Source organism: Lissotriton helveticus, chromosome 5_1 (genome assembly GCF_964261635.1).
Source record: "Lissotriton helveticus chromosome 5_1, aLisHel1.1, whole genome shotgun sequence".
In the NCBI taxonomy this organism is placed as follows: Eukaryota; Metazoa; Chordata; class Amphibia; order Caudata; family Salamandridae; genus Lissotriton; species Lissotriton helveticus.
Window position 1 is genome coordinate 1,575,701,307 of NC_136065.1, and position 144,179 is coordinate 1,575,845,485.

General features: G+C 44.3%; 1 protein-coding gene across 3 annotated transcripts; it reads right to left on the minus strand.

The window, feature by feature from the left end:
• Positions 1 to 27,485: 27,485 nt before the first annotated feature.
• TAF8 (TATA-box binding protein associated factor 8) lies at positions 27,486 to 107,468 on the minus strand. 3 transcript variants are annotated; one of them, XM_078644718.1, is made up of 9 exons: positions 107,348 to 107,384; positions 99,548 to 99,631; positions 97,991 to 98,147; positions 77,468 to 77,566; positions 67,099 to 67,161; positions 65,996 to 66,120; positions 56,645 to 56,792; positions 51,758 to 51,900; positions 27,486 to 29,343 (listed from the first exon to the last, which is right to left on the minus strand). In XM_078644718.1, exons 3-9 carry the CDS (start codon positions 98,010 to 98,012, stop codon positions 29,203 to 29,205), a joined length of 741 nt encoding a protein of 246 aa, XP_078500844.1. In that variant the 5' UTR covers positions 98,013 to 98,147; positions 99,548 to 99,631; positions 107,348 to 107,384; the 3' UTR covers positions 27,486 to 29,202. The 3 variants fall into 3 exon arrangements, with proteins under 3 accessions (XP_078500844.1, XP_078500841.1, XP_078500843.1); XM_078644715.1 differs by lacking the exon at positions 99,548 to 99,631 and having other exon boundaries at positions 107,348 to 107,468; XM_078644717.1 differs by lacking the exon at positions 107,348 to 107,384 and having other exon boundaries at positions 99,481 to 99,626.
• Positions 107,469 to 144,179: the final 36,711 nt, after the last annotated feature.

The following is a 144,179-nucleotide window of genomic DNA, read 5'->3' on the forward strand; positions in this document are numbered from 1 at the left end:
GACATGACCACGTATCTCTTGTTGGAACAGGACCCTACTATGGAGATCAAAAAACACTGATGACCATCCTGGACAATGCCAGAGAACTAGAATGGAGTTCTGATAACACTTACAGTTTCTTGAACACACCATACCCCAGACGGCCAAAGCTCTACATATTGTCTAAGGTACATAAAGACTTGTTGAATCCACCTTTCAGGCCCATAGTGTCAGGGTGCAGGTCATTTTTCAAGCCCCCGGCGAAAATAAGTAGATAATTTTCTACAACCTTTTGTACAACAGTGGAAAACAACCATCAAAGACACAACTCACTCAGAAAGTACATGGGTAAATCCTAAGTCCTATATGCATAGCTCATGTATTACCCAGATTGCTAATTATCATTCAAAGCACAATTAATTATATTAGACAGGGCAGCAACTGAAAATAATATAACAATTCTAAACTCGAGAGGAAGGCATTCCAGGTATATACAGTATTATTCAGCTCTTTCTATATTGTGTGTTTTGTATAGTTGTATATATGTATATTATATTGATTTTAAGTAATGTATATATTGTTTTGTCTTTAGTCCTGAAGAAGTCTCGGTAGAGACGAAACGCGTTGGCTAAAAATAATCAATATCTTATTATTTGGGTTTTAAAGACGTTTGAAACCTATTCATAAAGCGATTTTTTTTTACTACAAGTGGACATTGGACCTGCTCTTTCTATCTTTTCTATGGATATACGTTGCTATGAAGACTAATGATGCCATAACCTTTGATGGGTGCTAATTCCAGTTTTGTCTCTGTTATTATATGGGTTTTTCCCAATAGGAAGTAAAGAGGTGTGTACTTCCTAGATGTGAGCACCATCGCTTTACCATATAAGCCATTTGTAATAATCAGGTGCAAGCTCTTTGCCTCAACCCTAGTTTGTTTTTGTTGTTTGTAATAGGCATGTTTAAAGTGTCTGCAGCTCTGCGGAAGCACAGCTCCATGTCCTAACCTCTTGGGAGGGTGCTGTATTTCTCCCTGGGATGTTCTAGTGCCCATGAATGCACCCCTGTCGGGGCACCTCAGCCTCTCGGATCCGTGAGGCAGGACACCTGTTCCTCAGGCACCCTAGGGCACATGATATCAGTGGTTGATCCAAATAACTGAGACAGACTGCATAGGGAAGTCCCCTCCTGCTTACTCACTGTTCGGACATGAGTAATCAGATATGGTAGAAAAAGGTAAGGAGTGAAACCATCTATTATTTGATTAATTGTGTCCAGAGTTTCATGGAACTCAAGTTGTATAAGATTAAATACATAACCTTGAATGATAGGGGCTGATCAGATCCTCTCTTATGTTTCAAAAGTTGGTTTCAGTTCTCCTTTAAAGGTGGAGACATACTCATTAGCTCATCAAGATTCCATTTGGATGCAGGCAGTTAGAGTTTTGTGATGGGAGTAAGCAATGTAAGGATTCTGCCATGCATGGGGTGTTTCCCAGGAGTCAGACTCACCCATTACCCCCCTCAATAACAGCTTACCCAATCCTTCACTTAGTAAAATCTTACCCAGTACCTCCCTCAGTAACATCTTACCCAATACCCCCCTCAGTAATATCTTACCCAATACCCCCTCAGAAATATCTTATCCAATACCTATCTCAGTAACAGGTTACCCAATACCTATTTCAGTAACATCTACCAAATACCCCTTCAGTAACATCTTGCCCAAAACCTCCCTCAGTAACATATCACCCAATACCTATATCAGTAACACCTTACCTTTCCCATCTCTCTGTAATATCTTACCCTATACCCCGTTTTTTCCAGCAAAGATAGAAAGAGGAAAAAGGCCTCTCTGGATTGTTTTTGTGCAGGAATGTGCCCCCAACTACACAAAAACAATCCTGCATGGAACACAGACACCCTTGCACCATGGTGCAAGGGTGTCTGTGATGGCGCTAGGCAGCAATTTGAGCGCCAGCGCAGAGGGAAAGACCTGCCCTTTCACATTGGTGTAGGGCAGCGCTGCAGGAAGACTTGCAGTGCTGCCCTGTGCCAATTCCCTATAAATGAGACTCTGAGTGCTCAAATCTATTCTTCTCCAGGTTTAAGCTTATTTGTTTGTAATATAGCTCTTCCCCCTGGAGTCAGTGAAAACTGTAATGGTTTTGAGTTGTATAACTGAAGTGACCCACTCGAAATACTACAAATACTGCAATGTTCACCATTATTTATGACGTGTGTATAGACACTGAAATGTGGTTGCATTCTGAAAATTGCAGGCTATTTCACATTGCTTCTCCCCTAGTTCGTAATCCTGAACAACTACATTGAATCTAAATATATATTTTTATTAATCATACCCTTTTGTAACTTGTGGCGCAGACCACAAAAATGTTTAAAAAGAAAACAGTTCTTTTGTTAGAATACTTTCTCATTTAATTAAAACGGTACGTGGAAACCAACGTGTGTGCGGTTTAAAATTATGCCTTCAGACGCAAGTGTCTCAGTGATTGATCATGCCATATAATGTCCTTTCCTATAGATGTGCGTTAACAGAAAAAAGAAAATCAAATTTCTGAAGGAAATGCCAAATCAAGGAGTGAATCCCCTGGAGGCTCCCCTCGCTATTTTGATAGTATGAGAGAGGAACTTCCTGAAGTGGATGAAGTATCCAGATATTTTTACCATCTAACTCTAAACATTGCCTTTAAGAGAAGCTGGAGCATTTTTTTTCTAAACAAAATCAAATATGTATGTTATAGCAACCTGCTCAGCATGAAAGCAAGACCGGTTCCGATATAAGGAGAATTAAACTTTAAATAGAATATTTAACATGGCAACTGTCTATTCCATAAAAGAAGCACATTTTCCACAGTAGGAAAGACAACAATAGTGAATGGAGCCTGCAAACCTTGAGAAAAACTATATACAGTCATGTCTTCTTTCAAAGAGTGCATCAAGAGCAGGATAATGGTCATTCTACGTTTGTCCTAACAGGCAATAAAATAGCAAAGGTATACATGATGAAAGTGTAGGAAAATGCTGAGAATGGCTGACGTTTGTAACATATCTGTTTGAAATGCTTTTGCAGGGACAGTAACGGGATGAAGAAAAAATAAATGGCATTGTCATTTACAATGCCAATAGCCTAATCTCTCGCAAATGCGACACCTATTGCATTTGGAGGCACACGAAAAGCGGATCACAAGCAGGCAACAGAGGCACACGAAAAGCGGGTCACAAGCAGATTTGCAGAGTAGAGTGGTGCAGAGTAGAGTGCATGGCGTAGAATGGAGGGGTGCAGAGGGCATTGGCTAAGAGTGCAGTGGCGCAAAGTAGAGTGTGTAGAGTGCAGTGAGAGTAGAATGCAGTGGTGAAGATTGGTGCAGAGTAGAGTGGCATAGAGTAGAGTGCAGTGGTGAAGAGGAGTAGAGTGGTGCAGAGTCCACTGGCCTATAGAGTGCAGTAATGCAGAGTAGAGTACAGTGGCATAGAGTGACAGAGTAGTGGTGCAGAGTGAAGTGGTGCAGATTGCGGTGGCGTAGAGTGCAGTGTTGCAGAGTACAGTGGCGCAGAATACAGTACAGCAGCATAGAGTGCAGGGCAAGGGGGAATGGAAAAGAAGCAACATGGAAGGGGCAGATGGGAGGGAATAGAAGCTACATGGATGATGATATGGGAAACGGAGTGAAAACACAAGCACTCATATGGAGGAGAGGCACCGAAGCAAACAAATGGAAATCTATGGTAGGGCTCTAAGTCCACTGTATTCAATCAAAAGTCTGGCTGAGAGTGCATGCGCTGTCTAGGCGAAAAATAAAAATACAAACCCTTTCGAATTACAATTTTGTCTTCTAAATATTTGCCCCATTTCATAAAAACAAGAACTCATGAAAATAGTAGAGCTGCCTCGGACAGGCTGCCAACCCTTAATTGAAACAAGCTGCACCCCTTTAAATGGTTGTAACATGACATCCTCTGCCATTATTGTGCATGGAAAGGCTCATGCTGTTGGGTGTATTTTTCACAAAGTCTGGCATTTGCATAAGTGAACTGGATACAATGCACATCATAAATACACGTAAAGTAGAAAACTAGAATAAGCACTAAACGTGTTTTAGGTCTTAGGACTTTCAATCAAAAATGTAACACCAGATAGAATAATGTTTTGCTGTAGTTTCAAATTATGAAAGGGAAAAGGTACATTTTACAGCGCTCCAGTCCTGTGCACACGAACACCCATGCACACAGACATACTTTGTGCTTCCTCCAGTCAAGATGTCATTACACATTTAATGAAACCTTTAGGGCCATACCAGGTCTACTGTCTCCTGCAGTGTGAGACATGCCCGTCAAAAATAGGAGGTCAGAGAGGTTAATGTTCAAAAGGACCGCACTTTTTAAAGGCCCTGCACTTGTGCTGCAACATTCATTTATAGATTTTGAAGCGAAATTGCCCTATATATTAATGCCGAATTAGCTAACAAGGTTTGTATCACTTTATGACACCAGATGTTGGTTTTGAATTGTTTTCTACTTCACTGTAAGAGTTTATTATCTCGTATATATATATATATATATATACACACATTTAATACAGATCCTCGTCCTGTGAAGCACCGCCCCTGAGTTGTTTGGCACATCACAGCATGACATTTTAATATGCCTTGTGTGAAATTCCTCAGTTAGTGCTCTGGGGCGCTACAAGTGTACGCTCCCTCAGGCAATTTACTGCCAGTGCTGCAGGGCTTAGCAGCGTCAACTAGCGCTCTCCTTCCACTGTGAGTGCTGCCCAAGGCACATGCGGCTCTCCTTCCACTGTGAGTGCTGCCCAAGGCACATGCGGCTCTCCTTCCACTGTGAGTGCTGCCCAAGGCACATGCGGCTCTCCTTCCACTGCGAGTGCTGCCCAAGGCACATGCGGCACTCCTTCCACTGTGAGTGCTGCCCAAGGCACATGCGGCTCTCCTTCCACTGTGAGTGCTGCCCAAGGCACATGCGGCTCTCCTTCCACTGTGAGTGCTGCCCAAGGCACCGCATGTGATATTGTAAAACCAGTTTCAGCCATACCTAATGTTTTAGCCAACAGCACTTTGATTTTGGGGCTAGTAGTTTCAGTTTAACCTTAACTTTTAGGTGGGCTAATATGCATGGAGGCGTGGCTACAATAGTGCAGCAGGTGTAATAGCACCGGCACCCAAAGCCTTGAAAGACCCACTGAACCCTGATAACTGGTGTATTTTACTACCCCAATAACACTCAAAGGGGTCATTTTCTTGCTTGCACCAGGGCCCTTGGCATTATTGCTACGCTATGAGCATTCAACTCTGTTCGCAAAATTCTTCCTCTGCTCCAGACAGCCATCGTGGAGCCCTTGAGAGAACAGGCCATGGGATGCCTTGACTACTGCACTGTCATCTACCCAGGGTTTCCAAAGAAACTTATCGATAGAATCTATCTAAAGACTGCAAAACAAAGGCTGCCAAAATGTGCTGGAACCCAAACAAACGCCACATCATCATCCTAACAGTGAAAACATTCGTGGATGCAAGGATCTAGTCCTGGGTTCTGTCCACAAAAGCTTCAGTGGGAAAGGCTCTAAGTATTCACAATCTCTGCCCCCCTCTCTTCCACAACCAGGAACCTGCTTCAGCAACGCACAGCTCGTCGTCATCTAATGATCCTTTAAGTGGCCTCGGGACGGAGGCACAGTGGCGTAACGAAACTTGAGGGCTCCCCTGCAAACTACATGGAGGGGCCCCCATGCTCTGGACCCATTCAGGATCTCTCAGGCCAGGGGCCAGCCATTCATGCACAGTGATGCAGGGGGCCCTCTGGAGCTTGGGCCTCCCTGGGTGTGCGAGTGATATTGTTATGTCACTGGTGAGAGGATAGTTGAATGAGTGGGTCTGATGGCTCATAGGACTAATGTGTCAACTGTAGAGGCTTTTGTTTGACCTCATCCACTCAGCCTTTCATCCTTCTGAGGTCGATAAAATGAATACCATTAAGTTGGGTAACAATAAACATCTGTTATTCAACGCCAAGATACATGTGCTTTACAAATACATATGTTTTGCTATGTGAGAGAATAAGTAAGTAAGAGGATAGATACATGGTTGGATGAAAGGATGACAGAGTAAAAGGAAATTTGAGAGGATGGATGTAAGGCGGAGTAAATGGAAATCTGTGGTAGGGTGAAAGGATGGTAGAGTAAATGAAAAACTTAGAGGAGGGATGGATAAAATGGCCGATGGATGGTGAACGATTGAAAGTTGTATGAAGTAATGAATGCATGACAGAATATAAACATGAAATGATTGATAGCAGAAAGTGGATGGGAAATTGAAAGGATGAATGAATAGATGATTGGATGGAAGAGACAGAGGAGCACTCCGAGGGTGTTTTGGACTCACTTGCTGCGCTTGCTTGGTGTCATCAGAGCTTTGGTTCGAAGTGGTAGGATATTCTAATTTTCTGGCTACTCCATTACACACAGGTATGTCTCTCACTTTGCATTCACCCAGCCCCTCCTCTTCCCATGCATTAGTACAGACGTGCCTCTCACCCTGCATTCACACAGTCACACACTCCACCTGAACTCACATGACTCACCCACTACTTAAGCGAGCATGCCTCCCACTTTGCACTCACGTGGGCACAACACTCACACAGGCACATTACTCACCCTGCACACACATTTGACCACTCACCCAGTACTCACACAGGCCACCACTCACCCTGCACACACACACACACTGACATCACTTACTCTCTGCTCACATTGGCATCACTCTCACCCTGGCACTCACACGGGTAGACCGCTACTCAATCACAGAGGCACACCCCTCCATGTGCACTCACATGGCAACATCATCCCCTGTGCACTCAGCAAGGTTTATCTCTCATCGTGCATTTACAAGGGCTCAAATATCCCCCTGCATTCTTCTTGGCGCCCATGCACGTACAAGAGCTCAGATCTCACCATGCAATCACATAGGCTCACCTCACCTCTCACCATGCACTGTCACATACTCACCTTTCACCATGAACTAACATAGGAACGCCTCTCACCCTTCATCCACACAGACTACTCTCTCACATAGGAATATCACTCACCCTGCATGAACATCAGCCCACGTCTCAACCAGCACTCACAGAGGCACACCCTGCATTCACAAGGTCTGAAGACTGAAGTGCATTCACAGAGGCCCCCCTTTCACACTGCATTCACACGGCTCAGCTGTCACTCTGCACTCACATGGGCTCAAACTTCACTTGGCGCTCGGACAGGTACATCATTCACACTCCGCTCAGACGGGCTCACCTCTCACGCTGAAGTCACAACTTCAGCTCTCACAGTACACTCACAGCGCTACATATCTCAATCTGCACTCACAGTCACACCTCTCACACTGTACTGCATTCACAGCCACTGGCCACATGACATCTCTCACAGCCTCCACTCACAGACACATCATTCACCCAGCACTTTCACCTGGCACTCGCACACAGTCACCCTGCAGTTAGTCACACCTCATACCCTGCACTCACAGTCACATCTCTCTGAGCACTCACGCATGCACACATGCCTCCCCAGACGCTCTTCTGCCAGGTGGAAGAAAGGGTTTGGACTTTGTATCGTTGGTGGAAGGGAAGAATCCTCTTAACAGGATTCATAGCCTGGGATTTCTTCAGGCAGAGCCGCATTTGAGACAGCTACTGCCTGAAAGCTGCTCAGATGAAAGCATTCTTGGGACTCGCACTTTTTAGGTCTCGCGACCTATCGATGCGCGCATGCGCATCGAGCGGAGCGAGAATTCAAGCGGCGAAAACATCATGAAACCACCAGCTTTTTGCTGGCGTTTTCATGGCGTTTTCATGCAGTTCATGTGAACCACGTGTTCAAACATGAACGCGCATCAGCCTCCCTCCATTTGCCGCACAGCACATCAGAGGGCTTCGCCCAGCGTGCGCTCTGCGGCTTCTCCTCCCCTAATTAGTCATTTTCGCCGCCGCAGTCTCGCATTTCTCCTCCCCCCTCCCCTTCTCTGCCTTCCTTTCCCGGCGCACACATTTTTCTTCAAGCATTTCTCCTCCCTCCTCCCCCTCTACAAGACATGCACGTCACATATCGTTTGCTACCTCTTGTATTTTGTTGTTCTTGAAACTTGCACAACTGTCACTATTGTCTCATGTAACGTAACGTTTGCTTTTGTAACATGCTCACTTGTTTACTTGGCCGGTGCATGCCTTAACTCTTTCCACCCAATGCATTGCCTTTTCTGCTGTTTTTTTGTTGCTTTTTGCAGGCACACTTCTCCAACTTTAAATAAACTTCAGTTTACCTACCGCCACACTCACAGCCTCTGGCGCCCTTCCTAGTTTTTTTTCTCAGCCAGCTCTTCTAACTCCTTCCCCTTCACTTCCCCCCGCCCGTCCCATTTTTCAAACACTGAGACAATTCACTACGGCAGCTGGTAGGAGGTGCCAACCTTGCTTTCGCCCATGGCGCTTTCTGTGCAAATGCTAGGTCTGACTGGAGGTACACACACTTGTCTGTTGCACAGTGTGAACGGACAGCTTGTGCATTTGCGGCTGTACCGCGGCTATAAAAGTGCACACGATCACACACTGCGTTTGCACCTCTCTCTACCGTGCATCCCCTGTAAACAGTCCAGTCCCCGCGCAGGTTACCGCAACTGTTTGTAGCTTTCTGATACACTGTGCCCGAGCTCCTGCTCTTTACGCAGATTAGCCACCCTTAACTCTTTCCACCCAATGCATTGCCTTTTCTGCTGTTTTTTTGTTGCTTTTTGCAGGCACACTTCTCCAACTTTAAATAAACTTCAGTTTACCTACCGCCACACTCACAGCCTCTGGCGCCCTTCCTAGTTTTTTTTCTCAGCCAGCTCTTCTAACTCCTTCCCCTTCACTTCCCCCCGTCCGTCCCATTTTTCCAACACTGAGACAATTCACTACGGCAGCTGGGAGGAGGTGCCAACCTTGCTTTCGCCCATGGCGCTTTCTGTGCAAATGCTAGGTCTGACTGGAGGTACACACACTTGTCTGTTGCACAGTGTGAACGGACAGATTGTGCATTTGCGGCTGTACCGCTGCTATAAAAGTGCACACGATCACACACTGCGTTTGCACCTCTCTCTACCGTGCATCCCCTGTAAACAGTCCAGTCCCCGCGCAGGTAACAGTCGTTACCGCAACTGTTTGTAGCTTTCTGATACACTGTGCCCGAGCTCCTGCTCTTTACGCAGATTAGCCACCGTGTTTTCCACCCCAAAACCAACCCTGCGTTGAATGAGCATTGCTCAAGGCAACCATTGTGACTTTGTACTGTGAAAAGGTTTGTGCAAGCTTCACCTACGTGCATCAAAGCTACAGCAATGTAAGATTCCGTAACACAACAGCAGCAGTGCACTGATCCGCAGAACACAGCACCGATAAAGGACCAGAGGCAGGTGCATTGGTGCAAAACGCTTTCTCTGCCTCACCTCACCTCTCCTTGCCCTCTCTGTGTTACACCAACACAACTCAAGTACAAACAAGTATTGGCATAGACAATAGGTCTCGCCTTTGGGACCTTATAAGTGTTTAGCCTTGCAACAGTTGATATTGTTACGCCAAGGATATTCTACTGCATAACTAAATACTTATAAGGTCCCAAAGGCGAGACCTATTGGCTATGCCAATGCTTGTTATTCTCTATCACTCGCTGCACATATGAAACAAAGGTGCACATCTGCAAAGAGGGTGAACATTTTCCTTGGAGGGTGGCATTACAATGTCTAAGAAACACTGGAGGAAATTGGCGCTTGTGCGGGGAAAGTAGAAAACACCCAAGTGCTAGTCATGCAAATGACCAAACTGAGGCAGTTTAATTGGTCACAGCTTATCTTGCATTTACATTACTCCGACATAACGAGGAATCTACTTTATTAGAGGCACCATGTTCTGCCACTGAAATGGAATTTATCATCTAAGTGACGAGGCAGGCGTACAGAGGTTATGTTTAAAACAAGCCTGAGCCTCGTGAGGACTGTCGAGTCCTGGTGGTAGGACGACTAAAATACTCGGACCCAAGCCGCTGCCAGTACTGGGACCCATTTTCTATTTTGCACAAGGGCCAGTGTAACATAGTGGTACACTCACTGAACTAAGGAGCTGTTTGTGACACACACATAGAAGAGGCACGAGGAAGCGCACACTGGAGGCCAGACTAGAAGAGGCGCCAACTGGTGGCCAATGCTGCAGACTATAACAGAACGTTAGTCATGCTGCAGCGTTTTTTATCAAATACATTTTCATTAGCATGGCTTCGTGTCACATTCAGAGTACAGATCTGTACTTCCTATAGCCCTCTGCCCGCAGTAAGTGCAGAGGACTACAGTGCCTGAGACTGCGACGCACACTTTGGTCAATCCCTCTATGCAGAGTGAAAATTGTCAGTTCAGTGCGTCCAGTGTCCCCCTCAAACCGTCGTTCCCCCTCACTACTCCAACCCCGGTTTCAGGTACCTTTAGTAGCTACTCCCCTGTGTCAGCTCCTCACTGCTCCTCTCACATCACAACTTAGACAACCCTCTCAAGGGACCCCCGTGGCTGCCCATCGGGTAATGAGCTAGTCTGCTCATGAATGACACCGGCGCGCAGCTTGTCAGGCAAGCTCAGTTGGCTGCCTCCCATATGCTTGGGGCTCAGCGGGGCTGCTGACTGTTCTTCAGGAAAGTGAGGACACGTCCATGGCAGCCTAACAAAACGTGAGAGGGCCCCCCTGCAAGATGTGCGGAAGGGGGCCCTCACAATAGTAGTGGCTGAGGGGGGCCCCCTGGAGTATGGGTAAGCCTGCGGGCCCCCCCGCACCGCGGGGGCTGTGGGGGCCTTTGTTACGCCCCTGCGGAGGCAGATCTCTGGGAGTCCACGACTCCGGGCTATGGAAAGTTCTGAATCACAGCCCGAGAGTCGACTCATCAACGTGCGGTGCAGACAGAGCACGTGTGGAGATGCAGGCATACACTAATAAGGACTCTGAGGCCAGGAGATGGTTAACTGCTTTTATTTATATTCTCCCCTAAAGAGCGCCGAGCCTCTACCCTATTCCGGCTCTGCTCTGGCTGCTCCGCGCTCTTTGCGCCACTCACACGCCTCTGCGCGCGCAGCCGATACCGACCGCCCACACGTCACGTCGCCGACGTGACGTGCATCAACTAGACTGTCTCTACATATCTCCCTTTTTTCCACACAAACATTTGTAACTTACAGTCCGTCGCTCAGATCATAGTCTCTGAACCTCATGGGCTTCACCACCACTCTGTCACTCCGAGTCTGTCTTACTGGGGTGGTGTGGTTCTCCTCCTCGCCGTTCCTTCTGCTTCCTCTTGCCTCTCCTTGTCCATTTCTGTCACCGCCATTCTCATCTGCTCTTGTTTCCTGCTCGATGCTCCTTGCTTCCACTTGTCGTTGTTCTCCTCCTCTCGGGGCTTGTTCCTTCTCCTGATGTTCCTGTTGCCTGAGCTCGTTCTCTTCTTCTTCTCCACCTGCTCTTCCATGGTCCCAAGTTAGGATCTTATTACATCTGGCCATGCGGTCCTGTGACCATGTGTTACCGTCACTCAATCTGGCCGCTCTACCCTTAATCTCCTTCACTTGCATGGGCTTGCTGTATTTGCTCTCTCACTTTCTTTGTAGTGTGGGCAACTTTACTCTCACCCATTCACCTACTTTGAGCTCTGTGTCACGCACATTCCTCCTCTCGTTGTAATGTCTTGTGTACACTGCCTGGGCTTTTTCTATGTTGGCACGCACCACTGCGGGGGACCATTCGCTTACTATCGTTTTTTCTTTCCATACTCGGTTGTCCTGGGTGAATGGTTCCCGGCCACGCAATAACTGAAAGGGGCTATAGCCAGTGCCCGTGGGAGTGATCCTGTATGCCCATAACATGTGCCATATGTCCTTCTCCCAGTCTTTGTTGTCCGAGATGGCCGCTTGGATTGATCCCATCACCACCCTGTTGAAGCGTTCCACTTGGCCGTTTCCCGCCGGGTGTGTTTCGCCAGGATGCCATTTCTTTGCATGAAGTTGTCCCACTTTTCCGATCTGAATTGGGGCCCATTGTCACTGAGGATGGACTTGGGTATGCCCTCCCTCACAAAGGTGTCTGCCAAAAACTTAACTATTGTTTCGGTGTCCATGGTTTCCTCTATCTTCACTTCTGGCCATTTCGAAAATTTGTCGACAAGAACACACGTACTTCTGGACTCCTTGTGTGTCTAGGATCGGGCCTAGGATATCCACTGACAGCTCTTCCCACGGATTCCTTGGCGTTTCAAATGTACCCAATGCGGGGCGCAGTGGTTTTAGTGTCTTGTCTGCACCTTGGCATCTCGCACACTCCCTTACGTGCCGTTATGCTCTTATGTCCATTCCGGGCCACCAATAGTCTTGCTTGGACCGCAGTTTGAGTTTTCCGATGCCCAGGTGCCCTTCGTGTAGCATGTCCAACAGTCTGGGGATGATGCTTGTCGGGGGAATGACCTTTTCACCTCTATACACGAATATTCCTTGGTTGTCCAAGGATAGTTCTTCCCTTACTTCAAAGTATGGATTGAGTTCTCTCTGGATGTGTCTCTTGTCTGGCCATCCTTGGGTGATGTATGCTTTCACCTCTTCCAATGTCTGGTCTTCCTCATACGCCTGTGTCCATTCTTGAAGGCTGATGACTCTTTCGTGATCCTCCATTAGTGCCACCCATTCTTCTGTGCCGGCCTTGTCTTCCTCACCTGGTTCCATGGCTGCCGCTCTGCTCAAGTAGTCTGCGACCTTGTTTTTGCTGCCTGATATATGTTCCACATCGTACCTAAATTCCAGAAGTTTTAAAGACATTTTCGATATGCGGGGCGTGGCATCTGCATGTCCGCTCGATGTTAGCACTCTCAGTAACGGTTTGTGGTCAGTCCGCAACTGGAACCTGGTGCCCCACAGTAATTGTCTGAATCGCGTGGTGGCCCACACCACCGCCAGCATCTCCTTCTCTATTACGCTGTACTTTTTTTCTGTTTCACTCAGTGTGCGTGAGGCGAAGCAAATCGTTTCCAACTGTCCTTGCCCTCGATCCTGCATGAGAACCGCACCCAATCCTTTATCGCTGGCGTCGGTGGTCAGTACGGTTTTGCCTTGAGGGTCGAATCCTTGGAGAGGTATAGCTCTGGCCACTTCTTTTTTGATGATCTCAAATTCCTTTTGTGTGTCCTCTGACCAGCTGAATTCCGTGTTTTCTTTTGTAAGCTGTCTCATGTGATGAGTCTTGGAGGCAAAGTGCTGCACGAACTTCCCGTAGTATTCTGCCATTCCCAGGAATGACCTGACCTCTTCCTTGTTGGTGGGGGATGGTGCTTCGCATATCGCCCTGACATTTTCTGCTTTGGGAGTTACTCCCTGCTCTCCTATCTCATGGCCCAGGTAGGTTACCGAGTTCATCCCTATTCGGCACTTGGACCATTCAGCCGTGAGTCCTTTCCTTTCTAGGATCTTCAGTACTTTTCCCAACTTGACATCATGGTCTGGTATGTCTCTTCCCATCACCAAGATGTTGTCCTGGAAGTATTGAACGTCTGTGATGTCCTTGAATAATTGGTGCATCATTTTCTGAAACACTGCCGCTGCTGAGGCTAGGCCGAATGGCATCCGGCGGAACTGATAGCACCCAAAAGGGGTGATGAAGGATGTTAGTTTTCGACTGTCCAGGTGCAGGGCTATTTGATGGTACGCGGAGGTCAAGTCTATGGTGGAGTACCACTTAATCCCCCTTGTGTTGGCCAGCATCTCCTCTATCCTGGGCAAGGGGAACCTTTCCACCACAATGTTTTTATTCAGTTCTCTCAGGTCGACGCACAGCCGGACCTTTCCATTGGGTTTCTTAACCACTACTAAGGGTGCGAGCTACTCAGCGCACGTGATGGGTTCGATGATCCCCTTCTTTTCCAAGTCTTGGAGTTCTTCTCTTACTGCTTCTCTTATCGCCAACGGGATATTTCTTGCTTTGTGGGCCACCGGGACGGCGTCCTCTTTCAGGATGATATTGTGGGCGAACTTTTCCAGCTTCCCTACTGTTCCTCCAAACACTTTGGGGTATTCGCTCTTCCATTTGTCCAGACTTGGCACTGCTTCTTGGTCCGTCACAAGTATTTGCTCCTTGCCTCCCGGATCCAGCTTGATGCCCAGGTCGCCTTGATCCAGCCATCCCAAGACCGACGGGCCTCTCTCCGATACGTAGAGCTTGCAGTGTGCTGACCGGCCTCGAAATTCAAAGGTCAGGGGTCTGAACCCCGCCATAGGTATGCGGTCTCCGTTGTACGTGACTGGGCGGATGTCTAGTTTCTCCAGCTCTGGGCCGAGACGTGGTGCGAATTTCTCCTCCCATACTGCTCTCTGGATGATGGTGAAGGGTGATCCTGTGTCTGCCACCACGTTGATCTTGACACCACCCATTGCCATTTCTAAAACTGGTTTCGTCGTTCGCCTTCCTTCTCTGTCCAGGACATTGCCATCCGTACTTAGTACCTGGTCTTCAATGTAGATCAGCGTGACCTCTTCTGTCTCTGTATCGTCGTCCGGATCTTCGTTGCTTTGACCCACGCATCTCACCATGCTCTTGGAGGCCTTCTTCCTGCAAACCTTCTCGTAGTGGCCAATTATTCCGCAATACATGCACTTGGCGCGGAATGCCGGGCACTTCCTATCGTGAGCCTCGTGCGACCAGCTTCCACACCTGTAGCATGGCTTTCTGTTGCTCCCTGCTTGTTTCCCTGACGTGCTTGCGTTGCTTTGCCACTTGTTGGGTCCTCTCTCCGACGGTTTCCTGTTCTGATACTCTCTGCGAGACCCTTCATCGTCTACCTTGTTCACCATTGTACTGGACGCCGCCTCTTTTCTCGTCACTTCAGCACATCGACGTGCTAATTCCGCTCTTTTTACGATGACTAACGCCTCTTTTAGTGTGGTGTCTCCGCTGGCCCATAACTTGTCTTGTACGGTCGTGCACGTGGTGTGCATCACCACCTGGTCCTTGATGAACTCTTCTTCCCAGTTGGCGTACTTACACGTAGCTGCCAGCCGTTTCAGTGCCGCCACGTACTCCTCCACCGTTTCTCCTTGCCGCTGCTTCCTCTGTTGGAAATTATACCTGTCCACCGACACGCACACTGCCGGTCTGAAATGTTCATTGAGGTCGTCGAGTGCATGTGCGTACACATCGTCGTCTGTGGCTGTTCTCTGTTTCGGGACTAAGCTCTTGTAAATCCGGAGGCCTTCCGGGCCTAGGTTCAGTAGCAAGATGCGCTTCTTCCTCTGGGGTTTGAACACTTCTTCGTTCTCGTCTTCCAGAACACCTATGAAATTGTCTATGTATTCTCTCCAGTCCTCCCACTTCATGAGGGGTTCTCCTGGGCGAGGTAAAAACTGTACTGGCGCCGTCGCATAACCTGTTTGCGCGCTCATCTTCTCTCTCTTTACCGTGGGTGGTGTTCCTCCTCGGCTTCGGGGACTCCCCGGTGCGTCGTCCTGTTCTTCTTCACTTGCTAGGGTTCGGGGACTATCCGTGTCGGCCCCCTCAGTTCCCTGTGGGTTCTCCAGCGCGTGTTCTCTGGTCCTGCGGGTGGCTGTGTGGATTGGTGCCCTTTTTCTGGTTCCTGGGGTCTGTCCCCCCTTTTTCACTCCTCTGCGCCACCCCCTTGGGTGTTCCTGGCTCTGCCACGCTCTTTAGGGTACCTGTTGTCCTGCACAAGGGTGTTTCTGCTCCTCCGTCCCTTGTGTGGTGGTCCTGGTGCCTCTGGTGCTTTGCTTGCTGTCCTGAGGTCGGTTTGGGGGTCCTGCTTCGCTGGGGGGTCTTCATCCCACTCTCGTCGCCATTGTGGAGATGCAGGCATACACTAATAAGGACTCTGAGGCCAGGAGATGGTTAACTGCTTTTATTTATATTCTCCCCTAAAGAGCGCCGAGCCTCTACCCTATTCCGGCTCTGCTCTGGCTGCTCCGCGCTCTTCGCGCCACTCACACGCCTCTGCGCGCGCAGCCGATACCGACCGCCCACACGTCACGTCGCCGACGTGACGTGCATCAACTAGACTGTCTCTACAGCACGCTTGAAAGCAGAACTTTTCAAACTTGCCAACACTTGAGATTTCTAACTTGCAAAGGATGGAGTACTCCAGTTTTTCTAGTTCATGCATAACTTTATATGCAATTCCAGTCAAATTTTTTTTAATTCTCGAACTCACACTTTTCTTTATTCCATGAAAAAATCAGCACTACGTGGCCCAAAAATGCACAGAAAAAACATTGATTCGCTGTTTTTACAAAGACAAAGGAAACTTGACTGTTCTTACTTGGAAAGCGAGTGAATAATATTAGAAAAGGTTCTGCCTCTACAATAATACTCCGACCCTTGAACCTACCTGAACACTAGACCAACTGACACGTCATAAAACTCTCAAGTAAATAATTAAACAAACTGTAAGCATATACTCTAAAATCTCAGAATGGAAATTGGTGATGGTTAAAAACAGGACTAGATGAAGTTGCCACTCTTTGACAGGTGTCACTTGGTAACTATGCAGTGCCCTGCCCGTGTTACAGGCCTACAACAACAACGTGCTTCCCACTTAAGAAGCATCTCAGTCACATGGAGTCGCAGAAGTCAGGCGATAAAGTACAAATCTCCCTGAACCCCGATAAACTCTACCACGCCCATTTTATGGCCCCCATTCAAAGGGCAGCCCCAAGAACAGAGAATGTCCAAAGGCAAACCCAAATGCTCAAAGTTACTGAGAGCGTAACAATAATCTAATGTTCACAATCCGTCTCCGCTCAAAACACCTCTATACATCACCGCCGATTTTGGGGTACACCCGATTCGTTTTATTTCCAGGGTAGCCTGGGGTCTCACCTATAAACCTGGGGCTAATGTTGAGGCCTCTTATTGATATGCAGGTGATAGGTGCCCTAAGGGTCCGGATCACTGGAGATCGATGAGGGTTGCGGGGGGGCAATTGTAAACGGGAGCAAAGAAGAAGTCAAACGTGTTGCTTCTGGGATTATGCAGGGCTGCTCAAAAGTAGGATTGGGCTAACTGGAGTACAGTATGTGGCTCAGAAAGGCTTCAAGGTTTTGTGTCCAAATCAAGCGGGGGGAGGTGGGAGGGGGTAGTCTTGTTCCCCCACCGAAGGAAGATAATTAGCCCTGGGCCTTACTCTATAGGGGGAGGGGTGTTAAGTAGCCATTCACGCTTTTCAAGATGCGGAAATTGTTAACCCTGATGGTGGCGGAGAGCGATGCAGTCCACACCTTGGAGGACTTGGTCTGGGAGCTGTTCCAGTTAAGATGACGGGGGGGGGGAACCCCCGGGACCTGCTCCCTAGCCCTGAAATACTGGTCTCCCCCAGACTCTCTGCACAGCAGCCATTGCTGGCCAGCGCGATGATGTCGAAGATGATGGCGCAGAGCAGGAGCAGCGGCAGGATCCACTTGCAGCGCGGGTAGGCGATGCCGCACTTGTACATGGCGAGGCCGGGCGGTCACACAGGCAGGCGACGGGCTGGGACACAACGGGAGCGGGAGGGCGGCTCGGCATGGGCTCTTCACGAGTCTGTCCCGGGACACTAACCGAGGCAGCCCCGACAACAGCACAAAGCAGGCGGCCCCACCCCGAGCGCGCAGTGAGTCACGGTACGGCGGGGCTGGGCGACACCGGAGCTCTCACCCACCCCGCAGCTGCCTGGGCGAGGAGGCGCGTCGGGTTACACCGCACCCCCTGCCTGCCCGCCCGCCCGGCGCTTAACCCCTACCTGCCCGGGTGGGGCCGGGGGAACAGCTGCCCATTGTACTTTTCGCACTCCAAGCGGGAACAGTCCTGTTCCAACCCCCGCCCGAAACACGACTAGTCAACACGCCCACCCCTCTCCCCCATCCAGCCAGAAATACAACACGCAGATGCGTCCCACTCCACCTCAAACCCGGAAACAGGCACTCACCCGAGGACGATTTCTGGACGAGGGGGAAATGAGTAAACGCCTACCTATGACGGAGAGAAAAGGGGCGGGGCTAAAAAAAGACCCAGAAACGCCCCCGAATCGCGTTGGGACGGGGAAAAGAGTAACAGCTACGGCCAGGCGAAACCTAAAAAAAACTTCAACATGCTAACACAAGCATTTGCAATGCAACAGGTCTCTCATTTAAGTGAATTTATAATGCCAATAGCTTAAACTTGCGTAAATGCGAGACCTATTGCATTGCAAAAGCTTGTTTCTGTATTCTAGGTGTTGCTCATAAAGTTACTTAAAAATGGTGACTGGGTAAGTTGTTCCTGCAACATAGTCACATTTTAACATAACACTTACTTTGCCCATATAATAGTGGAATATCTCATTCAATTTCAGCACCAGCGGGGAATAGAATCTAAGAACAACCTCAGCTATGAAGCAATCTCAGCATCATTGTATTCATTATTTACAGACTAAAACCTGTCATTTAGATTGTGGCTTGTTTCGAACTCTGTGCTTGTATATATTGGTGGTGGTGTAGTTAAATAGTCTTCAGACCCATCGCTGTATACATATGCCTCCATGCTCTAGTGGTGATCCATGTGATGAAGGTTGGGAGTGGTGTTAGTTGTCAACCACTAAGTGTCTCTTGAATAGCCAATGCAGATTTGCTCATACGTTACAATTGTTTTTAAACACAACAAACTCATTCTACATATTGATGTTTGGAAATGTTTTAAATAGCAGAGCACTGACGTTCAAATATCCTCTAGGCCCTATTCTATGTGAGACATTTGACACACTGGAAGATACTAGAACGGACATGATTGCCACTCCATTAGGGAAGGTAGGTGGTTGTGTTTAGGACAGTGATTGGTGGAATGACATTCTGTGGAGCCCTGCAGGGATATGACTTTCTTTGGTAGTGTGTTGAATGCTAAATAAGTTGTCCTGGATAAAGCTGGGCAGCTGAGATCTCAGCTTGACGAGTAGAGTTTGTTTTGCTGTGATAATATTAAAGGTTGTTTCCTTCGAAGTTTTTAAAGGTCATTACCAACATTGGCTGAGAGCCATTGATGGTTCCCCATGGGTAATTAAATAAAAAACATGTTATAGTGCTGAAATGTAACCTTTTCTATTTAATTAATTTTTGGAACACTTTTATATAGCCCCAACATCACCCGAATGTACACGAGCGCTCTATATAACCACCAGTTACTGCACAATATATTGCCTTTCTCACTAAACAAGTCATAACATTTTTACAGAGTTTCTTGAACTTTTATTGCACAGCTGCTCACCAAGCTAAAACTTTTTTTTAAAGTATTATTAATCACATAGGGTGAATCTATTGTATTTGCAAATGCTTGTTACTCATAGTAACACTGTCTGTGAAAAGACTTCAACTGATTAGTACCAGTGTAACAATCAACTACAGCAATAAGCAAATGAAAGATGACCAGTCAACTTTTGCAAAGGGCCTTCCACTTCACAGAAAGACATGTTGCACAATTTTTTTGTAACTTATGATCCGGTTGAGCTAGAAACAATTTTTTTTATTGTTAAAATATGCGGATTATGCAGCAGATGATGGAGTATGCGGCAAATGCAGAACTATGGAGAAAACGCAGCAGCCGCGGAATTGCTTAATGTTAGTGTCCCTGGTTGTAGGGAGAGAGAGTGATAATGCGACAGATACCGTTGATAGAGAAACATGTTACATACAGAAAGGGATAAAAAAAAAAGAATGGAAGTGAAAAAGAGATGGGAGACAGAGAAAAGAAAGAGTGAGAGCGAGCAGAGATTGGATTGAGAGGGAGTGATAATAGAGGATACAAATAGAGAGAGGTGGAAAAAGGCTTAGATTTGTGAGAAGTGGCAGCTGTGAAAAAGGTAGAGGGACAGCTGAGACTGAGAGACAAGATAAGGAGACAGATGTGAGAAAGAGAAAGTTAATACAACAGAGAGGAAGACAGGAGACAGAGGTGCTAACAAGACACTAATGAGAAAGACGAGGCGAGAGTGCGGTGATAAAAGACGGGTAGGTGAGAAGGGAAGAACTGAGAAAGGGAGAGACAGGTTAGAGCGGCGATAATGAAACAGAACAAGTCAGAAAGTGACAAGTGAGAGAGGTTAGTGAGAGGCAGGTAGCAGATTGGTAAAGGGATAGGCAAGAAAGACAGCAGAGAGAGAGAAGGGGGAGGCAAGATGAAAAGGGGTGATAACAAAAGGGGAGAAACAACTGATGGAGAGGAGATGAAAGGAGTGAAGAATGGGAGGTACAGTGCTGAGAAGTGCAGTTATTCTCCCATTAAATGCATTACCGTAGTGCTGATCAGTGTGGGTACTCTCCCATTGAATGTGTTGAAGCAGTACTGAGAAGTGCCGGTTCTCACCCATTAAATGTATTGCAGCAGTGCTGAGAAGTGTCAGTACTCCCATTAAATGTGTTGCAGCAGTGCTCAGAAGTGCCAATTCTCTCCCATTTAATGTGTTGCAGCAGTGATCAGAAGTGCAGGCACTGTCCCTTGAAAATTAAAGAAGTGCAGGGACTCAGTCTTTAGAGTATCTGTTTGCTCCTGAGAAGTGTCATTACTCTATTAAATGTATTGCAGCAGGTCTGAGAAGTGACAGTTCTCTCCCATTAAATATTGTAGCGGTGCCGAGAAGTGCTGGTTCTCAAGTTATTTGGATTAAGGAGGATAGTGGAGGGATAGAAAGGGAAAAAGGTTTACATTTATATAGCGTTTGCTACCCCTGATGGGGTCTTGAAGCACTTTTTCGGCGAGTACACGCTAATCTGAAACCCATAAAGAATTAGTGGTGAATTAGTATAGTGAAACATGAAGTTAATTTGAGTGGTGGACATGTTAGTCTGTTATTTGGATTGAAAAGGTTAGTGGAGGGATAGAAGAGGGAAGGATTTCGATTTTTTTTTTTTTCTTTAGCGCTCATAGCAGTCGTAGGAGGCTTGGGATGAGGAAAAGGGAGGTGGTGGGGGAAAAGTCAGAGGGAAGTGTTTAGGAAGGCTTGTTTAGGAGATCTAAATATTAAAAGAGGTATTAGATAATGCAAGGAGGGTTGAAGTAGGGAAGAGTCTAGAAAGGGTTATTTTGGGGATCATAGTAGTGGTATGAAGGTTGGGATAAATGAAAGAGAGGAGGTAGAGGATATATTGTTAGAGGGATAGGGTGAGAAATAGTGTAGAGGATTGGTGAGAGTAGTAGAATGAGGTTTGAGATGAGCCAGAGAGCTGAGTTAGAGGATAAATATTTTGTAATTCAGTATCCTGGGTAACTGAAGCAAATATTCTTACATGGTGTAAGACCTTTTTTTAGATGGAGGCTTGATAACATTGTAATCCTGTCCATGCTCATACGCATGCTTCAAACAGCATCTAATGGCCTAGCCATGAGTAATCCGTGGAAGAAGATGGCCACCATGGGTTATTCCACCAGGGTTATTGAGAGCAATTAAGAGATTCCCTCACAGTACTTGGATGTACACTAGGACACAGCTCAACTATCGCAGAAGAATTTATATCGACAGAGGCCTGGAACAGGGATACATATTGGCACCCACATGGTTCAACATATGATGTTGATTATAGGCACATCCTGGTAAATAAAAGGCTGTAAGGGGTCCTAATAAATCAGGGGATTACCGAATGGGCATTCTGCAGTATGCGGATTACACAGTCCTATTTGATCTGACCAGAGGAGACCGACAAAAAACGTTGGGTCATTACAGTAAGGAGAAATTCCTGGTGGTAAATATCCCCCAAAAATGTACGTTTTAGTGTTTAGTCAAAGAACAGAAAAACAGGGTATCTAGACCCTAATTGATAAAGAAAAACTATTGAGGCCAAGAACATATGTATCTACAAGTAACCTATCAATTTAAAAGCAATCATTTTTGTAACCATTGTAATCTAAAGGTACTTTGTTTATCTTTCTCCTTACAAAGCTGGAAAGTAAACTAGAAGGTCGGTCAGTACAGCTGGAGGTCAGATCTAAATTCGCACTCACCATGAGCTATGGCTTAGATACTTTTAATAGGTGGCTGGATGGAGTCAGTGTATTTGACTGAGACATTTGCTTCATCTTCCAAACACTTTTGCTCAGGCCAATAGCGCCTGAAGGTCTGCAGCCCGGACAAGCTGCACTGAGGCTTGAGCAGATACACTGAAACGAGGAGGCTGTGGGAGGGCTCACTCAAACTTGCTGCCCTTCACCCTTGACCTTGGCTCCTGATAGAACAGTGGCTAATGTGGACATGCGCGTATGGCGGGAGAAGAAGACTATGTTTGAAGCGCTTGGATCCAGTTTGTTGCAGCTGGTTACGATCAAGGGTTTTAGTTTCAAGAGGACTGAAAATCCTCCATTTTCTGAAGGAAACTAACTACGGATTAGAATCTACGGCTGAATTTATTTTACAATAATATCTACTAGTGAGGGGACTTTGGCATGGGTAATTCTACTGCTGATTTAAGGCTTCCCTCCAGAAATTGGTGAATTATCAGCTTCCAGCAACTTTAAATGAGGAACTAAGTCATTTTCGGCAAATTTGCAGGTAATAGGTGTAAGCGGCGCAGTAGTTTGGTGGTGCGTACACGCAGTTGTTGGCAATGACAGCCTTACCTGGGAAGCGCAGTATCCTGGAGGCTGGAAATACACAATCTCAGTCTGCATTTCGGACAGGCTGAGATCGAGCGCGTGAAAGCGGGGTGGGAGCGGGCCAAAGTGAAAGCTGAGATCGCCAGAGAAGAGACACCGTGGACGTGCACATCTGCTGTCCTTCGTACGAGTGCACTTCTCCTGTCCCCCTTCAGCAGAAAATCGAAAATAGATCTCGCCAAGCGAGCAGGACATGCGCTGCGTCGCTAGGCAAGGCCTAAAAAAACACAAAAGAGATACCCCTCATCCCAAGTAAATTAAGACAGGATGAACAGCTAAAATTACTGATTGGTTTACTGATCAGTTGTACCTTGTTCGATTGATTTGCAATTAATTCTGGTTTGTGGTGCATAAAAGAGGAAGGTTGGCACCAACCTTCGAGGCTGGTGATACACAATACCCACTGGGAGCATGACGGGCTGAATATCAATATTCTGCTCTGAGTCAGGTCCTGAAGTTATGCCACTTGAGTTTCCTACATCCACCAGGGCTCCAGGGGCTCTAAGGCTATATTCTATCCACATTACCATAGGTTTAAAAAAGACAGGCCTCGCAATAAGCAGCAGGTTTATAAAGAAGGTAAACATTGTTTATCCGCGGTTATTTGGTTCTTTTAAAAGTGAAAGGTGTATTGTGACTGAAACATGTCGTCCGGTTCGAATGGCTGCTTTGCTGCTGGCTGATTGTTACTTGCTTAATGGAGGCACGTTTTCTGAAGCCTCCAGCCACTCTCACCTCACTGCATACCCTGCACCGCCCCAGCCCATCACTGTTCTATGTATACATCATCTATATACCTTCCAAATTTCGCAGGCAGTTTTGTAAAAATCGCTGCATTTTTACAAAATTTCCGAATTCCCGATTTATTTGCAAATCGCAAAATCCTGGAGGGTCTGAATAATTGCATGGTAGCTTATCTATTGTGAGCTTCATTTACAGTGTGTATTCGGGTTGTACATTAGTGTCTCAGTTGGAAAGTTGATGTACATTACACATTTATAAGGTTTATCCACAAGAAGGAGAAGCGATTCTTGGAGCAGATACAATTGGGCAGCATGTCAGCACTTCATACAGCATGTGTATCATAATAGTTTGTACATTGTTAGTCCGCTTAGACAACCATATTCCATTTAGGAGGTGTTTTATCACAGTAGAATTATTGAATATGGTTTGCAACATCATGTGGCTACAGAGTATTTCACTAGAGCGCCGATTATATGTTTCCTTGTTCAAAATGGCCGCGCTGGTGCACCAGCAATAGTGTGAATGGTTGATAAGTCCTACCTTAGTGTTTACTTTCAAGATAGCTTTTTACGTGGCAGCGACACTCGTGAGAGTAGGGGAGACCAACCGTCCGTTAATTTCATGGACCGTCCGTAATTGGGACCTCACGTCCGTTGTCCGTGAGGATCCCTTTTACGGACGCCTTTTGTCCGTAATTTTGGCCTCTGGGAACTTGATGAATTGATAAGTGAAAGGATGACTGGATGGACAGATGTGTGAAAGGGTGGATGTAAGGATGGATGAGTGAGTGAAAGTGAGGGTACATGGGCAAAAGGTTGGATTGATGAGTCTAAAGGTGGATGGATGAGAGAAAAGATGGATGGAAGATTGAAAGGATGGATGAGTTATAGGGTCAATGGGTAGATTTATGAGTGAATGAGTAGTTGGATGGTTGGGTGGATGGAAGGAAGGATGGATGGCTAAGTGAAAGGGTCAGTGGAGAGAGAAAGGGAGGATGGATGTGTGGATGACTGAAAGGGTGAATGTGTGGAAGGATGAGTGACTGGTTGGATGGATGAGTAAGTGAAAGGGCGCCTGGATAGGTGAAAGTGTAAATGATTGGATGGATGAGTGAATGGATGGATGGGTGGGTGGAAGAGTGGATGGATGAGTGTGTGGATAGATAGGGTGAAAGGGGATGGATAATGGATGGATGAGTAAAAGGGTGGATGTAGGGATGGATGAGTGAAATGATGGATGGAAGGATACACGATGAATAGGTTTGCAAATGGTTGAATATGTTTGGATATGGATTAGCTGCATCTTATGCTTGCCACTTTACATCTCACACTATCTATCCGGGCAGATCTTCCCGACCATTTCTCTCACCAAACACGCCTGCTCAGGACCATGAATTGTAAACAAAATATCAGATTGGACAACCCAGTGCTGTAACCATATATAGATTATTATCATATGAAATACCACAAAAAAGACCTGCACAGTTGATCAAAGCTGCATGCATACTAAAAAACCGTGAAGTATACTATTGTTTCAACCTAACTGTGTTTAATTTGTAAAATATTAAGTGCCAGGGCTCAGACAAGGAGGCCACTACAGTTTGCACCACTAATCGCCCTTGTCATCGCTGCCAAAACAACTACAAACCATCTCTCTTGCATGTAAATGTGCCAATTCAGATTATTCCAGGTCCCCTAAGCTAAAGGAATGGCTGTGGAGGTAGGTATTAGCATTTTTAATGGGTATTGTATAACCCTGGGTGGGTAACTCCACTCTGCCAGCAAATGTTGCGGAGATTTGCCTACGACGCGATCCACGACGAACGTGGAGTAGGCAAAAAACTCAGCCTCCATGGCGAAGTTAGCTGCTCCCTCCCCCCCCAAAGCCCTTTAAAAATGTTTAAAAAGCCACTTACCTGTTGTCTGCCGCCTCCCTTGCCTGGCGGCTTCCCGTCCTGCTTCTCGCATCTTCTGTAATAAAAAAACCACTACGTTCTACGTCTGACATGCATGCTCAAGCGCGTCAGACGTAGAACAGCAGATGCGAGGAGCAGAACGGGGAGAGGCCAAGCAGTGGAGGCGGCAGACAACAGGTAAGTGGCTTTTTAAACATTTTTTAAGGAGTTTGGGAGGGGGCGTAGCAGAGCGTAGCATATTTCCACAGAGTTTTTTTTTAACTTCGTGGAAATACGTGTTGAGGCACTATGCCTGCTACGCCCAGGGTTCCTAAACAACCCTTGTTCTGCGCATCTCTAAATCAGATGAACAACACCACCATGTGGTAGACTGTTTTGAGTATGGTGTTGACATTCAGGTGCCATGGTCGAGCACCGGAAACGAATTAAGTGAGGGTGCTGAGCACCTGAAAGCACCGGCTTAAATTAAGCACTGCAACCTAATATAAACTTATTTTGACTAGTGCTTAAATGGTTGTCTATTTACTTACTGATACTATTGCGCACCCTCCTCTGATGAGTCAGTAAAACTTACCTTTTATCCAGAAGTTTTGTCCTGAATTTTAACCTCCTGTCCTGAATTTTTGTCCTGAATTTTGACCCTTTGTCCTGAATTTTTACACTCACCGTCCTGAATTTACACCTATGCCAGTTGGTCACCCTAGTGAGAGTGGATCCGGTTTTCAAAAGTACGCGTAATACTTCGCGGGATTCATCCACTGAACAGGTTAGCATTGGTGATTTGCAAACAAAGCTATGTGTTTGCAAGGGTATAGATTATGATATTGGAATTCTGATCGAGTACTTTCGTGTTTATTCAGCATCCAATGCAACAAACAGTTTTTTGGTACACACGCAAGGATAAAAAGTCAACACACAGCACAACAGAACTCAGGTATTTTAATCGCTATGGTAGCAAGGACTCGTTTGTGCTAGCATCCAGAGTGTGAATTGTAAAAGGAGGATTCTGTTTGTTTAAGGATACTCTGTAATTACCCAGCCGGTTGGTCACACGTTCAATATGCTCGAGAGGCTTGGAACTTACTCTCAAGTAAGCTTCAATATTTAGGTTTTTCTCCTAAATTGTATTCTTGAGCATGCGTTTGGATAAATGTTGTACTAGCACCAGCAGTTTATTTTAGGTTTTTCTCCTAAATTGTATTCTTGAGCATGCGTTTGGATAAATGTTGTACTAGCACCAGCAGTTTAGTGTGTATAACTACATTAATGGTGCAGTTAGATATGAGGATGTGTACACACAGCAAATTGCATGGAACAGCACAATGCATGTATATTATTATTATCAAAGCATCATGTGAATATCAAAATCTAATATGGTGAAAGAAACAAGATAACTGTCACATGGTTGGCATGTATGGAGCGGAATATATTGGTGATCCTCTCTCTGTTACAGTTTAAACAGCTCGTAATTTGTATTTTTATTTTCACAGCACCCATGAAGAAGGGATTTGTATATCCCGAAATGCATTGGGAAGAGCTTTGTGAGAGTCATGTGTTGTACCACCTGAGTATCATATGGCTATACAACTTTATTATCTTGTAAATTGTGAAATGTATGTGTTATGAGAAAAATGTGTTAGCAGCGGAGATGCATTTCACATACAAATTTCGCAATTAATAAAAAGAAAATGCAAATGACATTTTGGAACAATCTTTGTTAAAAATGTTGATTTTAGGTGTTGAATTCAATTGTATTTTGTAACATAAAAGCTATTTCTCGCAGTGCAGAAGGGGGCCAAGTGAAATTCCACTTGTAATAACCTACATTGTTTAGCCAGTAGTCTGCCACATACAGGACTCATTCCTCCACCCAGCAACAAGTAGCCAGTGTCTTTCTTGTATCCATGCATCACTGACCCCTATAATAGTAAATGCCCAGTCATTTCTTCCCAATTGCATAATTTATTCCATATCAAGAACGCCCCCCATCGATGGACCCTGTACCTCACGAAGAACTCTCCATTTGTAGCATCACCACAATCTTCCAGCACTCTCTCACTCCAGGACTCAACCAATTCCTTGTAACTGAATCCAGAAACTGCTCTGCAATCATGTTTAATTTACAAAATTTATTATGAATGTGAAAATAGCATTCAAACTCTTTTCTTTCAACAGTCCCCAATCCATGGAACGAAAAAGATAACTTTATAAATAATATACAAGACCCATGGAAACATACCCCCCGGAGCGGAATCAGAGAGGGTGTATGACATGAATTGCAGAATCTCTCAGTGGATTATCCCAGTGGGGAGAACTGTCTTGCTGCAAAACAAACTCCCACCTGTTCCCAAAAGAAACAACCCCATTCTCTCTGAGAAAAGATTCTCATGCAATGGTAACTAATCACACCTGCAGCTTCTCTCCTTAAAGGAAGGAAAACCACCCCTTAGGGCAGAAAGGATTCCAACAAAGACCCAACAGGAACTGAGCACAGCCTTCCCTCCTGAAAGGATATCCAAACCAACTCAGTGGAGAGGAATTTCACCCTCTCTCCTGAAAGGTTTCACAGCATCGAAGTGGATATGGATTAGAGCTTATTTCTGGAAAAGATTAACCAATCATGGCAGAGAGTAATGACAACCGCACTCAAAGAGATTCCTACACCATCCCTGCAAAGATGTTCTGCTACCAATTTCCTACACCGACTGAGTAGATCGAGACTACAAAGTATATTCTGAAATATTCAAACCACCACCTGCAGAATGATTACAGCCTTGCTGCAAAACAGATTCCCAAGAACTAAGTCATTGCAGGGCTTACAGAGAGAATGTGCACCATCCGAACAGAGAGACAGCAAGTCTCCCTATAGAAAATGTAGTCTCTAGTACCAAGATTTGAGAAGAATTCTCACTATCTCAGGCGAGAGAGATTACAGCCTCTAGCAAAGACTGGCGCCACCAACGCAGAAATTATACTCTTACTTCTGAGAGGATTACCTACATCACAGTGAAGGGTAAATAAATGATTCCCAAATAGGAGGCCCACACAAACCTAGTGGAGGTCTCCATAGACGAACAGAGGCATTGCTACATATAACTAGGAAAACTATGAAGAGAGTGCATTAAGAATCAGAAGACCAACAGGCTTCAGGAACATTCTAAACAATCCATTCTTTTAAATGGAGTCCCCTGTAGGCAACCGCCATTGTGAAAGCATCATAGCTCAAAAGCTTGTGTCTCTTGTAGTATGTGTTGTACCTTCCCTGGTGCAGTTAAAGAACATAGTGTGAAAACAGCGAACTGTAAAAGAAAAGGTGAACTAATTTATTACTGCTTTCTCTTTGCTGGAGGGGTGCACTGTTAGGACGTTTGGAGGGGCTTAGAAACAACTGAACCATCCTCATCTGCCAACAAGACCGAGATGTAGGTATGTTAAGGCGGAGGAATCCAAGCCTCTGGCAATTCCAACATTTGCTAATAATATCTATGAAATCGAACTAAAAATAAATACTCTGGGCTCTATCAACAAAAACTGGTGCTTATGTTATAAACACCATAAAGGGGCAGGACTAGATAGATGTGATTCTTGGTATGTGGATTACTTTCTGAGACAGTTGATTTGTACATAGTGGTGGGACAAGCACATTTGACACAAAGAAACTTGAAGCAGTATCGGGCCAGTGACCTGGGCACTTCAAGGCGCACCTTCTTCCCCAAATTCCTCGTTCGGTCATGTTTTATAGAGGATGCTGATTGGTCTAAGGGAAGACAGTATGGAAGGAGCATCGAGCTTCCGTTTATGTGCCTCTTTCATGGCTCTGAGAGGCCTTGTTTACTTTTTACGGCGCAGTTTAGGTTTCTTCACCGGGCGCAGGTAGGGGTTATCGATCAGGTTGTCATCTATGCTCTTGCTTGCTGACAGACTTGTGTTCTGCTGCAGGATTGAGTTTTCTTTCTCTATACCAGCATCTTCCTTCAGAAAAAAAACAGAAATCAATGTTAGGGTAAACAAAGAACTAAGGCCAGGACAGCCTGCACTTGAAGAGTTCGGATTTCTGACAGAAAGTTTATCCTGTGGAGAAAAACTCTAACTGTCTTGGTTTTACAAAATTATGAGCATCCCTATGCTAATCTGAATTTTAAATATTAAGTAATTTTCAATACAGCACTCATCACATGATTTCACATCACCTGCAGAAGAAAACAAGTTACTTACCTGTAACTTTAGTTCTCCAGTATTGGAAGCTTTCATAGATTCACATGCCTGAATCATTCCCCGTCATCGAGACGGGAGTCTCCGATACATAAAAAAGCAATGCTTAGTAGTATAGCAAACTGAAAAGAGGCCTAGGCCCATTTCCCTTTTGCAAGCCATAGCCTTTGTTATGTAAAAAAGGCCCAAACTTTTCCCTGAACTAATCAGAGCTCCTCACCCTCTAGAACACTCCTGAGAGAACCTTCTGCCCCTCAGATTTTCTCGCACTTGTGCATAAAGAACACTTGTGGTGCTAAATCCGAGGTGAGCCTCTCAGGGGAGGAGGGTGGGTGCATGTGAATCTATGAAAGCCTCCAATACTGGAGAACTAAAGTTACAGATAAGTAACTTCTTTTCTTACTCCAGTATTGGAACGTTCATAGATTCACATGCCTGAATCAGAATAGCGAGCAGTAAGATACAAAGCACATTTCTCTGATACATTTCATAATCATGTAATACAATACGAAAATGAAGCATAATATCATACATATATATAAAATGTGACTTTGTAAAAATAAGAGAAATTACGGATGGAGGGATGGAAAGAAGGCTCACCGTTACTGGATGATATTCCGCAGTACCGCCTCTCCCACCGCCGCATCTGACTCTGCGGCTGCCTCCAAGCAGTAGTGCCTGGTGAAGGTGTGCGTGGATGCCCAGGTCGCTGCTCTGCAGATATCCTGGATTGGCACTCCTCCAAATAGTGCAGTAGATGTGGCCACTGCCCTTGTGGAATGCGCACGACCTCGTGCATGTAGAGTCTTTCCAACAGCTTGATGACAGTAGACAATTGCACTGGAAATCCATCTGGCGATTCCCCTTTTAGACAGAGGGAAACCTTTCCTGGGTGCGCTGAAAGCGACAAATAGCTGAGAAGATTTGCGAAAGGCCTTAGTGTCTTTTAAGTAGAACTTCATACATCTTTGCACGTCTAGTGAGTGCAACATTCTTTCCGCTGCTGTTGACGGATGAGGAAAGAAACGTTTCAACACCAAAGGCTCATTCAGATGAAAGTCAGTTGGCACCTTAGGAATGAATTTCGGATTAGTCCTAAGAATCATTCTATCCTCCTGAAACTGTAGGAAAGGCTCCCGAATTGTGAGCGCTTGCAGTTCACCTACTCTTCTCGCTGATGTCAGAGCAATGAGAAGAGCCAATTTCCAAGACAAGAACTTAAGGTCCGCCCTGTGTTTCACTCAAATGGCGGTTTCATCAATTGTGACAGTACTATATTAAGATTCCATAGTGGTGGTGGAGGCTTTACTGGAGGAAAGACCCTGAATAGTCCCTTCATAAATTGCTTGATGATCCTTGATGACCATAAGGACGGGCCTGACGAAGACCTCTTATAGCGGGATAACGCAGCCAAATGCACCTTGATGGAAGCGTGCGCCAATCCTGACTTTGCTAATAGCAGAATGTTAGGTATAATTCGATGAGGTGCAGCAGTAAGAGGGTGAATGTTCTGCCTCTTACACCACAGACAAAACCTTTTCCATTTCATCCTGTAGGTTTTGTTGGTACTGTCTGCTCTAGCTTTGGACAGGATTGTTCTACATTCGTGTGAGATGTTTAGATGATTAAACTCACAGTGTTCAGGAGAAAGGCTGCTAATCGCAAGGATTTCAGGTCCGGATGGAGCACCTGACCCCTGGACATTGTCAGAAGCGATGGAATTGGTCGTAGCCGAACTGGACGGTCCTCTGACAGCAGTAGGAGTTCCGTGAACCAGTGGTGTCTGGGCCACCACGGGGCTATTAGGAGCAGCCTGCACGGCTCTTTCTTGATCTTCACCAGTACGCGGGGAAGAAGAGGAATTGGAGGAAAACCGTAGGCAAAGACGCCGGACCATGCCATGGAAAACGCATTCCCCCAAGATCCCTTCTGGGGAAGCCAGCTTGCGAAGTACTGGCATTTCCTGCTCTCTCTTGTGGCGAATAGGTCCACTATCGGTGTTCCCCACCTTTGAAAGATGCTGTCCAGGGTCCCCTGGTCCAGCTCCCATTCGTGGCAGGACGATTTGAGCCTGCTGAGAGTATCCGCTTTCATGTTTTGATCCCCCGGGAGCTGTTCTGCTGACAATGATATTCCCTGTTGAAGAGCCCATTTCCTTTTTGTGTCCACCATTCCGCTGCTTGTACCATCACTGGTGTCACTCGTATTGTGTCGTAGAAGGATCCCTCCGCTTGACGCCACTGAAGATCGTTTTGCTCCTGCCATGGGCGCATCCTTAACCTGCAATGAGGTACCAGTGGAATGCAAGATGACATCATGCCCAGCAAGGATTTGTATCTGCGAACTGAAAGAGACTTTCTTTTTATGAAGTCCTGGAAGAGGGACACAATCCTCAGTTGCCTTTCTTCGTAGTGAAACGCCTTGTTGCAGTCCGTGTCTAGTATTGCCCCCAGAAAAGTGATCACTTTTGTTGGTTGGAGGTTTGATTTTCCCTCGTGAAGGGTCAATCCCAGTTTGGCAAACAAGTCTATGCAGGCCTGTGTTGACGCTCTGGCTTGTACTTTCGATGGTGCTTTGACTAACCAGTCGTCGAGGTAAGGAAATATTTGATGTTTTTGCCTTCTTAACACAGCCGCCACTGGAGCCAGGCATTTTGTGAACACTCTCAGCACTGACTTTAAGGCGAATGGCAGTAACGTGAATTGGTAATGTCTTCCGGCTACTAAAAACCGAAGGTACTGTCTGTGTGCAGGATGGATCGGCACGTGGAAATACGCGTCTTGTAGGTCTAATGTAGTCATATGATCTCCTGTGTTCAATAACGGAAGGATGTCCTGTAGAGACACCATCCTGAAAGATTGCTTCTTGAGATAGGTGTTTAAGGATCTGAGAGCCAGAATGGGGCACCATTGGAGCTTGTTTTTCTTGACAAGAAAGAACCGGGAGTAAAACCCCTTGTTTTCCTGGGCCTTCGGTACCGGTTCTACTGCTCACTTTCGGAGCATTGTCCGAATCTCCTGCCGGAGTTGATGCAGATGGTTGGCTCTCTAATGCATCGGTGGCGTACAAGGGGGCGTCTGAAGAAATTCTAGGGTGTGACCGAATTTAACAATTTTTAGGACCCATTGGTCCGTTGTTATTTTCTGCCAATTTTGAAGATGGTGAGCAATCTTTCCACCCAGGGGAGCACCTGACATAGCCGGAAGATGGAGGTTGTCATTGCCGTCGGGTGTTGTCCTTCCCCTGACGGCCACCCCTTCCTCTTGGAGCTGATTTCGTATATCCTCCTGATTGACGTTGATTGTACTGTTGACAGTAGGGCTGCGATGAGACAGAATAAGAGGAATATCTTCCTTGTTGATATCCTCCTCCATATGAGGACTGACCTCTGCCTCTCGAGCCACGAAAAGGGGTTTTTCTGTACTGCAGTGTCCCCAAAGCCTTTGCAGTATCAGTATCCTTCTTGATACCCTGCAGAGTATCGTCAATATGCTTCCCAAATAGATCTTCTCCATTGAAAGGGAGGTCTAGAATCTTGTTTTGCACCTCCGGCCTAAAAGCCGTTGCCCGTAGCCATCCCTGCCTGCGCAGGACTGCTGCTCCTCCCAAGGATCTAAAAGCCTTCGTCGCTATATCCATAGCGCAGTCTATGACTTCAGCCGAAGTCCTCTCCCCTTCCAGGAGAATCTTCTTTGCCTCCTGCTTCTCCGGTTCCGGTTCCGGCACCTGGTTAATGTATGGAGACAGGTCACACCACATTTGCCTGTCGTACCTTCCCAAGATAGCGAGGGCATTAGCGGCTTTCACCAGCAGAGCAGACATTAAGGAAAACAGTTTTCCTGCATTATCCAGCCTTCTGCCTTCTCTGTCCGGAGGTGTCGTGATCGGAGCAGATGGGTTTCTGGACTTCTGCTGTGCCGCCTGAGTAATTACAGAATCCGGTTTGGGATGACCCAAAAGGCAAGCTGGAGCATCCATAGGTGCCGTATATTTTTTGTCTAGTCTGGCCAGAACCGGCGTCACCGTAGCTGGCGTCTCCATGACTTTTAATCCTTCCTCCCAAATATGACTCACTATAGGCAAGGATCGCACCGATCAGCGACACGAGTCCTTGAAGTCGTATAAAAAGCATTCCGCTTTATCCTCAGTCATGGTGAGTGCAAATCGTCGACGCTACCTTTTCACCAGCTTTCACTCCTTTTTTCGTCGACGACGTTGATGTTTTAGTCGTCGACGATGACATCTTTTTTGTCGACGGTCCCGTCGACAGCGTTGAAACACTACCTTTCTCCTCAGAAGGCGCAGAGGAAGTTCTCTTGATGGTAATCTTGAATTATGAGGCGATTTTGGTGGTTCTGAGGCGGACTTCACCTGTTTTACCTCAGAAGCAGAACCCTTCTTCCCCTTAGCTTTAACTGAAGGGGATTTTGAGGGACTGCGCCCTGAAGACCCGTGGGGTGGTCTTTTTTGGGGCCTTCTCAGGTCTTTCTCCTGAGGAATGTGTCTGAGGAGATCTACTTCTCTTTTGAGATCTCTTAGACGATACAGACTCCTCCTCACTCTCACTTGAGAGGATTTTTTTTCTGGCTTTGACCTTCTGGAGCCAAATCAGCAGCCTCCCATCACGATCCCTCAAGGTTTTATTTGAAAAGGTTCGACATACCGTACAATCTTCTGCCTTATGGTCTGGATAGAGGCAGTATATGCAATCTTTGTGAGGGTCATCTGTATAAAGTCTCTTCTTAGAGCAGGTGGAACAAGCTCTAAATAATCCCTTTTTCTCCTTTTCAGACATGGTAGATGAATAAGGAACTCCAATAAGAAGAAACTAGAAGATGAGAGACCTTAAATCTAGTCCAAATACTGTTGAAGTAAAGAGTTTGAGCAGAGCTCAAAGGAGACTCCCTAGCACAACGTGCGGTAGAAAATCTGAGGGGCAGAAGGTTCTCTCAGGGTGAGGAGCTCTGATTGGTTCAGGGAAAAGTTTGTGCCTTTAGTACATAACAAAGTCTATGGGTTGCAAAAGGGAAATGGGCCTAGGCCTCTTTTCAGTTTGCTATACTACTAAGCATTGCTTTTGTATGTACCGGAGACTCCCGTCTCAACGACGGGGAATGATTCAGGCATGTGAATCTATGAAAGTTCCAATACTGGAGTAATCCACATTCCTAAAACAAAAGATGCATAATTTACAGAAAAATAAGAAGTTAAATAACAAAAATGAGGGAGTAAAAGGAAAGGCAAATGGAGAAACAAAACAGATAGAGGGAAAGAATATGTATATGTGGGGAAATCAGAAAGTCCTGGGACATGTGGGGATACAATGATTATCTTATTTGTGAACCTTTGCCAGAAGAGGCACCTCAAGTATATGGTGTGTCAAAACCGGCCACACCCTGAAACCCATGTACCATGGGACCTACGTGTGTATGGATGTATTTGTAGAGTGCAACCCTAGCCAAAACTCTGCAAAATTATGTACAGTGTCAAAGGCAAAGATGCAGTTAATGAGTGAAAGCCGGTTTTGGGATCACAAGTAGATAGATCAATACTGCTTACCCGTGTAGTGTTCTATAAAGAGTTGCGTCTTCAGCTCTTTCCTATATTGCAGCTAGGTTGGCATGGTCCTGACAGATACTAGAATATCACTAGATCCTGTGTACATATTTAGAGACAACCCATTGTCTTGTTTTTACTTTATGGCACTTGTTTGCCACAAGTCTGATGGTGCCTGACAACCAGTGTGCTAAGAGCCACTGGAGATAATGAGCATATCAGCTTGATATGCAGGGGTGCTGGTCATGATAGTTTTGTATAGACACTTTTAGCATGGTGGTGTCATGTATTCCTATAGGTTCTGAATCGATCCCCCTATTCCTGACCCTATTCTGGTTAAACTAACTATCAAGTTAACTAACAGTCAGCCCATGAGGCAAGAACAGCCCCCATGATGCAGATACCGTTATCTGACGCAGTCACACTACGGCACAGGAACGTGTTATCTGATTAGGTCATAACGCTTGAGATCTAATTAGACAAGCGACATTCCTCCAGCCCCTGATAAGGCATACGACGTTCTCATAACAAATCAAACCTATGACAACCTGGAAAATCCGTGCGGCCATTGTTTTGATTTCACAGAGAACTTCAGTAAAAGAATGTGCTAACGAGCAAGTCGTATGACATCTTTATTGACGTATCTATGTCCATCCTTACGTCAATCTCGGCACCTTTAAGGTATAAATATTGCCGATCTTGCCCTATGCAAACACACGCGTGGTGACGAGACGGAGCAGCCATACTTGCCGAAGCCGAGAGCAGAAGCAGACCCCGCTGGCAGCAGCCCCGCCTTCCTGACGCGCTGAGAGACGCGCTGCTATCTCAAGCCGAAAGACCCAGCACCGGCGCTTTCGGGCAGCCCTCGCAGGCAGCCTGGAATATCGAGAGCAGAGAAAGAGATACCATTCCTCATTCATCCTAAATTCCAGGTACAGAACTGAATAACCCCTCACAGAGAATTCTTTAGTTATTCACTTGGCAAAAACAAACTTAACTTAAAACTGTAACTTTCTATTCCCGCCCACGCATTAGACTTAGGTCAGGTACACGAGGTAGGCGTATTTAGAAACACCAGTTGAGTACGTTTAGTCAAATGTATATGTGTATGTAAATATATTTTAATCATTTTAAACATCATATGGCTCAGAAACCATATCAATGTTTTTACACTATTATTTTATACTATTGCTTTTAATGTATGCACTTTACTTAACTATAAGTATTGCAATAATATCGATCCATTTCTCTTGTACGAGAAAAGAGACTGATCAATAAATAACACCTTTTTATTGAACACGCCCGTCTCTTCCTTTTCTCTACAATCTGATGAGACTAAGAATGCACGTACTGACTGAGTAAAATAATTGCCTTGTGCTCACACGACTCTTGAGATTGACTCTTGATTAGGGGAGAGCAAAGTTGTCATGTTCTATGGTTGTCAGAAACTAAATCCCTTCTTGTCTAATCAGGGGAGTTAATTCTTTCCTGAACATTCGAGAAAGTTTCTAGCGAACTCTGAGCTACGCTGGCAAACCCAAAACTTAAGTCTAGTATCGACAGTAGTAGACCTAGTTAACGTCTGGCCTAGGCCTTTACTGCTGTAGGTACTATTCCAATGCGCAGAGCCTATTGGGAAAATAGGAACTACACTACATGGCGCCCAACGCGTTTGGAAAGGGCGATAAAACTAACGTAAGACATTTAGAGTAACTCAGTCGTGCTTTCTCACTCAGACCCCTTTTCCCACAATACTCCAAAGACGTCTGGAGTGGGTGAAAGGTAATATCCTCCAAAACCTCGCAGGAGGGAACTCCTATGTATGGTTCTTGGTACAGTCAACGTTGAAGGATACACTGTTCCAAAATATTGTGCATCTAATCTCTGTTCCATAAGAAACCTGATCTGCAAACAAACAAAATAACCATCCTGACAGTAAAATGTCAGAAAGTGATGAAGAAAGAGAGGCAGTTAGATTAGCAGCTGAAATAGCAGCAGCAGATACTGCACTAAAGGATGCAGACGCGGATATAATACTCATTCCGGTCAGCAAAAGGAGATCTATAACCTTAAAACTTATAGAAAATGGACTGACACCTAGAGGTGGCACAGTCATATTCGTAATTGAGGCACACGAATATCGGCAGACAGAGGTATACTATTCATGGATACATTTTCCAGCAGCAAATGCTGTAACAAAGTACTTCCACTATTACAAAATAGAGGTTCCACCCGACATTTACACTCCTTTCGAGGAGGTGGAAGTACCACTCAAATTCCAAGAGCATTTGCTCTTATTTGATGGCGCCCTAATACATAACAATCACATTACAAGGCTCGGTCCTTTAGGAAGACCAGGAGCAACGTGGCCGGTCTTAGCCGGATACACACCACACCCAGACATCGAAGGGATGTCTACTGGAGAGCTGTTAATACAGCTAAAACAATTACTAAAAATTCATAGACAATTAGTTCAGTATGTAATGCGGACTTCAACAATTCAGCCAGCGAATAAACTTCCACAGCTGACCCCTCACCAGGGGAACACAAATAAAATCACACCACAGAACATCCAATCCTGCCTAGGTAAAGTTCCGGCTAAACGGGAACAGATACCATTCTGGTTGGCACAGAAAATCACCCAAATAGAGGCGGTGTTTCCTGACACCACCCCGATAGAAAAACACAGGATTCTGACTATATGTCTCCCAATGGGAATCGCACCACACATAGAGGACTGTGACACTTGGGGTACAGTCTTTGCTTCAATCTACACAAAAACGCACGGTGTTCCATCCATTTCGGTAATACCAGATGTGCTAAAACAAATTCAAGATGAATACGGTCCAGAACCAGCTTTAACTCTTGGTATTAAATTACTGAAAGACTTCAAGCAGGTCTCGGCTATATTACTAGCCAATATAAAAGGTGAAGCAGCAAACGTGGCGATCCGCCAGAGGTTAAAAGAGACAGATATAGCAGACCAACCAGCTGAAATTGCCAGAATCATAGAAAAATCCTATGAAGAACTAGGTAGAGACAGTTTAGGTGGAATACCAGTAAAACCGCAACTCACTGAAAGTCCAGAAAAAATATTTTTTAATAATAATTCACCAAAAAAGAACTGGGATGGAAACAAACAATCCAATCCAAAAGAAAAGAAATTCCAGTCCCGAGGAAGGTCTCCTAGGCGAAGGGAGAAATCTCCGAACCAGAGACACAGGTCACCCCAGAGTGACCCCTCTGGGAAAAGATATAACCTTAGAAATAGGGATAATATTAAAAAACCTGATAGATATCAAGACATTGATACACGTCCCTCTCAATCTTTTCAGAATTCCTCGCAGAAATCGGAAAGAAGAGGACGATCAGAACAAAGAGAAGAGCACGCCAAGTCCAAAGACAAGGAACCTGCTCAGCTAAAAAAGAAATTACAATTTCCAAAAAAGAAGGTAGCCAGTATCAAGGTAGTTAACAATGCCGAGAATACTGAGGACACAACTGAAAAACGGAGAGTGGGCTCAGACAATGCTAGACAGCGCAGCAGAAGTGAGCATAGCTCGCAAAGTCCTTATGAATCATCTGGAGACAGTGGACACGAATGAATACCTTCAAGTGGAAACTGCAGACACCAGAGTTAGCAAGCCCCACAAGTTATACGAGATAACATTACGTATAGAGGGAGATAAGACTAGGAAAATAAGGGGACTATTTTGGGATAACCTCTCCAAGGGTTATGACATCCTTCTAGCTGAAAAAGACTGGCCACCAGAGTTTGTCAGGGAGTGCCCTCATGGCGAAGAAGTAATTATGCCTGCCTTCTCGAATCAAATCCCGATTCATAAAAAATATACACTTGCTAAAAAGTGGGCAGTGGCCTTAGCACCTGCTTTATATAAAAATCATGTAGGATGGGATGAGGACTCCCCTCCTCACAAAATCCAGTTAAAATCACAACCTACTGCACAAAGGCAGTACCCAATTAAGCAAGAAGCTAAAAAACAGGTAAATGAAATACTAGATCAGCTAGAATACCAGGGGGTGATTGAAACTTGCACCTCACAAATGAACAATCCTTTGTTTCCGGTCTCCAAACCAGACAATTCATATCGTCTAGTTTTGGATTACCGACACCTTAACACGTGTTGCAAAACCTTTGCAGTACAAAACTCACACAGTGCTGCACTAATGAATAACATAGTGCGCAAAAAATACAAAACAACCTTGGACATCTCCAATGGATTCTTTTGTCAAAACATAGCACCTGAGAGCAGATATTTAACTGCATTCTCAGTAAATGGCACTCAAAAGCAATTCTGTCGGTTAGCCCAGGGGTACAAGAATAGCCCGGGAGTATTCTCAGCGAGAGTAACAGAATTACTACAACTATATGATGATGAAGCATTATCTTATGTCGATGACATTTACTTAACAGATGATGACTTGGATACTCACTTGAAAAGAGTGAACACTATAATACTTGGGTTCGCAGCAGAGGGTTACAAATTCAACTTTAAAAAGTCCAGAATTGCCCATCTGACAGTCCTGTTCTTAGGATATGAGTTATCAAGTGAAGGTAAAAGCCTGGCAGACAATTTCCTAGAGAAATGTGCCGTAATCCAAGCTCCTAAAACACTAAAAAACCTACAGTCAATTCTAGGCTTCCTAAATTTCGGAAGAACATACATTACAAATTACGCAGAAAGGGTCAAACCCCTTTATGATCTAATTAAACCAGACTTCAAAAAATCCAATTGGACTCAAACACACACAGAAATTTGGAGATCCTTACAAACAGACATGCTAATTAAAACAAAATTAGAAACACGTGATAACACACGCAATCTTGTGATTCGAGTCATCCCAGGGAGATGCGGATTCACATACCTTACCTCTAATGAGGGAGAAAAGGTACCAATTGCATTCAAATCACACTTGTATACAGAAGCTGAACAGAAATTCAGTAATACAGAAAAAATCATTCGTGCAGTTCAAACCGCAATAGCTAGAGAAAAAGACATAGCCGACGGTAGACATATCACAGTCAGAACAGCAGAATCAGCCTTTGAGGCACTAACAACACCGTGTAATTTACCAACAACAACATTGAATCCGGAATGGATACAATGGGTGAATTCCATCACAACGGACAAAGTATACTACTACTTTGATCCAGAACTAGAAGAAGTAAAAAATCTAAAGTATGAAAAGACGTATCCTCTGCCAATCGACATTCTGCCTCTACGACATTACGCCTGTGTAATCTATACAGACGGACATGCTCAACCCTCCGTTTGGGGAGAACAAGCATACAACCCCACATGTGAGATTACAAAAGAAGTGTGGCGGGGAGGTAAACTAAGACCTCTATTAACAAAATCACACTCAGTAGAAACTAATTCAGAACTACAAACTGAAATAATAGCTTTGAAAATGGCGCTAGATAATGCGGATCGCGAATTCCCGACACTTATAGTGTCAGATTCATATTACTGCGTCAAAGCATATAACAAGGATTTGCAGACATGGATTCAGAACGGTTACAAAGATGACACAGATGCACCAATAAAGCAGAAACTGCTCTGGGAACAAGTAGCTCTTTTGAAAAAAGAACTACCAAAGACTCACGTGACACACTCACTGAGTCATCAGCGTGATGGCGTTCACGTTGTGGGGAATTCATTGGCTGAAGCAGCCGCAGCGGCAGCCACTAAACCGGCTCCCGTAGATCGAAAAAAGCGTACATTAAAATACATTGACGGTGAAACAATGCTGGCGGTGAAAACGTCATCAAAAGGCGACTGCTCAGCGTTACCGATCAACTATCCACTCAATTATACATACATAATCGATGCGAACTCCGTCCCTTTTGCTCGAATCCCTGGAGTGGGGGATAGAGTGATTCCAAACATGGACAGGAGAAGCTTGTTAATCGCAGACGCACACATGGGCGAGGGTCTCAGACACCTCAAACTGAAAGATTCTATGGAAGAATTACAATCACGGTACTGGTGGCCAGGCATGAGCCTGCATTACACCATGTTTGTAAAAAACTGCCCAAACTGCAACAGAGATCGCAGTGGGGAGAGAAACAGTTTAATACCTCGTCGTATCAAGGCAGATAATATCACCAGTAAAAAGCAGGGCTTGCGATTAACATATACAGGCTAGTTTCCACTTATAATGTAGATCACCAGCACTTGGCTGACGTCCGGACTGTTATACAAAGATTTGCGAGTCTAAATGGCATATACGCTAAGAGCATGCTACGTTCGACCATTGTTTTCACTCAAGCCCTCCGGCCGGGGGGGAAACATGGCCTAATGAGCACAGCCCAGCGGGAATCTTCTCACTTCCTTCCTGAGGGTACTGGATGGTGTAAAGAAAAAACCAAGGCAGAAAGCAATCTATAATGGAAAGGATATTAGGTTTGGGAGCTGGGTGGGTCAAACATCTAATAAGTGTCCAACGTAGTCTAAATAACTTGCCAAGAAATTCTCTGAAGGGATTCAGTCCGTACGAATTATTATTTGGAACTAGAATGATAATCTCTGACCTTGATAGTCAGACTTCAGTGGTTAAAGAAAAAAGCTTTGATGTCAAAGACCGTTTGGCTATTTTGCAGGACTTAAACAAAACAAGAAAAGACCTGAGCAACATACAGTTGAAACAACAGCCAACAACCACTGAAGAATCACCACCTGTCCCAGCAAGACCTGTCTGGATTCCAAAAGTCGGGGATCTAGTCAGGGAGAAGATCGCGGTAAAGAAGGAATTTGGGCCTTCTTACAGAAAAGCAGTTCCTGTCTTGTCTGTCAACGGGACAAGATCAGTTGTACTACCGCCACTTGCTGGTAAAAAGGAGAACCGAGTTGTATCCATCGACCTGGTAAAACCACAACATGTGGCCGATAACAAACAGTAGGCCAAGTGGACTCCCAATAAGTAGCAGAACACCAAGGTTTGCTACCAGTACAGAGGTCTTAACAAAGAGGCTCATCACATTCGAAACGCCTACAGAAGAACAACAAGGACTATGCAACAAAGCAATAGAACTCAGACCTCTGACAACCCAAATAAAAACATTTAGCAGAGACACACCAATCTACAATGAAGTACCAAGTGAAAATGCAAGAAACAAAAATCCTGAAGCAATTGGAACAATTGACAGAACTGCATCCGGGTACTTCATCAACTTCGATGATTCCTCTGAAGGCTTCAGTGAATCAAAGACACAGCCATCATCAAAATCCTTTAAAGACAAAGCTAAGGAACTTTTGAAACAACTGAAAGAAACATATCTGATTTCTCCATGGATTGAATTTTGGGTGGGTTTTGGTGCATTTATCCTCATACTTTGGCTCATCATGGTATTTACTTTGGGACGCTTCATTGAGGGAAAATATGCTAAAATGGACACAGCAAGTCAGAACATCAACTTGGTCCTCAAACCACACACATCTTCACACGTCAAGAAAAGAGAACTTTCTTCAGCCAACTTCACAGCCAATCCGATACCTGGTGGGGTAGCCTGGGACAACACTGACTATGAAATTTATGGTCCGGTCGAGATCCTGAAATACCCACACCAAATCAAGATCTCCTTGAGTGACTTTGCAAAACCAAACTCATTTGCTGATGATTGGGACTTCGAAAGCATTAACAACATGATGTCTGATCTAGTAATGTCTGCTAAATTTACAAAACATGATTATTTGCAAGGTTCTACAAATTATGATAGTATGTATTGCTATAACCACTATGGTAATCATTTTTTGCATAAATCTGCACAACCTAGAAATGTTTTAAATTATAATCAATGGGAACATTGTGCAACACCTCCAAAAGGGAGCTCAAGAACCGTTTATGACAAATATTCATATTTTTCAGGTTTTAACACAAGTAATGCTGAAACATTTTATTTTAAAATGTCAAACAAGACAGGGATGAAAACCATGATAACCAACACAAAATTGATATATTCAGATTCATTCTTCGAAAAAATGAATACCTTTGGATTTGATTATTGGGACAAAAATGTTGATTTGAAAAGTGTTTGGGGTACAAAAGATTGGCAAGTACAAGGTTTAGAAGCTTTGTTTAGAGCCTGCATGATCCCAGAACAAATGATATTTTTAAATGACACTGTTCAACAAACCACCTGTCTTGGATTAGCCAAAATCAAAGATTTAAATAAACCGTCTATTCCAAAGCCAATAATGTTTAGCAATAACTCTGATACAGATGAAGAGATAGACGTAAACCATATAATAAACCAAAACAGAACACATCCTGATTGGAAACAATGGTTGATCTGGCCCACAGATACAAATAACTGTCAAGATAGATTCCTGAATAAAACACAGGGTTTCAAAATGACCAGGCCAGACCCTAGATATCCCCAAAGACATCACCCAGGGATAATAACAACCTACAGTGTGGGCAAATTATGCCTTCAATGGCTACAAACTTCCACACTGCCTGAAATTAAGCAACACCTAACTTTACTTACTGATGGTGCTGACTTGCGTGATTTCATAATGGGACCACGCAAACAGCGTCAAAAGCGTTTCATAGCAGCCTCTGTATATGCAGCATACAATGAGGCCTGGAAGGTTACTCAAATTGAAACAGCAGAGAGAATACGGGAAATTGACCGTATTAATTTGGAAAAATCACTTTCTGTAGTGGACAATGGGTTAATGACTCTGTCCTCCAGAATTTTTTCTTTGGACAGCATTGTGTCGTCAGCAATCGATATATTATCGCAAGACTTACTGTTATTACAACATGGTCAGTCACAATTGCGTTCTATTGTACAGCTTGGCTGGACGTTGCAAAATCTGCGTTCAGGCTATGTGCCTTGGCGTTTAATCAACACAACGTCACTATTCCAAATCTTTAACCTTACTGATAGACAAATCGGTATGGCGCAAAAGGGTGCTGATTATACAATCTTGAGCATTGAAAAACTAGAAAGATTACCAATGACAATGTCAGAACGACCTGTCAGTGAATGGATAATCCACGGAATCATAAATATTCCAATCTCAACCTTTAGGTTTCAATACTGCCAAAAATATATACAGGCTGGCATGTACGAGAAATTGGGAAAGGGGTACCTTAAAACAACTTGGAACCTGCCCTATTCACATGCATGTGTCAGTAATAAAGGACAGAAAGTGTTTCTTAGTGGCAACAATTGTGCTATGTCACTAAGCGGCACGCTTCTGTGTAACGGAATTAGTTTGCATGGAGCCTGTGAAGGGAATTCATACAACCTTTCATGTCACCAACAAGGCGCACCTGCAACTGAAATAGAACCTTTCTTTCAAAGACTCTATAATGGGAGTTACATTCTTATTGTAGACCGCAGATGTTGTAGTCTTATGCCCGGGACTCCTTATCTAGTCACTACGACGGCAAAGGTCAAGTGCTGTGGACGTTCTTTATTCCCCAGCTCCTTTCCAGACAGGGAGGCAAGGGCATGGCCCAATTTGAAAATTACTTCTATTCGAATAGATACTTTAAGCAGAATGAAAACAGTGCTTCTTCAGACGCCTACAAGGCTCACGTCATCAAAAGAAACGTATGATCTACAAGTCGCAAGGACGACTGCAGAGATACATACATTATTATCAACTAATTCCCCCGTACATTTCGCGGAAATCCTGAGCGAAATCTTAAATATTTCTGATACCACTGGGGTCTCAAAGGTATTTAAGACAGTATTTTCGATGGCATTAACACCATTCAAAGCCATACTGGGTATTTTTCCAGATTTCGTCCATTCGATTTTTGCCGGACTTCCCCTGATCCTGGGACTAATTGCAGGAATCCTATTCTTAGTCCTTATTTTTCGTTATGGCAACCCATGTCACAGATCAAACTCTCGCGACAATGGAAGATACGATCCTAGCCATTGGATACCGGGACCGGATATCAAAAATCCTGGGACTATCCCGGCTTAGAGACCTGAACATGACTTGGTTTCTATCATTTCGACCAATGTGGCAAAGATGTGTTTTACCTGTATTGAGATGTCTGCTATGCGGAGAAGAATGCGTGTTAGACACCTGTCTGACGCTACAATCGGATGCGCCAGTGGATGCAGATACATTGTTGGTTCCTACCAAGGTTCACGCTTTGTGCTGCCCTCAAAGGCTACCAATCCTGATGACGGCATTCCTGGAATCTTCACCACTACGATTGAAGAGTAGTGAAGTTCAAGATGAGAGCAGCATTGAACAGGTACGACCTTCTGTCAGCAATGCGAATCAGAATGTCAATGCAGACAATCATGCGCACGAATGCATGGTTACCCCTATTTCCGACTTAGTGGAACTTTCCCATGAAGCTGTTGACAGTTTTTTCGAAAGCCTTAATGATATGATGTTCTCTCCGGAACAGAAATAGAGACTTTTGAGCAAGCTCGCACACGGCGTTCCCTGAATTCGGCCTTCAACTTTAAAAATAAAGTCACATGAACAATTCTTCCCACCAGTTCACGGACAACAATTTTTTAGCAGCCCCAAATTATTTTTCACAAATTTTTCGGGACACTTATCTTCTGCTTAAAGTAAGAAACTATTCCTAGAGAACTAAGATTTCTATTTTTAGATACTTTATAAACTTTAGTTGCCCGCTGGGATGTTCACAAATATTTTATTATGTGATGAGATGGTCTCGAACTTCCTTTCTGTATAGCCATATTAAGAGCCATTTCATGTGTATTTCTCATATACCAAATAAGCAATAATGTCTACAAATGCGTGTTTACTTTAGCGTTTAATTCATAGCTTAAGTGCATACAATATATATGACTGCAATTTTTCAGTATATTTGAAAATTTCAAAATGCATTTATGTATTTTGGGGTGGTAAGGTATACACTATACTCTATAGTATGTTGTACTATGTTATACTATGCATAGATTAGTAAATATGACCATAGTTAGCGTGGAGTGGGTGTCATGTATTCCTATAGGTTCTGAATCGATCCCCCTATTCCTGACCCTATTCTGGTTAAACTAACTATCAAGTTAACTAACAGTCAGCCCATGAGGCAAGAACAGCCCCCATGATGCAGATACCGTTATCTGACGCAGTCACACTACGGCACAGGAACGTGTTATCTGATTAGGTCATAACGCTTGAGATCTAATTAGACAAGCGACATTCCTCCAGCCCCTGATAAGGCATACGACGTTCTCATAACAAATCAAACCTATGACAACCTGGAAAATCCGTGCGGCCATTGTTTTGATTTCACAGAGAACTTCAGCAAAAGAATGTGCTAACGAGCAAGTCGTATGACATCTTTATTGACGTATCTATGTCCATCCTTACGTCAATCTCGGCACCTTTAAGGTATAAATATTGCCGATCTTGCCCTATGCAAACACACGCGTGGTGACGAGACGGAGCAGCCATACTTGCCGAAGCCGAGAGCAGAAGCAGACCCCGCTGGCAGCAGCCCCGCCTTCCTGACGCGCTGAGAGACGCGCTGCTATCTCAAGCCGAGAGACCCAGCACCGGCGCTTTCGGGCAGCCCTCGCAGGCAGCCTGGAATATCGAGAGCAGAGAAAGAGATACCATTCCTCATTCATCCTAAATTCCAGGTACAGAACTGAATAACCCCTCACAGAGAATTCTTTAGTTATTCACTTGGCAAAAACAAACTTAACTTAAAACTGTAACTTTCTATTCCCGCCCACGCATTAGACTTAGGTCAGGTACACGGGGTAGGCGTATTTAGAAACACCAGTTGAGTACGTTTAGTCAAATGTATATGTGTATGTAAATATATTTTAATCATTTTAAACATCATATGGCTCAGAAACCATATCAATGTTTTTACAGTATTATTTTATACTATTGCTTTTAATGTATGAACTTTACTTAACTATAAGTATTGCAATAATATCGATCCATTTCTCTTGTACAAGAAAAGAGACTGATCAATAAATAACACCTTTTTATTGAACACGCCCGTCTCTTCCTTTTCTCTACAATCTGATGAGACTAAGAATGCACGTACTGACTGAGTAAAATAATTGCCTTGTGCTCACACGACTCTTGAGATTGACTCTTGATTAGGGGAGAGCAAAGTTGTCATGTTCTATGGTTGTCAGAAACTAAATCCCTTCTTGTCTAATCAGGGGAGTTAATTCTTTTCTGAACATTCGAGAAAGTTTCTAGCGAACTCTGAGCTACGCTGGCAAACCCAAAACTTAAGTCTAGTATCGACAGTAGTAGACCTAGTTAACGTCTGGCCTAGGCCTTTACTGCTGTAGGTACTATTCCAATGCGCAGAGCCTATTGGGAAAATAGGAACTACACTACAGTGGGAAATAGGGGGTGGAGGGAAAGTGAATTTGCAATTGTTCAGCAGATTTGTAGAAGCAAATATTCTTACGTATATCTGCTTATGAGAAAATGGAAATCACAAAGGTTTGTTAAGAGAACACTTTCCAGACCTAGTTCTGTAAATGTTTGAGAATTCCTAGCAGTCATAAACCTGCACAAATACAAGGACATTTGCTTTACCTGGGGATGCAATTTTGTGACTTCCTTCAAAAATGTATACCATTATTTATTTTACTCTTGACCATAAAGGTTTTACACAGATTCTGCATTATAAATCTTAGCTTTTAAATATTACCATTCAACAAACACATTTTACTAAATGATACCTCAAAGAAATGGCATTTACAGTTGCACAATAGTTTAGCTAAACACTTTTGCAAATTTGTGGGTACATTTTATTTTTAAAGCAAATAATCACCAATTTTGCTTTCATGGTTTTGGATGTACTTGCATACAATAAAAGAGCTATTTGTGAGAAAGTAGTTTCAAATTATTAACATTTCATATCAGCACCATACCAGCACCACACCTCCTAGGGAGTGTTCTCAATTTGTTAGCTACACATCCCCTGTAGACACAGGCAGTCGCCGCCCGTCAGCCTGTGGGTATATGCACACATGGGAATAACTACGTGTGTGCACGGTTGAGTGTTTTGCATGTGGTGCCGGTATGAACTCTGATGGCAACCACCTGGTAAATATACCATTACTACTGAGCTGCATGTGTTACCTTCTGGGCAAAGATGCCTGGTGATATTTTAATGTTTTAAGATGTCCTTACTGGTTGGCACCATCTTTATTTTCTTTTCCTGTTTGTCATTCACCCTTGGCTCATATTGAAGTACCCGTGAGGTGAAGACTTGCCCGAGACCTGATGAAATTGCCACAAGGTATTTGGCAATGAAACATGTTGGCCTTTCCTAACTGAAGTGGCATGAAACATGCTGTTCCTTTTTTAATCTTTAGTGGGATCACGGCATCTAAATGAACTAGGCTTATTTGCAAGTGAGTCACAACTAATTTTAGCTTGGACAAGGGAGTTTACCCTTTCTCTCACCACAGGCTCTAGTTTGGATAGAACGACACAAGCACTCTTTGTGCATCCTTCCACATATCACTTTTTATCTTCTTTTTTCTTCACCTCCTAAATATAAGTTTGGCACCAAGTCACCAATGATGAATAACTGAGCAAACTGGTGAGTACCTACCAGCAGCTACCTTGGTGATGCTTACATGAGGTACTTTCTGACCTTTTTTTTTTTACAAACGTGAGACTAGAGGTACTCTAGTTGCATCCCATGGTTGGCACTCATCATTAGTTGTCTTTCCTTATGATAAGAAAACGACTTTCATTCAATATTCAAAACTTGATCGTTTATTATATTTCTTAGTTCAAATATTCCATGTTTGAAAACTCAGTTCAATTTCATTACAGATCATGGTAATCATTTGCAAAAGTGTAGGCACTGTCATTTATGAATAACTGAGCAAACTGGTGAGTACCTACCAGCAGCTACCTTGGTGATGCTTACATGAGGTACTTTCTGACCTTTCACATATTTTTCTTGTTGTATACACTACCAAGCAGGGGTACAAGTGTGGTGGACTGCCAAACATTAACAAGCATTGGCATAGCCAATAGGTCTCGCCTTTGGGACCTTATAAGTGTTTAGCCACCTAAGGCCACCCTAGATGCCTGGGTGTGGCCTGGGCTCATGAGCCACCCCCGGACACCTGAGGCATGTGACACAGAGGGCAGAAGTCCTCCCGTGACACGGCAGCTACTCAGCCCCGAAGCAGGGGCTACCCCTTACCCATGGCTCTTGGCTCTGCTGCCGCTTTTTATACGTTTTCTATGGTATTAGATGCCAGTCACGGTGGATACTGCTTTTTCCTAACCTTCCGCGCCCTCTGTCTCAGTGTGTGTCCTGTGCCCACATTAGTCCTGCCGTGGTCAGCACTGGCATCAGTGTAAGGTTATCAAACAAAAAACGTAGTTCATCATAGACGCAGGTGGTTCTTGCTGAACCCATCGTTTTTTCAAGAAAGGGGTGTGTGTGTGGGGAGGGGGAGTGGTCGATGTCACTTGGGAACTTCAGAGGTAGAGCAGCAGTGGTGAGATGTCAGCTTGTGACGACCTTCGTTGGAATAATAATCGCAAGAAATGACGCACGAATGAGAGATGTGCTGTAGTTGGTGACATGTTTTGAGGGTCTGCTGCTCCTATTAGCACTCCCACTGTTTGTGATCTCCAAGCTACGCATCTGTTACAAATTAATCACTTATTTCTAAAGAGCGTGCCTAGGTCCAGGGCAGCACTTGATGCGTTCGTCCATGGACTTATGAAACCAAAACAAGTTATCTTAAACATTCTGTGCTCATTTGCCCTATTAGAGGAGCACCTTCAACTCTAACTAAACACCACGAGAAAAACACACATGGAGATAATCACTGGTGCACACAATAAAGTCAATAATACAGGAAGTTCATAGATTTTGAAAGTCTTCTGTTCTTTCTTTAATGGATTCTTTATTTTCTCTTTTTAAGATATACAGGCACAGCCAACGCGTTTCATTCCCTTTAATGCCTCGGGAATTTCATCAGGGCATTGAAATGTATCATCTAAATCCGATGGTCCAGAATGTAGCCCGGGACAAAACCAAAAGCACACGCACAAGCGTGTGGTGAGATTTCTAAAGCCCTTACATTAAGTCTAAAAAGTGGACACCCAGGTCCAGCTGCTATTGGAATTTTTCAAAAGCAAGTGTTAGGGCAGAGATTATCATCCTGTCCCCAGGATCCTTGGAAAAGCTTTTGGGTACGAGTACAATCAGGTCTATTAGATATATTGCCATACAAAATGTGTCTGATAAAGGAAGCCAGCAGAGGTATGTCAGTATAAGGGTTATGTGGTCTTATTTCTGGAGGCCTATGATTAGATGTGCTGCTGCATGCAGGATGTCCAAAAGGGAGGGTCAGTGTGGATTACCAGACCAGAACATGTCAAGTACTGATATCGTCAGACCAGGACTTCTCAACCTAGTATATTGCCAAACCCCAACTTGCCTGCTTCCTGACACCCAAGGAGGAGAGCAGGGCATTGCCCTATTACTGTACTCTAGAGGGGTATATTCCCTAATAGAAATGTAAAAAACTATGGACAGCAAATTTAGCTGTCTGCCTGAAATCACATTTACGTTTTTTGGTATTCACTAACAGTATGCCTCAAAAGCTGTACTAGTCACAAAACTAATCGGCTAGATTCGTTCTGTGATTAATCTTGTGGGCTAATATTCAGCTATGCAGAGTTCTACTAAGAGTAGACATTTACAAAGGGGAAATGGAGTAGCCTGTGCAAATTCATTTTTTTTCTCTCCGTGCCCAAAACATGTTTCCCTGATTCCCCAGTAAATCTGATGATCATTTGTTCCCCTTCTCATTTTGCAAGGGTGTAAATCTCCTACCATAGCCAGGACAGAAAGGGTGGGAGACAAGTTTGAGATGCCCACAATGTTTGTGTGCATTCCTTACCATTCCTTAGAACACCCCCATCTCACGCCTTGAGTGGTATTTAATAATGTGCACTTTTCCACATTTTTATGGTGCAGAAAACCATAGCAAATGCATTTACGCCTGTCAGGAATCCCTTTGTGAATTACTTGCAAGCGCAAATTAGTTTTTTTGGCCATAACTTTAAGCTTGTGACCAAAAACAGCTTTGTGAATAGGCTCTTAGGAGTCCTAATAGATGTGTGCATGGCCTGATTCCTGTCCAATATGGGCTCAATGAGACTGTCCCAAAGCCTCATTCCTGTACGCTACCAGTCCTGTCAGATCAGTGCACGTCCTTATTCCTGCACACAAAGGTATATACTAGGCTATCCAATGTCCTCATTCCAATGGACTATTCGAGCAACCAGACCAGGCCATGGCCACATTCCTGTATATTATTGTACCTACCACACCAGTGCATGCCTTCAGTTCCTATATGTGACAAGGTAAACAGAACATGACTCCTCAAAAAACCCACGAGCTTCCCACTGGGCTAGGGCCTGAACCCCAGGCACTAGACAACACAGAAAGGCAACACATTTACGGATCCTCTCATATGCTACAGATTTCCCTCAATACTCCCCTTCTTACATACTATGAAGCCTAAATTATCTAGACAATTTACAACCCCCTACCTACATCCCATTGGGTCCCTATAAACTGCACAACTTTCGTTTGGTAATTCTGACTCAATGCCTACCGAGTGCAAGTGCAATGACAGATTCTCTGTATCCGTCTGGTCATCTTGTTCGGAGGAGTCCGTCTCCTCCATCTGCTGCATCTCCAGCTCGGAGGGGAGCAGGGCGTTGAGGTACGGAATGGAAAAGGCATTTGCTGCAATCACTGCAGAGAAAGAAGATATAGTTACTTTTTAGGAATCACAACATGGAAAACTAGTACATCCCTTATGAATCAAGGCCACAGAAGCTACAACAGGGCCTTATCTTAGAATCCAGCTTGTCCAGATGTGATAATCACGGAGTATTATAGAGCATTTCATCTGATGCAAAGCAATAATTCAACAGAGGTGGGCAAGTCTCACCAGTGTCATGGTCAGCTCTATAATAAAACACCAATCATTTCAGCAATATATAAACCAGTGACAGGTGACGATAGTAGTGTATAGGCTCAGTCAGTCCCCTCAACAACGCAAATGTATATCTCTTTCCAGATTTTAGTTTTATCTATTTATTATCAGTAACATTTGGAACAAAAACATATTTTACATAGATATATTGGAGTGATGTGGTTAACACAGCTTAAGACATTGCAGTTACTGTATGGAGGAATCAGGCCAGTTTTGTAATTGTAGTTGGTGAAGGCCTGCCTATACATAACTAATGCCAAAACATAACTAGTTAATAAAACATACAGCCAATAAAAAATACTAACAGAAGAATGGGGGCAGTCATCTTTCAGGCAATGTCTCTTCAGAGCTACCTTGAATTTTTGTAGAGGTTAGGTAACACAAATATCTGGTATATGGTGAAAGGCGGTTTGCAGTTGATGGATCGTAGATCTAGATTTGGTGTATTTTGAAAAAGAATGACCGAGTTATTTGGGGATTGACCATTAGGGCAGATTTGTGCCATAACTTGTACCAGGCCCACTGCAGGGGACTGAGCAAACTGGCTTGGTAGCAGTGTACAGTGGAGGGGGTGGGCAGGGGAAGGTGTTTGTCTACGATGAAGAGGGTTCAGGTAGTAGAGCTTAGGACCGTATTTACTGGTACAACAAGATAGAGGGGAGGCCAATTAGACGACTATTTTCTGATTTAACTAATTAGCATTTTGATTGTGTTCAAGAGAAGATGTGAGCATAGTTGGAAAGGTGCTGCTGTGCAATCAAAGTTTCCATTTTCATGAATGGGTTGAAGGGTTCTGTTGAAGAAGAGAAATCAAGAAACTCTGTTTTCGTGTGGTTCTGCATACGAAACCGTAATCAATCATTTAGTGGAGAGAAGAAGATGGGAAGAAAAAAAATGTGGGGTTCATCTGCTGAAAATAAGTACATTATGTCTGCCCTTAGGGAACAACAGTCCTTTCATCCATTCCCACTGTTGAATGATAATCTGCTTTTGTATAAGCCTTCACCAATCTGTCTGGCATGTCGTGGCTAAAGTACTCTTTAGAGGATTCAATAAATTGCTAATTTTCAACAACTGCTGATCTGTTCTAAATGTAAAAACAAAGTGCAGTTGTAATCTGAGACAAGAACAGAGGTTTGAAATAAAAGTCCATCTCTCAAACTGGCGTACCCTGGTGTGGTGGAGCGAAAATTCAAAGGAGTTTGACATGAATTGAATTGCCACCGAACCCATTTTGATTTGATCTGTAAGCCCCTATTGCATCTTTTGTGCTGCTTTTGACCATCAAGCACGCCACTAGTTGTTAAGGCCTAAGTGAGAGACTCCTTTAAACAAGAACAAATTACCACTATGAGCAACACCTGCATGCTTGCAATCCCAAAGTGAAGCCAGGAACTTGTGTGACATTGAATGAGATTTCGACGGGGCACACTGGCACAAATCCTTTAGAGGGACTAAGGGCATTAGAGGCAGATGGCACATAGATGAAAAAGATTTCGGGAGGTGGGGGTGGAGGGGGGGGGGGGGGGGGAAGACACAGAATGCTTTATGAAATTTCCAAGTGACAGACGATCCCTGGGGATGAAGTGTCATGAAGGATCCTAGAACTGAAGGGTACATGGAGACTTTCCAACAACAGACTGAGTTCAGAGATAACCCAAAGATGGAGCGGGCAAAATGACTTGACCTGCCACGAGCCATTGTATGTAATACCTTGAGCACATCGGCTCTTCAGAAACCAGAGTCACCGAGGCCTCTATGGGAGAAATGTTCAATGAAGGCTTCGCAGAAACAGAGGTGTAATATTCTGTGTATTTTATACTTTTAACATTGCAATTCTATCTATGTGTATTCCCTGTATTCTGTTACTATGGCTCTTTAGAATGCTGTTGTGTTCACTGAGTGCATTCCATGTTGGGAGCACTCTGGCTTTGACCACGACATGACTGGATCGTTGTTTCACATCTGCTAACTTAATAAACAACCTTTTAATTACAACTCTGGCTCCCATGGATTTCTACATAATTTTACTGGCGACGAGGATGGGACCCTGCTTTGTCGTGTTGTTTGACTGTTGATGCAAGTCATGTTGACCTTGGTGCCACTTTGACGCAAAATGAGTGTGGGATTGAAAGAACTATCAGTTTTGCATCCAGGGTTTTGAGATCTGCTGAAATACAATACTCCGTAATAGAAAAGGAGCTCTTAGCTTGTACCTGGGCTATTGAGAAGTTTAGGCCATTCATTTGGGGTAGGCGTTTTTTGCTTCAAACAGATCACAAACCTTTAGTTAGCATTTTGGGTGGTGGAGCTACCAAGTGTTGTACACCTAGGATTTTGAGAATGGTGACTAGACTTTTACAATATAATTTTGATGTGGTGTATATTGCAGGTGGAAAAAACGTGAGAGCAGATTTTTTGTCCCGATTTCCACCTCCAGTTTGTGATGATGATGTTGATATCTCTTTTTCCAATCTTATTGAAGAAGACTGCGATGATTGTTTAGTTGCTTGTGTAGACATCCCTGAATTACATGTTTGCTCTGAAACAGAGTGGAGAAAAGCTTTTGAAGGTGACAGTGTTCTTCAGGATGTGTGCAATTTTGTCAAAGTGGGTTGGCCGCGTGAGAAGGTTTTGTCTGCTTCTTTGCAACCTTTTTCTAAGGTCGAACATGAAATTTCCATTGAGGATGGCATCCTACTGCGTAATGACAAAATTATTCCTCCCTTTGCATTTAGGAAAGACATCATTGTGAAAGCCCATGAGGGTCATTTGGGTTGTTCTCTCACTAAGCGCAGAATTCGTGACGTGTTCTGGTGGCCTGCTATGGATTCGGATATTGATCTTTTTGTTGCCGACTGTTGTATCTGTAGGTCCTCAGATAAGAGTCTCAAAACCTGGGTTCCTCCTCTTATGCCTGTTGAGTGTCCTGATCGTCCTTGGGCCAAACTCGGGATCGATCTAATGGGACCCTATTCTGTTTTGAGTGGGTGTTCTAAATTTATTTTAGTCCTAGTTGACTATGCTTCCAATTGGCCAGAATTTAAGTTGTTAAAGGATACTGATACTAAGACTGTCATTGAATTCTTGTGTGATGTTTGGAGTAGGGAAGGGTTTCCTGAAGTGTTGGTTTCCGACAATGGGAAGCAGTTTGTGAGTCGTGAATTTGATGATTTTCTATCCAAATCTGGTATTAGGCATATTAAGAGTTCCCTTTATCATCCTCAAGGGAATGCCCTTGTTGAGAGGATGAACAGAGTTGTGGGAGATTGTGTAAAATGGGCTAGGAGTAGTAATGTTGAGGTCAGTAAGGCCTTGAAGAGCATGATTTGGTTTTATAGGACTACTACTCATTCCTCCACCAAGGTTTCTCCCTTTGAATTAATGAGAGGTCGCAAACCTAACACGTCGTATTGTCCTGGATGGATGTCTAAGTGGATGAAGTCTACATCTGACGTCTCGAGTCTCATGTCCATTGTAAAGGATAATGTTTTACTTGCACAGTCCAAACAAAAAGAAAATTTTGATGTAAAAAAAGGTACGAAAGAGAGTGTTTTAGAGGTTGGGGACTGTGTGAGAATTAGGAAGTCTGTACATGTACACAAAGGAGAAAGCAAGTTTGGTCCTCCTGTGAAAGTTGTTAAGATTGTGGGCAATGCTGTACAAGTAGAAGGAGGTTTCTGGTGGAATTTAAACAAAGTTGCTAAGGTCATCAGTAACTCTTCAGCTGTCACTAATGGAACTTCTACCTCGTATCCCGCTGAAGGATCTTTCACCAATCTTCTTACCTCCAAAACTCCTTCCTCTGAATTGAGTATTAGGAAGAGTACTCGCACTGTAAATAGACCTTTGAGGTTCAGAGAATAATTTCATTTCTGTTTTCTCTCCCTAGTATTGTTTTTTATTTACTTCATTTTGTTGAGAAAGGGAGGTGATGTAATATTCTGTGTATTTTATACTTTTAACATTGCAATTCTATCTATGTGTATTCCCTGTATTCTGTTACTATGGCTCTTTAGAATGCTGTTGTGTTCACTGAGTGCATTCCATGTTGGGAGCACTCTGGCTTTGACCACGACATGACTGGATCGTTGTTTCACATCTGCTAACTTAATAAACAACCTTTTAATTACAACTCTGGCTCCCATGGATTTCTACAAGAGGCTTCCCACAGGTGAATTGTTTATTGAAGCTTCCGAAGGACAGGTGGCTGAGGAGTAATCCAAAAGACTGATAGGGGCTTGACACTTTCCTGAAACGAAGGGGGGGAGGATGTTTCATCAACACTGAGAGTCAATGAGGTGTCTGAATGACTGCTGCGGCAGGGGAGGTTCATAGGGTCAGAACTTTAGTTTCACTTGTGCACACGTTTCTCTATAATAGGGAGGCAAGGAAGCTCGCAGAAGCTGGGACAGAGGGGTATCAGTACATTCGTACAAACATTGTGGTACTGACATCGGGAGAGATGCATGTGATCCCACTGACAACAGTGACCCTTACGTGGGAATGTGCTGACGTCATCCTTAAACAGGCTGTGAGTCTCTCCAGTCTTTGCTATGAATCTGGTGAGGGCCCTCTCCACGTCCCGACGTTGGGATGCCGCTTTCTCACGCAGGATCTGATAATCTGACACTGGTTCACGGTATGTCTGAGGGGAGACAGAGAGACAGGTAGGTGCATACAAAGGAAGCCACTAAGATCATATCTACATAAACTTTAAATAGAGAGCTCCAAAAGACATCCGAGTGGCGAGATCTGCTGCTCGTGTATCCTGGAGTTCAAAGCCCTTCGGGACCACACGAAAGAGACATCCTGGGAAGACTAAACTTTTCTAACAATCCTGCTTAGGTAAATTCATGTTATCTCTTACCATCCACCCAATCCCCGCCCCCCACGTACTAACCATTTCTCTCTGCATACGAATCACATGCCTATCACAAATACAACAAAGAATCATCTCCCCTAAAAATCCCTGCATCTCCCCACAAGAGCCTGTCATTTTCCATAGTGTACATAACCCATCATTCTGTCAAGATACAAAAATAGTACTCAAACACTGACAACTAGAACTTGGGGAATCCCCTACATCCATTAGGCCCAATAGTTGACTTCATAATCACAACATGCATCATACAGACTTCCTTAAGTCAAATGTACATTTTATGTGCCTCTTGTTTTATCTCACTCACCATCTTCTGTACCAAATATCACTTTTTTTTGCCATTGTATATTTCTTCTGTTTGAGGCGGTTATCAGATAAATACAAGCATAAGACAAGAAGCAGTGTTTAAGAACCAGCAAGACTTCTGACACTGAAAAGAAAGCATCATCAATGAGAAACAGTAGCGGCTGTAACAGGTTAAAAGTGGTGGGGCCGTAAATACATCACTCGGATTGGATTTAGCTACCTGTGCACACCAGACCAACTTTTTCAAGGGGCTCCAGGGGTATTCTCTTCCAAGAAAATGTTGAAAATTAGAGGGTGTATTTTACTGAATAGTTTGTGCAAGAAAATGAGCCATCGGGGATTTTGCATCTCTCTACATGTCCGCCATTGGTAGGTCCCTGTCATATATTGGATCCACCACAGTAGTAGTCATTTCAACAAGAGCTGTTGCAGTGCTGTAGGCTTCCCGAAACCCAGATTGGGCCGGTTGCAAGGCATTGGAGGTCTCCACAAAGTTGTCCAGTTGACGAAACACCATCTTTTCACAGACCTTAGCCTTAGCTAACGCCGGCAACAAAGAAATAGGCCGGTAGCTTGACGGGGCAGATGGATCCAACCCGGATGGTTTTTTAGAAGCGGCAGTAATTTAGCCTGCTTCCAGCAGATCGGAACAGTCGCGGTTAGAAAAGACAGGTTAACGATCTGAGTGACCTCCACACAAACTGTCTCAGCTACTCCACACAACACTCGAGCCGGACATGGATCGGTTGGGGACCCAGACTTCATGGACCTCAAAACTGCCAGAATATCCGCTTCTGCGGAGGGAGAGAATCCCTCAAACTGGCAAGTTTAGGCGCAGGCAGAGAGGGCAAAGCAGGCGAAGTCCTGTGGTCAAGGCAAACAGTAAGCAGACCATCCTGGATTTTCACAATTTTGTCTATAAAAAAAGGAGGACAACTCCTCGCACCACTGTTCTGAAGAAGGCAACAGAGGTTGTTCAGCACAAGGAGAGAGGAAACTTTTTACAAAAGAAAAAATTTATTTGCTGTTATTATTAGCCTTCGCAATTCTTCCTGTGTAGTATCTGCCCTTTGCTGTCCTAATCGCAACATAGTATTCTCTCTGGGCAGCTCGCAGAGCTGTTTTTGCAGCCGGCTGATAACCCTGTCTCCAGTGACGTTCAAGTTTTTTACAACCCAATTTCATTTCACGCAAAGCATGAGAAAACCATGGCTTGGAGGGGGAGAAACGCATTCTGCGAACAGATCCCTGATTCACCGAGGCTGGACCCCCTCTCAATCCATGCGTTAAAACTCATCACGGCCTCACCCACCTCAGAACCCAGCAGTGGTCGGTCCCAGGGTTGGGGTGTCTGAAAGAGTGGATAAATTAATCTTCTGGGGGTGTGCATGTCCCTACAGATTTATCCAGAGACCACGAGAACCTAATTAACTCATGATCCGACCATGTCACTCTTTCAGGGCGGCACATGGAAATGGAAAATTGGAACAAACTAAATCAAGTAGATGCCCCCCAACATGCGTCGGTGACTCAACCCATTGTTTAAGTTGAGCAAGATTTAAGGCATCAGCTAGACACCGTGCCTCCGTAAAATCTGGGGCGTCCGCATGGATATTAAAGTCCCCTAGGGGGAGGAACTTCGGAAATCTCAGTGCACGAGGCACAATTACATCCTCCAAAGCCGTAATAAACTGCCCTGCATATCCAGGAGGCCGATACACCAGTGTACATCCCAACGTAAAATGAGGATTTAACACAAGGGAAAAATGAAGCATCTCCCCTTCGCCCATGTCATCAGAGGGCTCATAGGAAAAACTCCATTTATCCCTATATATCACGGCAACACCGCCTCCTCTTCCTAACAAGCGGTCTGCCCTCGTGATTTTAAAGCCCCTGGGGATGGCAAGCTCCACCACTGCGGCGCAGGAATCATTAAGCCATGTCTCAGTTATAAAAAACAGGTCCAACTGGTTGTCTGCCAGAAGCTCAAAAACATCAGCAGCATGTTTAACCAGGGACCGGGCGTTGATAAGCCCTGCAGAGATCATGTTATTATTAACGCTTCCCGGGACGTAGCTGATGGCAGTGGGATGAAAACAAAAATGACTGGCTGGGCATATCCTAGAGGAACAATCAGCAACTACCCACGGGCTGGCCTTTCCACACTTTGCTGTATTTAGTGCCATTAACTTGTTGCGAGCATACCCTCTCATGGCGGCTCTCCGCTGCGAAGATAAAGGGGCAGGGGATCTGGCACTGAGCACGTCCGGAGCACGGACGGGCACAGACGGGGCCTCCTTTGGCGATCCTTCGGCGCGCCAGCGGCGCGCGTCTGCTGCGCGCCCGAGCTAACATTTGAAATTTATGTTCCAAGACCCTCCCCCAGCTAGACCGCTACCTACGGTCCGCCGGGATCCGGGCCTCACGCAAGATGGCGCCCTACCCTGCCCTCCACAACAAACGGCACACAGAGCCGCGGTGGACCGGGGCGGAAGGAGCGAGCCAAAGGTAAGCGAGTCACCCACAGAGCACAGGAGTTTAAAAGTCAATTATTAAAAAGGGTCAAACAATTTCAGCAAACACAGGAATTTTTAAAAGTTAATTATAAAAAAGGTTCCTAACAGTTTTTTACAAACACAGCTGATGGTAAAAGTTAAGCAGAAGAGAAATCACTCGCAGTCTGCCCCACCTTACAAGCGGGTAACGAGGAGCTGCCACCACCTTGTGTAACCGATTAGTGCTAAGCAGGGCAAATAGGTGGATTGATGATAATGGAATACTATCCACCTATCAAGCAGGATTTTGCTCCCATGTTAGCACCATCAACCAAGTTTTTAGATTTATGATGTTATATTGGAACACCGTTTGTAGATCTTAAATCTGCATTTGATCTAGTGCCCCCTAACAAACTTTGGGCCACTCTTAAAGAAGCTGGGATGCCCGCAGAGATTCTTTCATTCATCATAAAACTACATGTTTCCACCTATGCCCAAGTTAGGTGGGGTCAGCAGGGGGAGACAACTGAACGTTTTCCGGTGGACAGGGGAGTGAGGCACGGGTGTGTGTTGGCCCCTACCCTTTTCTCTTTGTTCATTAATAAAGTTGTCTCATACTACTCTGAATATCCCACTGATTCTCCTACTCTAGCTGGCTCGAGGGTTCCTTTAATAATATTTGCAGACAACACCTTAATCTTGTCTAAAACACAAGCTGGTCTGCAAAGAGCCCTTGACAGATTTAGTCTTTTTTGTAATGACCATGATCTTGTAGTCAATGTTGATAAGACAAAATTCATGGTCTTGCATAAAAACAAAACAGTGAAAGCCAGAGTGGAAATGACTACTGGATCCCTTGAACAAACTGACTTGTTTACCTACTTGGGTGTTACAATGGGCAAAAGAATGAATTGAAAGCCACAGATGGATTTGCTATCTTAAAGCATAATCAACTAGCAGGGGCACTTCTAAAAGAACACCGTTTATCAAAAAACAAACCTATAGCTCCGGTTTTGGCTATTTACCAAGGAAAGGTTAAAGCCTCAATAATCTATGGAGCTGAACTCGGGCTTCGAAAACTTAGTTCCTTTAGTTCAAGCGCAGAACAAGTTTTGAAAGACATTGGCCAATCTTCCCCAGTCAACACCACTTAGACCCTTACTTTTAGACCTGGGTGTATTTCCTTTGTGGAGGCAGCGGGTTACAGACCGCTTGCCTTTTGGCACCGGCTTTGGACCACCCTGGAGTTAGCTCCCTGTGCGCAAGCTCTTAAGCATACTAGAGAAGCTGATAAAACCAACAAAATCTCATGGCTACAAAGGATTAAGGTTATATTATTGGATACGAGCCTCAACCACTTGTGGCTGGACCCAGAAGGGAATTCCTTTCCCTCAAAATCAGAATTTAAAGCCTTATATAGGGATATGGTCTGGCAGAAGTCTCTTTCTGCGGTGAATGGCGAATCCCTAACAGGTCTCTTTCTGGGCCACAAAATTGAACATAGACTGGAGGCCTACTGGGATACTATTACCAGCCCTGGTGATAGGAAGCTCTATCAAAAAAGTGGGGGAATGTTCAAGACATAAATGATCACACCTGTTCATGTGAGGAAGAGACCTTGCCGCACATTCTTTTTGTTTGCCCTGCATCTTAGGCCCCTCCCCACAAATGGCTAAAGCCAGTTTGTGCTAAAATAGGAACAAGATCTTGCCAAACGGCTTTGCGTATTTTAAAAACTGATACCAGCGAAGTCATAGTCATTGCTATGGCTAGTTGCGTAATTATGTAATTATGTAGTTGCGTAATTATGTAATTATGTAATCATGTAAATGACTTCAATGAGCTATGGTGCTTTCTAGTCTCCTCAAATTTAACTTGCTTATAAGATTGTGATCCTTTTAATATAAATCTGTGTAATTATGGTTATTTCTTTCTTTTTAGGAGGAATTTTATTAGTTTTAAGAAAAGGTTTTATGACATGTATTTTTAGTCTGTTTCGTTTTATTGGAATTGTATTGAATTTTATCTTGCAACACCATAATTGGTTTTAATGAGTTAAGTTTAGATTTTTTTATAGCTTTTTATATATGTCTTTTATGATTGCTTATGATCGAATAAAGACTAATTGAATTGAATTGAAGCATTGAAGACAGTTTACCAGGGTAAACCTTTCTTGTAAGATAATATCTAGCACCCCCTGACATCACGACCTAACGACTTTTGGGACCCTTTGAAAGGATACCTCACGACTGATCCAGTAGATACACCGGCTGCAAGGGGATAAATATAGCTGTTGCGACCATATCAATCTAGGGCACTAAAAATGTGACTGTACTATGTATTTCATGGTACTCATTAGCCTACACCTTACCAAGTTACCAACTGGGTTGTAAGTTGATTTCGCTCTGATACTCTGCTGTAAATTCAAGATAATGTTGGTGATTACAGGTTACAAAGTGGATATCGATCAGTATTAAGAAGTAATGCACATTCCACCAAATTGTTCTGCTATTGTCTTAAGTTTGAAAAAGACTGTTACAAAAAGAGCAGGTTAAACTACATTTTACAGGATGACTCTGCCCGAAATGTATACAATTCCAGAAAATGCATATATGTGTCTGTAATAACTGTAGACTCTTTGTTTGGTGTTTTTCAAAACTCAATAAATACGATAAAAATAAAAAAGGTTATATTTAGCAGTAAAATCTCAGAGAGAAAAACAGAATCAAGAAAACTACTGCAACATACATAGGTCAACACTACAACTATCTGAACATGTTTCAAAGAAACATTAAAATCAGAATCACTTTTACCTGTCACTGACCATGTACCCAAACTCTCCAGAGGTGGCAAGATTGATCTAAAACTTTGCAGAAAAGTGGGTGACTACATAATCAGTTTAGACACAGTTTTCCCTGGTGTTAACATAGAAGCATAAAGCATCACTGGCTATATTCAGATAACATTTAATATTACATAGCTAACATCTCAAGCACAACAACATTTTCTTGACTTAACATCTCTTGCCAACAAGACAAATCACTGGAAACTCCTCCACCTATACCTTTAGTCTCTTTTCATCACTATAATCTCAGAGTGAACTTCCTCGGCCCCAAAACGATCTGTGAATTCTAATGACAACTACTGTCAGTGCTCCCTCCACCAAACTAAGTTAATAATGAAACAGTGCTAATAACTTTATGAAGATATAAGGATGCAACAATGTAACCATGAGCACTATTTATACTATGGCACGTATAAGATTCCTAGGTATGAATTTAATATGTACACATAGCTTTCCATTGATATACTGGGCATAATGGTGTACGTTAATGTTGATGAATAATAATTTATATCTTTTTTCCCCTCATAGATGTCTTCTGGGGTTCTATACTTTTACATACCTATAGAGATTTGATCATTGAACTAAAATGTTCTCATATTGTCTACACTTTCACATATTAACAAAAATGTAACTGGAGAATCAAATGCCGAGACTCTATAAGGAATCGAGTTATACTAAGCACCAGTTGGGGTAACCTGGATTTTATGTAATCATAAAACTTTCATTACACTCTTTAGGCATATTCCAATTCTTTTTCAAAATTTCTAAACACATCTTTAATTTCTTATTACACTACCTTTTATTCTATTACTAACATCATGAAGTATTCGACTTCCAAAATGCATCCAAAATTTGCAATGAATCTACTTAAAGATATCTCTTCTAACTCTCTTGCTTACAAAATATTATCTTTCAAGGACTATCCTCTTACTATCAAAAGTCTTCTTTAACGTAAGCATTCCAATATAACAGACACTTACGCTTTTGAGTTGTACTCGTTGGTATTAAAATACCGTCCACACTAGTCTTTAGTTACTTGAAATTGGCCATCTCAAGTCATGTTATTTCACACCACCATACAGTGGCATCTTGTTGCTATGTTATGTTAGGTGAGCTTATAGAGCACAAACAACTCACTCCCAAAGGAGTATCTTGGTGCTAGAAAAGCAGATCTAGGAAATTAATTAACAGATATATATAGTAATGGCAATTTTTCAGCAGTTTTTTAAGCCTTCCAAAATCGGGACAGGATCGAATGTAAAGAGGAAGACTATTCCACTGATGGGAGCTAAATAGGAAAATGATCGACCTATATACCTGTTCGCTCGAATGAGGTGAGGATTCAAGAGAGCTTTATCCTTGGACCTCAAGTTTCTGCCCAGACAATACCAGGAGAGCCTATATCCCAGGTAAGCGGGGCTATTCCAGCAAAGGGATTTGTGCTTAAGATACAGAAGCTTGAACAGATTACACTTTCTGACTGGCAGCCAGTGTCAAAAAAATGTCAAAAACTTGTATATAGCGCAACAAATCACCAGAAAGGTCTCAGGGCGCTTGTGTAGTGTAGTGTAGTGCTCCTAAGACAGGTACAGAGGGGAGCCAGCTGGAAATATACAAACCAGTTGGGCCGCAGTGTTTTGTACCACCTGCAGTTTAGAAAGGACAGTCTTGTTGGCAGCTACCAAAAAGTGTGTTCCCATAGTCCAGACTAAGAGAAGACTATGTAAGGCAGACAAGGGTCAGACGGAGACCCAGATCTAACCTTACCCAGCATTTCTCACACCTGATCTTGGGGCATTAGATGGCAATGCATTATAGTTTGCTGGTACGTTGGGCCTATCTGCCAATGGCGAAAATTCCTCACATAATCTGGAAATCTTATCCTTGAATAGTTAGCAAGTGGCATGTCCACCAAACGGCAATTCCAGCTTTTTCTCTCTCCGCTCAAATGGTAACAACCGGGGCGGACCAGGGGCACAGCAAGTAGACTAAGAAAGGTGTAGGAAAATGATCAAGGAAGCTCCTAACACCTCTCCCTGTGCCATGTTTTCCAACTCTAGCCTCCCAATTTCCAATAAAGATTTTACAAGGATTTAAACCCACCGGTTCTGATTAAACACTAAAATTAATGCTAAATTCACAATAAGAAAGAATCAGAATTTCAACAGAGATGGCATCGAAACATTAAAGTGCTGCTGCTTCACTGTATGGTACCTTGCCTTTTTCCGCTCCCTTTTCCCATAATTCTTCCAGAAATTGCCTCAATTTCTCGTAATTGATGGCACCGTATTGCCAACACATTTCCTATTAACCTAAAAAGTCCTATTATGAAATAGATTAAAGGCTCCTTAAGCTTCTAACTTAAGCCCACCTACTTTGAGCAGCATATCCACAAAGGAAAGTCTACAAGACACCAATTCTCCACTTGCCACATGGGACTTTTCTGCTGACTCGCAGGTGAGCAATGTCACTACGATGCCAGCTGTCCTGTTATTACACTGCATAGTAATTTATCTTACCAGGCAGACCTTTCAACCTTTTTTCTAACACAAATTTAACTGCAAGCGACCACTGAATGCCAATTTTTATCTTGCCCTTTGCTATAAAATGAATGTGTCTGAATAACTCTTACCTGGGGACTTCAATGCCGCAGCTGTATTCTAACCTTAGCTCTGACATGGTGGAGCCCTACCAGAGCTAACCTTTGTGGCAGGTGAACCCATCTCAAATCAGTAGGTTTCCCCCCTTGTTGGTGGAGGAGTAGTGCACAACAGCACTCCCTAGACCGACCATGTCACATGCTAACTAAGCCTGTCACCTCCATCAACAGGGCACCTCCTGGCCCCACATGTAGCAATGTCTGCCAAGAATGTCAATCTGCCTTTTATGCACCTAAAGAAGGGGACACAGGCCAAGTTACCGGGCCAACATAATGGGAATTGGGAGCTTGTCTCATCACTGGGGTAATCAACCATACCATGTGTCTTTCCCGCATTGACCTGCTAGATAACAGTCCCATACACCTTTCTAGCTAGTTATAAAGCATTACATCAGCACTGTGAGAATGACAGACCCACTAGCTTTGTGTTTTCTATTCTCACATAGCAGAGGGAGCATCTTCTAAGGAAAACATATATATTCTAATGTACCTAACTGGATTATGGGCAAGCTGCTTATTTATGTTCCTATTCTCATGGTTTCTGACAGTTGATGCTTTGCTGGCACTGGCTTTGATATTAGCTCTGTTATCTCTAGTCTCATATATATTTTGAAATGTCCGTATTTTTTCTTAAGAAGAGAGGTTTATGATATGTGGCACTTACAGGTGTTTTGATGTAGGTGTGAGGATCTGGAAACTCAGGGAAGTGACAGGGGATGTGGGATGGGTGTGGCTTGTTCTGTCCAGCAGTCAAAGCCTTTGCGACCACTGGGTGATTTGTCACAGGAGCTGCAATATAAAATCACAGTTAACCAGTTAGCCCCTCCAGAATGTGCAGATTTAATATACACGCAATCTAGATCAGTTGATAGCAGCGGCAGGGGTCTCACACACAAAGAGGCAGAAAGACAGACACCCTGATCACCTCTACCTGAAGATTGTTTAGATTGTTCATGGTCAATCCCTCAAATGATAACACCCCAAACGAGCAGAAGACGGTGAATCTTCCACACGGCAATAACCCCCCCCTCCACCCAACCAGGCGAGCAAAATGCGTTATCCCACCATGACCAGATGGTAGTCATGTAACACACACATCCAAACACCATGCACACCATCAAATAACAGCCCTTCGAGCTGCAGATGCAAACACCCACCCACTAACTGAGCGTCAGATTATATATCTCACACAAACACTTAACCTACCCTGGCTGCGTACTGTAGTCACAGATTTATAGAGATCATATAATTTGCCTGGGTCCACACATATATTTTCCCACAATCAAGTAGCAGTCTACACATAAAGACTTTTGCCTCAACCACGTTGGAGAATGGCAGTGACTGAGGCTAGTACAACACGTTACTTCTTTAGTATAAATACGAGATTTCAAGTGCATGGTACAATGACTTAGTACAATCCATTGGTTTTGGTTTTCATTCATTGTGCAATATTGCAACAGACTGCAGTGTGAGTATTAAACCTGCAAATATTCGGAGTGTATAAAGAAAACATGAGTGTATAGAAAAGTGTTTATTGTGCAGTAATTGCCATGAACAGGCTGGAAAAGCAAAAATGTAGCCCCGGGTTTATGACAAGAAACGCATAGGTGTGAAGATGAATTTTACGAGTCACACACTAAATAAAAAACAGATGAATCATCCTTAAACCCAAATACAAAGCTGCTAAATGTGTACCCTCACATGCACACGCAATTCTCATGGTGAGCACCCTAAAAACCACGAAGGAGATGTGTGCTCAAAACCTACGTGCTGTAATGACCATCCTCTGGGACCGCTTGGCATATGCAGGAAGAGACTCTATGTTGAATCCTGAGGAAAGAGGAGGAAAAACATCAGTGTCTTTTAAGTCTTCAGTAAAAGCTGAAAGATGACACCTTAGGGAAAGAAAAGGATGTTATCTTTATAATCCTGCCACTAAAGTGCAGGCTACATGGCCGCCACCCCTCCAGCGCTGCCTACAAAGCAAAGCAGATTGTGCTATGTTTGGTCCCCATCTCAACTTTCCCTTCCTCAGCTACTCTGACACACGTAAACATAATCTAATGGCAGTTTAGTGCCAACTTGGAGCACCACAAATCAACATACAGAGAAATGTTGATTGAGTAGATCCACTTAAAAAACAAAACACATGAAGCAACCTTAACATTCATAGTGCTGCATCACTTTAATTTAGTTCAAGAATTAAAGATTACAATTTTGAAAAATTGCCTGTTAGGCTGTTGACAGTCAATGTGTATGTAATAATATATTTCAAGGTAATTCCATTTCAAGTCATTCACACTATCATATCTCATTCACGTTTAGTTTAGCGTATGCAGTAGATTTATATTGCGCAAACTTGTGAGAAACAGACCAAAATCACCACTGAGAGTTGAAATCACTCAGACTTTTAAAAAAACGTGTGTATGAACATAAGAACATATAATCACAAATCTGACTTTTGTCAATAAGAGGATTCATTAGTTTGAGCAATGTGCATATAATGCAGCATCTTTACATAAAACGTAAACAATAGGTAGGGTTATCGCACTACTACTATCCATTCTATTTGTTATTCCTCAACGACATTCATCACCTCCCTAAAATTAAAATTGCAACTTACTGTGATAATCATATGCAACTGGTATAGCCGACTGGCATCTGCTGGTAGAGAGGGCTCAAAGGTCAATATTTACCATATAAAGTCTTGCTCCACCAGCAGGCTGATATTGTAGAAGAGGATCTACACCATACAAAATGTCCAAGTTATATAGCCTGGCGAGCAAAGCAATAAACAAGTGTTTATAGCAAATGTGAAACCTTAGTAAACTCTTGATCTACTAATACAAAACTGATTTGATACCTTCAGCCTGGAGACCGCTCTATTAAATGCATCTATTAAAAGAAAATAATTCTCTTATGCTGCCATAAACTTGCTTTCTCATTAGGCATCCTAGGGAATAAGTAATGCCCAACATCAACCCTTAGGTAAGACCACAAGATACCTTTTGAATCCCGTATCTCTAGTTTTTACTATGACCCTCCCCCTACAACAGTAAACAGTGCATGTGTTTCCCTCGCTATTAAAGTCCCTTTAAAATGGGCCATATTCTCAGCTGCAGCAAAGAGAAATCTTTACCATAAGCAAGAACTGGGCTGTAAACGAAAAGACTTTCTTTTTATAGGAACAGAGAACTAACTGAGCCGCTCTTCAACCGGTCCCGTTTGTCACAGAGAGACACATCATTTTGTAAAGCAACAAGTGAAAAGAATTATTCTCTTTTATTAGATCGATCGAATAGCACTTTTTCCAAACTTCATGTATACATTTTTTTTATTAATAGATCGAGGATTCAACACGGTTTTGCACTTCAGTCAGTCAGTCATAAAACTTTTATTCGGTTACCATAATTTTTTGTAGCCATAAAAAGTACATATAACATGTAAATAATACAATGTAGAACAGTTAAAATCGACGGCGGAAAAAGTAGATACACCATAAAAAAAATTAAAAACAAGTTTTTGCATGAGATATTCTAGCAAAGTAAAATTCATTGACACACTACTGGGAAATTAAGGCAGTATAGATTGCTTGAATCAGAGATTACAGCGATATTTGATACATGATTTTAAAAAGCTGGCTACACACTTTGCTAAGTATTCAGATTCCAAGTATTGCATCGCCAGGTAAGCCGGGCGGCAAGTTCTCAGTCCCATTTTTCGCAGCAGTGGAATAATCCAGCGCTTGCGGGGGAACTCATAGTATTTACAGAACAGCACTACGTGAAGCGTCGATTGGGGAGATAGACCATCACATGGACACTTCGTGATAATTGATGACCAGTCCTGCTGTCTTGGGAATGAGACTATACGGAAAAAGGAGTTAAATCGGAACCTTGTCAAAAGATATTTTTCATAGGAACTTAGGTGAAAGGTTAAGTAGGATTGGATACTAGGTGCATTTTGTACAGTTAAAATATGGACATTCGAGGGTTTGTACAATTCTTGGGTAATGTAATGCCCAACATCAACCCTTAGGTAAGACCACAAGATACCTTTTGAATCCCGTATCTCTAGTTTTTACTATGACCCTCCCCCTACAACAGTAAACAGTGCATGTGTTTCCCTCGCTATTAAAGTCCCTTTAAAATGGGCCATATTCTCAGCTGCTGCAAAGAGACATCTTTACCATAAGCAAGAATTGGGCTGTAAACGAAAAGACTTTCTTTTTATAGGAACAGAGAACTAACTGAGCCGCTCTTCAACCGGTCCCGTTTGTCACAGAGAGACACATCATTTTGTAAAGCAACAAGTGAAATGAATTATTCTCTTTTATTAGATCGATCGAATAGCACTTTTTTCAAACTTCATGTATACATTTTTTTTTATTAATAGATTGAGGATTCAACACGGTTTTGCACTTGCTAGGAACTTTATTGCTTTACATATCAGACTACATCTATTAGACATTTGTTGTGGTGCATATCTGTTTCCACAATACCAGCCCGCCAGCAGAACAAGAATTTATCAAGGGATTGTTGACTCTTGAGGTCTTCCTACTAGGAGATGCCTTCCCAGCTATTCCACTTTCATATCATTATCACAATCAGCTGCAACTTTACTTGTAGGTAGATAAATGTAGTTGATGAATAATAAACAAAAAACAGGACAGTAGTAATACAAGGAAACAAGAAAACAACCTAGGGTTTTAGTTTATATTTAAAGATACTGTGTGGAATGCATATTGCCGAAATGTTGAGTAAGAGCCAGATTTGCGATTGTGTGTACATGTTCATTTAGAGTGTTTCCTTTTCATAAAGGTAAATTTACATTTGTAAATGTACTCAGCTATAAATTTACTTTTGCAGCTATGCGTTTCTCATTGTAGATTTACAAGTAAGTGGAGTCTTGCATGTCTCCACCCCCCGAAACCAGGCAGTGGAGACATCTAAGACTGAATTTATGAGTAACTACTATTAACTTTTCACTTGTAGGTGGCAATCATACTCACTGGGGAGTAGATCTCTCTGTGGTAAAGTAAAGGCAAAAATAAAAGGCTTTATTAAATTACTTTCAAAAACGATTTTAATGTAAATGTACCTTATTATTAGCCTAGAACAAATACCATAAAATGTAACAGCACTTTAACTTATCAAATTAAATGTTCATCGAATAATTTAATAACTAAAATATATTCATTTAATTTATAAATATTTTAAACAAATGTCACTGGCATTTAAATATTTTAATAATAGTAACTAAGTAAAATTATGTTTTTGAATCTAAAATATTTTTCATTGTTTTTTAAAGTTCAGAAGTTCCTTTTTAGGTTTCGCCTAAGTGAAAGCCTGCGCACTGCGCAGGCTTTTCACGCAGGTGGAAACCTAATGAGAATGATAGTGGCTTGGGAATCCGCCCCTCTGTTCCATTGGCTAGCTCCATAAATGGAGGCTAGCCATTGGAACAGAGATCTGTCCGTCATGGCCGGACCAGATTCGTGGGCGTTTCCGCGATTTCTTCCCTCTCCACCCTTTTCGCATCGTCATCGCGGCCGAGGGCGGGGTTTATTTTTTTTTGGCGCCCATGGTTGTTTTGGCCGACCGCCGCCGGAGGAAGTACAGGTCCAGGTGAGTGCTGGCCGTTCCCGCCGCCCCTCCCCCCCCCCCGCTGTCCGTGCCGCTTCTGTTCATGACGCCATAACGGGCCTCGCCATTAGAAGCCTTTGAAGAAAGAGCCGCATTCCCGGAAAGCCTCTCTGTCCCTGTGTGCGCGCATGCACTACCTTGTTCTTATTTTCGCAGCGCTGACTTCTTGAAAGCAGCCACCGGAGGGGGTAGACAAGCACCGGCCGATAGTAATTAGCCTGAGTTGAGCGGACGCGCATTCACCGCTCTACCGCGTCGCTCTGCTGCCACTGCTCCTGCCAGACAACAAACTCCACTGCCCCACTGTTCTTCTGCTACTCCTTCTTGTCTGTCCACCGCGCTGCCACCGAAAGTCCCCGAAAGACACAGCCGCCTGGATGTTATTGTTGCCGTGAGTTTTCCAGCGTTTCTTAGTGCATTCTTCGCATGAATTCCTTAGATGCTGCACTCGCGAAAAATGCCAACTTTCAGCCTGCCATTGCCGCCATTGCTGGGAGGGATTCGAGCTGCTGTCAACTTTTATGTGTAACATATGTGTACTGGGTATTGTTAGCAGTTAAATACACTAACACAAAAGAATCAAGGATTCGGGTGAGAGGGATCAAGTAGATGTTGAACAACACTGGTGAAAGAGCTGAGTGCTGTGGGACTTCATAGTTGATTCTGTCAGATCAGGAGAAGAAGGGCCCAATTGTATCTGATGAGTGTGTTTTAGGCAGGAGGAGTAAAAGGATAGTGCATTTCCAATGATAGCAGCTGAGAGGTTCAAGCCATTGATGAGTACAGGATTAAAGCCCAGGGTTTGCCTTAGTTTAATGAGGTTAGAAGAACAGATTCTGCATTGCTGAGGTCAGTGGAAATCACTGAGGAGGCCTTGAGCTTCCTGGTAGGCTGTGAGTTGGTGAGAAAAACGGTTTTGAGTGCTTTGGCAAAAGAGTGTGGGTTGAAGATCGTCTGGTTATTGAGAGAGATTGTCTGAGTTCAAGGAAAATTTCTTTATGATGTATGTGGTGATGGCATGATTTAGCAGTTGAGGGAGGTGTTATTAAGCTTGGTGATAAAAAGGTGCAGTGCTGCAAGGCCCAAGCTGAAGATTTTTGGAGGACAAGTATAGTGGTGTTTCAATTTTTACGATTTGGTGTGCAGCCTATGCTTCCTAATTTGCTGTGACATTGTAGTGAACGTCAGCACCACCCTGGAGGCACGAGGCGCTGCATCTTCACGGCACCCGACCAGGGGGCACACATGCCTGAGCGGTGACCTTTCGCAGCAGCACCACAGATCATCCCTGTTGATGGAGGGGCTCTGTGTGGGTGTGTGGAGGGCTCTGTGTGGGTGTGTGGAGGGCTCTGTGTGGGTGTGTGGAGGGCTCTGTGTGGGTGTGTGGGGGGCTCTGTGTGGGTGTGTGGGGGGCTCTGTGTGGGTGTGTGGAGGGCTCTGTCTGGGTGTGTGGGGGGGCTCGCAGTGTGTGTGAGGCTCTGTGTGGGTGTGTGTGGGGGGCTCTGTGGGTGTGTGTGTGGGGGGCCCTGTGTGTGTGTGTGTGGGGGGGCTCTGTGTGGAGGGGCTCTGTGTGGGGGGCTCTCTGTGGGTGTGGGTGTGTGTGGCATTTGCGAGAGATTAAGCTATTGGCATTGTAAATGACAATGCCATTTATTTATCGGTTTTCAAAACGAACACATAAATAAAAAAATTGTCATTTACAATGCCAATAGCTCTAACTTTTCCAAAGGCGAAACCGTTGCATTATAAATGCTTGTTTCATTACGTTTTTAATGAAGCGCCTATGAAAACGGCGAGCAGTGGAAGGATACTGGGCAAGAAGAGCAGGGATACTTAGGTAATACTCCAAGCTAGGGACAATCAATCAATCAAAGCATTTATATAGCGCACTACTCACCCGGAGGGTCTCAAGGCGCTTGGGGGGGGGGGGAGGAGGTCCGCTACTGCTCGAACAGCCAGGTCTTGAGCTGCTTCCTGAAGGCGAGGTGGTCTTGGGTCAGGCGGAGGTGGGTCGGGAGGGAGTTCCAAGTCTTGGCGGCCAGATAGGAGAAGGACCTTCCTCCTGGGGTGGCTCTTCGGATGCGGGGGACGGTGGCGAGGGCGTGGCTGGTCGATCGAAGCTGGCGTGTGGGAGTGTAGAAGTTGAGGCGGCTGTTGAGGTATCTTGGGCCTTGGTTGTGTAAGGCTTTGTGTGCGTGGGTGAGGAGACGGAAGGTGATTCTCTTGTTGACCGGGAGCCAGTGCAGGTCTCTCAGGTGTCCGGAGATGTGGCTGTGTCGGGGGATGTCGAGGATGAGTCTTGCTGAGGCGTTCTGGATCCGCTGGAGTCTCTTCTGGAGTTTGGCAGTGGTTCCGGCATAGAGGGAGTTGCCGTAGTCCAGTCGGCTGGTGACGAGGGCCTGGGTGACCGTCTTCCTGGTCTCGGTGGGGATCCACCGGAAGATCTTACGTAGCATGCGCAGGATGTTGAAGCACGACGAGGAGACGGCGTTGACTTGTCTGTTCATGGAGAGGGAGGAGTCCAGAATGAAGCCCAGGTTGCGTGCGTGGTCTGTTGGTTTGGGTGCGCTGCCCAGGGCGGGGGGCCACAAGGAGTCGTTCCAGGCGGAGGGTGAGGAGCCCAGGATGAGGACTTCCGTCTTGTCTGAGTTCAGTTTCAGGCGGCTGTTCATCATCCACTCGGCTACGTCTGTCATCCCTTCGTGTAGGTTGGCTCTGGCGGTGGCGGGGTCGTTGGTGAGGAAGAGGATCAGCTGGGTGTCGTCGGCGTAAGAGATGATGTTGAGGTTGTGTTGGCGTGCGATGGCCGCAAGGGGGCTCATGTAGACGTTGAAGAGGGTGGGGCTGAGTGATGATCCTTGTGGTACGCCGCAGATGACTTCGGTGGCCTCGGATCTGAACAGAGGGAGGCGGACTATCTGTGTCTTTCTGGCGAGGAAGGAGATGATCCATTCTAGTGCCTTCTCTTGGATTTCGACGTTGCTTAGTCGCTGCACTAGGGTGCGGTGGCAGACAGTGTCGAATGCCGCGGAGAGGTCCAGGAGGATGAGGGCCGTGGTTTCCCCGTTGTCGAGCAGGGCTCGGATGTCATCGGTGGCTGCGATGAGGGCGGTCTCGGTGCTGTGGTTGGCCCGAAAGCCAGACTGCGAGGGGTCGAGGGATCCGTTCGCCTCGAGGAAGGCGGCCAGCTGCTTGTTGACGGTCTTCTCGATGACTTTGGCCGGAAACGGGAGGAGTGAGATGGGGCGGTAGTTTTTGAGTTCGGTGGGGTCCGCTGATGGTTTCTTCAGTAGAGCGCTGAGTTCGGCATGCTTCCAGCTCTCTGGGAAGGTAGCGGTGTCGAAGGAGGTGTTGATGATGTCCCGCAGGTGGGGTGCGATGACAGCGTTGGCCTTGTTGAAGACGTGGTGAGGGCAGGGGTCGGTTGGAGATCCGGAGTGGATGGAGTTCATCGTGCGTTGGGTTTCTTCGGTGTCGATCGGGGGCCAGGCGCGGAGGGTGGTGGTGGGGGGTGCAGGTGCGGTCGTAGGGTGCGCTGGCTGTGTGATGAAGCTGTTGTGTATGTCTGCGATCCTGTTGTGGAAGTAGGCGGCGAGCGAGTTGCAGAGGTCTTGTGATGGGGTGATGTCGTTGTTTCCAGCGTTGGGATTGGCGAGCTCTTTGACGATGTTGAAGAGTTCCTTGCTGTTGTGTGCGTTGTTGTCCAGTCTTTCCTTGAATGCGGTTTTCTTGGTGGTGTGGATCAGTTGGTGGTGTTTACGAGTGGCGAGCTTGAGGGTGGTCATGTTGTCTGGAGTTGGGTCTCTGCGCCAGGCTCTCTCGAGGGCTCGGCAGTTCTTCTTGGAGCTCTTGAGTTCGTCGGTGAACCATGGTGCTCTCTTACTGCCGGGTCTGTTAGGCGGGGTCCTCAGAGGGGCGAGGTCGTCTGCGCAGTTGCTGATCCATTTCGTGAGGTTGTTGGCGGCCTGGCTAGGGTTCGCTGAGCTTGCGGGGGGGTCCTGGCTCAGGGATGCGGCGAGCTGGTCGGCTGTTATCTTGTTCCAGCTTCTGCGTGCAACCTGTTGCTGGTGGTGGTGGATCGTGTTCTTTCTGAAGCTGAAGTGGACGCAGCTGTGGTCCGTCCAGTGGAGCCCGGTGGCGTGGCGTGGCTGAAGGCGATGTCCTTGCTGGATGAGAAGACGGGGTCGAGTGTGTGTCCGGCTTGGTGGGTGGGGGTGGTCACCAGCTGCTTGAGTCCGAGGTTGGCGAGGTTGTCCAGCAGGGTGGTGGTGTTGCGGTCGTTGTTGTTTTCCAGGTGGAAGTTGAGGTCCCCGAGGAGGATGTAGTCAGCGGAGGGGAGGGCGTGCGGGCTGATGAAGTCGGCGATGTCTTCGCTGAATTGTGTGCGAGGTCCCGGGGGTCTGTAGAAGAGGGTGCCTCTGAGGGTGGTCTTGGGGTCGGTGTGGATCTGGAAGTGCAGGTGTTCGTCGGTTGTGAGGGTGTCGTCGGTGTTGGTCGTGATGCGAATGGTGTTCCTGTGGATGATGGCGATGCCTCCTCCGGTCTGATTGCCGCAGTCCCTCCGGGTGATCTTGTATCCGTCCGGGATGGCGATGTCGGGTGCTGAGGAGGCGTTCATCCAGGTTTCCGTGAGGAAGGCAACGTCTGGTGATGTAGTGTCGAGCAGGTTCCAGAGCTCCACGGCGTGTCTGTGGACGGAGCGGGTGTTGAGCAGGATGCACTTCAGATGGTTGTTGCTGGTGGTCGGCTTGGTGGGTGCTGGTGCAGTGCAGGTCCGGATGCCGGTGAACTTACAGGAGTGGCAGCTGAAGGGTCCGTGGGTGCGTCTCGGGGTGGCACGGTAGCATCCCGGGATTCGGCCGGTGTTGAGTGCGTTGAGTTCGGTGGCGTCGTAGGTCCGGCGGGTGGGCTGGTATCTGCGGGGGCCAGGGATTCTGGCGCTGGGCGCGGTCCAGGCGCGGACGGGCGCAGACGGGCTTACCTTTGGCACGCCCGCTGCGCGTCAACGCTGCGCGTTTGCTACTCTGCCATATGTGGAGAGTGGGGGGGCGGAGCAGTGGAGGAATCACACGAATAGGAAATTAAGCCAGCGCTCGCTGACAAATGAGAAGCAAGTAAATGAGAGTGATAATGAAGTCAACCAATGGTAAACAATAGGCAGGCTTTAATCCCCTATGTAAACAAAATGTCTTGCAAATAACAATGCATGTGCTTTTCAGGAGAAAGTGAGGCAAACTGTCAAAGAGAAAAAGGTGCCCACCAAACTTACTGAAGGGCATAACATAACAGACAGTGCCTTTCAGGTTTAGGGATTGGTAGAGCTAAAGGGAGGTGTGGGTGACTTTAGTGTTCAGAGGTGGGAAGAGGTAAAGGGAGGTGAGCGGTGACTTTAGGGTTCAGGAGTGGGGTACAGGGAGGGGAAGATGACTTGAGGGCTCAGGGGTGGGTAGAGGTAAAGGGAGGTTAGGATGACTTGAGGGCTCAGAGGTGAGTAGAGGTAAAGGAAGGTGAGATTGTCTTAAGGGCAAGGGTGAGCAGAATTAAAAGGATTGTAGGGTGACTTGAGAGTTCATACGTGGGTAGAGGTAAAGGGAGGTGAGGGTACTTGTGGGGGTAAAGGGAGGTTAGGGTGACTTGAGGATTCAGGGGTGGGTACAGGTAATGGGAGGTGAGGGCAAACTGAGGGGTTAAGGGGTGGGTAGAGGTAAGGATAGGTAAGTGTGATTTTAGGTGTTGAGGTGTGTAGAGGTAAAGGTTAAACATAAATGAAAACTGCTCATGTTTGATGATGAGCAAAACACTCTCTAAATTATAAAGGAGGTGACCAACAAATAAGTAAATGTGACGCTGTGGCAACCAGAGTTATTTCAGAAAACACACACACTGCCTGGGAACAGTACTAAACAAACAGAATACGTTTACAGCTTCATCATCAATTAAAGCGTCAGGGGGCCAAAATCTATGTTTCGGAATTGGTCACATGCCACAAAGTTTTGTTATTGCTAGTTGTTTGCATTCAGCACTTGGATATACCGGAAGTGTCAGCTTCAGCTCTGATGGCTTCAAGTTGTCTGCAAAAGTACCACAATCCGAGCACAGCAGTGTAGAAAAACAGTAATCAAGAAATCATTCAGTACTTGGTCCATATTCCAGGGAAGAAAACAAAAACACAGAGACGAAGTGAAGCCGAAAATGCACAGTCACATAAACAGCAATGAAAAGGAAAAAAATAAGAGTGACAAGGAAGCCAACAAATGGTAAGTAACGGGAGAGCTACAATCCTCCTTTTAGAGCTTTTTTTTTTTTAGAAACAAAGATCGTCGCAAGTGACAGCACTTGCACCGTCTCAGGTGAAATTGAAAAATGAAGTATGAATTAAATAAATGAATAACCAGGATGGGACTTTAGAGGATCACAGGAAATTACATTGCAGCAACACAGCTCCATGAAATGAGGCATCATGTTAGATTGCTATTTGGCAGATCACTTACCCATCTCCACGAGGGTGACCACAATGTCTGAAAGGGTGGGCAGGGTCCGGGCTGTGTGCTCGCAATATGACTTGGCACTCCGCCCAATTTCTGAAAGATCTGAGAGAATTTAAAAAGCAAGAAGAACATCACACCACAGGCTAGTTAGGAACTAAAACCACACTGCTACATAAAGCGCAACAGATGCCTGCAAACTGAGACATGTTATCCTCAAAAGTCATCCAATACCTGAAAATACATGTATACTTGTGGTTACATTTAAACAAAATATAGGCATAACATTTTCTCTAACATTTTAAAAAATCATTCATGAAGCATATTTGCAATATAAAACAAATTTACCAAATATGTGGCACTTAAAACTATTTTAAGATGTCAGCCACACATATTTAATTTGAAATCTCAAGATCTCAAATTTTACTAAGGACTATTCTAGATTAAGCAAGCATTTTAGGAGCACAGACTACACTTGATCAACTTACTTTCATGAAATAAATAATAATGAGCAATTTTGGAGGTTGCGAAGGAGTGGCTAAGACAGGCAGAGGATGTTAAGTGTGGAGTTTCCACTAGAGCCTCAAAAATCTGTCTACAGACATAAAACCATTAAAAGGAAACAGGCGCACAGGAGAACCACTTGAGACATAGCTGTGGCTTAAAAACACAATGTCTCTGGTCAAGAAAGATGATAATGCTGCAGAGGCTTTACCGCAGGGTGCTGTAACTTTGAGGCTGACAAATGTTGATGGGTTTTCATTGGAGGTAGACAAACTGCATGAGTTGTGCAGTACCCGAGAACAAGAACCAGGAGAAGTGCATACGGGCCCAGCGATTTATCTGTGAACTGAGGAAGATGGACAAGATGAGTCTATAGTCGGGTACCAGGCAGCCTCACAGAGCTGGAGAGCTGAGTGCCTACTCAGTCCTTCGGTCCTGCCCTATGGTGGTGACGAAATTCAGTGCAGAGAAGGAAGCGGATGACACACCGAAAGGATAAAGTTTGAGTGGGTGCAGAGACGGAAGCGGATGATATGCCGAGAGTATAAGGTGTGAGTGAATTTGAAGTTATTTTATTGTACAGTTAATAAAAACTCACAATATTAAGCAATAGATAAAAAGTCTTTAAAAAGAGTGTTGCACATTAGTAAAATCACAAAGAGTCTATAGTAAATTAGTGAGTCTTTTTCCTGTTGGCCATGGGCTTACTTGTTGTTCTTATGATTGTAAGGCCGTTGGAGAAGTCGCTATTCTCCTGATATAATTAATTGTTGCTCCCAACTGTCATTTAGTCTTGTGAGTGATTTCATATTTTGTTATGATTGCCGTGGCTTTGGTACTTGTAGGCCTTATAGTTTTTAAGGCCATTAGGGGAGTCTGCTATTCTCCTGATGCGATTGGGTTATTCCACCCAACTGTTGTTTCATTTAGTTTTTTGGCCACTATGTCGAAGTATTTGACTGTTCTACAGTTTAACTGGGTCTCTTCAGGGTTGAAACAGAGCATCACTGCTTGCCTGCAGGTTTTTACGCCCTTCTGGTTCCATATGGGCCGAAGCATGGACCGCCTTGTGTCCACAAGAGCTTCGCAGATACAAATAATATGTATAAGATCCTCCTTCGCAGATTGGCAAAGGCGGCATGCGTTTGATGGATTAGGCCTTTTCCATGGTGCCCAATGACGTGCTATGGGTATGTTGCCTAAGTGCATGTTTAGGAACTTATTTTTTGTTTTTTGTGTGAGGCCCGTTGATAGGTACTCTTGTGGCTTTGTGGTTCTGTACCCTTCGAGCACAACCCATCCATGCGCTCTCTTGGATAGGGTGGCTCTATCCTCAAGTGAGGAGACCAATTTGATGACTTTCGACACTGCTTTTTTAAAGGTCCCAAAATCCGTTCTTGTTTCCCAGAGCGTTTTTAGTCCTAGACTCTCCAGTGAGTTAGTTAGGTAGGCCCTTGCTGGTGAAGTTTCTTTGGCGGTAAGTTCAATCCATAGGTTGGCATTTAAGGATCCTTGCTCCGCGTCTTTAATTTTGCGCCAGCTTTTTATATATTGGCCTTTCCTCTCCACAGATTGTGTCAGCAATCCAAATTCGAGACGAATTTGTGCGGGCGAAGAGTTTTTAGGAAGATGGAAGATTGCCCTATATGCACGGCTGATTGTATTGTCTAGAGTACTTGCATCTTTACCTCGCATTGATTCGCTGCCGTAGGAGAGCATGGGCTGTAGGCGAGCTTTTATTACCTGTAAAAGTGGCGCTAATGTCCTGTCAGGGAGAGCTTTCTGCAGGGGCCTTGTTGATAGTTGAAAAGTCATGCCCTTCCGGGGAATGGCCTCTAGTTGTTGTTTAAAGGAGCCATTGCCATCTATTATGACTCCTAGGTATTTATATGAGGTCACCAGTTCTAATCTTTGATTGTCCAGGAACCATGCGGGTTTCCGTTTTTTGTTATGGTTCATTGGCATGACTTTGGTTTTGTTCAAATTGATTGTTAACGAATTTGCTTTGGAAAATGCGTTGGTTCTGTCCAGAGGGTTTTGGAGGCCAATAGGAGACCGGCTGATGAGGACCAGGTCGTCTGCGTAAAGCAGGTTTGAGAGCGTAATATTTCCTAACCGAGGTGCGTGTGATGTAACTGTCTTTAGCTCTTCGGGAAGATCCGAGAGGAAGAGATTGAACAACGTTGGGGCTAGGACGCAGCCCTGTTTTAGTCCTTTGCTGGTCTTTATTTTTCTTGATAGATGTGTGCCTGACCCCAGTTTTATTTGGACCCAAGTGTCGGTATGTAGCATTACCAACTGCTGTAGGAGGGGGCCAGGGATTCCCCATGAGCTCAGCTTCCGCCATAGTTTATGCCGATCTACATGGTCGAATGCGGCGCTGTAATCAATAAAGCACACGAACAGGGAGCTTTTTGCCGTTTTTGCTGCATCGAACAATAGGGTTAACGCCATGATGTTTGTTAGGGTACACTGGCCCCTCCGGAAGCCCGTCTGTGTAGCTGGGATGATGTTCTTTTCTGTTGCCCATGTTATTAGATCCTTCAGGATGAGGCCTGCGTAGTACTTTGCCTCTACGTCTATCAGGGCAATCAGACGGTAGCTGCTTGGGTCAATCCTAGCGCCTTTTTTGTATATTGGGCTTATTATCGAGCCACTCCAAGATGTTGGTATTTTTCCTGTTTCCCTTACTTCGTTGAATACTGGAGTCAAGGTGATGCTCCAAAAAGCTGGATCCTGTTTATATAGTATCGGAGGGATCCCGTTTGGTCCTGGAGCCCCCTCAAGTTTTCCCTTGGTGATTTGTTTAAGAATAGTGTCTGCTGTTTCCTGATCTGATGGTTCATTCTCGATTATTCTAGGCTTAGCTGTCGTTGGACTGACTTCGTCCTCTGTTGGGGTGTGGGACCCGGTTGTTTCCTTTTTGAGCGCCTGGTTTGCATTTTTGGTGAGTATGACAGTTTTGTCCATTTGATGGAGAGTTCCCTCTTCCGAGTCAACCCCTTTGGCTTTCTTCATTGCAGGGTCGCTTGTGTTAAAGTGAATTGTTAAATAGTTAGCCTAGTCGGATTCCGGTATTTCAGAGTTGATGCCGTTGTGGACTGGCTGTTGGAGCCTGTAGATGGTCTTCCAAAAACTAGAGCTGTTCTTCTGCTTTGAATTATGTAGAATTTTAACCCAAAATTCTTCGTTCAATTGCCTTTTCCTTTCCCAGGTTTTCTTTTGTAACAATGCTTTTGACCTGCGAAGCTGCAGTTGAATTTCTGTGTTATTTGGATCTTGGCGGAGTTGCCTGAGGGTCTTTTTTATTTCAAGCTTGATGTTTTTTGTTTTCTGCAGTTGATACTTTGCCAAGCGTGAACCTTGTGGTATTCCCTTTTTGAATTTTCTTCCCTGTGGCATGTTTTTTCTCCTAATACCGCTGTGAAGTCTTCCCAAAGGACGAGGGGATTGTCGGTTATATTGGATATTTCCTGTATTATTGTTTTTCCACTGGTTGCTAGTGCTTCCATATCCGTGGTCTTACATCGTAATCGCTTGTAGTTAGCGGTATATTCTGTACACATGCTTCTTGTTTCAGCTGCTTCGTTCTTACAGGTCAGGGCTAACTGAGCTTCTAGCGGCAAGTGGTCGCTCTGAGCTCTGTCTCCTATCTTAAATGATTGTAGTTTGTCATACAACGGGAGTGTTACTAGCATGAAATCTAGGTAGGATGAGGTGATTGACGAGTAGTATGTTGGTGCTGGAGGAATGTCCTCTTTGAATCGTCCATTGAGAACGCGCAGGTTCAATTGCTCTAGAGCTTTTACTAGCTGTGAAGCAGTGTTGCTATGTTTGTGTCTGGAGGGGATTGTTTGAGTTGGGATTTTCCATACTGTGTCCATTTCCTGTGTCATGTCGTCGGTTGCCGGTTCACCAAATAGATGGAGATTGAAGTCGCCAGCCAGTAGTATGTTATCCGTTTCCCTATCCTCCATGAGTCTTGTTAACTCTTGAACTAGTTCGTTTGACCCAGTCAGCTTATTCTTAGGGTGGATATATGTGTTTACGACATGTAATTGATGGCTTCCTTGGTTATTATCAATTGTAAGTGATATTGCCTGTATTGCGTTCGGTGGGGTAATATTTATACTTGTTGGTTTGATTTCTCCTATAGCTGATATTGACGCGAAAATTGCCAGGCCGCCAGAGCAGCGGCCGTACTGTGATTCTTTGCGGGCCGGATGTGTCCAGGCTGTATATCCTTGTAAGGCTATGACGTTAGGCTCCCATGTTTCCTGGAGGAGAATCAAGTCAAAGGATTGCAAGTAGTTCAATATTTCGGGGTCCTCCAGTTTGTCGGTTAGTCCGTTAATATTCCAACTGCAAATATTGAGTTTGTTTTTGTTTTTGAGGGAAGAGGGAAGCCACGGTTTTGGTGGCTAAAACTGACTTTGTCAGTTGGTGTCGCTTCCTGTTATAGTGCGAGTTATTGTTTCTTTACAAGGAGCTGTTTGTTGAAACATTAGATTTTGCGATTTCAACGGGTATTTTTCCCGTCCTGGGGAGTGGCTTCGTGCTCCTTTAAGTATTGACTTGACCAGTCGAGGTCGTTCTTCCTTCCTTTCTTCGAGAAGCGGGGTAGGATAAGCTGGTTTTATTTCTGGTTCAAGCTGGATTCCCCACTGGGAGAAGGTGGGTGCTTCCTCCATGATTGTTTTTGCTACCTCCCAGGTTTTCCGCATGGCCCTTGAGTTCTCGTTCACTTGTGGGTGTGTTGCTGGGAGGAATTTGATTAAGAGCAGGTCCGAGGATTTTATAGGTTTTAGTTTGTCTATTGAGTTGATTAACTTTAATATATTGCCCCTGTTTAGAATGTCTACTCTCCCCTTAGATTTATATTCGGGAATGAAAAAGATTGTTTCTGTGTCTATTTCCTTTGGGGGCAGCATTTTCTGTTGGGGCTGTTCCTCGGTTGCGCGTGATCCCTCTAAGAGTTTGATGTTCTGTTCGTTTGGTTTGCAGTTTGAGATATCCCGCTGAGGTTGATCACTAAAATGCTTATCTACGGGGTTTACGATACATGGAGTCTGAAAGTTTGCTTTGCTAGGTGTCGTCTTCGTCTTCTTGCAAGTACACGATGTTATAGAATTGTTCAGTGTCACGTCGTCTTTGGTGGAGTTTGGCTCTTCCTGATCCTTTTTTTCTTCCTCCGAGTTTATAATCTTTGCCCTTGAGTGGCCATCCGGTTGCCCTAATGCCGGCTCTATTTGGTGTCTGCATGTTAGCTCGTTTCTGCTTTCAGTCTGTTTTCTCGCTGGTTGGTTTATTGGACCCACGCTGGAGATGTTGGTTCCTAATCCTTCTATTGACGTTCCCATTGAGGGCAGTGGGGTTTCTGGTTTCAGTGAAAGGGGGTTGTCTTTCCTTTGAAGCTTGCCGGTTAATGGTGGCCCCGTGCCTTCCAGTGCTGTGGGATTCCGGTTTTCTCCTTGACAGTCCTCGTTGACCTTTCTGTTGCGCCCCTTCCTTTTTTGCTTAAGGTGTGAGTGGGTGCATAGAGGGAAGTGGAGGCTGCGCTGAAAGGAGAACCAAGGGTATAATAGGAAACAAACATGTGTCAAGAACAGTGGTTCTTAACCTGTGGTCCTGAGATCCCTGGAGGTCTGCGATGCTTACTCAGGAGGGTCCAGGACTGCTCAGATAATGAAATATAGCTGATTAATAAAGTGCAGATAAATAAAGAAGCAACATGTAAAATGTAAAATGTTCTGTAAATTTGAAGGAACATAAAATAGGAGTTTAAAGTGTGTCAAAAAGAATATAACATGCTGGTCTCAGTTGAATTTAGAAAAGTTCCATCCTTCCCATTAAAAATAAATCATTTCTAAATATTTTTTTGTGAATTAAATAAAATATTTCATCATTTGTGTATTTGTCTGATGAATGCTAGTTTTTTTCCATAGTTTTGACATTCAAATCATCAAAGTTGCTCCAGATGGGGTCCCCAGACTACAATAATGATTGTGTAGGGGTCCCCTGGATTCCAGTAATGACTAAGTGGGGGTCCACAAGGCAAAAGGTTTAGATCAACTGGTTTACAAAATTGGCAAGAGACAGGATTTCTCAGGAGGAGGTCACGGGGAAGAGAATAAAAAAGTACTGCTGCTGAGGTGTTGTACTTGAAAAGGAATCAGACAGATGAGGTGGGCAGTGTGAATGGAAGCGCCCTCTTCTTTCTCAAAGAAGGAAAGTGTGTGATAACAAGCATTGGAAATGCAATAGGTCTCGCATTTGTTGGAGTTAGAGATATTGGCATTGTAAATGGCAATGTCTTTTACCTACGTTAGTATGTGTATGTATGAGGTGTGTAATAGAATTATGTGGCTTGAATTGGATTCATTAGTTGTGGAATTGTGTGGAATGAAATTGTGTGATGTGGAGTGGATTTATGTAGTGGAATTATGTGGTATGGTGTGCTGAGGAATTATGCGGATAGTAATTGTGTGGTATTGCGTGTACTGGAATTAAGTGCAGTGGGATTGTGTGTTATGGAGTGTAATTTTGTGGAATGGCATTTTGTGTTGTGGAGAGGTATCTTTACAGCCACCATGGTAGTACTGTATATTAAACTGTACATTAACACCAATGGCCACATATAAATGATTGGTAAATGCAGAGTACAGCTATGACCACAACCGTAAAAGTAGTCTGCTTACTAATGGGCATACCTGCAATTTATTGGAGGCTATATTGCTCATTATACAGGACCTTGGTCTCAGAGCCTCCACCACCCAACATCTGTTAGAGAAACATTCAATATCAACTGTATGGTAATGCAAGCTAATGACAACTAAGATTAAATTATACTTTAAAAAATGGTGGCTATATCTTTCACAATAAATAAACCATGAATCCACACAAGATCACACTGCATATGAAAAATACCAAACAAAATAGCTTGTCAGCGAAAATGTATCTAGCTATAGAATGAAATGTTTATTTGAAGTTTACAAGTATGCATAACGCCAGTTTCGCATTTTAATTTAGAGCCTGTTGCATTGGCACTTCTATTTGCAGAACTGTACTCCGCCCCCCCCCCCCCTAGGCTTTTGCCATATGTCTTTTACGCCACTACTAGGGTTATTTATTTATTTATTTAGTGTTATTTGATATCGCGCACAGCTACCCCAACGGGGTGTCCCGGCGCTCCTGTTTACAAAGTACAGCCTAGGATGGATTATTTGAGGCGGAGACGATCAACAGAAAAGGTGAGTTTTGAGTGCTCTCCGGAAAGGTTGTTCCTCTTTAATCAGCCGGATGGCATTCGGAAGTTTGTCCCAAAGGGCCGCGGTCAACACTGGGAAAGTTTTACCACCGGAGGGTTAACAGGCAGGACACCAGTTTCAGTCTGGGTTAATATTTATCATTCAGAATACCTAGAATCACAAATTGGGGGAAGCATTGGGAGTTCATAGTCCAGTACTTCGTCTAGTTCCTGTGGCATCGTCTCCCACTATTGTTCTATAATATTACATCAATTGTAGAACATGCTCTGTAAGAAACATATGGTGTAGATAGCTACCTTCTTTGCATCATACAAATGTGGTGCACACCCACTGCTGAGGTGAAAGGGGGTTACCTTTGGGCAATGTAGTCTTACATCAATTGTAGGATGTGCTCTGTTGGCGTCAGATTCTATTTACACCATCATGAGAGCTGTAATTGACATCAACATATCGGGTTTAAAAGATCAAATATTTTGCTTTTGAAGCCGTGGCAAATAAAGAAATTATTAAAACTGTCCACAAAGTGCCTTAAAATCTTTGCTTAAAGCTTAACAAACTTTCAAAAATGAATGCTCTTGTGGATATGTTTTGTAGTGAAGTGAAGAAAAGTCAAGATAACTCCACTTTTTAAGTGGTTAAATAAATCTCTAAGACGAGGGATATTTTTCGGAACAGATGTTTCGGGGATGCCTACAACAATGTCGAACAGATTTTTAAAAATGTTGTATTGAATCAGTGCTTTTTTCAGAAATTGGGGAAATAGACACAGTTTTTCTTTTGATAATAGGCTTAAACTGCAATACTTATTAAAAGATTTCCATATATAAATGTGCCTCAATGAGGTAAACATCGGCGCTGACATCGATGTGTGACTAGTGGGTCACAAGTTTGGATACATCGGATCAGTTCAGATATCTCTCCTTTCCAAGGACGTGGATTGATGATCCTTAATACTTGTTGCTTACATTATTAAAACATGCTAATAACTTGGTATGTGCAAACAATTTATTAGTAGTATATCACACATGCGTGGGGCAGGCTCAGTCTCTTCATTGCTGTTTCCTTTTTCACTGGCTTCAGAACCTCTAGTTCACTAGCAAGGCAGGCTTCCAAGTTCAGGAGGGGAACATAGGCTTTTTGACAAAGTGTTCAAATTATGTAGAAATGAAAATGTGTGTTTGGTTAGAATGAGCCACACAAAGAAAAGAGGGAAGAAAAGAGGAGTGTCCTTTAAAGTCTCTTTTGGCCCCTTACATTGTGGAAAAACATCTCACAAAGCTGTTATTAAGCTCATATGTTATTAGAATGTATTCATTGTCTGATAGTTGTATTCAGTGTCCAGTTAAATACGCATTTGCACATTAATGCATTCAGCAGAGCCAGCAGCTTTGTATATCTATAGCACGAGCTAAAATCCAAATAGATTTCTATGTTAACATTAGATCTGTTGAACCTTTCTTTTTCAATTAGAAGACAATGAAAATATTTTGAATAGTCAAAATGATGCAGAAGCCAGAAGTATATTCTAAGGTTTATCAAAATAACACCTTGCAAGTAATAAGATTGATAATGCATCTTACACTATACAACATTTTCTGTAATACCTTTGCTAGACTAGGAATGCTTTGTAAATCTTTGTTAAGCGACCATTTGTTATAAAAACTATGGCAGCACATACCATTAACCATGTATACATATTAAGAAAAATAGGAAATTCGAAAGCAAAGGCAAGCTAACTAAGCACACGTTCCATGATGATGAATTGAGGTAAAAATATATTTGGTTTTTGATGTATTAAGATATGGGAAAGCAAACATCAACCATGTTCTAGATTTCAGTTTCTTTTTATTGCTACCGACTTTCAGAGGTTACTATCTGTAATGAAAACACATCTGGACCAACTGAAATGGTTTACTATTTTTCCTTTTTGTGTCGGATGACAGCTGCTTGAAATGGAAGCAAAAGAAGGGTAAATTTACAGTAGTATTTGGCAAAGGTTTGGCTTTTAACCTTTACTTAAGGAAGAAGGAAATATCATTAACTGTTACAAAAAATAAGCTACAAATATTAGTACCTGTAATTCGAAAGACATGAGTGTGATATATCTTCTGGGCAGCTTTTAGTCACCTTTCAGTGAAATCAAAGCAATCCTACCAACATCTGCAATCTTTCCTCCGGGGAGTTTAAAACACACTGCCTGACATAGCTCGCAGCTATGCCTTCTTGTGCCATAGCCTGCTGTCACATGTAATGTGAGCAAGAGCAATGTACACTTGCTGGAAAGAAAGAAAACACTAAAAACTCAAGCTCAAATACCAGTTGCAAAATCCTACAAGATCGGGCTTTATAAGTAGCCTCATGGAAAGATACACAAGCCTCTTACTAACTGCTTAGATAAACAAGTGCAGAGGGTGGGAGCGGAACGGGGGCTTGCGGAGGGTGGGAGGAAAACGGGGGCTTGCGGAGGGTGGGAGGAAAACGGGGGCAGCAACACGAAGAATAGGGGTGATGGGGGGTTTATTCTAAAATCAGCAATGGAGTGAAGGGCAGAGCATGTAGCGAAACAGTCTGAGCTGCCGGCTTTGGCTCTGAAGAACAGGGTTCAACTCTAGGCATCTGTTCAACGTTCTGTGATTCTGTGCAAATCACTATTTCCCAGTGCCTAAAAGTCCAACAAAAATTAAAGTTTAAAAGTATGTTAATGGACAGTAAGAATACAAAATACTCACTGGTGACTAGCAGGAAACCATATAAAAAAAAATGGAACGTTAGTTGCTTGCACGGGAAAAGCGTTTGAGGACCAGCACGTCAAGCACACGTTTCTCATGGACTGGGGGCGTCATTCATGCTGCGGAGTGGCTGTCACTCAGTCCTGGGTCAGCCGGCACTCACTGGGAAAGTACTGGGAACAAGCTAGCAACAAAGCAAACAAATCCCGCCGCCCCCCGTCCCTCACTTACCTACCTCCGGCCGCTGGAACACGCTGTGACGCACACCGCAACCGCAAGTCGGCCTGGAGCGCGCCTCGGCAGAGAAGCGGCAGGACAGGAGCGTGACGCGCGTGAACGTGCACGTTGACGTTCCCGCGCGTTCACGGACCTGAGTCGGCTCGTTCCCAGCTCTGTGTCGGGCTCGTTCACAGCTGCTACTCCCTTGACAGGGAGGAAGGTGACTATAGAACTCGCTGGCGGGAGCGCTTCGCGCTCCAACGCCAGGCGAGCCCTAAAAAGGAGAATACCCAGGAGGGGGCCAGGCGAGCGCCCGCAACCTCTGGGAAAGCCTTGGTCTCCCTGGATGTTCAGAATCTCCAGCTTCACCTATCGGAAGTCACTGGTAACTGGTAAAGGCAAAAGGCACCAGCGTTCTAACAAAGCCTGGGAGAGAAGGAAGCAAGCACAGAGTACCCTAAAAGGACAAAAAATGAGCTGAAATTGGCGAGTTGAGACTTGGAGGGAAGTGGCTGCAGACTGCCTGAAAGCAAGAGTGTAGATGGATTTGGATTGAAGCACGAGTGGGAAGCGAGATTAAATGAATCAGTGAACCGAAGATAACTCTAAAGCTGCAGTGGATAACTGGTAGAAGAGGAAAAGGAAGAGGAGAGGAAATGACGAAGAGTTACTGAAACTACAGCGGACTTGGAAGGTGACTAAAACTTGGTAAACATTTGTAAGAAACAAATTCTTTATGAAAATGGGTCAGGGGGCCTGAAGTAGCTCCAAGGGTCGGGACTTCCTTGGAACAGGAGCCCAGGTTTGGGTAAGAGAATCCTGCATTTGTTACAATACATTGGAGTATAGGAAACTGCGATTCAGGAGCTTCATGGTGACTGGGAAAGGGTGAATACGGACAAACACAAAGGAAGGCGGTAGCAGCACGGAATGACTAAATGGGCACTAAAACAAGAAGGAGCAAAAATGTATGTGGTGCAGAAGGGCAGATGGTAATCTAAGCAGGAAATTTGCTCAAAACCACATAGGAGTCTAGGGTCACACTACAAATTAAAATTGGCCTTGCTGGAGAGGAGTTAACTCTCCTCAGATAAGATGTAAGCAAGATACCTCCAGAGCAGAAATAGGTCTAGCCGAAATAACAACGGCATGGCTCCCTCTTTTCCATGTGCTGTCGATTCCTTACTAACCAGTTGTCTTCTAATCTCTATCAGCCTAAAGCTCCCCATTTGAAAACACAAGATGGTGGGGAGAGAAGTTTCATGGTCCTGGACTCCATCATGTGGAACTTACTCCCACTCCACTTATGCTCTATCACAGATTTACCCGAATTCAGAAAAATACTTGAAAGACTTGTCTTTTCTCCTCTTGTTTTGCTGGAACTAGGTCTAACTCCAAACAGTTGTCTCCCCAAAGAAGCTCTTTAACCCTTTCGATACTTATGACGAGCTCAGCTCGTCATGAGGCACAGTGGAGCTGGCTAATTTCCCTCCTGTGCGGGCGTTCCATGGGAGTGGGCGGAGTCGTGAAGATCTTAGCTCGTCATGAGCCCAGTTCCGCTGGGCTCATCACGAGCATCACGCACGGCCCTCCTCCCCCCCGCACCGCGGGGGAATTAGCCCCATGTGGAAGGGGTTAAAACACAAGTGGGTGCCCATGTGCTTTAATTTATCAACTAACATGCCATAACTCACTCGATCTCTTCACAAAAGAAAAGAACGTTTGTGGAAAGTAGAGCGGACGATGCAGAAAGACAGTCTATGAAGAATAACATTAGATTTGGTGACTGCTTGCAGATGAAGAAGGAAATAACCTGAGCAGTCTCTACCACATTGGTTCATTAGCTGCGTAGGTCAAAGAAAATCATCTTGCAGTTTCATAATAGAGATGGCGCACACAACTCTGACGAGAAGCATTCAAACTCCCTGTTTCTCCTAGAGCCGTAATGACCAAAAGCTGTACCACCACAAAAGGAATACATTTTGACAAGAGGTAAAAAAATATAACCAACTTAAATTGCACAAAGCAACAATAATGGTGTTACCAAACTATGCATTACAGGTGCAGAAAATGTGAACTTCATTTGACGAGATGAAGCAGAAGTGAGAGGCACGAAGGTTCAATATATATTGATGTTCAATGCTAAGTTAAGGGTCCTATGTCAAAGCAAGCGTATTTTTCAACATGCTCTTAGATGCATGAAATTGAGCAGAGCAGCAGGCACGTACCAGAGAAAGAAACTGTGAGAGAGGCCGAGAAAGTCAAAATACGCCTGCAACAAAGGAGGCTTGGAAAAATCTGACATGGAAAACATACTGAGACACAAGCACAGAACAGAACTGTAAGAAAGAAAGAGCAGTGATTGCTGGGACAAGTGCAAATGTAAACACAACAAAATAGTACGGTGTCAGTGATACACGAAGAACAAGGGTGTATATAGAGCCTCAGAGCTTGGGCTCTGGTGCAGGTGTGCCACTTTGGAGCCAAGACCTCAGATTTCTAACTTATTGGGAAGTTATCCTTAATGGAAGAGAAAACCTCACACACTTATTAGAGTCACTCATCATCATAGGAATCATCTACCCACCCTGGTAGGGCAATGCCACCCAGGCGGACGTGACCTTCTCGAAAACTAACTAGTTAGGAGGGAGTTCTTTCATAAATCTTGCTGGACAACTCCATAAAACATGGGATCCAGATGAAAACTTTAAAAACACCTTAGAGTTCCCAGTGGAATATTACCTTTATTTGTGGGACACTAGCTAAGATTAAAAGCGAAAAAACATTTGGGTATTGGAGTACAATGTTTCACCCCCAAACTATTGCCAACATGTTTCTGCCCACTAACATTAGCCTAAACTGTCTGGAGCATTCGTCAGGGCAACGGATCCCTAGGGAAATACCTCCATTAGGTTCCAATTGGAAATCATTGGATAGTGGTACAGTAGAGTCCTAATTAAGTCCTATCATAATTACCTGCTTGTAGTTAGAACTCTTGTTCTTCTTTACCTTTAGTCAGGGTGCTACCATCCTCAAGGTCACAGAGAGGGTGGGGTCCTTAGTAGTCAAACATTCGTCAAAAGGTACCTCCCAACCATTGTACCTATCAATACCCCGCTCTGCGCCGAAATGCAAGTGCAAATGTGACAGAGGGAATGCCTGTGAATGTTGAGAATATGATGAAAGCACTATACAAAGAAGCTCTGGGCTGAATAACTGAACACACAAGGAGCAGAGGGAAACAGTATCACTGAGCTCCGAGATGAAAGGAGAGGAAGAGATGTAGGGTTTGCTATTATCAAGGGTAAGGTGCGGTCAGTTCAAATGGAACAAAAGGAGGGGGAGAGGTCTATGGTTTTGCAAAAGAAGAGGAAGACATAAAAGGTGCTGGGTAGGTCGTTCTCACGGTGCTTGGCTCTGGGAAAAAAAAGAAACGAGATACGATAAGAAAGAGATTTTTCACTGCCGGCCATAAAGATAGTTAGTCTTCTCCTTCCTGAGAGGGTCAAGCAACGGGAGGGAACCCTTGAGGCATTACATAAATTAAGACAGGAAGGAGGACAAAGGGGAACAAGAGGATCAAGTTTTGGGGAGTTGCAGGGGATGGGCACATCTTATAACAGAAGGTGGTTGATTGATGTCCACTGCTGGGGAATGTGGGGTGAGCAGAACTGGGAATTATCAGGAATTTTTAGGGAAAAGAGGTTACAATGACACGTGGACTTGTGATAAACAGAGGAAGTTTATGAAGGAGAGAGGAAAACCAAAACGGATTCAAATTCATGGATGATAAGGGTTGAAAGAGAAGGGGTGAATCCTGCTAAACTTTTATTACTTGAATTGCAAAAGACATCAAATTAGGATGGGCTCAATGCAGCAAACAGTCAAAAGACATGAACCTAATATGCTGTTGTTAAGAGTCTGTTTGGTAGTAAACAAATTATGTATTGGGAAGATATTTTGCTAACAGTTAGCTCAAGTGGAGTTTACAACAGGATGAAGGCGAGTATCAGTTTTAATAATGAAAAAATGGAAAGAAAATTGGATAGGCCCACTGGGATGCTATGTAATGGCTGCAAATTACAAGAGTGGACAAAGATGGCCAATTATTAATGTATATGCTACTCCTACATTGGTGAATACACCAATGGTTAAATTGGATTGGCTTTTAATGGATACGTCAAAGGGGCAATACACCGCAGGGGGAGACTTTATGCTGCTCGTTATCTTACGATGGAAATAAAGCTTAAACACTAAAATGTAAAGACTGAGGTACTATGATGTGTTTAGTCATCAAGCATGTTTGTTGCTATTTCTAGGTTAGACAGTGGCCAAGAATGATATAGCAAACTTTTGAGGTATTCAAAAACCAACAAGGGTGGAGAGATCGCTAAGGGGAGTGGATCACTGTAGGAGAGCTGCTCACTAAAATTCAGTAAGATGTGTGTGAAGGCATGACCATTTAAAATGGACTGAGGGAAGGTTTTGAAAAACATGTTTGGAGTCATAATTTTGGAATTTAAACTTGGAAACAACTGGGGGTTTCTCTTGTTACAGGCGAAACCAGACTTATTATTGAATGGGATAAATTTGTGATTGATATACAATTAAAATATAGCTATTCTGTTACATCTGGGGGTCTCTAGTTGGCAGAGGTAGGTACCAATGTCAAAATAAGGACCCTTGCTTTTGGTTAGGGTAAGGGGGATACACTCTTTATATAACCCCTGCTCACCCCCTTCGTAGCTTGGCACGAGCAGACAGGCTTATCAAAGGCAATGTGTAAAGTTTTTGTACCAACACTCACAGTAACACAGTGAAAACATCACAAATGACCTCCACACCTGTTAAGAAAAATAAAGTATCTTTAATCTAATCTACACAAACCAAAACAACAAAAATCCAACATACACAGTTCAAGAATATAATTTTAAAGAGTTCAAGGGTTTGCGTCAAAATAATCCACAGTTGCGTCATGTTTAGCCCAAAGTACCTGTAGATGGAAGCTGCAGCGTTGAAAAACAAGCCATGCGTCTTCCCTGAGACCCTGGGGAGGCGATGCGACAGCCCCGCTACATGCAGCGGGCCTGTTGCGACGAATCCGGTCTGTATGGGGAGGGATGCGATACCATGTATGGATTCCGGTGCGCAGGTTCGGTAGGAAGCTTCTCGCACAGGCACGATGTGACGATCTTCGGTACGGCGACGATCTCCGGTGCGGCGACGATGCGCGGCGCAGCGTTGACCTTCTCCTCCTGCAGCCCCTCGATGCGTTGGCTCTGAGACGATGTTCGCAGCGACGTGATGCGTACCGCAAGCAGGCGATCTCACCCAGCAACGACAGGCTCTGCGACGATACTCGCAGCAGCAGGAATCTTCCCGCACCGGGGCGATGCTATCCGCCAGCGGGCGATATGTCGTTTCTTGCAGCGACAACAGGTGCTGCGACGATCTTCTGGGCGACGGGAATTCTCTCGCACTGTCGACGATGCGCTCCACAGTCGAGCGTTGCGTGAATACTGCAGATCTTCTTCTTTTCTTCCTGTCCAGCTCCCCAAACAGCAGGCAACAACTTCCAGATGCCCCACAATTGTATCAAGCAATCTAGGAAGGGCAGAACTCAATCAGCAGAGTTCAGGGCGGAGCTGGGGGTGAAGCCCTTTTGTTCCTGGGACTTCATAACAGGAGGCCAGTTCTCCTCAGGCCCTTGGAGATCTCTTCAAACAAGGGGACACATCAACAGCAAAGTCCTTCCCCTCTCCTTGGCAGCAAAGCAACTACAGGTCAGCCCACAAACACACAGCAGGACAGTCCTTCCTCTTCTGTCTTCCAGCTTTCTCCTTGGCAGAGGTTCCTTCTTGATTACAGGATGATCTCATTTTCTGTAGTCTGGGTAGCCCTTTTTATACCACTTTTCTCTTTGTTCTCTGAGGGCAGAGAGGCCTTGGCTTAGTCAGAACAATTTCTGGCTAGTCCTGGAGCACTTTGTTTACTTGACTTCTTCTTTCCTTTGAGAGAGAGGGGCAGGGTCCTCAGCCGCCCAGCAGGAGATGGAGCCAGCATTGTGGGAGCTAGGCACAGCCCTATTCAGGCCCAGGTGCTATCCACTCCCACCACTCAAGATGCAGATGGAGCTATTCAGCCCAGGAATGACTCACTCAGCCTCTGGGAGCCACCCCAGCCCCTGTCACTCACAAACCAGATAGTCAATTCACAAACAGACCACGGCACACAGAAAGGTCAGGCAAGAAAACAGCCACGTTCTAAAAGTGCTGTTTTCAAACAAAGGATTTAAAAACATCCTTCCTAAAAGATGTGTTATTGAATTCTGAGTTCAGGGATACCAGACTTTAACTTTCTATCTTGCTCCTATGGGAAAATATGCAGGTAAACATTATACACAACATTCCACATAATGGCAAGATAGCCTTTCAATAGTGAAAAACGAAAATGGCTGTAATTCACTACCAGAGCATGTCACCCACAATAGTACATGCTCTACCTTTCACATACACTGCACCCTGCCCAGGAGGGTACCTAGGGCCTTCCATAGGGTTGTCCAATGTGTACAGAAAGGGAAGGGTTAGGCCTGGCCAGTGTGGACACTGGTCAGGTCAGCATGGCAGTTAGCAACTGCAGACAGGCACTGCGGTGGCAGTCCTGGTGCACCATTTTAGGGCTACTCATGTAGGTTGTACAATCAGTGTTGCAGGCCCACTAGTAGCATTTGAATCACCAGCCCTGGCACACTCAGTGCACTTTACTAGGGACTTCCTGTTAACACACATATTCCAATCATGGATAACCAATCACAATAACAATTTATACAGAGAGCATATGCTCATGGCTCAATAAGCTTTATTCGATTTTCACCATTTAGAAAAATCATAAAAGCAAGTACATACAAAACTACATCCATACAATTAAACAACAATTGCACTTTAGCACTGATCAGCAGTGGTTAAGTGCCCAGAGTCCTATTGCCAACCACCACAGGTCAGGAAAAATAAGGGAGGAAGAAGTTTGGGGATACCCCTGCAAAAAGGGCCATTTCCAACATATTCTTACATGAAGCTATTGACCAATCCCAACTCCCCAAAGACTTGCGACACGCAGAGATTGTCCTCTTTTTGAAGCCAGGTAGCCCGCCGGAAGATCCCGCGTTGTACTGTTCCATCTCTCTTATTAACTTCAAGCCCAAACTTTGGGCAAAGTTCTCGCCGACAGCCTCAGATCCTGTGTGCAGGACTTAATCCACCCGGATCAGTCCAGGTTTATGCCAAACCGTTCTACGCGTCATAATATCAGACAGGTGCATAATGCAATGGCGAGAGCCCCGGAACTCGGATGGCCCGCAGCTCTTCTTCTAGCAGATATCAACAAGGTGTTCGATTTCCCCAGCTGGCGTATCTCTTCCGACTCCTTGACGCCATCAACTTCGGTCTGCACTTCTTAGCATATGTACGCCTACTTTATACAGGGCTAACCGCCTCAATCAGGATTGCAGGACATCGCTCTGCCTCATTCCCTATATGCCGTGGTACTCGACAGGGCTGTCCGATGTCCCTATTATTGTTCGCCCTTGCCGTGGAACCTTTGGCAGCATGGGTGCATAGCGACCCGGTGCTCAGAGGCTTTGAATGGTCTCTGTCTCGATCTGATCGCATCGCGCTGTACGCGGATGACATCCTCTTTTTCATTGCGTGTTTGGCCAGATCACCGGGCTCAATATTAACCCCTCCAAGTCTGTGCTATTTCCGGTGTGCGGGAATCTGGGTCGTGAAACATGGGCTGCGCAGTTATCTCGCGCTACCACAGGATTTAAGTTTCTAGGTATTTTCATGTAGCCTTGTCCGAAGACTTCTTGGGCTTATAATATCAACCCACCCCTTTTAAGCCTTAAAGATGACACTGCAGTTTGGTCCCCTCTTCCACTCTCATTATACAGGCGCTCTGCCATCTTTAAAATTGTCTCACTGCCCAGAATACTTTGTAGCCTACAGAATTTCCACTATGCCAACCACGGGTTTGGTTCGTACAAGTTAATGCCATACATAACAAATTTCTTTGACACGATGGGGCGGTACGGGTTGCATTGAGTGCATGCTCGCAGTCAACTTATTGCAGTGGCATTGCAGCTGCAGACGTATATGCTTATTATGTCACCCCCACCTGCTAATTGTCAATGAGTGGTGGTACAATTCACCATCTGACACAGCGTTTGCACTGAACCACAGGGCAATGGAAGGTGCTCCCCTCCTATAACTCCTATATAGTGCGCAGAATCTAGATTTCTTACCCCCTCCCAGCAGCACAGTGATTCGACTTTGGAGGGCTATGGTCAAGCAGATGGGATGGAATGGCTGCCAGGCTCAGACGACCCCACTGGGGCATGGTACACTTCTGCATCCGGTAGCGGCATTTGCGAGAATTCGATGGGGGGACCATGTGAGGATATCCACCTTAAGGGATATGGTACAGGGCACCACCTTAAAATCCTTCCAACAGCTCCCGACAGTGTTTCAATTAAATAAGACTCAATTCTATAAATATCTCCAACTCCGGCATGCTCTTACTCCCCTACTGCGACTGATTGATAATTTGCCTAAATATCACCCTTTGGACGGGCGGATATTGATGGGTGACTTGGGTGCCCATAAGACCCGTCAGATCTATCAAACACTGACGACGCACTAACATACCACACTGCATAGGATCAGAAAGGCATTGCTAGAGGAAATCCTGACATAACCGATGATGATTGGACTGAAGCCTTGGCTAACCCTCGAGGTGCGGCAGTTTGATTGCGCTACCATCTCAAACAATTCAAATATATACACTGCATACACTTTACCCGATTCTGACTTTGGAGGATTGGAGCCATTCACATCCCCATTATGTTTGATATGTGGGGTGAAGGATGGGACCTTTATGCATACTGTTTGGGGCTGTACGGCACTGCAACCATTTTGGCGGAAGATTGTGGCATGCCTGAGCGAGGTGCTGTCATGGGATCTCTTACTTGAGCCGAAACTACGGTTATTACATAGTACTGATGGTATAGGTGGGAACCAGTACATGCAACACCTGTTGTTTTTAGCCATTAGCATTCCTAAACGGGATATCGCCCAGCAATGGAAAAGTCTATCCCCCCCGACAATCAGCAGATGGAAAAAGGCCATTGATCAATGCAGGAATGCCGAAATCGCTGTGTTCCAAGCTCGTGGTTGCCACAGGAAAATGTGGCTATGTTGGGCGGATTACCGGGGCACAGAGTTATCACCCTCCTCACTCCAGACCCATGATTGCCTGTGCTCCCCTAATGATATTGGTCACTGTACAACTAAAACTACCATGTAAAGCCTCCGGCATGGGTATCCAATTAGTCAATTATAGATGTATGGGATTCGAGACAACCTGCACAATGTTTTTGTTGTTGTATATGCAAGTTATCAAGAAGTTGCGATTGGATGTATACATTGACACATATTGTTTTCAAAATGTATCATTCAGGCCGCGGCCGGGTATATACCATGTAAACGCAATAAAATATATTGTTAAAATAAATGTAACTTTTCTGTGCTTTAATGGTTATTAATGAGCTGCTATTATGAAGATTTTCTGCAAATGTTTAATATGTTCTGAAATTAAGTCAGCGATCACTTCACAAAATATGGGTATTTCATTAATTTGTACTGTCTCAAAGAACTACTTTCTCAAAATGAGGCACTGCCCATTCATTAACTTTGACACTGAATATTAGTATTGACATACATTTTCATAACAATCGTAACACAGATATTACTCACAACTCTGTAACATTTCTGTCATGGTTTCCACAGCTGCTTTTTCGGCACTCTCAAAACCGGCCTCGGTCAGCAATGAGCTCACCACCACTTGTAGTGTGCGCCTTCGGGCCTGGTAATAGTTATCTGAAGGGGTCGATGAGTGTTTCCCCCCTGATCTCTGAAGAATAAACATATGTAGTGAAAGAGAAGTTCAAACATTGTATCACAGATTTAATCCCACATAGCCTTTAGCTGCGGTCTATGGGAAACAGTCAGTATCCCTAACCTGGCCACTGTGCTCTCCAAAATAACCTTTATTACTTGACTAACTTTGCAAGACTACACATCCTCCAAAATATCAACTGTCGCACAAACAGCCCTATTCTGGGCCGCCCCACTTTCTTTAGTTTAATCATCATCTAGTCTGAAGATATTTTGTTTTCTTTCCCTGTTAATATGCATAAGCTTTAAACAGCCATTCAGATTTTGCTTTGTTTGAATGTCCTTTAAAGCTGTGGCACTACAACGCACCTAATCGTACCACACAGAAATGAGAACACAAGATGAGTGACCAGCCAATGGAATTTGGTTGGCTCCAATCTAAGCTTGGCAGGCTTCTTGAGCTAAGACTGTGTTATCACTACGTACCAGGAGAACATCACCATGTGTCCAGCCCACACACCGTGGCCCTGATCCTGCTCAACCTCTCTGCAGCGTTCAACACCGTCTCCCACCGCACACTCACCGCCAGACTCCACGACACCGGCATTCAGGGAACCGCCCTCGACTGGATCCGCTCCTTCCTCACAGGCAGAACCCGAAGAATCAGACTGCCACCCTTCCTCTCCAAACCCACGGAAATCAACTGCGGAGTACCCCAAGGATCGTAGCTCAGCCCTACGCTCTTCAACATCTACATGGCCCCCCTTGCTGCCATCATCAGACAGCATGGACTCCCTCACAAAGGACCCCGTCACCTCGAGACTCAACTTCCAGGAAGGAATGAAGGGCGTTGCATCCTGGATGAGCAGCAGCTGCTTGAAGCTCAACACGGAGAAGACAGAGGTCCTCGTCCTCGGACCCTCCCCCTCTGCATGGGACAACTTCTGGTGGCCCACAGCCCTTGGCAGCCCTCCCACCCCCACGGACCACGCCCCCAACACCTCTGCCTCGTACTAGACTCCTTCCTCTCCATGATCGCCGCCTCCAGCTGCTTCAACACCCTCCGCTTCCTCCGAAAGACCTTCAAATGGATCCCCCTGAATCAAGGAAGATCATCGCCCACGTATTCATAACCAGCAGACTGGACAACGGAATGCCCACGTATTCATAACCAGCAGACTGGACAACGGAAACGCCCTCTACGCCGGGATCAACAAGTCTCTGCTCCACAAACTCCAGACCATACAGAACACCGCAGCCACTCATCCTCGACACGAACACGTCACCCAACACCTGCGTAACCGCTACAGGCTCCCCATCGAGAATTGAGTTACCTTCAAGATACTCACCCATGCCTACAAATGCCTCCACAACACCGGACCCAATACCTTGATGAAAGAATCTCCTTCCACGTACCCAAGAGAAACCTCGCCGGAAACCCAGCGCATCCGCAGAGCCAGATCAGGTGGAATGAGCCTTCTCCTACATCGCGTCCAAGACCTGGAAAGAGCTCCAATCAATATCAGACACGTTCCCTCCCTGTACATATTCAGAAAGACACTCAAGACCTGGCTCTTCAACTGAGCGGTGCCTTGAGACCCTCATGGGTGAGTAGTGCGCTTACAATTCCCCTGATTGATTGATTGAGCCCAGGGCTTTACTTTTCAAATCATTGTGATGATATGTGTTAAGCCACTTGGTTCAAATGAAGCAAAAAAAGGCCATAAATCCCATAAGGAGTCGATTTGGTAATGCTAAAGTCCGTACACTGTATCTACCTAACATGAAGCTATATCGTTTTCATGTGCCAATCTACTGCATTCGAGACAGGATCAATCTATGCTTCCCTACTTGTTAAAACTGTGAGATGCTAAGCAAATATTTTATGTGACTGGGCCTCCTTTTTTTCCATCATTACATATGAGAAGATATTCAAATAAATGAGCCAAGGCAGTACGCTGTACAAAAACCGCTGGTGTTTGATTTAAAAGACTATACTGTTGCCCCATCTTGATACCACTCTAGGTCATATATGTGATATACATCAAAGCTTACTTGCATCTTACTTCACCAATGGCATTGTCGCCGGGCCGAGGGGGGTAGCAGGAAGTTCATGTTTAAAAAACATCACTTTTAATAAATGCCACACAATGTAGTAATATAATCTAATGTACTGAAGTGAAACGCTACTGCGTGTTAAAGGAATACATTTTGTTTAAATTTTGAAGAGATTTTAACATATTTTTGCAAGAACTCTGCTGCTTACATTACATGCCAAATATTTTCAAGGCTCTGGTCCTCTCCGAACTGCTACAGCCAAGCCAGACCCTCGGCTTGGCTCTCCCTGTTATAATTTCTTGTCTTGTCCACCTCTAGATAGGCTACTTATGTCGCTGAGGACTGTGAGTGTAGTCTTTTAGTTGACAGCGAGCAAAACAGGCTGCGGAAAAATAGGACGATATAGCCCAAAAACATCAACTTAATGCGTGAGTATTAGAAGTCAATTTAAACCACAGACCAGAGATCGAAGTGGGCGGGATCGCAGGGGCATAACCTGCCCATGCATTTCTGATTCATGAAAAACCGTTCCCCTACTTTTTGTGAAAAAACGACCGTTCCAGGAAGGTTAATATTGACTGTTAAAATGTTTGAGCCGAAGTGCTATTCAGCGAGTTTCCTGTGCTGTGAAACCAGTGCTGTACATGGGTAAGTACTAACCAGTACTGATTACCTGCACTTTAATTTGAAAGGCAGATTATCTGCACTGCTAAAATACATTTAATTGAATAGTACCAGCACTTCTCAGGAGCAAACAGGTACTCTATTGAGTGAGTATCTGTACCTCTAGATTTCCATTTAAAGTACTGTGTGAAAACGAAGCTGGGCAGAGAAGTAAACAAAAAACAAGCCTTCTTGCCAAGTTGCCTGCTCGCCAGAAATAAATGCAAATGTGTGCAACTAGTTAATCTGCAAATATGCGCAAAGAGTGCTTGTAAGCCTGTACTGGCTTTAATTGATCAATGACGTGAAGCTCTGTAACGACAAAGATACATTCTTTTTTAATGGTAGTGCAGAGTTACCCGCTGAGCTGTCAAGTTCATGCTTTAATTGTAATTATATTTATATAGTGCATACTATCTGTGATGAAGTGTTGAAGGGAGAGAGTGACGCGCCTGGGAGGGTGGGGCAGTTGGGGGTTCACATTTCTCTATGACTGATCAAGGACACTTGTACAGGACTTACCCAGGGCTATGCCCGGACTATAGGGGTGGGAAGCACATAGGGTGTGCAATGTTTCATCGATTATGAATAAATGCCCAGGATCTTCTTGGATTGCGAGTAAGCATGTTTGAAAGATGATATGAACCATCTCCTGTTGCTATAAATGTGCCTTAACTAATCTCCTTGTTGCTGGGCGACCGGCGATGGTCTGGGGCATGTAACCGACCCCCCTTGTATCTCTACACGCTTCATGTTCTGTTTGAATGTACAATAAACCAAGAAAAATGAGTTTATAACAAAAAAGAGGTGTTGAAGGGAGAGTTATATTAAAAAATTTAATTTTGCTTACTACCCCTGATGAGGTGTTAAAGGGACAGTTATACACAAACTACATTACATACAGTCTGGGTATTACTAAAATCTATATTTTGGAAGCATAATTTTATCTTAAAACGTTTTTGGACATTTTGTAGCAGTCTCTTATACTGTGTAATGCAAGTTTAAAATAATGACTGACATATACACAGTGCTTTCTGTCACAGGCTGGGATATCGTAGCACTAAAATTACACAAGTCACTATTCTCCACTACACCAACCAAGATTTAATTCTGTGGCTCTCTGATTACACAATAACACCACCGAGAGAGAAGGGGTCAAAAGGAAATTTTAAAGACCTGCCCAGGTTCACATCCCCAAATACTATAATGTAAACACCAGAAAAACCGGGGGTCTAAAGGCCAATATTATGGCGGGCTAATTATAACTCCTTAACAGTGAGTGGCTACCCAAGTTACAAAAAAGCCCAAGAATCAGAATTAGCAAAAGGAAGAGACTGTGATAAGTGGTAGGATCTAAGCCCATATAAGTGGATTGCCATCAACGTATCATCATGATCAATCTTCTCATTTGGTCGTCCAACTGGCAGGATGGTGTGTCTCTTGATCATAGAGATGTACTACCATCCGACCGATGATGGGCTGGATCACTCCCACAGTCACAATTAGACAGAAAATGTGACACTGGATAGTTGATCGCAAGAAAGTTAAGTGCAGTGCAAAACATAAAAATGTGGCGATTTAAAATAGGATGATGAGGCCGAAAATAGGAAACAATTTATTGAGATACAAACTAATCCCCTAATTAAAAGCTGAACAGTGCAAAGGGCAGTTTAAACAAATAACTGCAGGGAAAAGACCAACATGTTTCAGCTAATCTGGCAAATTATCCCTAGGCTTTCTTCAGGGCCTCTGCTCTCAAACTTTGCTACTGCATAAAGAAAAACAAAAGTGCTCCTCACACCCAGTGAGAATGCAAAGGGTGAACAAAGTAAATGAAAGAAAATTCATGCGACAAGTCATGAAAGAATAACCATAATAAAGGTTAGCATAAATACAACCTGCTATGTATTAATCCTCCGCATCAAGGAATGCATATGACATCTACGAGAGATACAATATAATCAAGTTAACAAATTAACCTAAAACATAATCTTCCTTGATAAGTTCCTGTTTTAATATAAGAACTTAGTTCATTGATATGCTCACCCAGCTGAACTAAGTTCAATTAGGTGACGAGTCTGTATCTCAATAAATTGTTTCCTATTTTCGGCCTCATCATCCTAGTTTAACTCACCACATTTTTATGTTTTGCACTGCACTTAACTTTCTTGTGATCAACTATCCAGTGTCACATTTTCTGTCTAATTGTGACTTTGGGTGAGATCCAGCCCATCATCGGTCGGATGGTAGTACGTCTCTATGATCAAGAGACACACCATCCTGCCAGTTGGATGACCAAATGAGAAGATTGATCATGATGATACGTTGATGGCAATCTACTTATATGGGCTTAGATCCTACCACTTATCACAGTCTCTTCCTTTTGCTAGTTCTGATTCTTGGGCTTTTTAGGTCGAACGACCTATCTTAATGCGCATGCACATTGAGCGGGAGCGAAATATATAGGGCTTTAAACAGACTTTAACTAACTGGCGATTTGATGCTGTGCCCGTGCGCTTTTAGGTCAATGCGCAAGCGCATTGACCTAAAATGCGCGTGCACAGCATCAAATCGTCAGCCATCTGTTGCACAGCTTGGTGCCGCTCCACCCCCTGCGGCATCAAAGGCTTTCACGGCCGGCCGGCCGTGCTTTCAGTTTGCCGCTCCACCCCTTGCGGCACCAAAGGCTTTCACGGCCGGCCGGCCGTGCTTTCAGTTTCAGGAGCCTGCATTGTTTTCACGGCCGGCCTCCGGCCGTGACTCGCATTTCTCCTTCCTTCCTGCGCTGCCTTGTTTTTATCATGTCCCTTTACTTGTAAGGCAATCCTTGATGGCAGACTATCATTGCAGCGTTTCTCTGTCCACGTTATTTCATCCGTGAGTCTCGCATTAAACATTTAAACCTGTTTTCATTAGAGAAAACAGTAGTTTATCGAGATACCGTCACTTTTCGCTGCGTTATCATATATAAATTCTCAAGATACTATATGAATGTTACATCCTCTGCCCGCAAGGCCATTCCATTATTTTTACTGCGACTTGCACCACTAGATGAAGGCTCCAATGAGAACTTCTGGTCTTCTTTACATAGATGTTTGATCCAAGCATTAAGTTCTTGTTTCACTAATGGATCCACAGGACGTCCTGATCTTTCCTGCAGGCAGTCTCTGCACTCTCCCAAAGTCTGCATCATCTCTTACAATCTGGGGAACTGGGTTTGAGTCTTGGCAACAACGCTGAACATCCTGTGATTCTGGGCAAATCACTTAATTTCCCAGTGCCTAACAATAAATAAATGTGTCCTCGTGTAATGCAACAGGTGCTATGTAAAGCGCTCTGATACCCGATTCGAGTCAAGTTCACGCTAATTAAAACTCCGTAAAATAAATATACGTGTTAGCAGGGAGCTGGTGTATGCATTCTCTGCCAATGGCACACAGCAAACCACCAAATACATCAGTGCCTTCTAATCTTAACCATAACTGCCACTCATTTTCACTTCCTCACATACTGACACGCTGAGGCGCAGGCACTTAGCACAGCACGAGAACAACTCTTCTCATGGAGCATTGAGCAATGTACTGAAACACACTCCCCATGGGATTTCCTATCAAACAACGCAATTCCACAAAGTGACATGCAACAGGTCGCTTTGGCGCCTTTTCTGGGTATAAAGCACTATATGAATGTAAACCCATAACAATACCCGAGATGGTTGCCATTAAGGGCCAATGAACATTGAATTAAAAGATATCAGAGTTTGCACGTGTGGGAGGGTAGCATGTTACTGTGTAGCACAATGCATTAGTTTTTTCTCTATAAATCACAACACAGCACAATTAGCTGTGTGGCGAGCTGTAATTGGATATTTCATTACATTTGCAAAATACTTTTGTATTTTTTGGCCTATACGATGTGATACTTCGCTTTATAACGAATATGCATCACACACGATGCATTGGAACACCGGAAGCTAATACCGCCTGGAGACCTCTGGTAGCCCTGCTGTGTGGTATTACCTCCTTTACGATCTCCGTGGGTCAGAATCGGAATAACTTGGTAATTGCTCATGTTCAACCCAGTATCACGCTGCAAAACGTAGAATACGGTGTGTTTTTCCCTTACATTTTAAATCGGGAAAAACTGTGGTAAATGTGTGTGAAGAAAAACAAGGCTATTTTATGTGGTTGGGTAAGCTACCAGCCAGCCAACTGAAAGCTTCATGGCACCTTCTTCCAAACAAGCATTGAAAATGCAATAGGTCTTGCCTTTGATTAAGTTAAAGCCATTTGCTTTGCTAATGGTATTGTATAGCAAAGTAATTGGCTTTAACTTAATCAAAGGCGAGACCTATTGCATTTTTAATGCTTGTTTTGTAACTCACTGTTAAGGAGTTATAGTTAGCCCGCCATAATACTGGCCTTTAGACCCCCGGCTCTCCGATTACACACAGACTTCTGCAGTGCATTAACTAAAAGAGGTTTCATAATGTACTATAATGCATTTCTCCCTGATTAATTTTTGTACATTTCTTTTTCATTCAAGCTGTGCTTTATTTTATATGTAGCTACCTGAAGGTGAAAGACAAAAAAAACAAATTACAGAACATCTTGGTTTTATAGCCACACCGTTTGACCCCGCCTCCATTGCATGCAGCATTGTTTAATGTACTACGACCGTTGATTTATACCCGGTCAACATACACCTCTCAATCCTAAACCCAGGGCTTGAGTCGTGGGTAGACGCCCTCTACCCACTATTTTCAGAGGATAGACGCCATCTACCCTGCTGCAAAGCTGGCCACTTTCAGCAGAGTGCCACGTCCCTTACCTACTTCTCCTGGAATTCAAAGAAATATGCTGAACTCGTCCCAGTATCATTTTCTGATACCGGGACACTTTCAGCAGCGCCTGCACATTGTATGCTTTTGTTCTGAGCCGCAATGTGGGACAGGAAAAGGGCTTATCAGATTCCAACTTCCCCATAAAAAAAGAGTTGTGAGGCCATTATGCCTCTTTTTATTGGAGTATTCCGGCTAGGGTCTATCTGGAGCCTCACACCCAGGTGCAATAGAGGGGAAACAAAGGCTCAGATCTCATCACTTCACAGGTATTTAAGAGAGAAATGCTTTTGACTTTTTAAAGTCCCTGTATATAAGAGATATGCATACACTGTAAGAATGTCAGATGTGTTGGTCGCCCCAGTATTTACACGAATAACAATTCAAATACCACTATTGTATTTGATGTCTTTTTTGCGCTTTAGCACTACTCATCCCAATGAAGGGTGTCAGAGCGCTTTACATCAAAAGTACAGATTATACATTGACAGTGAATCATGTGTGTACATCAATATAAAGGATGTGTTACATAAGACAGCATGGGTTGCACGATGTAGGAGCCACATGTCCATCATACCTCACTGTGCTATATTAAGATTAAAATTTATGAACTGCAAGTAACAAAATAATTGTTGTCTTAAAAGCAGTAATCCACTTACATAAAATAAAAATCCATAATCTCGTGTTACATAATGTGCTTTTCAGGAGACATATTAACCCCCTATGCTAGTTTTGGGGACAAGGCAAAAAACAGACCTCTCCAGCAAATGTGTTATCCTCCAGAGTTATCTTACTATTATTATTCCCTGAGATTTAGCTGGCATACAAAGATCTTTGCAGCAGGTGCCTTAACCCCATAAGATATTTTAAAACACAGACATTGCAACCAAGAAAGCTGGACAGATTTACTGCCACGTTTCTCCTTGTTGCCAGTTTCTTTGTGGCAGGGTATAAAAAAAAATGTATAAATTGAGGCACAGATTTTGCAGCGTGGTTGTGACAATATCTTGGCACAACCCCAATACAAAATATAATGTGTTAATTATTGTAATGCGCTCAAAGGTATTTAGGATAGACCTGCTAAACATATGTGAGATCTCAAGATCTGATGTCACTTCCTGTGATGTCATGGGTTGTGATGCCACGCGCCTTGATGTCACTTCCAGTGGTGTCACACGCAATGATGTCACTTTCTGTAATGTCACACCCATTCTGACAAACTTGGCGAGCCCCCCCCCCCCTTTCTTGTTTTAGGACATGAGCCCTGCAAAAACCACACATCATACTCCGGATATTTTCAAAAGGACCGGCTTTTACAATAAATAGAGACTTGTCCATATTTATCCAGTCGGTAAGCTCGTCCTTTCGCAGTTGTGTTACTACTATTAATTTAGGATACTAAACCGCATAAGAGCATGACCAGCAACGACACATCCCACAAAAACACAACGAAGGCGCAGGCATTACTTCCGCGTGCATAACCTAGCCAATCAAGACCCAGGGGCGGGGTTTATGCTGGCGCAAGAACACATCAAGTAAACAGATGCCACTAGAGACACAATTGTGGCTTTTGGAGTGCCTCTTCGGTGACTGCGACTCTCCGCTACCCCACACGCCTTGTTCTAGCAAACCAGGAGGTACCGCATAGTATTTACCGTTCCTGAACCGCCAGCAGCACCGACAGACACCTGAGGATCCGCCATCTTGCTACAGTCTGTCGCGCATGCGTGGTGCGTAGTGAGCAGTTTGGGAATTGTAGTTCGTGGAATTTTACGATCGACCAGAGCTCTCTATACAGTAGAGACGAAACGGTACAGCAGTTACTATGAGCATCAGCTTTAGGAGATTGCCGAAATGCAGGGTAGAAACTTGGCCCAATACAGCTTATAGAACACAATAGAGAGACTCATTTAAATTACAATTCATACGCTCGCTGCAATCTGGCATCTGTCACTTTTTCAAGACAAAAAGTAGTGGGCTATTTGCGGGGTACTTCCAAACACCCTCAGCAGTCGCAAAGCTATTTCCCAGTTGACACCGAGGAAACACTTTTGGGGCACTGTTGCATTTTAAAATACGTGACTCGCAACACAAGTCACTTCTGGAAAATTTAAATATCAAATCTTCTTTTACGATAGGAAAAATTGCTTCATATATTCAAATTCTGAGTTTTCTTATGTGTGACGTTTTCATTGTTAGGTCGAGCGTCAGCGAAAGACCTATTGCTTTCACTTTCCTGGGAATCTGAGACAGCATTCGGCCACGCGCCTCTGCTGTCTCAGATTTGTCCTCGAGGGCGCGCACGGCGCCGTGCACATCCCCTGCCTCCCATTCATAGCCTCTCTCAATCACACACAGCCACACTCACGCAGGTGCACACACACATACACCCACGCAGGCACAATGGATCGGGACACACAGACACACATATACACACGCACAGCTAACAGACACACAGCCACACATATACATACACACGCGCCCACACACACACACCCCCGCCCCCGCCCCCGCCAACCCCACTTACCGCATCGGCGCAACTCCGGAGTTCAGCCGCCACCGCGGGGCTCTCCCTCGGGCATGGGAGCCTCGCGTCACCACTGCTCCTCTCCTAGCCAGCCAATCCGTGGGCGCGGGCTTCCAGCAGGAAACGGAAGTCCCGCCCCACGGCAGTTTTCCTCACGCACACGTCTTGCTTCAAGTGTTATCGTTTATTAAGTGCTGAAAAGGTAACTGAGCATCAACAGGAAAGTGACTGTCGCTGCAATATGGCGATTAAATGTACTGGTGCGGTGCGATGCGAGCCCAGTGCAAGGTCCGCCCTTAGGTCTGCATCGGTAGCTTCCAGTACAGGCTTCGCAGGCGGGCGATCGTGGTGCTTTGATTGTGGGAAAGAACTCACAGTAGTTACAGAGGCGGGAGGTGTGAGAGCAGGCCCGCTTCTTCCATGGAAATTCCCGAGGATGCTGGGTTGGACGGGACCAGCAGGCCGGAGCCGTCTGCCACCCTCCCACAGGTCAGGGATCACTGCACTGTGCATCGTAACATTACCCTTTGCGTGCAAGGTTAACCGGCGGTTTAGCAGCCTTTGGAAATTCTGGCACACAGCTCTCCACCCGGCTGCATGCCAGGAGTGCTCATTTGTTCATTTCCTCGTTTTGTCAGAGCAACACACAGGGCCTTTCTCTTATGCAAAGCGAGTGTTGTCATCTTGAGAAGCGCGCCACTACCTGATGCATATACAGCGATGCAACCTGTGTCCACCATGTACTAAACGCATTGAAATGAAAACGAAGAATAAACTCTCATTCTTTTCCTTCTATAATGCATGCGATACATAATTTTAATTGCGTGTACAGCAGATTTGTATAATACTTGCAGTGTCAGAAAGCAATTGCGTTGGGCTGATTAAAGAGAGTTAAAAGCTAAGCGCGACTGGGCTAATTCTGAGTTCATTTTACAAACTGTCTGCTGCACAAAGTTACAGAATAAGAAGGTAAACATGCCGGCCTTGCATTTATGTCATGTAACGGATTCAAACGTAATGGTCCTTGCACGTTGGCTGATTGATGCTTGTTTTTAGTAGGCGTGGGGACATGACATGATTTGCCCAGAATCAAAGGATGTTGAGCCGCCGCCGAGACTCGATCCTGGTTCCCTGTTCCAAAGTCGGCAGCTCTGGCCGTTATGCCACATCCTCTCCCCAGTACCCCCTATTGTAAACCTGCCTGTGGCCCTATAAAGCACACAGACCTGTTCCCATGAACTGTACGTAGTACCTGCCTGTCGCACAGCAGCCCATGTTTCTCTAATGCACAGAATGTAGTGCTCCTGTGCGAAACACCACCCAGGGTTCACCTGAAGTACATCACTCATTTTTGCACTGAGGCACACCACCCTGTGCCTCCTGCTGCATAAAGTTATGCATGACTGGTCTTGATTGGTGGCGTTGATGCCCTAATATTTTAGTTAGTCTTTGTGCATCGGTTTGTTGAATTTTGTGAAAATCAGTGTCTGCAGGTTGTCGGTCTCTTTGTATTTTCTCTGTGCGCATGCATTACACAAAAGTCTAGCCTTTTTGGGTTGGACCAGGCCATCAGCTCTTATGAAATGGACCTGAGGTATAGGGGACCCTTCCATCCATACGCTGCAGTTTAAACTCTTTGGGGTCTGCCCTGGAATCTCGGAGACGCTGAGGAAGGAGCGACCTTAGCAGCAAGGAGCTCTCCAACCCCCCTGGCAGTACACTGCAGCCATGGCAACCGAGCAGGGCTGTCCCAGACAGGGCCTGCTGTGCAAAAGCATCGATAGATGGACGTGGTGCTGGTGGAGGGAGCTAGCGGACGGGGTGCTGGGTACAGCCCTCGGGGGCCCTGCAGTGCCCTGAGATATGTGCACAAGGGGGTGGCAGAGAATAGCCTCATAGCAATATTACCCAGTGCCTCAGCCCTGCTGTCTTCAAAACACTGCCGGTCCCCTGTGCCCAACGGTGCACTTTTCCTGTCTCTGTCTCCTTTGTGAGCATCTTTATTTACTGAGCCGTGGCGGCAGTGAAGGGCCCTGCGGATTGGCACCCTAAAGCAACCCTGGGAAAATGTTAATACCACATCCATCGAGCAAACTTAGCATGCGAGTTGGACCCTCTGCGCGGATGTTTGGGGGTGGGCGGATTAAAAAAGGAGCATTAAAAAATGCGACCAAAAACGTCACATTTTAACTTCAGGGTCTTGCAACGCACCCAAAAGCACTATACTTTTTCAGAAACACCTCGCCGCTGGCAAAAACCATTTCATACTCCTGGTGTCTCCAACACTTTGAGCCTTTTTGAAATATTTGTAATTTTAATGGTTTGGTCACTTCGGATTTCGCATACAAATTGACTACTTTATGTACTGCAAGATTGCGGAGGGAGTCGCAGTTCCTGAGGTGTCTGTGCAATTAATTAGCTCCTGTGTGTTACACTTTACCTTCTGTCTTTGTACACCTCACAAGAGATCTGGCAGTAAGTCATATGCAAAGCTATCCCTACTAGACCCTCACACACCCTCATGCTCACACACCCCCACCCTCACACACCCTCACCCTCACACACCCTCACCCTCACACACCCTCACCCCTCCTCACCCTCACACACCCTCACACCCCCTCACCCTCACACACCCTCACACCCTCTCACCCTCACACAACCTCACTCACCTCATACCCTCACCCTCACACACCCTCACCCTCACACCCCCTCACCCTCACTCACACTCACACCCCCTCACCCTCACAACCCTTTCACCCTCACAACCCTCTCTCCCTCACAACCCTCTCACCCTCCCACACCCTCACCCACCCTCACTCACCCTCACACCCCCTCACCCTCACACACCCTCACTCACCCTCACACACCCTCGCCAGCATATCATAACAAAACATAGCATAGCATAACAAACAACAGCATAGCATAGCATAACAAAAAATGCACAGGATAGCAAAACATAGCATAGCATAACAAAACAAAGCATAGGATAGCAAAACAAAACATAGCATAACAAAACATAGCATAGCAAAACAAAGCATAGCATAATAAAACACAACAAAACATAGCATAGCATAACAAAACATAGCATAGCATAACAAAACACAGCATAGCATAACAAATCAAAGCATAGGATAGCAAAACATAGCATAGCATAACAAAACAAAACATAGGATAGTAAAACAAAACATAGCATAGCATACAGCATCACTCAGCACCACCACACCATCACTCAGGGGCACCACAACATCACTATGCGCTACCACAGCATCACTGAACGCCACAGCATCACTCGTTCGCCAATACAACATCACTCAGCGCCACCACAGCATCAATCTGTGCAACCATTCAACAACAACTGGTTCAAATATGTCCTCTCAATGTTTCAAGCTTTATTACAAATGTAACAAAAAGATGTTAATATTTCACTTCTGTTCTTGGATTTTCGTCACAATAAAATACACTGAACATAATCTTCACAAAAGTTATTTATAAAAGTTTAAGCTATTGCCATTATAAATTACAATAACTTTTATTTAAGAATTAATTATTAACAAAATTAAAAGCCATTGTTATTTGTAAACTCAATACATGTAAGTCACGTAAATACAACACATATTGCATTACAAATGCTATAGGTGTCACATTTGCTATTAATTTTGCTACTTACAAAAACAAAACATAAATAAAAAATGTGTCATTTACAATACCAATAGCTCAAACTTTCCTAATGCGAGACCTATTGCATTGCAAATTCTTGTTTTTAGCGTGTGACTGTGACATTTCAAGTCCCAATAAGTGACCCACTGAGTGATACTTTACCTGAAGTAGCACACAGCATTTTTGTCCATACAGTGCAATAAAGTGAAAGAGTAAGTATTAATCGACCTGCGTTGTGTAGCTTAGACATGTCCGCTCCAAAACTAAGGTATAGGAACTGCTATTGTTCACACACAGTCTTTTAACTAGACACAGCAAACATTCATGACCAACACAAGATCTTTGATAAGCATAGGGCCAATCCAATTGCAGTATCAGCAGTGCTTTAAATGGGCTTGTATTGTCCGGTACTCAGTACCAGCACTTCTTTATTTTGAGAGGGAGGGTACAGTACCGACACTTCTCAAGAGAAATGTAATACTTTAATTGGAGAGTAACAGCACTTCTCAGAAACAAGCCCTCTGGTACAGAGTACCTGCACTTCTATTTTTCCATTTCAAGTACTGAGTATCAGTCGTTAACCTCACTGGTCTTCCCAGCACTGACCTTTTGTGGATAATACAAGAGCCAAAGTTAAATATGAAAATGAGTCTGGGTGACCTGAGGAAAGTAGGACTGAACTGCAGGAGAGTAAAGCCGCTATAAAGCTTTTATTATTTGTCATTTGTTGTTCCGTAGCAAACAAGGGACCCTGGGCCAGAAGTACGACTATTCTATTTTGCATGTCACAAACTGCGATTTTTTACGACTTCGCAAAATGGAATGAACAACAGTGTCTGATACACTGTTTGCGATTCCCAAATGGGTCGCAAGGGACCTGCCTCATTAATATTAATGAGGCAGGTTGAGATTTACATTCCATTGGGAATGGCCAGCAATCACAGGTATGGTGGCCTGCTGAGGTCAGCAGACCACCATGTCTGAGACTGGTTTTTAAATAAAGCAGTTTATGTTTTTTACATGCAGCTCGTTTTCCTTAAAGGAAAACATAATGCATTTAGAAAAGAAAACTTAAACTTTTCTGTTCCATTTTTTAGGTCTCGCTGAGCCTGCGCATGCTCTGCACTGCGAGACATTTTGTAAGTGGGGTTTTTAAAGAGCTACCAGAGGCTTTTGCTGGCCTAGCACTTGCGGCTACCCGCGCGTGCACGCGCGCAGCCGCCATGCGGGTTTCTGTCAAGGCTCATTAAGCCTTGCGTGCCTCTCTCCATTGCTTGTAGGCGCAGCCGACATGCAGGTTTCTGTCAAGGCTCATGAAGCCTGCAGACCTCTCTCCAATGTTTGTTTGTCTTAGCTGCCAGTGCAGGCAGCTGCTCACTGCCACAACCGCACTTCCCCGACATGTTGTTCTTGTAATTTTGGGTGTGTTTTTCTATGGTTTGGTTGCATTAGCGTGCAAGATAAAATTTTATTTGTGTTTATTTTTTTTGCAGCGCAGCATGCCGCTCTTGATATTTAACAATGGTGCCTGTGCATCTTATCTTTTGTTGTGCGCAGTTCGGCCCACTCAATGTATTTTTTTTTAGCACTGCATGCCGCTCCATCACAGCCATTCCTCTTTAATAAAGACACCAGCAAAGTAAACGCATTAAGGCAACTGGCCCTCTTGCATCTCTCCTGGTAAACCAGCCCAACCCGTAATTCCGATTGCGCTTTACACACCCAGCGCAGGCGCACTGTTGCCGAACCCAGTTGTTCTTCTGTGACAAAATAAAAGTCTGGCCTGGCAGGACACTGGGGCTAAGCAGTAAAGAGAGAGCTGATCAACTTTTACTGTAGCTCACCGCGCACAGGCACTGCTTCTGAAAGTATGGCGTGTATTAAGTAACGCAAACTTGCTGAATTTCGGAAGTCAACATGCGCAGCTTTGATTTAATCAACAAATACATTTTATTTTATTTGGCAGCATTCCAGAATCACATTCCTGCGCTGGCATTTATCTATTCACAAGCTCTCAATTGGAGCCCTTTTACCCATGCATTAATTTTCAGAATTTGAAGCAAAATTTAGCAGGAGTTCCACTTCTGGAACTTTTCTGTTGTGGCCGCAGCTCATTTCCTGACCTGAAGAATTAGCCTGCAGCCTAGGGTGACCAGGCGTCCCGAATTTGCCTAGACAATCCCGGTTTTCCACGAGCTGTCCAGGCAAATTTCAAGAAGTTAAGTTCATGTCCTGGTTTTTAGAGACAGTCAGCTGAAAACGATGGGAGGTATCGTTTTAAGTTTTACAAAGCAGGGATAGTTAGCTGCTGTTATAAGAGGTAAATTTAATTAACAGGCATGTTACTGGCTTTAAAAATAGCATTTGTTATACGTTCTTACTAAATCTTCTGTAATTCTCTGCTGAGGAGTGCTGTCATTCTGTGCGCTGTGTGGAAGTAAAATTGTAGCCCTGCTTCTATTTTTGGGAAATGTCCCGGTTTTTGTCTTTTAAATTCTGGTCACCCTACTGCAGCCTCTTGACTATTTGTGGTCATATCAATGCAAAAAGGCTCTGCCTACTCTAAACCAAAAAAAATAAAAAAAATCGTTCAAATGAACAACGTTAATTGCTTCACCTTTCGCCAATGTGAGACTTATTGCAGTGAAAATGCCTGGTTGTTTCACTGCCTGTAATTGCGAAGTTCCCCTTGGTGGGCACTCTCACTTGGAGTAAACAAGTCTTAATACATAAATACTGAGTTCCTCTAAAATCCCAAGAGTGTTTTATTTGAAAGAAGCCTAATTTTTATTTCTGCCTGCAGAGGTTTTGAAAGTCAGAAATATAGCTTATGTTTTCTGTTTTTCATTTTTTCACTGTTCTTCCATGCTGCTATGCAAGAAATGTTTTAAAAGCTTCCCATGTTTACTTTTATGACACCGTAAGGTTGTATTCAAAACTGTAGTACTTTTACTTCTGTTCATCTTTATTACAGGCATGCTGCATCAAATGGCAGAATTTATTGTAGACATTGTCTGCTGTCGTTTCAAGCTAGGCGCTTACAAGCAACCGAATGTAAGAACCTTCTCTTTTCCAGATATATAAAAATAATATGCAAATAAAACAGTGTAACCGTGAGCTCCCCAGGCTCCTTAGCTTGCCTTATGTAAAAATGATCATTTTGCTTAATGTGTTACCATGATCTTCCTTTTTCTTGCTAAAAGAACCGAGTATAATCCTACATATTACCTTGTATTGCTGACCTCCTAAATATTTTTGTGGCACTTAACGTGTTTGCGGTAAATCGATCATTTTAATATGGTATTGTTCCAGAGTGCTCTCTGCTGAACAGGTTTTTACTGATATCTAGAAATGTCTCTTAGAAGTACTTTTTGTAGGTTCCCATGTAGCAAAGAGGGAGCGTGTCTGATGTTTGGAGGCTTTCATGAGATTGGAGGGCTTGTTAGGGCACAGGGTGTTTGGGAGCCGGTTAATTTTACAGTAGTGAGCAGGCACTAGTGGAGAGAAATTCACAGGTCTTCATCTAGGCTGACCAGATTCTCTAAACAAAACAAGCATTGGCATAGCCAATAGGTCTCGCTTTTGGGACCTTATAAGTATTTAGTTATGCAGCACAATATCCTTGGTGCAACAACATTAACTGTTGCATGGGTAAACACTTATAAGGTCCCAAAGGCGAGACCTATTGGCTATGCCAATGCTTGTGATGCTATTGTCATGCTTCAAGATTGGAATGTTCATTGTTCACTGTACCCTTTCAACTGATTTTACTGTTGACATTTGTTTGGTGCTGGTTGAGATGACATCCTTCACTCAGAGAGTGCACTGACTGATGTCAGCAACGTTCAGGCAGCCTCGGTTATTTTTCACACATTCCTTTGAAATGATCTATTGCACAGGACTCTGTGCCTGGACTTTAATGTAAACATTAGCTAGACAAAAATGGAGAGGATCAGGGTATATGAAATGCTTCTTAAAACACGGCTCTTTGTTGAGAATGGTGGGCACCGACAAGCAGGTACATTTTGTTAAACATCAATGCAACACATCACATAATCATGGAGAGGAAATGTAAGGCTTTTTATTTTACGACCCGCCATGTTTTCAAGTGTCGAGTTCAAGTTGTCAAGTGATTCCTCAGACTGGCACATGAAAGTTGTATATATTTTAGAGATTCCATTAAAGCGTCTTGATACCCTCTCCATTGATTAGCGGGCCATACAAATCAATATAACATAACACCGAAATAACTCCTAAACAGTCTTAATTGACAAACGACTGTATACACTGTCTCAACTCAATTTGTATTTTATGTAACTAGCAGATCATGTTAAATAAATATTAGCCTGCTGCGAATTAATGCCTGTATTAGTGGCAAAAGGGAAAAGGTGGCTGGTGATCTTTTACTCAAATGTAACTGCACATCAAACCTAAATAAAAAAAGCGATCTTGACGGGCAAATAGAAAGGCGGATGGGGCAGGGGCATAAACAGTCAACCGAATGTCCGCCAAATACAAACATGACTGGCTTTGAGAGCCCATCATCATTTCAGGGGCCCTAACCTGTGAAATCACTAAATTTCTCTGTAGGCCAGTCAATCCCTGTAGTCTTGTAAAGTGCATTCACAAGTATGTGTATGTGAGTATGTCTAATGAATATAATGTATCCTCATGCTCTCACAAGAAGAATGATTGTGTAGCTTAAATAATAATATACAGAAATGTAGTAATACCCCACTACCGAAAAAAACGAACAAGCATTGGCATAGCCAATAGGTCTCGCCTTTGGGACCTTATAAGTGTTTGGTTATCCAGCACAATATCCTTGGTGCAACAACATCAACTGTTGCATGGCTAAACATTTATAAGGTCCCAAAGCCGAGACCTATTGGCTATGCCAATGCTTGTTTAAGGTGTAAGAGTAGGCAGTGGTCGGTGGTACTACTGCCTGCTCGTAAAAAATATTTTCGCTGCCCAACACAAATGGGGAAGGGGTCCCATAGAGACCCCTTCCCATTTGCTACTGGCTTACCACCTACTTGAAGTAGGTGGTAACTGTGATTGTTTAGCAACTGCATTTGTGGTCGCAAAACAATCATACATACCAGTGCGACTCGTTATTAGGAAGGAACACCCTTGGCACCCCCCTTCCTAATAGCTATTCGAAAACCCTATTTTGCGAGTCGGTAATAGGTTACTGACTCGCAAAATAGGGTTTGCACTTGCACTTGCACTTTACCACTGATTAGCAGGGAGGAAGGTGCGCAGAAACACTAAGCCAGCATGTACAGAGTCAGAACCAGGAGGTCAGAAAGCAAAAAACTCAGGGGAAACACGCCAAAAGATGCCAAGTCTAACACCAAGTGTAACAACATGAGAGAGGTGCAGTGAGAAGGGAATGAGGAAATGGTCAGACCTGTCTATTGGTATAGGATCATCTACTGTTATCAGGTTAACTTTGAAGATGTTAATGTCAAGAATGGAGACTTTGGCATGTGTAGGTTTAGAATTGTGTTGCACAAGGTTATTTCCGGAGAGAAATATGGCAAACTGGTTGGCGGCCGAATCAGCGGAAATGTTCCAGTGGAGATTAAGTGGATCACACACTTTGGGCAAGTGCGAACTTTTGAATTAGAACCCGTGCCAAGATGGGCGGCTAAAGCATTTACTCCAGAACTGTGGTGAGTCGAACTCCTCTGGTTCAAGGAATCTGTGTGTGTAGTTTGAACAGCGAGTGTCATCTGTTTACCCAAGTCTACACATACATATTTAATGCCTCTTTAGAAACTGCAACTTGACACATGTTGTGGTTAACCTGATGCTTCAGCCTTCAATTCCTAACAAAAGCCTAGTTGAAGTAATTCTAACAGAGATGCTTTGCTTTCTGTTTTGGAAAACAGACCTACAACAGCTTCAGAATCGTATACTGCCTAAAGAGCATCAGAGAAGCATTTATATGCAACCTGCACTAGACCACAACAGTTTTTCTGGAGTGTACTCTTTGCAGCTGAGCGGATTGAGAAGGTGTGGTCAGATTTTGACCCAGAGGAATTTACAGAGACCACTTAGCGTGTCGCTGCTTTTGCACGGCCGGCTTTTGGCGCTAAGTAAATGTATGCACAAACGCACTCAGTTAACTACAAAATCGGATGTCAAAACAAAACTTACCCAAGAGAAAGCTGACAGGCACCACTGACATCTTAATATCAACTAAGTTGGTAATGGAATGCCACAAAGATCGTGAGTCCCTTGCTCACTTGGCCACTGGATTCAAGATAGCCTGGCTGATGAGGATTATGAATCCGAAACCGGTCCCAGGATGCTTGTTTCCGGTCCAGGAAAGACATGGCTTGGCAGTTCGGGCTGGACTGTTCCCATGAGGCACAGGGTCAGACTGATTTGCATATAGCCATGTCTGAACTGGGGTGGGCGAGTGAGCTAAAGAATGGTGATGGATTAAACCCAGATCAGTTGACTGGGGGTGAGTGTTTGATTTGCTCAAACGCTCTGTCCATCATCCCCTTTTGTATCACAAAGATCAAACAGGCATCCCCTTGATTTTGTGAGATTGTTAAAAAGAAAAGACAATGTTTTTCTAAGCGGTTAAGCTTGAATGTTTACATATGCCCGTGGGTAAAGCAAAGATGAAGCACAACAAAAAAAGATTGATTATTTGCCAGCAGTGCAATCTTTGTCTGCTGATCCGGTGATCATTATGATGACCAACTTCAGTTTAAAGCTGACGTTTTCTTACAGTAAAAGATGAATGTCTCTCACAACAAATTGTTAGCTAATGACAGCGGGTCAGAGGACGGGGTGAGGCAACAGTGAGAGCATTGAGAAGAACATGTACGAAATTCGGAATACAGTTAGTGATGGGATAAGAGAATGTTGCCTTGCAGTCAGGGCTGCAGACCCTTTATCCGAGGGACCTGCTTCGAGTTCTGGCGTCAACTCAACATCCTCGGATTCCAGGCACATCACTTGATCTCTTTCTGTCAATTTTGTTTAATAACTGGTGCTCATGTAAAACACTACCAGGCACTTGGTCCGAGTTTGCGTTATATTTAAAAAAACGAAACAGAAACATGCAAGAAAGAGCAATGCAGGGGTCGGAAGCACAGGAACATATGGGCAAAATAGTCATGTGAAATGATGCGGGGGTTGCGCAGTGTGCTGAAGAGCGACAATACTTCAAAACCAACTAGAACAAGCATTTGCATGAAAACAAAAATAAAAAGCATTGTTATTTGCAATGTGAATAGCTCAAACTTGCATAAATGCGAGACCTATTGCATTGCAAATGCTTGTTGTGAATAGGGAGAGGGGCGAGCCTGTGGAGCTGTTGCTACTTTCGTGCCCAGCGCTTACCTCAGGCAGTGCGCAAGAATGCAGCCCTACAAAATTACTGAAGCATGAGTTAGATAGAACATCCTGGGATCCCCGTGTGGTTAGAAATCCGCCTACTCACAAATAACTGAGGTACCCGAGCTCTAATTGGCAGCCTCCCACCGTGACGTTTCTCGTTCAGTGGCCGGGAGCATCAGCAGCTGCCCTGGTATCTCAGTGCGCAGGAGGGGGGCTCACATCAATGGGCTCCGCAGAAGGGTGTCGGGATGTGAATGAGGAGGAGGGGGTGGCGGGGTAGAGAGGAGAGGAGCTTAGGAATGAATGGGAAAGTGGAAATAAGTCCAACTGCAGCATGAATGAATGCACGAAAACAAAACGTTTACATTGAAAACTGCAGTGGTCTCTGCTGCCACTAGGTTCACAAGGGGCGTGAGAAGCACAAAAAGATGCCTGTTCCTGTGATAAACGACGCAGTCAGTCTGTGAATGTTTGTCCAACCAGTATTTGTATGCTTTAGCATCGGGGAACAGATGGGCTCAAATAAATCACCGAGGCATACCGCTCTGAACAGTACAGCATGCTATATCACCAAGAGAACCAGCATGTCGGCCTATTGCCGTATGCCACGCGTGATACCTTTCCCCGTCCAGGCCTGTTCAAGGCAGGACGCTGCATGGCAGGACTTACTATTGTGTGTGAAAACATACCAACACGTAAAGGAAGCGTGGCTACAAACAGGACTGCAGAAGGTGTCATAAAAGACCACAGACTCGTGCATGCACTAGGTGTGCTAGCAGCAGTTCTAAACCAATGTACATGAAGGGTTCAACATTGCAGATGCCTTCTTGCTCAACATTCACAAAGCCTAAGCCCGGGAGTTGTGTGCGTGCGCTAAAATACATTTTTTTAAATGCGTGCGAGTGGTGCGCGCGTGCGCGGCGACAAAAGTGAAAGCGGCTGCAGCGTCACATCTGGTAAGTGGTGTGCAATGTGCACGCACCATGACAAGAGAGGAAAGCCATATGGTGCCTCTGCTCGTAATTGTGCGCGTAACCGCACGCTCTATGCCACACAAAAGGCTGTGGTCGGCTTTTTAAAGCCCACTCACTAAATGTCTCGCCATAGCAGCGCATGCTCTGGCTCAGGCGAGACCTAAAAAGTATGGCGCTCATAAAGCGGTCCGTATACATGCAGGGCGGCCTTTAACAAAATTTGAGAAATGGTTTATCACTAGAACTTCAGACAAAAAACTAGTGTCCAACATATATGCCTTTTTAAAGACGCCAACACAGCATTGTAAATCACCAGCACAGCGCAGATGGGAGACAGAGTGCGCACGACAATTCTCCCTTAAGGAGTGGCACGACATTGTGCATAGGGCCAAGGCATATTCTTGTAGTACGGCCGGCAAGGAGATGTTCCTTAAAATAGCACACTGCTGGTATTACACCCCGGAGAGGGTGGCACACTAGAAACTGGAGGCAAGCGCGCTTTGCTGGTGCCACTGTGGCTAGATAGGTACACTGACCCATTTACTGTGGGATTGCCCTAAGATACAGCCCTTCTGAGACTCTATTCTGCCTGACATAAATAACACCTATGACACCAACTTACCACGTTTTCCAAGCTACATTTTACTAGGTCTCCTGAACGCCTTAACGTACCCTCTGAACTCTTGTAGGGTTAGAGCCATTACACTAGCATTAGGGGCAGCTAAACAGGTGATACTGCCTAGGTGGGTTAAGGAATGGGTCCCCACCAAGTTAGATTAGCTACATAGACTATGGGAAGTGGTAGGCATGGAAAAGGTCACAGCCAGTATATCTCATGATCTTCCCTGCTTCGATAAAACCGGGAAGTCAACCTTGGACTTTTTATCTACAGAATAGAATGAGCCTGCATGCCCTATGTACCTACGGGTACTTGGACTCACTAGAGATCCTCTCTGAGCTAAATGGACAACCCTGCAGCGGACTCACAAGATGGATGACGAAGCCCACTAACCACACTCTATAACACCATGGACTGACCCATGCATAACTTTCTCACACACCTTCTTTACTTGACTTCTAGCCTCTATTCCTTCCCTTCTACTTAACTACTGACGTCTTCCCACCGGCCTCTTGGTTGTAGGTGGTGATTTTGTCTTTGCCTTTTTGAAAATCAATAAAAAGATTTAAACCATAAATTGACCAGGAGTAGATTAAAGTGGGCTTTTTGAATTACAAATCTGTCTCCCCTTTGAACCCCTCTGTGCCTCATATCCTGAGAGGGGTTGTCGATATTATCTATCCATTTTGTTTTAATTTGTTTAGCTCCTCATTACAGTCGGGCCTAGCCCTTGAGATTTAGAAGCGGGCAAGTGTTGTCCCTCTTTTGAAAACTCCCACAGCAGATTGTTCTACTCTATCTAATTTTAGACCGATTTCGCTCTTCCATGCAGCTTCAAAGATTTTAGAAAGAAAATGTCAGTGCCCAACTCTCAGAGTTTTTGGGGACATTCAAGCTATTACATCCATCTCAGTCTGGAATTCGGGCTCGTCACTGCACTGAACCCGCACTGTTTGCTATAGCAGACTCGATTAGGATGACTCAGGACCTTGGTTATAATACCACCTTGATCTTAATAGATGTTTCTGCTGCATTTGACACTGTCTCCCATGGTATCCTCTTACAAGGCCTCTCGGCCCTTGGGGTGGGAGGATCGCCCTGAAATTGGTTTAGCTCCTTCTTGTACCTGAGAGAGCAGGTTGTCTGGATGAACCCTTACACTTCTGATACCAAGACACTCAAAGGTTGGGTTCCGCAAGGGTCTGCAGTCAGTCCGACTTTGTTCAATATAGATATATATATATATATATATATATGTCCCCCAATGCCTAATTAGTGGAATCTTTCGGCATTAAAATCATCTCCCATGCAGATGATACTCAGTTATTGCTCTCTTATGAGGGTGATTCTGCCACAGCAAAGGAGGCTTTCTCCAGCCTGTTAAGGCAGTTATGAGTTGGTTGAGAATAAATAATTTACAGTGCAACCTAGATAAGACAGAAACTCTATTATTTGGCCCCAACCTATTGTCAGGATAGGTAGGGAGTTGGCTATGGGAATATCTGGCTTCCCTGCCTACAGAGGTTGCTAGAAATCTTGGGGGTTGCTTTATTCTCACCTCTCTTTAAGGCTCAGGTCTTTTCGGTGTTGAGATCTTGTATTTGGATAATGAAAGTGCTAAAAACATTTCTTGCTTTTCTCCTTTGGGAAGCACAGAGATGAATTGTTTAGGCTCGGATCATCTCCCGACTGGACTATTCAAGCATACTTCTTCATCTAGGTCTGCCAGATCATCTGATTCAGCATATGTGTGCGAGTTGGGCAGAACATGGCGACCCGTCTTTTATTTAAACTGTCCAGAGAGACCTCCTCTTCTTTGTATTTGAAAAAGCTTCATTGGCTGCCTGTTAGAAGGAGAATTGCTTGTAAAGCTCTGGTCTTAGCTCACTGAGCATTTCTTTGCACAGGGCCACAATATCTCATTGCCAGGTTATAAGTGTGGACCCATTACTTAATAATATTGTAGTGCTCCGTTTTCAGATGCAACTTTATTCTTTTTAAGCACTTTACGGAAGTGTGTGTTTTTTTGACGTCTCCCTTGTGTGCATTTCCCCCTATGCTGCGCTCTCTGCCTCTGGGCTTCATACATGCCCTTGTGTGCTAATCCCTCTTCTGTGTTCCTTTTTCACCCGTTTGTTTCTCCCCCATTTAGGTGTTGCAATCTCTCCCGTTTGTTAGTTCCTACCACGTTCCTCTCTCTCTCTATGTTTGCTCCCTTCTTTATTCCCTACACCAATACTATGGGAAAACAACCATACCCAGTAATGCACAATTAATTCAAATGGATACACTGGAATTCAACCCAAATCTGATGCTGAAATCTTGAACTTTAGCAGCTTGTCACATTTCTCTCATTGCTTCCCCATCACAGAAGCTACAGGAGGATAAAGAAAGTATATGGCATGTGCATGGTAGAGTGTGTTAGCGTTTTTTCTTTGTGCAAGATCCAAGACCATAAAGCCCTATCAGGTGGATTCAATTTAACAACTGACTCTGGTCAACCAATTAATACATTCATTAAATGTTAAGCACATTAGGTTCCACAAGAAAGGCAGATAATATTTAAGTTTCAAACTATGAAGATTTATTAAAGGTTAATCGCTTAAAGTAAACAAAAATCAAGGTGGTATTGATTAATCAAAATATGAATGCATCAAATAATTAATGAATGTGCACACTTCTAGAGCTCATGGCTACTCATAGAGTGTCCCGGTGCTACAGGCAGAAGGAAATCAAGGGACAAGATCATAACAAACTAAACAAGTGGGTTTATAACACTTTACGAAAACACTCCTCATTCAGCATGTTTCTAAGATAACAAGCATTGACATAGCCCATAGGTCTCGCCTTTGGGACCTTATAAGTGTTTATCCATGCAACAGTTGATGTTGTCGCACCAAGGATATTGTGCTACACAACTAAATACTTATAAGGTCCCAAAGGCGAGACCTATTGGCTATGCCAATGCTTGTTTATCTAGATACCATCAAGATAACGTGCAGCCCCTTCGGATCGCTGTTGTAGCTGGCTATAATGCTATCACACTTTGATTTTCTGCCAGTGTTGGAACTGGCCCTTCTTGCAGGGTCATCCTCAAACCTTTTGCTTCTCCCTCCCTTATTTTTCCTGACCCGTGGCTGTTGGCAATAGGACTCTGCGCACTTTACCACTGCTGATCAGTGCTAAAGTGCATATGCTCTCCGTGTAAATTGTTATTGTGATTGGATATACATGTTTGGCATATTTGTATCACCATGAAGTCCCTAGTAAAGTGCACTGGGTGTGCCAGGGCTGGTGATGACAAATGCTACTAGTGGGCCTGCAGCACTGATTGTGCCACCCACATGAGTAGCCCTAAAATGGTGTCTCAGGCCTGCCACTGCAGTGCCTGTGTGCAGTTTAGAACTGCCATGTCCTCCTGGTCAGTGTCCACACTGACCAGGCCTAACCCTTCCCTTTTCGTGCACATCAGCCACCCCTATGGAAGGCCCAAGGTACCCCCCTGGGCAGGGTGCAGTGTATGTGAAAGGTAGAGCATGTACTGGTGCAGGTAATATGTTCTGGTAGTGAATTACAGCCATTTTCGTTTTTCACTATTGTAAGGCTATCTTGCTCCATATATTAACATGGGGGATGCTGGCTACAGTGGTTAACATCATTTCTTCCCATAGGAACAAGATAGGACCTAAGTATCTAGTATCCCTGAACTCAGAATTTAATAACACATCTTTTAGGAAAGGTTGTTTTTAAATCCTGTGTTTGGGAACAGCACTTTTAGAAAGTTACTGTTCTCTTGTCTGACCCTTCTGTGTGCCTGGGCCTGTTTGTGTATTGACTGTCTGGTTTGAGAGTGACAGGGGCTGGGGAATTCCCCAGGAGGGAATTCCCCTGGATGAGTCAGCACTAGGCTGAATGACTGCATTTGCAACTGGAGTAGTGGGAGGAGTTAGCACCTGGGCTGAATAGGGCTGAGCCTGCCTTCCACAATGCTGGCTCCACCCCCCTGCTGGGCGGCTGAGGACCCTGCCCCTCACTCTGAAAGAAAGCCAGAAGCCAGCAAAACAAAGTACTCAGGAAACACCCAGAACTGGTTCAGACCGGGCTCAGGGCCCACATGCACAGAGAGAACAAAGACTTTAGGGGTATAAGTACAGGACCCCTGACAACAGAAAATTAGATCATCCTGGAACCAAGAAGGAATCTCTGCCAAGGAGAAAGCTGGAACTGAAGAAGGAAGATTGTCCTGCTGTTGCTCTGCTGGACTGACCTGTTGCTTTGCTGCCAAGGAGAGGGGAAGGACTTTGCTGTGTGCTGTGTCCCCTGTCTTGAAGGAATCTCCAAGGGCCTGAGAAGAGCTGGCTCCCTGTTTTGAAGTCCCAGGAACAAAAGGACTTCACCCCCAGCTTCCCTGAACTCTGCTGAGAGAGTTCTGTCCCTCCTAGAGTGCTTGATCCAGTTGTGGGGCCTCTGGAGGTTGTACCTGTGCTGGGAAGCTTGAAACTAAGCTTGAATGACTTTTGAAACTGAAAAGTGTCGCACCGCTCGCTTGCGGAGCGCATCCCCGACAGTGCGAGAAGTTTCCCGCCGCTACGGAGGTCGAGATCGTCGCAGCGCCTGACGCCGCTGTCAGAGACGTCGCATCCTTCGTTTGCGGGACGCACCAGACCGGTGCGGGAGAATCGAACATCGCTGCGAGTATCGTCGCAGAGCCTGGCGTCGCTGGGTGAGAACGCCGCACCGCTGCTTGCGGACCGCATCACGTCGCTGCGAGTGTCGTCGCAGAATCATCCCATCGAGGAGCTGCGAGAGAAAGGATCGCCGCTGGACCGCGCATCGTCGCCCCGGAGATCGTCGCAGCACCTACGAGATCGTCGCATCGTGCCTTTGCGAGAACAGACTTCCTACGGAACCTACGCACCGGAATCCATACAAGTGGCCTTCCTCCCCATACAGACCGGATTCGTCGCAACACGCCCGCTGCTGCAGCGGGGCTGTCGCATCGCCTCCCCAGGGTCTCAGGAGCAACGCATCGCTTGTTTTCCACCGCACCAGCTTCTGCTTTTGGAACTTTGTTGCAACTAAAGGTACTGTGAGTACACGTGACGCAACTGTGAACTTTTCACGCAACTGTGGTTTATTTTACCGCAACTTGAAGAATTGTAGCGCAACCTTAAGAACTCTTTTGAAACCATATTCTTGAACTGTGTATGTTGGATTTTTGTCGTTTTGGTCTTGTGTAGTTTTAGATTAAATACCTTTATTTTTCTAAACTGTTGTGGAGTCAGTTTGTGGTGTTTTCACTGTGTTACTGTGAGTGTTTGTACAAATACATTACGCATTGCCTCTGGTTAGCCTAGACTGCTCATGCCAAGCTACCTAGAGGGTGAGCAGGGGTTATCTCAGAGGGTTATCTCCTTGCCCTGACTAGAAGCAAGGGTCCCTATTTGGACAGTGGTACCTACCTCTGCCAACTAGAGACCCCCAGATCTAACAGCCAGTATATGTTGGAGTTTGGCTGGCACAGGTAGGATCAGCACTGGTTTAGTAGCACTGGGAATAGCTGTGTTGTTTTATTCATTTGTAGTGTATGGCTGGAGATTTCAGTGTTACTTTTGGAAATTCGGGACCCAATGCTTTCTTTTTGGTGAGATGCTCTGTCTGTGTGCATAAGCACATGTGGCTTGCGTGAACACACCTTGTCTTCAGCCCTTCTGAAGATGAGGTCCTTCTGTTGGGATCTCAGTGTTGGATCAAGGATATTTAAGAGTCTTGGGACTTGTATCAGGGGTGATTTTCCTCTACGTTCTGATCTGAGTTTGGGCTAGGCTGTGGATGAGTAAAAGGCACACACTGAGCTGCCTTGCAAGAGTGTAAACAGGTGCCAGATTTCCACAGTGCCCAGGGAATGAAGGATCTAAGTTTGGTGCCCAGCATCAAGGCTTGAATCTGGGTCTAATGATATTAAGGTGAACATTAAATGGTTACATTGTTTTAGGATAAGTCACAATCTGTCTTCCTGATTCTCAACCGTCTGTAGTTTTCAGCCACTGTTTCTTAGAAAGTTCATGTGCACCATATTACAAGAGCTTAGCTTTGATACTCCCAACAGCCCAATGAGATCCATGTGGTGCTCCGAAAACACCATCTCCAAACTCAAACCTACAATCTCTCTGCTGTATTAAGTAAAAATTCAGGTTCCAAAAATCCCACTTACAGTATATCAAAGCCTGCCCTCCTGTCCATGGCACAAAACAACCCTAAAACACAGCACCAAGAAGAACTCAACTAAACACCGATGACTCCAAAGTGGGGTTTTCTACATGAAAAGCCTGAATTATTATTATTTTTCAACACTGTTCCACTTACTACATATGTCAGTGATATCAGTGCACTGATTATATTGGATTTTGGGAGTTTGGATGTAAATTAATTGTGCAAGATACTTTGGAGGCCTTCGAATCTCAATGTCTTCTTCCCTTACAAAGTAGGCATGCTGCATCTCAGCTGTCACCTTTCATGTTTCCCACCAATAAGGTCACCTTTTGCTGCCTAGCTGACATCACTTGAGCATTTAACCTCACCTTTTAACTGTGAGCGGGTGATGCACCTTTTTGTTAGGACAGGCAGACTTTCAATGGTTTTACCTCCCTCCTGGGTCATGTCTGAAAGACAGTGCACCAGTGGGTATGTCTCAGGTGACGTGGGACTGTAACACACACTAGCTCTGTTTTGAAAGTGATCTTTGCATTTTAGTGCATCAAACCGTTTCAATGCCCACAGAAGTTATTTCTATAGAGTTTAAAATAAAATTGAAAAACCTGGACAAACGCTCATTTTTCTTGCCCTTACAACGCCCTATCCACATTGAGAACACTATCCTGTACAGCTGAATTGACTATCATAATAGTTTCTACTTAGGCCTTCCAAATTGACAACTTGATCATCTTCATGGCAAACTAATCACTCACACAAGCAGATGAACATGATCACATCATGTCCTCTTCAAGAGCATCACTGAGGGTGGCCCCAGTGAAGCAGAGCATTGAAGGTGGTCCCCGTCCTTCAATTGTTACTCCAGGTGCAAGGCCTCCTTTCACTGCAGGGAATTCAAGAAATCTCTGTCACAATCTCTTCTCCAAATATCTTTTGTACCAGCTCCTTAAAATGAGCAGAGAAGCTCCATGGTTTTCCATCAAGAAACACCCCCCTTCTGAAGCCCATACTACTGGCACTAAGCAGGAGAGAAAAGCAGAACATGTGACTCTACCACCCTAGGGAACTTTTGGAGCAGCAGCTTATAGAAAAAAAGAATACATAGTGCCTGCTTATATGCTGCTGTACTGCTCACTGCATACAGAAAGTAAGCAATCTTTCTCAAGTTCACACACTGTCAAACTGGAAAGCTAAGATTGGAGATCACATTTCCATTTCAAGGAGCAACAGGATCGGCTATTTTATACACATTTTTGTGGGTTTGATACTCTTCATTGGTAAAACCCTGGTTGACCAAAAACAGATTTCTAGCATTTCCTGGGATGACCCAACTCGCCCTATTTCTCAGCCTACAGACGCAATAAAGGGGCAGGCACAGGAGAAGCACATCCTCACGGTCTGGCCGAAGCTGCAGATGCATAAATCAATGACTACCATGCTGAATGCTACAGCAAACCACCCTCCAGTATCAAGCCGACCCCAACACTCGTATTTTCCTACCACCACCTTCTTAGCCTGACTCATCTGTCCTTGCCTTCCTTCTCAAGTTCTGTAAGTGTTTTCGTAGAGACATGTGCATTAGTCTTTTGCTTAATTGGACGCAGGCTTTGTTTCATCTACCTTGAGAAAAAAACACAGGGTAATTCGGCAATGAGGGGCCTGACCCTCGCCTTAAGCTGTGTGAAGTTTTCATTTAGGAAGTTATTTGTCCACCCCACCACACACAGATGAAACAACCAAGTGTGGACAGCCAACAATGCCCCTAATCATTCTCACTGCAGCAGTTGATAGAGAAGTTGCAGATGGATGGCGACCCTTTGATCAAGACGCCCATTGGGCTGTACTGTCAACACGCCACAGCGCTCTGCGCTTCCTCAAGTTGCCTCCTAGACTAGTGCCAAAGAACGCCCTGTGAGTGTTTCCTGGTGCCTGTTTGCTTCTTGCTGCCATCACTTCCAGGGGATGAGGTGGAGGACCCCAGATTGAAGCAGCACATATTGTCGTCACGATGTCACTGCTGCACTGGCGCGGTTTCCATGAAAGTTCTGCTGAGCACTGCTGGTGCCCGACCTCAGTAGCTTAGGTCTGCGCAACACCTGACTTCAAAGGGCCCGGAACAGCGGGCACTTTTACCCGATAAGTGTGCTGCCGAGCAGGCAGGGGGAGTAAAGTAAGCGCCGGGGCTTGGAAGGGGCTGTTTGAGGACTGTTCTTGCAGATGTTATACTGTAGAACACTTCGAATTTACGAAGACAGCGGAGTGCAAAATGCGTGTAAATATAGATGCCCGGCCCACCCTTTAACAAGCGCCCTGCCTCGCGCTGAATGAGGAGGAGTGGGGGGAGAGGAGGGGGCCTGCGCCTGTTTTCCATGCGCGAAGGAGCAGGGCCACCATATGTTTGCAAGTTAATTACAAACATATGGTGTCAAAGCTCTCTCCCGCAAGGGAATCGCCAAAGTTCACGTGTTGCCATTGAAAGCAATGCAACGGGTGCACATTTTTGGGCCAAAAACGAAATTGATTACTAAAGGTCTCCTCCTATCCAGCGCATGCGCGCTGCATAGGCGAGACCTAAAAAGGAAGATGATTTCAGGTCTGAGCAGCCAGGACAAAAAATGAATGACCTCCTCTTCTCATTCGTTTGAAACAAGTACCTACAAGTAGCCGAGCATAACCAGAGCACGGAGCCCGAGATAAAAAATATTGCCATATGGGGAGAGACAAACCCAAGAAGAGGATCTAAAAACTACACCCGCTAATGAAATAGAAGCAAGCAAATGAGGCAACAATGAAGCCAACCAGTGGTAAGTAATGGGCTGGTTGTATGCCCACTGTAAAGTAACAAAATGTCTCTCAACAGCCAGCACATGTGCTGTCTTAGGTGAGACCGTAGATAGGGAATGAAGATAAGAGAAAAAAGAACCCAAGAGTTCATATCCTTTCTCACACAAGAACAATGGTAGGAGCACTGATATTTTAGTCAGCCTAAAGAGTTGACACTAATCTCCAGCATGTCTAGGAACAAGCCAAAGAAGAAGGAGGAGATTCAGAGGGAGGACCCTATTTTGTAATTAGGAATAGATTTTCCTCCAGAAGAAATAATCCTGGGTCAGGCTTGCAGTTGTTAGTTCCTAGAGCCTTTCGGGGGCAAATACACTTTTTTGCTCCCCCCAAAAACTGAAAAAAACTATTTTTGAATAATTTTACTGGCCCGGTATGTTTGGGCAAATAAAGAAACATTGGCAAGAAGGCACAAACTGTGGATTACCAATCTATATAAACTCCCTCACATTTCTTTACAAAGAAGGCTGTCCCCTGTCATCTGGCATGCTACAAATTCCTTCAGCTATGATTGAGATTTTGTTCCTGCATAGATTTCCCACGTAGATTTCTTGCATAACAAGGTGCCGATTTTATGTCTAAACTTATGGGTCAGAGTTGCAAAAAAATTTGAATAAAGCAGTTACACACATCCATTTCTCACCACTAGACGGTGACTAGCCAGGCATTACAATGCCATCTTGAAGTTTACTCTTAAAGAAATCTGTGATATGAAGGGGAGAAGTTGAATCTTCCATTAACCCTATTTGCAATATGCTGCCAAACCCAAGTTAGTTTGGAATTCTCTTCTTTCGAACTCTTCTTCATAGAGAAACCTTATTAAAGGTGACTCGAGGTATAACAACGCACTTGATAGGGGTGAATTACCAGGATACCTCAGGGAATCGATTGTAGTCACATTTCTCAAACCACCTAGAGACCCAACGCTCCCGTCTTCCTACAGACCAATTACACTACTCAACGCGGACTGTAAGATACTAGGCAAAACACTGGCAGAGAGATTTGCCCAAATCCTGACTCCATTAGTCCATCCGGACCAATGCGACTTTGTCCCGCGATGTAACACGTCGCAAAATATACGCAGACTGTTCCACATACAGGACACAACAGGGGGGCGGTTCCCCAACGCTGGCATGCCTAATATTAGACCTCGAAATGGCATTTGATACCCTGTTATGGCTATATTTATTTGAGGTCCTTAGAAAATTCAACATCGATCCGGGACTGATGGCATACACGAAGCTACTTTACACGAACCTCACATCTTGAGTCAGGATGGACAAATACATCTCCCCAGGGTTCGCGGTGGAAAGAGGAACCAGACAGGGGTGCCCACTGTCTCCCCTCCTGTTCGCCCTGGCGGTGGAACCCCTGCCTGCGACGGGAAGGAGGGGAATGGGGAATCCCACTAGCAGCCACGATACACTGTGTGTCCTTGTATGCGGATTCATTTTTCCGCGCGCTTTGTTTAGTTTTTGTGTGGTATTAATTATACTCATTTTGGTTGTCTCAGTAGGACACCTACGGGTCTGATTATGTTCAAAAGACTCAAAATCAATTGTGAAGTTCTAAATTTTGAAAACAAGTGAAATCCCTTGTAGACATTTTTTACTTTGACTGAGTTGGTGATTCAGCGCTCACAAGGTAAATCGTTTTATTTATTTAATTACTTACCTTACTCTTGTCCGTCGTATAAAGGACTCCACTACTCCCTCGGCGAGCCACCACTGATTTCCTCTGCCGCCTGTGTCAAGCTGCCTGGGAGGCCTGAGTCTCTGCCCAGCGTCATCTCCTTTCAGGTTATGCCATCGCTCCTTATTCCCCCTCTGGCCACTAACATTTCTCCTCGGGACCCTTATCAGCTCCCCTATGGCCCCCTTCGTCATCCTGCTATTCCATCTTCCACCCCCCTCCCCACACCCTATCATAGCTGTTCTTATTTGCACTGGTATCTAGGTGAGGCCTAGAGCTGTGTGGCCCCTGACCATCTTGACCAGCACTAGACCCGCAGCTAGAAGCTGCTCGCGGCAATCTTGATATAGCTCAAGGTTGCCCCGCAAAGTTTATGAACTGTGCATCAAAAACCATTGCCTGCACGTCGGAAGAGGTAAATAGCATGGGTGCTAAATGTGTTGAGCAAATGTTTGTTTAAATACATGTGAGTCAGAGTGCAATGCAAGCATGCAAACGTAAATGTTATCAGTCGTGATCAGGCCTTTTGAATTGCTTATCTGATGGGAGCTTGTTGGTAGAGGAGAGTGACACACGCTTTTCTTTTAATATTTTCAATAATGTACATTAAAGGAAAAGCAAAAAAATTTCTATATGAGGGAATGGAGCTGTAACAAGTACATCTTCATGCCAATTTTCCCAAAACAAAGTTAGCTGGGAGAAACGAAAGGAAGCCAAGCTAAGGAAGTTCTTTACACCCATCTACTTTGAAAGTTCAACAGCTGCCTCTGCTAGGTAGCCACAGTTCTCCTCGGAAATGTGATGGGACTCTGAAGTCTCTGGGTGGAGGGTTGCTATCATCTCCTGCATGTTCTTTCTCATCATGGCTGGCATCCGGCGTCTGCAGGTCTCCTCTTGAATCCAGTCTTGATGGGCTGCACACCTGGTCAGCTTTCCACCCTAGTTTGGTGGCCTCCTGTGAGAATTTATCAACCTTCAGCTATTTTCCTTCCTGGAATTCCTGTAAGTCCCCTTTTCCTTTCTAACCTTTGTTCTGTTTTCTCCTCTACAGGTCCCTGCCAGCTATTGAACTGCTGTGAATTTTGTGAGAAACCCATGTTTCCCTGAGGTAAGTACTCTTGTCTACACATCTTTTCTCCTGGATTCATCCATTCCGGAAGATCAGTGGGAAGCTCACGCTTCCCCTTTCTTTGCATGACCTGGAATTTTGTAGAGTTATAATGATAAGAACCAACTGAGTATATAAAGAGAGGTTCCCTCCAACTAGTAATTTAGTTTTTCTACTACCCATTTGATACACATGCATTCCTTTTTATGGTGGAACACCCCTTTTCTCTTGGGAAAATGTTTCTGCTAATAAAGATAAAAGATCTCTCTTCTCCGTCTACCCGACTGAAGACAGCACAGTCCCTACTCCTACATCCACGGCATCAATTCGTAAGATAAATGATTTGGTAAAATCAGGGGACTGTAGTACGACTTTGGAAGATATTACAATTTTTGTTGTTTGAAGGCTATCTGAGACTCAGGAGAAGGGTTTTTTTCACTTTTTTTGAGGACTTCCTTTCTTAACACATCCGTGAGATGAGCTGCACTTCAATAATATATAATAAGGACCTAGGAATGCCTGGAGGTCCTTTCGTATTCTGAAAAAGGCATGTCTTGGATGGCAGCTACTTTTTTTCCGATATCAATTAGGTATGCGGAGTACCTCACTTGATTAGCAGCTATCTTACCTTTATTTGGATGTATGTGACGCCCTGCTTCCTTAAAGGTTTTATGGACAGCTACAAGGTCGGCCAAGTGTTGACCCAAGTTTTACCATAGATGACAATATCATCTAAGTACTCCGAGGCATACTACAGATGTTTCTTTAGTAGCTGGTTCATAAGTCTCTGAAAGGGGGCAAGTGGCCCATGAAGGCCAATGGGTAAACCCGCAAACAGATAAGCCCATTGGGTGTGGGGAAGGCTGTCTTTTCTTATCCTAGGAGTTTGGAGGGATTTTTAATACCCCTTGGGAACGCCCAGAGTGGTAATGTACTGCACCTTCCCTGATTGTTCAATTAACTCATCAATACGGGACAAGGGGTATGCATAACATTTAGAAATCTGATTTACCTCATGAAAATACTTGAAAAATCTGGAAATACTGCCCAGTTTGGGTGCAGGTAGAACTGGGGAGGTCTAGTCGCTGTTAAAGGGTTTGATGACTTAACATTATTTCTACCTCCTCTTGAATAGCTTTACGCCTTGCTTCAGGAATACATTAGGGTTTCTGTTTAACGACCTTCCCAGGCTCAATGGTGGTAATACATTGTTCTAGAATATGAGTTCAGCCTGGTTCTTTAAAAAAGAATCTCTTGAAAGGAACTTGACAAAGTTCCTAATTCTATCTTCTCGTGTTCTGTAAGTTGACACTAGTTCTAGAGCTGATATATTAACATGTTCTTCTCCGACAAAACGAACATAGGATCCTGTAGGAATGGACCCTTCAAATTTCTTCAGATGTTTAAATGAACTGGGTTTATCATTTATAGGATGTTATAAGGCCCATTGTCAAGAGTTTATTGCCACTAAAGGGCATGAGTAATACCACCCACTCTCTTGGGTGAAATTCCCTAAGCTTGGTCTTCTTGTTGTGATAGGTTTGTTGTTTCATTTGACCCTTCTCTAAATTCTCGTATGCTGTCTCCTGGAGATTGCCAGGTGGGATACATATTTCACCAAGGTTTTCCCTTCATTACTTTGTTGTTCCCATGTATATCGAGTCACCTTTTTTTTTGTTTAAATTTGGTTATTGGGTTTTAACATTCATTCATTATGACTTTTTAACTCCGTACATTAGTGCAATGTTGTAATCAACCATCACATGGCATTTCAAGTACTCATAACTACCAGTCGACATTTTGCTGTTTGACAATTTCATAACTGTTTAGTCCGTGTCTACTTATAGTATACTGTTTCGCAATGTCGGTACTGTACAGCCCATGAGAAGAACTGTTGGGGGAGTCTACATGTTGCTCTCAGCTTGTCAGCGATGCTGCGTCATGATCGGGTGGAGACTGCCGTTCTAGGCGCACATGACTGGATCGCTGTTGTGTGAACTTCCCAGTGTTGTCATGTCAAATCGCACCTATATGCGTTCCCAATAAATCACTGGCAGGGTCTTCCTCCAGTTCAAACTTATGAACTTTTACAACTGTTGGGGTAAACTATAGGGAGAGGAGGAGGGAGGGAGTTGTCCAACTAAGAGTTAATGGGATCACATATATCAGTGGCATTAGTCCTTTAGTGGGATGTGGATGTGCGGTAGTATGCGTGCGGAGAAAGGGTCGGGAATTTAGGCTTCCGTGGCATGCCCTCGCTGTTTGGGGAGGGAGTTCTTTGCGTGACGACTACTTAGGAGTGACCCTGGAATGGCGAAGTCTCTCATGGCATCTGTGCATCAGGATCGGTTGGAGGAACCGGCTGGGTCTGAGGTTGTGTAGCCGTGGGTGTCTCTGGCGGGTTTGTTTCTTGTGTGAATGTATGCATTAATTGCGCCCATTCTAAGGATATAGGGTGTTTGCGGTTTCCCTTTAGTTCTTTCTCCCTGAGTGTCTCTTCCTCTGCTTTCCCCCATATTTTCATAGGCCCTATACAGGCTGCCACTGGAGGCCCGACATGGCACTTTCTCGGTCCTCCGCCTGCGGAAGATCCCAGGAGCGCATGCCTCCCATGTGGATAAATTTGTGATCTGTGTTGTTGCCCTGAGTGTTCGATGGACTGTATCCCAGTAATTGTGGAAAGTGGGGCAGTCCCAAAACATGTGTTTGAAGTCTGCCTCAGGGGCTTGACAACGGCGGCAGGCAAAGTGTGTGTCTGGGAAGAACTGATGTAGATGGTGTGGTGTGAGATAAGCTCTGTGGGGGATGTTGAACTGTATGTTCCGAAATCGCGCATTCCTGGACACCTTTTTAGGGTACTCTAAGGCTGTGTTCCATTCTATGTCATGGCCCACCCTTCCTATGTCCGTTTCCCACTTTTGCCGTAAGGGCTGAAGGGTCGGGAGGATCAGTTCCCGCATGGCTTTGTAGAGCCAGGTGACCAGATGGCGTCCCACTCCCATGTGCAAAACAGTATGGATAACTGGGTGCGTCGGAGGCTCTCCTGTGTTAGGATTCCAGTACTGGCGGCTGCTATCTATAAGTTGTCCATGTATTAAAAATTGCCCGGGTGGGATATCGTATTCGTCAACCATCTGAGCATATGTGTTGAGCTGGCCCTCTTCAAACAAGGACTCCACCTCCGTGACTGCCAAGTCGGTCCATACTTGAAGGGCACCCGCTGTGTAGTATGCCTCACCTTTGGGGAAGCCCACCAGCTGTAGCAGAGGCGAGTACGGAGGCCTATTCTTAGACATTCGATGTATTCTCATCATGCTGGTGCGGGCTATCGACATCTGTAATGGCCGAGTTCGTACAGGTTTGGTACCCGGCAGCAACAGTCTATGGAGGCCCTCCGTGGTGACTGTCTCCCCTGTGTGGCGCCCTGCTGTCCAATTGTAGCTGTTCTGCTTAAAAGTATGCCTCGAACGCCGGTGCTCCCAATCCCCCATCGGTCGTTAGTAAGTATAGTGTTGATAACGCAACCCTTTGTCGACCTCCCCCCCATATCGGTTCGGTAAGCAGACTGTCCAGTTCCTTAAAGAAGGAGCGTGGTGGAATAACTGGGAGGTTAGTGAAGTGATACAGTAGTCGGGGGACCATTATCATTTTCGCTATCGCCACACGTCCTACATGGGCTAGGGGTAGTGTTTTCCAGAATCCCACCGCCGATCGTAGCCCCGCCAGTGGCCTACGATGATTCCCTTCATATATATCCTCTGGGGTGTGGAACAATCGTACTCCCAGATATCTAGGTGCCTCCGCATTCCATGCAAGGGACTGAGATCCAATCTGCACTTCAAACGGGGCCAGGTGGGGACTTGGCGGGTATATCGTAGAATTTCCCCAGTTCATCTTAAGGCCTGAGGCCTCCGCGAAGTCGCCGAGTGTCTTCCAAAGAGATGCTAGATTTTGAGTGGCATCACGGACATAAATTAGTAAAATAGTAAATCGTCGTGACGGACAACAGAAATGTCAAAATGATGAAGCCAACAAAGAGGTCTTCATATTGATGCCCAGAACTCCAATTTAGCAATAAATATCAACTGATGAGTAACTGCTGGAGGTTTTCTCAAACACAGGGACACGTAGAAGTGGTCAATGGTCCCACGCGGATATGGTTCGGCCAAAATGCGTCCAAGACGCATTTCAGCCGAACCATATCCATGTGGGAGTGGGCGTTGGAGTTCTGGGCATCATTCCTGAACATATGAAGACCTGTTGTTGGCTTCATCCTTTTGATATTTCTGTTGTCCGTCATGACCAGTGATTTCTACGCTGCTTGACACTGCCAGTGTGATCCACGCTGCCATCTACATGGTTTTTTGACTCTAGGTTGAATTGTCTTCATTCGGTCACCATAGAAGGTTGTATATTCTGCACAAAGTTATTTGTCCTGAAGATGGTCTAATGGACTGAAGCCACAAAGACCGAAATGTTGACTGTCACGTCATCTCCAAGAAAAAACTGTTTTTCATAAGCAATATTTATTGATTTTTGAATAATATTTGCTTTGCTTTATCCAGGAGTTGGCGTATGTTATGAAGTGTGTGTTCAAATTCATTTGTACATCTCCGTCATAACGTTTTCTGCTGATATTTACTTTGTTTAACTGTACCCTTCTGAATTTTTAAATATGCGAAAATCAGATAAATTCATTTTTCTATAACTAGAATCTTTCTGTGTGCTTTGTTTAGTTTTTGTGCGGTATTAATTACACTCATTTTGGTTGTCTCAGTAGGACACCTACGAGTCTGATTACGTTCAACAGACTGAAAATCAATTGTGAATTTCTAAATTTTGAAAACAAGTGAAATCCCTTGTAGACTTTTTTTACTTTGACTAAATGTATTGCCCAAGCCTACAGGGGTATATTGGGTTAACCATTTTTCTTTAGGCATCACCAACTTAGCAATGAAGCGGGCTCAAGGCAGATTGTTTTATTTATTGAATTACTTACCTTACTCCTGTCTGTCGAAAGTTGGACTCCACTACCCCCCCACCACCCTGACCCTCACCTGGCCCGCCCCGCCGCACCACAGCACTCCCTCGGCGAGCTGCCACTGCAGAGGATCGAGAGCCGAAGAAAGAAGAGGTAACAGTTAGAATGGGACATGTGAAATACTTTGTCCCACTAAAATCCACGAACCTAATCTCATAGTCTAACAGTATCAAAGGTCAGCCAATCAGAGGATGAGTTGTGATCCTTGAAGTATGTACTCCACCTTCATAATAGATCCGGACGAGCTGATTACTCGACCAAAGTCCTGGAAAAACAGCTGCTTTAGACAATGCCTGACTGCCTTCACCTCTGCCTCACAGATGCTCACTGCCATGCGAGATTTGGGTGATACTGGAGTCATCCACCTCATATGCGCAGGGTGTGTTTTTAAACTGCTGTGCTGCACTGGTACTCCCAGACTGGGCAGTATGAGTGCATCAGACCAGTATTCCAATCTTCTTCTCCTTCCTCCAAGACTAGTAGGGCTCTGCACCCCACCCCTGATCTGCTGCTGAAAATATACCAAAGCAGTCACTTGCATCAAAGTAGACTTGTGAGTAGTGAATGTAATGATGTATGGTGCCGACTTTGACAGTTCCAAATGATGACATAGATTATTTAAGTCTTGTTTTGAGAATGTAGGTGTTCCTTATGGCTAACCTCTCCAGGGAATTATGAGCCAGATGTGTGAAATTGGGTTGTGGCAGTTCCATATGGATGCAGTTCTGGTCATTATACTGTTCCTTAGGCACAGGAATGATTGGGGAGAGCCACAGTGTTGGCCCTGTCACTAGTTCAATGATGTGTTAAGGAAGGCCATCAATTTCAACTTCAACCTGTGTTTGGATGACGAAGGGAATGTCCTTGAAGTGTTGCGTTACTGGATGTGCATTCTGATTGTTCTGCCTTTCAGTTCGTCAATGTTAAATTTATTTGTAAAGCGCAAACTATCGCAAACAAGCTTCTTGGCTCTATGGTTATATACCATTATGGAGGTGCGAGTTTACTGGTTATGAAGCTGGTTTCCATGGTTTTCCTAAACTTGGTTAGTGAAGGTTCTGACCAGATGGTGGCTGGAAGCAAGTTCCAGAGTTTGGCTTTTACTGCAGAGAAGGATCTGTCTGCAAAGGTGACTTTACTGATATGAAGGGCCATGAGCAGAAGCTGATGGAAAGAGTTTGGGGAAGATCTTGGGGACACCAAGCCCATGCATGTATAGCACAAGAAGCAGACCAGGTTTGAATACTGATCAGAAACCTTACAGCCCCATTATATCAGCAGTGATCTCTATAAGGGACTGACCAAGGAGCTGCCAGCTTTTCAAAAACAGGCCTTATGCATTCACAAGAGTATGGGTTGGCCTATCATTTTCATGAAAAGCGGTTTACAAATATAGCCCTTGCAGGATAGTGGTTCTTGAGAACCATGTGCACAGATCTTCTTTTACGCCATTTTTATCCAAATATTGTTATTCATTCTATAGTCAAGGTAGCATACATAAATAGCAATTTATTATGGGTATAAATTGTGTGTAGGTCAAGGGTAGTGGCCACGTGCGAACCATATTCGGAACAATCTATATCTTGCACTGGCAAAGATCAGTTTTCAGCAAACTTTGCAGTCTAACAGGGGATATTATTCAAATAATGGCCACTGTTTTGCTGGATAACACATCAGTCATCAAGAAGAAGGTCAGAACATCACGGTCAACAATAAATATTTATCTCTACAATCTGCTCTGGGTCAAGATTATAGTAGCACAAAGTTTGTGAAAGGTGATATAGCTAGACAATGAGAGAATCAGGTGTCAACTCCTCATAGACTATAATTGAAGATCTTTGTGGGTTGTATGTAACCTGCAGAGAGTGTGGACATGTGGAAGTGTGGATGGGTGTATCATGTGAGCTACACTATGGGATTTGAGGATGTGGTGAGGTGCATGTGCATGGTTCTTGAGCTTAGAAGCCTTAAGAAAGCTATAACCGGGTGATTTAGCAAAGTAGTGTCATTTAGCACATTTATGGAGACCCAGGTGTGACAGAAAATGTTATTTTTGCGCCACAAAGGTCAATGTCCAGAGTAAGTTTTGTAATGTTATCACATTCAGTCATCATGCTGTTTCATATGGAGGGTAATATTACGTTTGTAAACACTATTGCTGTACGTATAGTTGTTCAAATTGTCAATGCACTGACTTAAAGTTAGTGTCTGTGTCCCATGTATCTAGTTTTATTTATTTGAATGGTTATCTAGACAATATGATATTTATTTATTTATTGGAAATAAATATGTTCACGGTATGGTGCCAGACTATTATAGTCAGAATGTCAGAATATGGTCTGACATAAATATTGTGTCATAAATATATTTTACAAAAACAAGTTGGCCTTTATAATCAATAGTACAAAAACTCAATGGGACACTATTTTTAGAAACAAAATTCAGGAACTGATATTTATGTCAAACGATATTTTCTATACCATAGTCTGACATACAACCTGTTTTCAGTTAAAAATGTATAGAAAAAATTGAACCATTATTCATTTATTACGAAGAAGTACTGGAGCAGCTGTTTACTCAAACTCCCTAGGCAGAGTACCTTTTTATAATAAAGGCCTCAGTAGAGACGAATTGACAGTCTTCAAAAAGAAGTTTTGTAGATTACTCTGCTTTTTGAAACCTAGAAGCATACAACCAAATCATGCACACCGCAGACATCCCCATACTTAAAACCTCTGTATTTACTTTAAACTCCGGAAATGATTGATCAAGGCCCTCCATTCAGCACAGTATCTTATAAATGGCCTTGCAACTGTCATCTGAGGACACCCCCACTAATATCAGTTGGTGACTTTGACACCCAAACATAAAATGTGACAAACTGTTTGAATTCTATATAGTTCTGAGGGACCTAAAGGCAAAGACTCAGCTTCTGGTTGATGGTCCGGTGGTAATGCGTCAGTCATCAGAATCTTCTGAAAATCACACCCTCTAGCAGAAAGACTCAGTACCTTGGAATAATGACTCCAAAATATCATTCTCTAGGTAGCGTTGCAAGAAATTTAGGGATTACAAGTGTTCTCCAAAAAGGTCTCCGGGAAGTCTTGTTATACTTGGAATGGATAAAAACCACTGCGTTCCCCATACTTGTCTTGGCTAACCACTTGAAAAATATAAACAGATTTTGTGCCTAATTGGAAAAGGCAAACATTCTAATTGGTGGAGGTCCAAAACAACCTCCCAACATTCCTGAGAAGATGCAGAAGTTTTTCACAGGGAGTATCAACCATGAAAATACTTGTATGAGTCTCAAGTCTGGCTTTTTCCTAACCAATGTTATTCTAAAATGTTATAGAATGCACAAACACGATTTTTCAATTCTATTAAAGACACAGAAAATAGGATTGTGCCTTCTCTTCACTGCTTGATTATCATGGCAGCCATGAAAAGAACACAAACCATCAACATATGGGCAAAGTAGGTTAACTCAGTTTCTAACTCAGTACACATAAATGAGTTCGAAAAAACTTCATTTCCTAATTTCTCATGAGTACAGTCCATTCACCAATCACCACCCTAGGAAACATAAAATCAATGCCAATAAAAAGGAGACCACCTCTTCTTGCTGTGAGGAACAATTCCATTCCATGAACAGTCCATAACAAACATTCTTGTTTCTGCTCTGATATTGAAAGAAAACAATGTACTAAATACACATTCAGCAAACTGTTTCCTTAACTGTATCTGGATGGGTTAAATTACAAGCCTGTCAAACAGTTATACAGTACCATTACAATCAAGAGTAATTAAGGGAGGGATAATCCTTGTCTCTGTGTCCTTCATAGAATTGAAAAGTCTTGTTCAAGGAAGCTGAAAAATGTTCAGTTCTGTGACAGGATTTGAGGCTTGAGAGTGTGCACATTCAAAACAGATCAACAGCCATGGCCTATAATAGAACTTCTTAAACAATGAATCTGATGACCAATCTGCCACGTTCATGGTGTGAAAGATTTTGAAGCCAATGCTTCTCAAACCGAATGAGCACTAAACTTGGATGTGTCAATGCCCGAAAAAACCCCATCTGATTTAACAAGCTAACGTGAAATAGAAAGAAGGTCCATGTGGATATAAAAAAATTAATTAACTGTTGGCCAGAAGGGGAATTTCTGTGGGAAGACAATTAACAACACATAGTTTTTAGTCCCCAGTAAAGACTGCAAAGGAGACAGGCCTAGTTGCTGATTTCTCTCTTTTCTATATTAAAAAAATGAAACTCCTTCTGGCGTAATCAACCTGCCTTCTAAGGCCAGTGCTCAAACATATGACACTCACTTGCATGCAGTCACACAAAGTAGTAAAGCCAATTTAGCAGAAAATTGTTTCCTTGATAAGAAATCATTTTCAGGCCAGGATTGAAGAAATCTTGAAACCAGTGAACAGTCCCAAAGGACAGAGTAACTTGATTTTGGAGTAACCGAAAATCTGATACCTGGTAAAAGTTTGGAAACTAGAGGGTGTTTGCTGATAGGGTAATTTGCAATTGGGATATAACCAGCGGAAAGTATAAAGCAATAGGAATTTATTGTTTTGAAAAATACGACTTCTGTCCCTAAAGATGCAAGGAAATTAGTCACACAGGTTACATCCGCTGCAACAGGATTCAAACTTTGTTCAATGCCAGTGGCGGCTCCCAGGGGGAGTGCTGCACGGCGGTGAGGCGGGGGAGGGGCAGGGTGGTGGGGGTAGTGGAGTCAGACATACGACGTCCATGAGTAAAGCAAGTAAATAAATAAATAAAACGATTTACCTTGCGCTCGCTGAATTGCTAAGTTGGCGATGCAGCGAGCGCAAGGTAAATAGTTTTATTTATTTATTTATTTAATTGCTTTACTCATGGACGTCGTATGTCTGACTCCACTACCCCCCCACCCTTCACCTCCCCCACCCCACCCCACCGCCCCGCAGCGCTCCCACTGCGAGCCGCCACTGTTCAATGCACGTATCACAAAAAAGTTGCCAGTGCTGCCAATCTCAATTCATAACTTATTTATCCTACTCACACACGAATAAAACACTATGTGAGAAGTGTCTGATTTTTAGAATCAATCTTTTAGATTTGCGTTTTATTTCAAATTTTCATTTTTTCATTTAGTTTTTGCACATTTAAATATTTCGACAAAACATTTCAAAACACATCACATATACAAACATTTATTGATTATTGTTACACCTCCCCTCCTGTCTCATTCATACACACTATCATTAAAGATCTTTTTCATACATACTTAACACACATTCATCCTCCTAACACTCTAATAACAAAAAACTGTATTTTGTACAATTTATATACAATTTTTGAAAGGATATCATAGAATCAAATTTGAAAGCATAAATCACTGTGATGAAAATATTGTTGGATTTTCTTATGGTTTCAACATGACAAAGTCACATGGCAAGGTCTACGCGTTTCGAACTCCTTTTAATATGGAGTTCTCATCAGGACCATAGACTGCAAGTGAAAAACAAGGGGACCTCTGTTAGTAATCGTTATTTGTTGTGAAAAAAGCTGTTGTGGGCTCAACAACCACCTCACTACATCTTACCTCTCTAATCGTCAGACAGGTTTTAATTCCATAAATCACCAACAACCGCGAAGCGGGACCATTTTGGATAGGGATGTTGCGTCTACCAACCGGTGGGATTCATTCTAAATTGACACAGATAAAACGTAAGGTTCAGAATGCCCCATTGGTAAAACGAACTTTCCGAGATGTACAAATTATAATTAAGATCAAGAATGTGATTTCCATCCAGCCGAAATATTACAGGCAATTTAGAATGCATCCCACCGGTTGGTGGACGCAACATCCCTATCCAAAATGTCCCCCACTCTAAATGGAACCAAAAGAACCCCATGTCAATTTCTAAGGTACCTTTATCCAAATTTTCGTCTCCAAATTCCATATAAATCAACCATCAAATTGAAAAAAACAAGGCTAAGAACATCTAATAAACACACCATGACAACTAGACGCTAACTCTCCACAGCAAATCGAGAGATTTTGATCACTCAAAGATGGCGCCCGCGAAATCATCGAAAGTCATGTGGTACTATCTCCAAACAGGAAATATTAGTGGAACAAAGCAGAACGCCCGAGATCGTGAGATCAGACCGGGAGCAAGTCGGAACACGAGACGGATTGAAGGTGAGAACCATCCACCGACATAACTTAGCCAAGAATTGTCCTCGAGCACGCTAGAAATCGGAATGCCTAAATGGCAATAATTGAATGCACCTTTCTATTTTCTTTAGGCGCATCGTGAGTTCCGTGCGGAAATAAACTCCCCCGGCCTCCTCACATAAATCATATGAGGACAGAGCAAAAACTAAATCGGTAAGATGCACAGTCCCCGAGTAGTCCATCCACGAATCAGTCTGGCGACTAG

Coding starts and splice junctions, on each gene's coding strand:
- TAF8 (XM_078644715.1), bottom strand. CDS start 107,395: ATGGCGGATCCTCAGGTGTCTGTCGGTGCTGCTGGCGGTTCAGGAACG. Junction 98,148..107,347: donor CTGCTGGCGGTTCAGGAACG/GTAAATACTATG, acceptor TTTATTCTTCAG/AGATCAGGGGGGAAACACTC. Junction 51,901..56,644: donor TGACGTCAGCACATTCCCAC/GTAAGGGTCACT, acceptor CTTTCTCTGCAG/TGATTGCAGCAAATGCCTTT.